This window comes from Labrus bergylta, chromosome 24 (assembly GCF_963930695.1).
Source record: "Labrus bergylta chromosome 24, fLabBer1.1, whole genome shotgun sequence".
In the NCBI taxonomy this organism is placed as follows: domain Eukaryota; kingdom Metazoa; phylum Chordata; class Actinopteri; order Labriformes; family Labridae; genus Labrus; species Labrus bergylta.
In genome coordinates, this window is record NC_089218.1 from 2,829,863 (window position 1) to 2,970,166 (window position 140,304).

General features: G+C 41.3%; 9 protein-coding genes and 3 long non-coding RNA genes across 14 annotated transcripts; 4 read left to right on the forward strand and 8 right to left on the reverse strand.

Moving 5' to 3' along the window:
* Positions 1–4,110: 4,110 nt before the first annotated feature.
* On the reverse strand, positions 4,111–5,103 carry LOC114921378 (uncharacterized). Its single transcript, XR_010665544.1, has 2 exons — positions 4,988–5,103; positions 4,111–4,719 (listed from the first exon to the last, which is right to left on the reverse strand). It is a non-coding gene; the product is annotated as an uncharacterized lncRNA (long non-coding RNA).
* A 1,808-nt stretch (positions 5,104–6,911) lies between these two features.
* On the forward strand, positions 6,912–25,645 carry LOC109999372 (radixin-like). Of its 2 annotated transcripts, none has more exons than XM_020654415.3 (15): positions 6,912–7,034; positions 9,652–9,745; positions 16,009–16,092; positions 16,635–16,730; positions 18,121–18,243; positions 18,415–18,566; positions 18,764–18,847; positions 18,964–19,110; positions 20,223–20,319; positions 20,409–20,572; positions 21,465–21,595; positions 21,821–21,981; positions 22,080–22,172; positions 22,286–22,522; positions 22,694–25,645. In XM_020654415.3, the coding sequence occupies exons 2-15, from the start codon at positions 9,734–9,736 to the stop codon at positions 22,856–22,858; spliced, it is 1,746 nt and encodes a 581-aa protein (XP_020510071.2). In that variant the 5' UTR covers positions 6,912–7,034; positions 9,652–9,733; the 3' UTR covers positions 22,859–25,645. The 2 variants fall into 2 exon arrangements, with proteins under 2 accessions (XP_020510071.2, XP_065808029.1); XM_065951957.1 differs by having other exon boundaries at positions 6,945–7,138.
* Positions 25,646–29,792: 4,147 nt separating this feature from the next.
* Positions 29,793–32,219, forward strand: LOC110005062 (signal transducer and activator of transcription 1-like). The gene is made up of 8 exons (XM_029275302.2): positions 29,793–29,923; positions 30,259–30,394; positions 30,475–30,530; positions 30,809–30,900; positions 31,059–31,198; positions 31,416–31,604; positions 31,898–31,976; positions 32,069–32,219. Exons 1-8 carry the CDS (start codon positions 29,828–29,830, stop codon positions 32,187–32,189), a joined length of 909 nt encoding a protein of 302 aa, XP_029131135.2. The 5' UTR covers positions 29,793–29,827; the 3' UTR covers positions 32,190–32,219.
* Positions 32,220–34,952: 2,733 nt separating this feature from the next.
* On the reverse strand, positions 34,953–36,939 carry LOC109999364 (uncharacterized). Its single transcript, XR_010665533.1, has 4 exons — positions 36,634–36,939; positions 36,069–36,405; positions 35,407–35,488; positions 34,953–35,130 (listed from the first exon to the last, which is right to left on the reverse strand). It is a non-coding gene; the product is annotated as an uncharacterized lncRNA (long non-coding RNA).
* An 8,119-nt stretch (positions 36,940–45,058) lies between these two features.
* On the reverse strand, positions 45,059–50,190 carry kynu (kynureninase). Of its 2 annotated transcripts, XM_065952216.1 has the most exons (15): positions 50,018–50,190; positions 49,287–49,366; positions 48,806–49,000; positions 48,594–48,720; positions 48,438–48,520; positions 48,045–48,106; positions 47,817–47,888; positions 47,181–47,255; positions 46,926–47,072; positions 46,749–46,847; positions 46,595–46,668; positions 46,391–46,443; positions 45,963–46,048; positions 45,627–45,857; positions 45,059–45,547 (listed from the first exon to the last, which is right to left on the reverse strand). In XM_065952216.1, exons 3-15 carry the CDS (start codon positions 48,972–48,974, stop codon positions 45,425–45,427), a joined length of 1,401 nt encoding a protein of 466 aa, XP_065808288.1. In that variant the 5' UTR covers positions 48,975–49,000; positions 49,287–49,366; positions 50,018–50,190; the 3' UTR covers positions 45,059–45,424. The 2 variants fall into 2 exon arrangements, with proteins under 2 accessions (XP_065808288.1, XP_065808287.1); XM_065952215.1 differs by lacking the exon at positions 49,287–49,366.
* A 3,672-nt stretch (positions 50,191–53,862) lies between these two features.
* si:ch211-246m6.5 (von Willebrand factor D and EGF domain-containing protein) lies at positions 53,863–81,141 on the forward strand. The gene is made up of 33 exons (XM_020654409.3): positions 53,863–54,191; positions 58,296–58,480; positions 58,660–58,888; positions 59,000–59,065; positions 59,522–59,754; positions 62,157–62,246; positions 62,382–62,523; positions 63,258–63,475; positions 64,673–64,746; positions 65,742–66,018; positions 66,122–66,324; positions 66,434–67,344; positions 67,515–67,651; positions 67,739–67,900; positions 67,987–68,091; positions 69,461–69,575; positions 71,259–71,521; positions 71,614–71,833; positions 71,944–72,081; positions 74,282–74,767; positions 74,933–75,103; positions 75,845–76,200; positions 76,281–76,794; positions 77,004–77,099; positions 77,194–77,289; positions 77,448–77,543; positions 77,659–77,754; positions 77,832–77,927; positions 78,032–78,127; positions 78,394–78,489; positions 79,232–79,327; positions 79,445–79,542; positions 80,120–81,141. The coding sequence occupies exons 1-33, from the start codon at positions 54,104–54,106 to the stop codon at positions 80,138–80,140; spliced, it is 6,270 nt and encodes a 2,089-aa protein (XP_020510065.2). The 5' UTR covers positions 53,863–54,103; the 3' UTR covers positions 80,141–81,141.
* Positions 54,399–71,244, reverse strand: LOC114921377 (uncharacterized). Its single transcript, XR_010665563.1, has 5 exons — positions 70,849–71,244; positions 70,344–70,481; positions 69,440–69,563; positions 62,350–62,530; positions 54,399–54,481 (listed from the first exon to the last, which is right to left on the reverse strand). It is a non-coding gene; the product is annotated as an uncharacterized lncRNA (long non-coding RNA).
* Positions 81,142–83,064: 1,923 nt separating the features above from the next.
* si:ch211-246m6.4 (basic helix-loop-helix transcription factor scleraxis) lies at positions 83,065–86,563 on the forward strand. The gene is made up of 2 exons (XM_020654407.3): positions 83,065–83,811; positions 84,901–86,563. Exons 1-2 carry the CDS (start codon positions 83,128–83,130, stop codon positions 84,934–84,936), a joined length of 720 nt encoding a protein of 239 aa, XP_020510063.2. The 5' UTR covers positions 83,065–83,127; the 3' UTR covers positions 84,937–86,563.
* Positions 86,564–87,334: 771 nt separating this feature from the next.
* LOC109999378 (eIF5-mimic protein 2-A) lies at positions 87,335–94,282 on the reverse strand. The gene is made up of 12 exons (XM_020654421.3): positions 94,153–94,282; positions 92,838–92,911; positions 92,577–92,753; positions 91,835–91,929; positions 91,654–91,719; positions 91,214–91,349; positions 90,937–91,046; positions 90,653–90,823; positions 90,057–90,203; positions 89,104–89,242; positions 88,584–88,706; positions 87,335–88,076 (listed from the first exon to the last, which is right to left on the reverse strand). Exons 2-12 carry the CDS (start codon positions 92,899–92,901, stop codon positions 88,045–88,047), a joined length of 1,260 nt encoding a protein of 419 aa, XP_020510077.1. The 5' UTR covers positions 92,902–92,911; positions 94,153–94,282; the 3' UTR covers positions 87,335–88,044.
* A 1,396-nt stretch (positions 94,283–95,678) lies between these two features.
* Positions 95,679–107,968, reverse strand: aox6 (aldehyde oxidase 6). The gene is made up of 35 exons (XM_020654419.3): positions 107,871–107,968; positions 106,866–106,923; positions 106,662–106,758; positions 105,395–105,503; positions 104,770–104,896; positions 104,557–104,618; positions 104,324–104,401; positions 104,096–104,176; positions 103,870–104,014; positions 103,700–103,792; positions 103,326–103,477; positions 103,010–103,103; positions 102,811–102,920; positions 102,304–102,488; positions 102,070–102,232; positions 101,896–101,973; positions 101,642–101,811; positions 101,436–101,562; positions 101,008–101,130; positions 100,798–100,894; positions 100,563–100,687; positions 100,001–100,134; positions 99,838–99,925; positions 99,677–99,763; positions 99,396–99,587; positions 99,037–99,264; positions 98,824–98,919; positions 98,247–98,375; positions 98,091–98,165; positions 97,959–98,011; positions 97,764–97,878; positions 97,625–97,690; positions 96,863–97,051; positions 96,593–96,760; positions 95,679–96,413 (listed from the first exon to the last, which is right to left on the reverse strand). The coding sequence occupies exons 1-35, from the start codon at positions 107,922–107,924 to the stop codon at positions 96,363–96,365; spliced, it is 3,999 nt and encodes a 1,332-aa protein (XP_020510075.2). The 5' UTR covers positions 107,925–107,968; the 3' UTR covers positions 95,679–96,362.
* A 5,607-nt stretch (positions 107,969–113,575) lies between these two features.
* Positions 113,576–116,161, reverse strand: LOC109999361 (ADP-ribosylation factor-like protein 4C). Its single transcript, XM_020654406.2, has one exon. The coding sequence runs from the start codon at positions 115,749–115,751 to the stop codon at positions 115,167–115,169; it is 585 nt and encodes a 194-aa protein (XP_020510062.1). The 5' UTR covers positions 115,752–116,161; the 3' UTR covers positions 113,576–115,166.
* Positions 116,162–119,919: 3,758 nt separating this feature from the next.
* On the reverse strand, positions 119,920–140,137 carry LOC109999366 (SH3 domain-binding protein 4-A). Its single transcript, XM_020654408.2, has 5 exons — positions 139,864–140,137; positions 133,512–133,678; positions 130,545–132,895; positions 122,731–122,919; positions 119,920–122,477 (listed from the first exon to the last, which is right to left on the reverse strand). Exons 2-5 carry the CDS (start codon positions 133,633–133,635, stop codon positions 122,253–122,255), a joined length of 2,889 nt encoding a protein of 962 aa, XP_020510064.2. The 5' UTR covers positions 133,636–133,678; positions 139,864–140,137; the 3' UTR covers positions 119,920–122,252.
* Positions 140,138–140,304: the final 167 nt, after the last annotated feature.

Consider the following 140,304-nt stretch of genomic DNA (forward strand, 5'->3'; position numbering starts at 1 on the left):
GAGATCAAAACTGCTGTGCTGGAAACGATTATAAATCCACAAGTCATACATCTTAATATGATTACAGTCCATGTGCTCTTTTTTATATCTCCACTATAGCAGCTGACCGTTCACATAGAGCTAAAGGATGAAGGGACTTGTATGCAACAGGTTTTCTGACGACTACCTGCACAACATGATATCTACAATATGCTACATAAAATAACAACACGAGCCACCTTGTTGTTTAAAGTGAAGCAGAGACACACGAGAGGATGCAAAGAAGCACAAGGTGCCACATGAGCCGGGGACTTTGGAGTCCGGCAGGTTTTTTTTTTTTTTTTAACTTAAGGTTTGGCAGCTTTACCAGGATCAAAAGTGCTGAGTGCCACATACATACAGAGGCTGTAGTCCTCAAAGCGAGCGGCCCAGGTTCGAGTCCCACCTGTGGCTTCTCTCTCACACGTCCTTCCCCATTGGTAAAAAGTGCTGTGTTGATAAATTTGATAAATCTACTGGACTGTAAGTTTGAAATGAATGTGCAAAGTTTACCGTCATTCTCAAAACGTCGACTTCACTCTCAAATTTAGTGAAGTGTGTTCCGAACACCAAGCTGTTATCTCCTCTGTAGACTCATGACAAAGTGAAGAACAGGTTGTAAAGACGTTTTCTAGATTTTTAGTGAAATAAAAACAGTTAACATCGAAGTCTGGTTTTAATACAGAGGAGGAAAAAGCCTGACATAAGAAACATGTGAGTGAGAGAAGATGCACACCGGGCACTTCTTTAGATAGATGATAGAAGATCATACTGTACACGTTAAAGTGAGAGGCTGCAGGGATCCTTACCACTGACAGTCGACAGCACCTCCACGCTCTGCTCCACGCCTTCATGTACCGATAGCTTCTCTCCCATCCTCAGCTCTGCACACTCTCCTCTTCACATCAACTCCTAAAAGAGCAACAAAAACAACCTGAATATTTCACTCAAACGATGAACCCAGAGTGCAGATCTACAGTCAAACTGATCCTGAGCGGTGGATTCAGGAACAGAAAGAGACTGATGCACTGTCCATTTCAGTTGGTCAGCAGTGAGCAGGAGAGGAGGAGGAAGGAAGACACACTCACACACACTTTAACACACATTACAGTACTGAAGGCACTTTGGAAATTGCGTAAGACATAACAACATCCATGCCTCTGTGTACCAAACACACACGACTGTACTGCGGTGTTTACAACGTTACAGAAGCTAATTTCATCTTTTCATTTGATCGGGTTTGCAGCAATTTTTCTTCGCATTTGGACATTCAACTTATTGAAAGAGACACACTCGACTGAAACATCATTTACTACGAGTCTAACATCCTAAAAATGTTTGTTTCACTCTTTTTTTTAAAGTTGATTTGAAGCAGCCGAGTTGATATTATTAGCTCTGCAATTGTGTGTTTTGTGTGCATCAATATCACATCCGTCCTTAAAAACAAACACACTCCTGCACACACACGCACACACACACACACACACCTGATGACTTCTGGCAGAACAATCAAGGCAAATTTGCCCAATTCCTCTTCCAATTAGCAGTGAGGCCGACAGTGGCTCCTTTCTTCACTCTGACAATAGAGCAGCATGCCTCCAGTCATATGAACAGGGATCTTGTGACGTGGTGATATGCCAGGCTAAATAAAGACTCTGGACGAGTTCCACATGCAGCACAATGTGACACTTCTAACAGCGAAGGTTGAGGACGACGGCCTCGGGGATGTCCAGGAGCTCATAAAGATGAAGCAGCACTTTTTAAATCTGCTTCTTCTTTCACTCTCAATATGAAGTTCTCATCTCTACATCCATTTCAGATGCAGCTTTGGATTGCATCTGCTTAACAAACTAAAAATCTGCATGCAAATATGTGAATATGCTGGATTTTTGGCTGGATCAGAGGTGGAGTTCACTCGACATGCTGAGGATCCAGAGATCACACTTCCAAACTGTATTTGTTGCATTAGATTTACAAAAAGAAAAGTATTTAAGGAAACTTTCAGCCTAAATTCATTAATACATTTCATTTATTTTACCTTGATTTAACCAGTTGAGAGACAAGATCTCTTTTTCATGGGAGTCCTGGCCCCGACAGCAGCTTCAAAGTTTCACACAGTGAACAAAAGACGGACAACAAACAGAAATCAGAAGCAGAGAAACATGTGCAAACAGTGGTCGAATGATCATTTACCCTGGTTTTTAAATCTTCCAAACCAACTAAATGCTCTCGTTTCATTTTGTAAAATCCTCTTCACCACGTTCCTCTAACTCTAATATGTGTCTCTAGTCTATCTACAAAACCCCCCAATGATGATCCTTCACTAAAGACATGACATGAATCCATCAGATCGAAGGCTGCAGCTGCTGAGAACTTTAAACATCAGCAGAGAACATGAAGAAGAAGTTCATGCAGTGTGCTCTTATTTTTAAGTAATGACTTTGTGGACCATGCACATGTAGGACTTCATGTTTCTGATCGTATTTTATTCACATTTACAGTTACAGGCCTCACTGTAGGATTAAAGTGGACCATTATCTTCAGACTCTCTGTGCAGCACACTAGATTCCACTTCAGGTTTAGGAACTTTGTTAAATTGCATGTCATAAAAAGACTGGAACTGTATCTTTTTTTAATTTCACATCAATTCAAGCTGAATTTAATCATTACCACAAAGATGAGCCCAGAGTCCCAGCAGACAGGCCTTACAGCACCTTATAAGAAAACCTGACAGATTGAGGTGTTAATTAGAGTTTGTAAAACCTTTTCATTGTCAAAATTCTTTAGAAAAATGTTAGAAACATCAGGGAGACATAACTTCTTCAGTGAGAGAGATAAGATGATTTCTGCTTTTTTACCCTTTAAAACCTCTTATAAAATCTGTTCAAATGAAAACTATACAAACAGAGATGTTTTAACATAATGAAACATCGACACATTAAAGCTGCACTTACCTCATCAGAGCCACTCGACTCTCCCTCCCACAATGCAACTCTCCCTGGGGTTGGGTGTCATTTTTTGATGCCGAATTTGAACAGTTAAACTTTATTATTTAAGAGAAACAACAACAGTCTGTTCTGTTAGAGCGATTTCTTTGAACATTCAACTAAACATTGAATTTGTTAAATGCATCACGGGGGTTTGGCGTGTCGACGTCTTACCGACGGACCTGCACTGCCGCCTTGCGTCCGAGCTGGGAATTACAACAACACACGATGATTGATGGCTAGATTAATGTGCTGGAAATCTTGTAGTGCGAGTTTTGTGTGCATCAATGTGAATCAAACTGACCTGCACGTATTCCCCCAAACCAAACAGCTCCACCTATAAACCAGTTGATAGAGCCTCAGTGACTCCTCTTCCCCCTGCTTGCTTTTAGCAGATGTCAGGGTGATGTAAAGTCTGCTTGGCCTTCAGGTATGCTCAGTGTTTATAATCATACTCATGTGTGTATCCATGTATGGTTGCACAATGTTCTCAGTGTCCTAAAGATCTGCAGTGTGTGCAGTATTTTACATCAGTCTCATCTTGTAACATTTCTGTGCTGTGTCGCTGTTTTTGTCCACTTTAAATGTCAATCAGAAGACACTTTAAGAGCTGCAGCCCAAAGTATGTGCAGGCACAACCCATTTCAAAACATCAATCAGATGTTTACATGGAAGTAGAGTTTAATTAGTTCCAAGCAAACATTTGCATTTATTTCTAAATATGATAATTAGCTGCTTCTCGTCATTAAAACAGTAAAAGAAAAGTCTTTGCATTTTCACAAAGTTGGATTTTAAGAAAGTGGTACATTTAAAGGAATTGAGAAAATATTTTTTTTTAGGGCATTACAGACTAAAGTAAATTAATAATGGCAAATGATTGGCAGGTAATGTTTTCTGTGGTACAGTACCTGGAAACATAAGACACAACAGACGAGAAACAGTGACACCTAGTGGTAGAAAAAAAAGTGCATATAATGACCCACCCATAAATGTTGAGATAAGATCACATTAAGATAAAACTTTATAGTTTTACAGCAGCAAAGAACAAGGATAGCCCAATTAAATAACCCACAGTGCAGAAATCAATAAAGAGCTGAAACAGAGCTGCAACTTCTACCAATGTAGTCTGAACATTCAGTTTTATATATAAAAACAGACTGATTGATTGATGACATTTATTTCAGACATATCAAATAAAACATCAAAAATACAAATCATAAAGCACGAAAATACAACAACAAAAAAATACAACATTCAAATTATTTCACAAAATAGAAGAAAATGACACTGCCTGTATGTATGGAAAAGAAAAACCACTAGAAGGACCTTTGTGCACATGAAACCGGTAACATGTCTTTAAATAGCTGGTGGGTAAACAGCACATATTTCAGTAAGTATGGGTAAACACACTGTAGGTATAGGTAGCTTTTCTGCAAACTTCAGTATGCTTAATGAACTACTTTAATGAGACTGATGGACAGTTGCAGTCTGCTGAAGGCTCCAGTGTGTGGAGCCGTGTCATCCTTCAGCTTCTTAAAAAAGCTCAGTGTGCCATTAATCACCCCCCATACAGCTCCAGGCACCATGCATGCCTTAGATCCACTCCTTGCTCACTGACAGCCATGTTGAACATCCCCGCTATTAGCTGCGTCAAGTGTCCGAAAATACCGACGACAAGACCGGACGTGTGACATTCGTCTTCCTTCAGAGTAAACTAAAACATGAATTTTGATGTAGACTTGAGAACTTCAGGGCATATGAAACTATTATTATTAGTTTGAAATTATTCATTCATTCATTCATTCATTATTTTTTTCTAAAGCCAAGATGTTTTGATTCACACCGACACATCGATTCAGTGAGGACATTGGTGTAAAAGATTTCTGGATACAACTTCGAGACTTGTTCAGTCACACACATTTCCCCTGCAAACTTTCTGTTGAGTAATTGTTAAGAAGGAGAAGAAGTTGAGGTACTATCACCATGGGGGGCATCGGGTCAGGATGCAGGAAACCAACAACACTTGAGTTTATGTAACAGGTTTATTTCTTCTAATCAGGTGAATCATAAGGGTAACAGAATGAAGATCCACGCTGAAAGACAAATTAAATAATATTAGCACAGTAAACAAGTCAAATTACTTTCTGAAGGAAATAAAGATAAATAAAGTACTTAAGATAAATTTAAATGGACTGAATAGTAACTAAAACAGGAGTAAAAAACCACCTTACCATTGCTGAACTGCCGCCCCATGTGAGGCTGAAAACATGAGTGTAAGGCAGTGCAGTCTTAAATAAGGAGTAGGCAGGTGAATTCAATCTAATTAATTAGTGACCGAGTGCAAACAACAACCAATCAAGAGAGGAGAGAGTGAGAAACCAGGAAGTGTACTGAAGGAGGTGCATTAGGAAAAGAGAGGAAGTGAAAGGAAACAAATAGAGATCTTTACTGCAGTAATACTCCCAAAGCATCATTAGGTCTATAAGTTACTTACAGTCTGCACGCTTGATTTCCTATAATTTGTCCGCCAGTGTGCAGAATACAGAGAGTGACAATAAGCTTTAAACAGATACATCTCTACAGCATCTGAACACAAACTGTGCCCAAGGATGTTTTCTCTCTTCCACCTTGCAGCGTTGCCTGTAAATATCACCACTGTTAGCGTTTCTGTTGTAAAATGAACATGGTATTTGACTCTAAATATTAGACAATAACTGGGGTGCAGATGGCCTAGCGGTTAAGTCCTGCATGTCAGTCCCCACTCTCTCTCTCCTGATTTCCTGCTCTACCCACTGTTCTATCAAATAAAGACAAAAATGGACAATAACTAATTAAATGAAGGAACTGAACTGGTTGATCGTGTCATAGATTGAAGTTTAAAAGGCTTTTTTTTTTTTGTTGTTCGGTTTTTTTCTTTCTTCATCATTAGCTCAGTATTTTTAGTATTATTACTGATTATTATTTTTGTCTCTACATGAATTTGATGTTGCTCTGCACTGGGCTCGGGACAGGGGGGGAATGTGAATGTCAGTACAGTGCTGTTGTAAGACGGGTTTAAGATATATGTTACTGCTGCTGGTACTGTCTTGTCTGCATTGTGTCTATTGTTTGGGGTAAAATTAATTAAAATAAAATAATTGAAAAAAAATAAAAGGCTTTTTTTTTGGGGGGGGGGGGGGGATTTTGATTCCATACTCAACAGGGTTTTGGTAAAGTTATAAATTTGCCTGTAATTTTGTATTCAGATTATAATTTCACACGTGTTTTTGTCCTTCAATATTAGTTTAAACTTATTGCTTTGGAGTCAAGATTGTTTCTTATTATTAATTATTATTATTATTATTATTATTATTATTATTATTATTATTATATTATTATTATCTCCCTGTTCTCTTCTTCTTTTCCTCCATCTTTTTATGATGGCCACATTAACACCAAACATTTTATTTTATTATTTCTATATATATAAATTCAAATTTAAAATGTTCTTCTTTGTTGACACATATATATATCGTTCTTTTTTTTCTCCCCTCTTTTCTCTTCCTCTCAATTATCTTCAATTTTGTTGCTATTTATTTTTCTTGCTACTTCCCACTCAGCCACTCACTTTAATGCATCACACAGCCACACACACATTCACACGTTTCTTACACACTACTTCAACTTACCACTTGACTTTTATTATATCTACTTTAATTGTATTTGTCTTTGCTAATGTTTGCGTATTTTGTTTTGTTTATTTCTGTTTTTGTTTATTTCCCGTTGCTTTAATTGTCATGTCTATATGCACATTTTTGTTTTGTACTTTTTTTTTGTTCACCTTATCACAATTAAAAAAAATAAAATAAAAAGTTTCTCATTTTCCCTCGCGTTTACGTGAGTCTTTTATTGTGAAAGACCACACCGGAAACAGTTGTGTTTCCATTCCCGCTGACTTCACATCACCCCAAATCGCCTTATGGTTGTTAAGACTTGAACGGCTCTTTTTTCCTGCATCTGCGGGAATTTGTTTCGGCGAGTCATCACAAGGTAAAGAAGAAGACTTATCTCGGATACATAAACGTGGCTATTTATTGGTAGAAGTGAAGTAAAAAGGCTTTTCTGTCCATTCAAAGAGCTACTTCGTGGCCCCGGTGAGTTTCTGCCTCTCCTTTAAAAAAAGATGAGCTTCTTCGAGTTTATCCTCGTGTTCGACTAATTCACATTTTAAACATCTATTAGCGACTTGTTTCAACTTCTAGCTGCAAGAAATCACGTAAACGCACCTGTATTTACGATAAATGGGATAAAGGGATAGTTTAAATTAATGTTTTGGTGGCGAATGTAGTCGATAAATGATGACAAACATTTTAAGGCAGTAAAACTTGACTAACGTTGGCTTGGCTACTGCCGTTGTTTTTACGTTATTTTTACGTTATTTTACGTTATTTTACGTTATACTACACCCACGATATTTTGTATTGAGGAATCGAGTAGAGTTGAGTAAGGCCGTTTTTTTTTTTTTTTTTATACTTCAAAATGTGTTATTTATTTATTTATTTTCGTCGTGTCATGATGTATTAGCTGCATTTATGCGAAACGTTTTAATAGTTGTTCACAATTTGATTTAGTTGTGGTTTAATTTCAGTGTAACGGAAGCTGACTCTCGGCGGGTAAACAGGCAGGCTAATTGCTCAAAAGCTACAAGTGGGCATGTCTTCAAGCGGAGTGCGTCTTAAATGACCTCTGTGGGCTTCCTTACTTAGACTTTTTTTTGGAACGTAACGAAAATTTCTGATACACCTGCCATTATTTTTAACTATGAATATACACCTTCACCCTTAAAAGTTTAATTACATTCATGGCTTTTTCTTCAATTGCCTAATTGGTGCTTTTATTTTAGTGCTTATTTACTTTGTATTTAATATTATATTGTGTTTAAATTTGCTAATATTGTGTTTATATTGCGCCACAATTTTATTTATTTATTGCACACAAAAAAAAAAACATAAACATAATAGATGAATGGAAAAACAGACAGTACATAATGATTAGTTAATTAACAAACTTTACATTTTGAAAGAAATGTGCTGGAGGAGCCAAATAAACCCAGAGGGGCTCGTCGAGTGGCCCTCCTAAAGAGACACATGTAACACATAGACAAATTATTAATGTAGTCCAAGCAAAAACAATAAAGCTAACAAGAACACAAACTCAATAAAGTGTAAAAGAAAGCAAAACAAGAAAGAGACAAATTAAAGAAGAGGGGGGAAAAGGAAAATAAGCTGTTATGGCAGAGAAAGATTATAATTTCCCAGTTTGGGATCAATAAAGTTATTCTATTCTAATGAAGTCCCCTTTCATGGATTCTGTCATGAGTAGGAACTAGTTACCCTGGTCATTCATTAAACTGAAATGGCAGGATTAATACAGGATTAGGATTAATACTACTCTACAGCCATGCCAAAGTGTTGCCAAGAAGTCAGGATTGCCCTTTACAGTAGATTGGATTTGAATTGGCATTAATAAGGCAATAAAACACATATTATAGTACAGGGCTTATGATTTAAAATGTTGATATGCAAAATGTATGACATAATAGTACTTTGGTGTTGTATTGTTGTGTCATACAATTTCTGATCGAGCCATGTACTAGAGCCGTGGTTCCCAAAGTGGGGGTCGCCTTCCAAAAACAAATGCAAACTGGAAATGATTTGAAATGACATATTTGACCTGTTATTGTGAAATTAACTTACAAAAATGTTGTTCAGTTAGTTTAAGGCTGCTGTGTTTTTTAGTGTTGTTCTAATGTCAGTGTTTGGATAGGTCCATTAGTGCGTGCTGCTGTGTGCGTCGTAATGCTTTAATCACTTCCAGGGACAGAGGGGGTCCCCGGTCTCTTGCATCGTTATTTTGGGGGTTGCGGGATGAAAAGTTTGGGAACCCCTGGACTAGAGTGTCTGTCTGTTGTGATTCATTTACACAACATTACAGTCGTTATTTTAGTATCATATGACAGTTCAACGCAGGTCATCACCAAACCTTCAGGCTTGTGTTTCAACCGGCTGGGAGTGTGATGTGTGTTTTACAGAAGAACTTGACAGCAGACCAACAAAGTCAAACAAGAAAACCAAATATAACTTAACATTTTTTTATGTATCCATTCATGGTAACTTAATAATGTTGCTGGTATTTTTCATTTGTAGAAATTTTGTTTAAATGCTTTTCCCTACACCTTTAAAATAGTTCCCTTGTGTAACTACGTCTCTGTTCTTTTGGCTGTTTGGGGTTTCTGTGCCTCGTGGTCATTAACACGTTTAGGAATGGGATTCATTTCAAGCTATTTTTCTGGCGTATTGGACGCTTCTGTTTCAACCTCCGATGCCAGCACAGAGGTGGGATAACTTCACCCCCCCCCCCCCCCCCATTACGCCTCTGTGACATTCATTGTGAAGGCGAAACGTCGCAGGGGCGTAAATATCACACCTTGGACTGGCAATTTGAATAGGGTGTTAAACTCAGTTTACTGAGTGTGTTTCCCTCCTGTCTGAAAACTTTCTACTCCTTTAGTATTTGCTGTTTGCAATGTCTTCATGTCCTACATCGTTTCCCCCTTGTATTCTGTACAGTTCAAGGAAAAGTTAATAATTTTTTTTTTAAATTTCAGGTCCTGTGATCCAGGTGTTGTTGCCGTCCTGTGACGGATTTACCCTCTCAGCTGTCGGGCAAAAGGAAGAGGGGAAGCAAGGATGCCAAAACCGGTAGGATACTGTTGTTAGATGAAAGTTTGCAGAAGCATTTTCAGAAGCTTTCATCACTTTTTGCTCTAAGAAGATGTTCAGAAATGCACCGAGTGGAAAAGCTATGCAATGTCTCTCCTAATTAATTCAGATTGTTTGATATAAGAAACTGAGTTTGCAGGCACAACCTCTGAAGTAGTTCAGGATGTATGAGATGAAGGAGATTCATAAAGGTTGCAGTCTCTTTCTGCCTAGTCTGCTAATGTTGTGATCTTGTAGCTTCATCTGTGCGTCTACTAAGTGGCAGTTTCAACCCCCTGGCTGCTCCCACTCCTCATACTCCTCATCCAAGTAAACAACAGCCAGAGTGTAAAGTGAACTGCCAGACCCACAGGCCTGCAACTGCAACACTGCTGCCTTTGTTGCTGAAAGGGAGGAGAGAATGCCAGAGAGCTGGGATGTGAACAACGCCAAAACAAAAAACGATTTGATGCAGTTCTTTCATGGCTGTCTCGATGCTGTTAACCCTGGGGTTTTTTTTTTTTCAGCATTAACAGACCTGGGTAAAGCTCTCTTATGAGTAAGCAGATATTGCATTTCACATGCTCATCTTTCACTTTACAATATGATTTTTTCATAGTTTAGGTGTCTAGTTATGTTGATTAGTTTCTTTCACGGAAAAAGTACCAGGCAGGGTTGCTAAAGCTTGCATCATTCGCTTTCCTAGCAACTTATAACAACATGCTTTGCTGCAAATAAAGCATGTCTTCTGTCTGGCTGTTCTCGAGGTGGTGGGTGTTTGTGTGTAGGGGGATTCTGGAAGCTTCAGAGGAAGAACAAACCAGGCACTGATGTCACCCTTCATTTCCTCCTCCTGTCCCCTGAGTCACAAGGGCACCATCCCAAAACAGACCCTCGGATAGGGCAGGGAGCGACGTCTCAGTCTCAGACAATAACTGACAGAGAAAGTACAGCAGGGAGGCACTGACATAATAAACAGAGGAAACGAGAGCCAGCCGACGTGACTTTCTCTGGGCTCTGTGCCAGACATCATAACTTTTTGGAAAAGGCCTCTTTTGTCTCGGTGTCAGCGCTCATCTGTAAATGAAGGCGTGTAAACAAGGTTGAGTAACACGACAGTTTTTGGAGCCAGCAGGGATGGCAATGAGTTTGTAATAACAATAACTTTATTGATTTGAACACAGAAACACATGGTTCTTGTTCACACTCAGGCTTTTGTAGACAGTTCGGATAATACCCCAAACAGCTTGGAGGTTACATTGTCCCTGCTTTGATTTTAACCCAGTGTGGTTCAGCAAGATCTATGTTTTCACAATAATCAGGCTCAGTAGTGTTCCCTAAGGTCACCATTTGGGGGGGAAAATTTTCTGCTTGCACAAGTATTTAAAATGTACGAGTTGTAAAACAAAAAAAAGTTACTGTGAGAACAAATCCTATCAACATAGAGTTCAGTTCAGTTAATCTGGAGTGATTTGCGGCTTCTTATTTATCCCAACATATCATCTCAGCCCTTACGTTTGGAGCTCGCTGTGGGCTGGAGGCCAGCTGGGGAGTTATGAGGTGATAGCACCCCACAGGAAGAAGGGCCCTTGCTGGTTCCCTAGCTTGTGGCTGTTTTCCTGTTTGCAGTTAAGGGGGCCTGCTGTATATATCAGGGCTCAGGCTGTGTCAACATCCTGACTCTGAGGAAGAGCAGAAGTAAAGTGACGAGGGAGGATTATCACTGTCAGGAGAGAGTGAGGAAGGCGACATGGGAATTTGTTGTAGTGTTCAACTTTGAAGGAAACCGTCAGAATTACAGGAAGGGAGGAGTTGGAATATTGTTGCTAGGCAACGTTAAATTTGTTTGCTGACAGCTTTTATTTGACCCTTAACCGCATTTACCAAACAAATGGGGTCCATAATAATGTAGAGTAAGTGAGGCCCTCCTGCTTCCTCTTTGTAGTCCCTCTGGTACGTCTTGTAAAATCACTTGAAGTCCCTCAGATTGCTGTTAACCTTCCCTCCCTCAAAAGGAAGACCATTTGTGTTGGTAGGTAGCGGTGATTGTTCCTCTCCCATTCTCGTGCCTCATGTCTTTTCTCCCTCCCTCCCGCTGAAGCCTGCCTCACCCTGCAGGGGGGTTAATCAGAGGGACAGACAGCTGCTCAGAGCCCAGCAGGCCAGATTAGCAGTTCTACTGATTGAAGTGTGTGTGTCTGTGTGCGTCTCTCAGCAAAGCTCCTCTTAGCAGCTTACAGTTACTAAACAGCTGCACATTTAACAAGGGGCCCGTCTGAGAGAGAACTCGTCTTCACAGTTGAAATGGAGAGGGGGAATTAAAGTGCAACACAGAAGGAAAACAAACACGTACAGCCTGATGCAGTGTTTGAGACTCAATAGCCACTTTCCTAAACGCCCTCCTAAAAATGCACCTGAATCTTCCCGAGTTATTCTTTAACAGATGTCCCTCTCAGCGGGACATCTTTCCTGTTGGACGGGAGGGACCTCGGGCAAGACATGACGTCAAAAAAGTGCTGCAGAGGCCACAGTTGAATGTTTCCAACATATTCAAAGTGGTCGACAGAGCAATGTTTGGTGTAATTGGACATGCAGCATTAACAAATGTGTAGAAAAGAAGATTTTGGCAAGAAGAAAACACAAAGAAGCTGCTGCATTATGTCTTAACACGATTGCCCCAGTCACACCGCTCGCAGGATATAAACGTCATCATCATGCTCGCTCGCCTGCTCCTTAGTTATTGCCTGCTGCAGTCACACACCTCAAGGAGGCTCCCTCTGACTTTTGCATGTCAGTTGCAGCTGAAATTATTCTGGCCATGTTGGAGTTGGAGCTCACAAAAGTTGAACAGAAAATATTCACACATAATAAGCTCATTCGCATTGAGACTTGCAAAAAAGCTGCGTCTGAGTTTTAACTTGACGTGGAAGCTAACAGGCTGCAGCAGCTTCAAACTTGCACCAAGTGCAGTGCCCCAGGATGTTTTGATGCGATGCAATCACGCAGAAAAGTCACAGTTGTTGTAGCCTGCAGTGATGCCATGTGTAGTTACATTTCTTGGAAGTTGGGCAGCTGACTAGAGGGACTGTAAATTTAATTCAGTATGCTTTCAATCATTTTAAAATCCCTCATTAAACAAACACACCTGCGTTTATAGTGTTCATGTTTTTATCTGAAATATTTGAGCAAAGCTTTACATCTAGAGGTGTCACTGTTTGGGCTTCACTGCAGGTATTTGTCTTCTTACCCTCTTTTTAAGAAGATAAATAGGTCATTTTAAGAGCGACTGTGTTGCAGTCAGTGTGTTTGTTACCAGACTGTCATATAAGGACAGGCTTGCAGGAGTTGCTCCTCTAAGATTGCTCAGTTGTCAGTGTGTGTGATTAGCTGTGTCAGAGCATCGGCATGTTGTCGTCTCTCTCTTCCTCCCCCTCTCTCTGCAGGAGAGAGCGGATTAACTGACCGTCTGGTCCGCGCAGGATTCCACCACTCTGTGCCCTGTGGGTTGGCTATGTTTTGGCGCACACACACACACACACACACACACACACACACAAAGGCCCCAAACAAATGCAAGCGAAGGAACATTCATCTCCGGTCACTTGGAAACCCCAGCTCAGCAGCACTATGTTCTCCATAACTACTCGAGTCTCAGAGAGTCAATGAGGCAGCTACTGAAACCAAAACAGAGCTAAGTCATCTGGCAGTGAACCATGAATGTTTCTTTATTCAGAGGGTTGATTTTGTACACTTGAAAGAGCAGGCAAAGAAGTTGTCCTAGTTGCAGAAGTTTTGTTTTAATTGGCTTTATGTGGTGTGATGGAATTTGTGCCAGAAATCTAACACAGCAGAGCTCAGCCTGTTGAATATGTGCAAATCATTTGTCTAAAATGCTATGAATATGTTGTGATGCTTTCTTCCTCTCCAACATTGAGGAGTGAGTAATGATGATTACAATAATACCAAATGACCCTATTGGACACTTGTATTCATCGCAAAAGCTCAAAGATGTCATATTGTTTGTATACTTTCACCTAAGCCTGAAATAGCTTTAGCTCATGTGGTATCATGTAACTATATCCTTAGCATCCTCACTGTAATGATGTTGACAGGGCTTTGTTGATACGAGCAGCGTATGTTATTGGATGTCACTATCATGCCATCTAAACTTACATATGAAAAGCATTTCAGAATCGATTGAAGAATTACTCGACAGCAGCACACATTGCATGCAACTTGAAATAGTTTGAAGTTATTTAAACAATGCTTTCATAGCTGAACAGATTTTGATTGATGCATCCTACCACAGGTTTCATATTCTACCTCTGCAGGACACATTGAACTCCTCGTTTTACATTTTATTTCCTGAAAATCATGCCCTGTTTTTTTTTTTTCTTTTCTTTTTCATTACCGCTAATATATCTGGTTCTAAACTGCAGTGTGGGCAGGTTTTCCAGACTGAAATTAAGCCTTGATCTTTGGGTGGATTTAAGATTAAGTGCCTCTTCCTGTGATTTTTAGATACTGTATTCCCTTTAACACCAAGGGACTATGTTTTGAAGCAACTTAAATGCCTTTATTGTCACAGCATGGTCATGATAAAAATCAAACAGTCATTCAGACAAGTAGAAGGAAACTCTTTGGAGGTCAGTTGCTAATGTTTGGACGCACTGCATCTTCCTCACAGTCAAACGGTACAAGAACCGATTTGGATAACCTAAATACCCTCCTACTCACAGAGAGTCATCTCTCATTCATCGAGAAGTGGGAGACATTCAGACATTTTCAACTTTACCAGAGAGTCAAACCACTTTACCGCCAGCATGTTAAACATACTTAATTTAAGGAAGCGCTCCTATCCTTCTGTTTGTTGGGGCACAAAATATCTCTTGCACCTCTGCAACTGCATAAATAGATAATCTGCAAAATATTCAAGGCAAAATACCTCATTTAGTCATTTAAGACTTCATTTTTTCCTGGGACGCTGCCCACATTTTCCCCAAAAGTTGGCCTGAGCCTTAAGCAGGTCAGATTATGAACATGTAGGATACAGTTTGGTCCATTTCCATGAATGGACTGTCGCACAGTGTATTTATAATGTCATGCTGCATACCTATAGTGCAGAGAAAGTGCTGCGGCTTCATGGGTAATTAATGAGTGGGAGATACATTGTGGTCTGAGCCTCATGTGGTGCAGCGGGAGTCCAGTCATTTGCTGTATAGACACAAGTTTCATTGATTATTCATCTCAGGGGTATTATGAGAGACAGTGAGGGAGAAATGCAAAGTAAGCCTTTCTGAGGTTGTGTGTATAATTGCTCTGAGTAAAAAGGAAGGTTCACTGCTTCTTCTTTTCTGCATCTCGTCTTCTCCTTTCCCTCCTTTTTTAAGAGGTTGGCTCATCTTCAGTAACCTCGCTGTAACTTAATCTGAAAGAGAGTACACCCCAGATCTGCTCTCTTGCTTCCTGTTGCGTTTATCTTCCCCGCTTATTTTTTCTCTCTTCTTGCAGCTTCTGCACTTAGCCTCACGTGCTCCCCTCTGTATCTCTTCTCATGTTAACCGCAGCTGAGGCGGCACACAGCTCAGTGTGTGCGTAGGTGTGAGAGGAAGGATGTCAAATAACTCAGAGGTCAGCCCCTCGATGCTCTGTGCCATCAGCTGCTGCTAGGCCTTCTGCCAGTGCTACTCCGCAGGGTACAACCAATGAACGAGTATTATTCTCTGCACCACCCCATGAGGGGTAGCTGAGAAGTTGTGGGCTGTCACGAAAGCTGGGGCGCTGCTTGCTCTGGCAGTAAAGGATGGAAACATGGAGAAACACTGTTAAACACTGTTGCTGCTTTGGTTAGGATTGAGGAAAACCGACACATGCTGAGCAATCGGGATTCTGCGTGTGGTGCATTTTTGCCACGTGTCACGTTTACTATTTCTATCATAATATTTTGGGAAGATGTTTGCATTTTGCATAAATTTGATTAAAAAGTGGAGAAACAAAGTGGAACAGCGGATGTACGGGGGGATTGAACATGCAATAAAGATATTTGGAAAGAAGATTTTGGAAAAGAGCTTCTTTGAAAAGTTAGTTTATTGTTTTAGTTTGGTTTCAACTTTTGACTGATTTTAGTTGAGCAGCGACATGATGTACAACTTACTAGAAGTTGTACATCATGTTGAGAAGTTTAGAATAAAAAAACTTGCAGTTCACTTCAATAAAACTTGATGTTACAAACAAATGAAACTCTTGTTGTGTTTGTTTTCTAGATCAATGTTCGTGTGACCACCATGGATGCGGAGCTTGAGTTTGCCATCCAACCAAATACGACAGGGAAACAGCTCTTTGACCAGGTGAGCATGACTGATGTACCTTTTCTTTTATTACCACAAATGTTGACTGCATTCTTAACTTGGCTCTCACCTTTCACCAAAAGAGGAGCAGAACACAGACATTCATGATTTTTGCTCATCAGTGGAGACATTTTTGTGTCGAAGGAGAAGACTTTGAGATTAATCTGAAAATACTTTTGTCTAAAGATATTCATCTGAATCTCAATTTCTTGTGAAGCAATTGTTCATCAGAGTCCATGCTTTCAAAACTCCTTGTGTCTTGTAGTTCACATCTTTTGGAGACCAAAAAAGACCATAAGGAAAAATAATTTAACCGATGTGAAAGAAAGGATTTGCACAAATAAGTTATGCACTGAAGCATCCATGAATGCCTTCCAACCTACTCCAGGGATCTTTGTTGATCATCTGCTGCATGTTTGGACGACGATGTGATACCAAATGTGACATGCACAACACAAAGAGGGCGAATCCAGATTTTAACCTTAAAAATAATGCTCGTATCAGCTGTAGAAATCCAGATTCCCTTTTTGTTGAATTCTCAGGTGGTGAAGACGGTGGGGCTGCGGGAGGTCTGGTTCTTTGGTCTGCAGTATGTTGACAGTAAAGGCTACAGCACCTGGCTCAAACTCAACAAGAAGGTCAGTTCTTTTCTGCTTTCTCCCCTCGTCACCAAACACATGTATTGTGTTTCTTACATGCTTGCTCTCTTATTTGTCAGGGTCTCTCTACTCTCTGTTTCCCTTTTATCCGTTGGTCTTTTATCCACCCTGGCGGATGTTTGTTTGGGATTTGCCCAGAAGCTCTACTGGAGCCTCTGATGCACTCCTTTTACAGGCTTCCTCTATCACTCTGGTTAACACACACACACACACACACACACACACACACACACACACACACACACACACACACACACACACACACACACACACACACCAGCATTACAGTGCATCTGTGTGTTTCTGACTTGACAGAAGATTCCCCCCACACTCGACTAGTGTGTGAAGGAGAGAGAAATCAGGAGCTCCAGAAATAGTTGTTGAGAAATTCTGATTACACTTCAGTGTTGTGAAGCATGTGTGTCCATATGTCCGGTCCTTCCAGCAAATATAGACCAGAAACAGGATTTAAAGCGGCTTCAAAAGGAAACTATTTCCGTGCACATGCCCCCTGAAATCCAAAGATCTCCCCTGAATTACTGTGATAAGATTATGGAAGTGTAGCTCCAAGAACATTCGAGTTTGTTGCAGTTCTTTTTCATGCGTTTATATTTGAGGAACAGGTCTGTAAAGGATTCATGCTCTGACATTAACCCCGGACTAAAGCAACCATATTTTACCCTGTGGCTTACTTGTAAAATCTCTTTACTGTAAGACTTGACCAGCTGAACAAAATATCTTCAAATGATGCAGGAAGATTGAACAGCTGACCCACAGCCTTACACATTGTTGACTTGATGCCTCTTTCATGTCTGGGTATGCTGACTGGACTTAAGTGATGTCTGTTTCTACTGCACACTGTCTTAAATTCTGTACAGTAACATAGATATTTGGATTAAACATCATCCTGCATCTTCCTGCTCAACTGTACAGATGTTCCTTGACTCGTATTGCACACATCTTTGATCACTTTTTTTAGTCCACTGATAGTTCTGCTGTTCACTAGCTTTCTGATTTTATATTTTGCTTTTATGTTTGATGTTTTTTAGCTCCAAAAACACCAAGACCAAGACACATTTGTAAACCTACTCTGCAACAAACCTGAGTCTGATACTGTAACAAGTGCTGCATGTATTTTCTGACAGGCTGTTGGTTATTTACGTTACACTGCAACTTGTTATAGTATGAACTCTGAATTTAGACGGCTCGTCTATGTGAGCAGTGCTCAAAAATATATATGCCTTGATGGATTTATTATTATTATAAGTTCATGACTTGTCCTTCCTTCCTGCACAGCCAGTCACCAACATGCAGCTTTGATGCAACCTTTATGATCTGCTGCTTAACAGATGGTGTCTTTGTCTTTCAGGTGACCCAGCAGGATGTAAAGAAAGAAAACCCTCTACAGTTCAAGTTCAGAGCCAAGTTCTTCCCCGAGGACGTCTCAGAGGAACTCATCCAGGAGATCACCCAGAGACTCTTCTTCCTGCAGGTAACAACACACTCTCTGCTCAAGTTTCCATCTAAAGGTAGTCCACAATGTAACAGGAGAGAACGGTTATATCTGCAGAACATATTTATTTGATTAGAAAGCTGAAAGTTATTTTTAAAATAAATATGAATGTTGAATAAATGAATTAATTCATCTTTTTATCGACCTCAGGTGAAGGAGGCCATTCTCAATGATGAGAACTACTGTCCTCCAGAGACGGCTGTTCTTCTAGCATCATATGCTGTCCAGGCAAAGTATGGAGACTACAACAAGGATGTCCACAAACCTGGCTATCTCACCCACGACAGACTGCTGCCTCAGAGGTGAAAACACACACACTATTTCCCAGCCTGTGAGAACACTGTGGGAGGTTTCTGTTTGATTTTCACACAGATATTCTGAATCTGGAATGCCTCGCGTTCCCTGTTGGAACTTTCAAGGATTTCCTCCTGCAAGGTTATTTCATACAGTTCAACAATCCTTTCAGGTGAAGTCATTGTGCTTGTGTTTGTGCACACAGAGTCCTTGAGCAGCACAAACTTACCAAGGAGCAGTGGGAGGACAGGATACAGACCTGGCACGAAGAACACAGAGGAATGCTCAGGTATGTGAGTGTGCATGTTGTGAGGACAGTGAACTGCACATTATGTGTCCGTACAGTTTTTATTTTTAGACCAGACAAGGCCAAATAAGTCATGTTATGCTTGTCCACTTTTCCAGAGAGGACTCGATGATGGAGTACCTTAAAATCGCTCAGGACTTGGAGATGTACGGCGTGAACTACTTTGAGATCAAAAACAAGAAGGGCACACAGCTGTGGCTGGGCGTCGATGCCCTCGGCCTCAACATCTACGAACATGAAGACAAGTAAGCCGCACGCACAGACGCATACACAGAGTTGAGTTTACAATATAAGTGATGGATTTTGGCAAAAATAATTTGATCTTTGAAGACATTTAAAAGCTGGCCTGACTGTTTACACTTTTCAGTTCCTATTAGGACATGACCAATAAACACCAGTTTACCCACCATGTTTTGGTAATGAATGACATTTGCAGATCTGTGGTTTGCTGTAAATTACTGAGCAGCCACAGACACGTGAATAGATGGTGGCTTTTGGAACAGTTTCACAATCGAGTATGTACCAAAGCAACGGTATTTTACCTCCAGTGTCACCCGACCTCACCACAAGATATGACCCAGATTAGAGCTACAGAGAGGATTTATTACATAGTGAAGAAATAAAGGAAAACATCATATTATAGTCTCTCTTGGCTGTGCAGTTCTGTTTGCATTTTCTTTTTCTAATTAATTAAATATCGCATTATTCGGCAGGCTAGATTTTATATTTCTCACTTTGTCGGAGGCCCGTTCCCAAAGTTAAAATCCCCAATGTTCTGCAAGTTTCGACTAAGCGAAGCTCCTTTTTGAAATAAAAAAACTGAGAGAAGGGAGGACTGTGTCGGTCCATTGTAGGAGCGTCTTTCCTGTCCTCTGCTCAGAGATATTTTTTACCCTTTGTGGATAAAGGGATAGATTTAATCACATCTCCTGCAGCATTTCCTCTCACTGCTTTCCCCTTCCTGTCCGTCTTCTGAGGTCATCACATCTGCCTTTCTTTTTCTCTTGTCAAGGTGCCACAGGAAGGAAATGAGTGATAGTTTATTTCTCTCATCATAAATTTATATACTCCCCTCTTGTCCTTTCTTTTATTTGTACTTTCTGGATTAGAGAAAGTCTCTTTGACAGAAAGTGATATTTGTTCTCTTATCTGTCACCACTTTAAAACAAAACTGCAACATAAACTAAAAAAGGAGCATTCAGTCATCTGATTTCCTTAAAGATGATTTGTTTCTCTTTGGGCACCACCTGCTGGCTGATTGTTAAAACATGTTTTACTGTGTATCATCGGCGAGTGGGATGTAAGCTGAAGTATTTAAAGTTCAAGTTGTAAACTTTCTTTTAAATTTGTGTTCCAGGTTGACACCAAAGATCGGCTTCCCCTGGAGTGAAATACGAAACATCTCTTTCAACGACAAGAAGTTTGTCATCAAACCGATTGACAAGAAAGCACCGGTGAGAGCGAGAGGAAAAACATCAGCCACTTGATTGATTTTTAAAGAGAGAAAAACTCCTGCTTTACATCCTCCCCTCTCTCCTTGTAGGACTTTGTGTTTTACGCCCCCCGACTGCGCATCAACAAGCGCATCTTGGCGTTGTGTATGGGGAACCACGAGTTGTACATGAGGAGGAGGAAGCCTGACACCATCGAGGTGCAGCAGATGAAGGCTCAGGCCCGGGAAGAGAAGCACCACAAACAGATGGAGAGGTACACAGCCAAAAGATCTTTAAGATCCTACAGGGATATCATTTATTCCACAAGGTTGATAAAATATAAATTGCACATCGTTTTGTTGGGTTAAAATGAGACTTGCTTATTTAATATTTTACCCTTTAAAATTGCACAATAATTAAAACGCTTCTTGAAACACTTGTAAAAAGTGTTGATAATAATTACGCCACTAGAGGGCAGCCTTTCTTCATAGAGTTCATGATCTGAGGCAGAGGGAGTTTTATTTTTTTAGATAAAGGTGCTACAACTTCAAGTCATTAAGGATCAAAGCTAACTTTCCTCAAAATAACCCTGAATTAACTTTTCTAATCGTTCATAAGTTTATATAGATCAAGCAGGAAAACAAATTCCCCAGTGCTATAACTAAAGGTACATTTGTTTTGCGTCACTTGAGGATGTTTTAAACTTAAATGAAAAGGTCATTAGTAGACTTTGTCGTTGCTCATGAGAAGGGCTGCAGTAGGAATCCTTCAGTTTTTAATCTTTTACCAAGTTTTTAATCAAGCTTTCTCTCTAAAGCAAGTCGACCAGGGGGAGAAGAGTATTCAGCTAAATGAAGCAGCTCTGCATGTCTTATTTCCAAGTTCATTTACACACACAGGAATGTGTCTTGGTGTTTTGTTACAAAACAATTAGCCTAGCAGTTTTCCATGTGCTGCATTTTATTTGTACACATATTCTGAATATTCATGCAAACAAAATACTGCGTGTTCTGGAGGCATCTTTTGAAAATCTCTGCTCAACACTCATCAGCCCTGAATCCATGGGTCTCAGTTAGTCTGGAGGCTGAGCGCTGTATCATACTAGAAATGTTTTGTTACTCGTTTAACAACACTCTATCTAAAATGTGTCTTTTAAAACTTTTCAGGGCTCAGCTGGAGAACGAGAAGAAGAAGCGAGAGTATGCAGAGAAGGAGAAGGAGAGGATAGAGCGTGAGAAAGAGGAGCTCATGGACAGGCTGAGACAGATTGAAGAGCAGACGATGAGAGCTCAGAAAGGTATGCATGTTTTCGTTTCATCCACTTACCTCTGCTTCCTCTTCTCTCCTCGTTTCTGTCAAATTACAGAATCTCTTCAGGGCTTTGAGCCAAGGCCCGTCATGTCTAGTCCCTGTGCTTGTACGACCTGAATGAACTGAAGAGTTATTTTTGTAAATGCACCCTCAGTTTAGATGAATTTGTGTAAATATGAATGATATCAAATGATTTGTAACACGTCTACAGAGCTGGAGGAACAGACTCGCAAAGCCATGGAGCTGGAGCAGGAGAGAAAGCGGGCGAGAGAGGAGGCCGAGAGGTTGGAGAGAGACAGGCTAGCGGCCGAGGAGGCGAAGGCAGAACTGGCCAGACAGGCTGCAGACCAGCAGAAGACCCAGGAGCAACTGGTATGTGTGTTTATGTTACAATCTGGTGTTTTTGAACCAAATTCCTCTGATGTTTTATTTTTGATTCATGCTACATTCTTGTGTCGGTTTTCTCCCAGGCTTCAGAACTGGCTGAATTCACAGCTAAGATCGTTCTGCTGGAAGAAGCCAAAAAAAAGAAAGATGATGAAGCCTCACAATGGCAACACAAGGTGCTTTCAGCTTACATTTGATTTTAAATTCAAATATCAGAAGAACATGCAAGCACTTTGAAATCTTTCCAACTAGAGTCTTACTCTCCCCTCTCTGTGTCGTCTACCTGCAGGCTCTGTCAGCTCAGGAGGACCTGGAGAAGACCAAGGAGGAGCTGAAGACAGCCATGACGGTGGTGCCAGCTCCTCCGGGAGGCAACGGTGAGAACGAGCATGACGAGCAGGATGAGAACCATGCAGAGGACAGCGCAGAGCTCTCCAACGAGGGAGTCAGTCAGCTCGACCTGCGCAGTGAAGAGGCGCGCGTCACTGAGGCCCAGAAGAACGAGAGGGTCAAGAAGCAGCTGCAGGTAAGGGACAACGTTGACATTTCATTTCACAAGGTCAAATGGATTATGTTTAATTCAACATGATTTTTTTTTTCCTCTTCTGCATCTTTGAGTTTTTGTCTCTGTACGCTCCACTGCTGTTGTCTTTTTCTGTTCCTCTCTCCTCACCTTTCCTTCTCTTTGCTCTCTCAGACATTAAGTTCAGAGTTGGCCCAGGCGAGAGACGAAACCAAGAAGACGCAGAACGACGTGCTGCACGCCGAGAACGTGAAAGCGGGCCGAGACAAATACAAAACCCTCCGCCAGATCCGACAGGGCAACACGAAGCAACGCATCGACGAGTTTGAGTCCATGTGAGAGCAGCACCTTTTCCTCATCTGCTCCCGAACTCTCCCGTCAGCGGATGCTCAGTTTTCATGGACAACAGATGCTCGCCCCGGCAATCCTGACAAGTCAAAAAACTGCCAAAGTCGGCATTTCCACTCCGACATTAACGGAGCTGCCTACGCCACTCTGATCAACGTCTCCTATAATCCTGAAAAGAAACTGCTAAACCAAAAGTGAAGCATTTTTATTTTGAGCTAACATGGCCATAGAAAGCTACATTTGTGTTTTTTTTTTTTTTTTGTTTGTAATGCTTGATGACTTGTATGCAAAGGTTACGTATGTCCTCTCTTTTTGTTTTTAAGATGTCTTTGCTGCTTTTTCTTTGACTCGTTTTACTGATGGCACCCTTCTTTTAAGTTGTCTGTCCAACATTTGAATACAGACTGGAGTTTCTTTTGGGGGGGAGAGTAGGTCAATATTTTCATTTAGTGTCAAAGCTATGTTACATTATAACAAAATATTACAAGCTAATTATGCTATTTATATCCCTGTCTGTGAGCTGAGGTCATTTCAATGTATTGGATTCATTTAAACAATAACTACAGGTTATAATAATAAACTCACTGCAGTATTTCAACACTTTCATGTCGGGCTGAATTAAAAATCCACAAAAGCAGTATTTAGAATGAAATGGAAGCTCGTTGGGAATAGAGCCACCCGTCTAGTCAGAAGGCCGGGTCTGATGAATGAATGTAGCAGAGGTCACAAAGGGAAAGGTTTTTTTTTTTGTTTGTTTTTGTTTTTTTACATGCAGAGGTGATAGGGTAGCAAGGAGCTGTCACCCTGTAATGAGGAAGTGTTCTAAGATAAGCTAATTGATAGTTGTGTGTATGTGTGTGAAGCATCCAGTGTTTGATTCCCAGTCACCACAGATGGTTTTCTCTGCCTACCAGCTCACAGAGGAACAGGGTGACTGTTTGTGTGGAAGGCCTGGTTCCTCTCTGACTGGGGAGCTTATGAAAACATCAGTCCTCGATCTCTGGACAAATCTCTACCTCAGTAATGTTAGCGGTGGTGACTGGAAGTCAAACACTCATGGTGCCTCCCTCCGCCCTCCAGACGATCAAAAAAAAAAAAGAAGGTTGTTCCTTCACGTGGTTGCTGTTACATATTTGGGTGGTGCTTCTTTGCAGGCGATACCATCTGCCTAATATTTTGGGGAGTTAAAGACTTCAGCAGGCTGTAATGGCTTCAACAAAGTGTCCACCAACGTTATAGAAAGCATCTGCAGACTCTTTTTTTTCAACCAGAAGCAGCAGTTAAGATATCTCTCTTCTAAGCTTTCAAACTCCATCGATTAAAAAGGTTAATTTAACTACACAGAACAGGAGGCGCTGGTCTACTGCTGCCTACATCTTTTAGTGTTCTCTTAATGTGACGTAGCTCTGAAGAACTATTTCATCTAAGTCAAGTGATAAGAGGAAAGAAATGAACTGATTGAAGCAAAGATTGACCAGCAACTACGATGTCTGCAAGATAAAGTAACAGTTTTTATCAGTGGAGTTTGGGGCGCTGTAACGGCTGGTAATGGGTTTTAAAGAAGGATTTTACTAAACAAAAAAAGTATCTCTGTATCGATCCTTTCTAAAATGTTTTACAAGATTTAATTGCAGCCATTACAGCCGGTCCGCTGACTGCAGGCTGAAGCAATTTACAAAGTAAAAATACAGACCTGGTTAAAAATCACTGAACTTTACCCTTTAAATGTTTATTTTGAAACTTTTTTTTTTTTGTATATGTAATGTTAAGACAGTGGTTTCATCCTGCTCCCTACCCTGCTTAGATTTTCTTGTTCATTCTCATTTTCTGCAAAAAACAAACGATGAGAAAGGTGACTGAAATGATGCTGCACAGATCGTATTTGAGATGTACTGAATGATGTGAAGAAGCTTTGTCTGTCAATTAGTGAAAATGGAGGATGGGGTGTTGTGGGGCATTTGATCATTAGGAGGCCGATTCTCGTGAAGGACCTGACATGTTCTCGTTCAAATGAGAAACTTGTGATCACAGAAATGGAGGAGTTGTAAGTAGATCTTAACATGAAGAGACCCGACTGTTCAAATCTCTCCAGTGTCAAATGGAGAGCAGGCCAATTTCTTCCATAACCTTCATGATGAAATCTCAAACAAAACTTTGGTGCACAGAAAACAAAACAATTGTTGGGGTGGAAATCAGCTTGAGCGTGCTTTTTTTTTTATTATTAACAATCCGATGAAAACATGTTAATGGTATTATTTGTTATGTGACAGCTGGTGTGGGTTAATCTTTTCTTTTAATAGTCAGAGTTTTAAAGTTCAAGCACTTGTTTGAAACAGGACACTGAAGCCTGCCTTTTGTGTTTAACTTCAGTGTCCATTGAGAGAACATTGTTTGTGTTGTGTTTGCCATAGCAGGTGGAAAAATGTACTTGTGCTTCCAGCCCTTTTTTTTGTTTGTTTTGTTTTGTACAAAGAACCTCAATTAGCAGCATGCATCGCTATACTGGACAACTTCCCTGGAGGGGGAAACTCTAGTTGACAGCCCCGCCCCGTCTCTACTCCACGTTCAAGCTGTGAGGCTTCAGTTGAATGGGTTTTTTTTGGCCCGCCTGTCCCCTCCAGTGAAGCCAGGGTCCGTGGTGATGCCTGCACTGGCACCAGCTGTCACATTTTGCTGTTTTTTTTTTTTTTTTTCCATGTTTAGTACTCTTCATGATAGATAACACAGATGGATTGCAGTCCATTTCATTGGTTCACAAATTAAAGTTTTAAATTTTGAGTGTGTGTTTTGTCATTTTTTTTATTCTTTGAATTAAAATCTAGCGTTCAGCCAAATTCTCGTTTACAAGTTTTGCATAAAATTCTACACAAAAACATAAAGAGTTAAAGATTCAAAAAACTTTGTCTGTCAGAAAATGACCTTTGGTTAGAGGCTCATGTGACATGAATTGTGCCAATTCACAACACGATGTCCCAATTTTAAAAAAAAACAACATACTGACCCAGGGGTGGGCAACTCGCAGCCTGGGGGCCAAATGCGACCTCCATCAACCCTAAACGTGGCCCTCAGGTAAATTTTTACATATCTATTAATTGGAAACATGAAGAAAACAAAATCCAACCCTAATAAAACACAGAAAATGTTTGTGATTATACAACATTGTGATGACTGGAATAAACCTGGGTTTTATCATTCACTGTAAATGATCTGTGTTTAACTTCACTTTAAGGGTTTTGGATGAGACCGAAGAAAACTTAAATTCAAAGTTTAAATGTAGAATATAAAATAGAAACATTGAGTATAAAGGTCTTAAGAAACATCTAAACAGATTTATCTTATATTATAACTTTTACAATAATTCTACAAGTTTGTTTACCTTTAACTTGTGTGAGCTTTATACATATATATGATATATATTCAGAGTTGTAATTGATCTGTGATATTATCAATGAACTTAATATAATGGAGAACATAAGGTAGGTGAAGAAGAGTTATGAGCATATGAAAGTTAATAAAATCAAGGCAAGGAAGAAGAATTTTAAAACAACCTTTTTAACTTGTAAATGTTTCCTTTTAATTTATGTTTAATCTAAATTAGCTCAATGAGCTGTAAGATGTACTCATATCAAATATTTTAATCATAATCAAAAAAGCAGTTTTAATTAAATTGATCATTTCAATTAAATCAATAAAAAGGTTTGCGGTATTTTCATTAAGAAAACCAAACAACAATAAACTAATTAAATTAATTAAAAAGTAAGTTTGAAAAGTAAAATTAAACCTAAGAAGAAAAGGTTTAAAGTAAAAATGCAGCTTTAATATAAATAATTTACCAAACAATGATGTAAGACTCTAATTAAAAGTTATAGGTTGAAAATAAATGTATTTTATCGTTTATGAATCACTTTATATGGAGAGGGCGCCCTCTGGTGGTTAGTTATAAAAATTAAAATAAATGTATTTTATCGTTTATAAATCACTTTATATAGAGAGAGCGCCCTCTGGTGGTTAGTTATAAAAATAAATGTATTTTATCGTTTATAAATCACTTTATATGGAGAGGGCGCCCTCTGGTGGTTAGTTATAAAAATTAATGTATTTTATCGTTTATAAATCACTTTATATGGAGAGAGCGCCCTCTGGTGGTTAGTTATAAAAATTAAAATAAATGCATTTTATCGTTTATAAATCACTTTATATGGAGAGAGCGCCCTCTGGTGGTTAGTTATAAAAATTAATGTATTTTATCGTTTATAAATCACTTTATATGGAGAGAGCGCCCTCTGGTGGTTAGTTATACAAATTAAAATAAATGCATTTTATCGTTTATAAATCACTTTATATGGAGAGAGCGCCCTCTGGTGGTTAGTTATAAAAATAAATGTATTTTATCGTTTATAAATCACTTTATATAGAGAGAGCGCCCTCTGGTGGTTAGTTATAAAAATTAAAATAAATGCATTTTATCGTTTATAAATCACTTTATATGGAGAGGGCGCCCTCTGGTGGTTAGTTATAAAAATAAATGCATTTTATCGTTTATAAATCACTTTATATGGAGAGAGCGCCCTCTGGTGGTTAGTTATAAAAATAAATGCATTTTATCGTTTATAAATCACTTTATATGGAGAGAGCGCCCTCTGGTGGTTAGTTATAAAAATTAAAATAAATGCATTTTATCGTTTATAAATCACTTTATATGGAGAGAGCGCCCTCTGGTGGTTAGTTATAAAAATTAAAATAAATGCATTTTATCGTTTATAAATCACTTTATATGGAGAGAGCGCCCTCTGGTGGTTAGTTATAAAAATAAATGTATTTTATCGTTTATAAATCACTTTATACAGAGCGAGCGCCCTCTGGTGGTTAGTTATAAAAATTAAAATAAATGCATTTTATCGTTTATGAATCACTTTATATGGAGAGAGCGCCCTCTGGTGGTTAGTTATAAAAATAAATGTATTTTATCGTTTATAAATCACTTTATACAGAGCGAGCGCCCTCTGGTGGTTAGTTATAAAAATTAAAATAAATGCATTTTATCGTTTATGAATCACTTTATATGGAGAGAGCGCCCTCTGGTGGTTAGTTATAAAAATAAATGTATTTTATCGTTTATAAATCACTTTATATGGAGAGGGCGCCCTCTGGTGGTTAGTTATAAAAATAAATGTATTTTATCGTTTATAAATCACTTTATATGGAGAGAGCGCCCTCTGGTGGTTAGTTATAAAAATAAATGTATTTTATCGTTTATAAATCACTTTATATGGAGAGGGCGCCCTCTGGTGGTTAGTTATAAAAATAAATGTATTTTATCGTTTATAAATCACTTTATATGGAGAGGGCGCCCTCTGGTGGTTAGTTATAAAAATAAATGTATTTTATCGTTTATAAATCACTTTATATGGAGAGGGCGCCCTCTGGTGGTTAGTTATAAAAATTAAAATAAATGCATTTTATCGTTTATAAATCACTTTATATGGAGAGGGCGCCCTCTGGTGGTTAGTTATAAAAATTAAAATAAATGTATTTTATCGTTTATAAATCACTTTATATGGAGAGGGCGCCCTCTGGTGGTTAGTTGTTGGTTACTGCACTTAAATAATAAATGAATCAGACTGCTGTTTCTTTGAGTAAATTAAACACAGAAAGCTGGATGAAGAGCTTTTACTTTTAAATAAATGAAGTTTATTCATATAACTTTAGTAAGATGAACATTTAATCTCTGAGCTCTGTGAACAGCAATGTTGAGAAAATCATTTTACCTCTGAGCTGCAGCACAGAGCGAGGAAACACCTGCACACACCTGTACAAACAAACAAGAAGAAAACCCTGCATTCTGAGTTCAACCAACAACTTTCAACTAAAACGACATATCCGATTTTAATGAGCCATAAGCATTATGTAATGTGACTAATGAGACTAAATATAAAGACAGACGATGTTGCTATGGTTCAGTTAGCACTAACATTAGCAGACACCTGAGGAGCACACCTGAGCGTGATGTGCAGCAGCGGTCCAGCGGAAGTGACGTTGGTCGTGTCACTCCCAGGTAAAGGTCGTATCGATGTAGAGAACTCATTGTGAATTAGGAGACACAATAACAACAACAAAATTAAGTAAAACACCGAAAATAAATAAAAACGTTAATTTTTAGATTTATAATCTGTAAATGTGGATAGATACTGTTGTTTAAATGATTTGTTTATTCGTGAAATAATCCAAACACTCAAGAAAATAAGTATAAACTGCACTATTTATATTTTTCCACACATTTATGTGTTGGAAAAAAAGGTTAAAAAGAGGATACATTTCTGTTATAATGACTGTTGGATGTAATTACAACCCATCGCCAGCAGAGGGCAGCAGTGTAATATGAATGCATGATGCAGCGGTTAATTAGACCTGACGAGGCTGTTAACCTCCAGGTGAGCTATGTTGTAATATTTACAGTCTGTGGTTGTAAAGTGTAGAAGTTACATTAAAGCCACAAAGAGTTAAAACCTTCAATATCATGTAGATTATTTGAAGAACAACAAAGCATTTAATTATTATAGAATATATACTTTAAAACACTTTGCTGCCTTTATTTTTAATCATGGGGAACTTTATCACATAAATAAATGGAGCAGACAGCTACAGTAGTATTACTTGTTTTTTTATTTTGGCAGAAGTGTAAATCTGCCAGATTCTGTCCATCTTTACACTGCTTCATGTGTCTATACTGCCCCCAATAGACAAAATGTGGAACTACATTTGTGTTTTGAAAAACATTTTATTTTCTCCCACTTTTGAGAGCGTAGTTAGCTCATATATATTTATTGGATGTTAAATGAAACAGCAGAGTTTGGCTGCCATCTAGTGGACATGATTAGTAACTACAGTCAAACTATAGAGTTTATGAGTTTGTTTATGATTATTTCCTGATGTTTGTTGCTGTTTTTGTTGTTGTAGGCCATGTCCCTGCCTGTTGTTGTCATCTCTAACGTCTGTCAGCTGCCCAGCGGCTGGGCCTCCATCCTCTGGTACAACATGCTGACCTCCGAGCCCAGGGTACACAACCAGGACTCTCATTGATGATTACAGATGTTTACTTATCACAAATATCAAAGATACAATTAGGTGATATCTTAATGATTTAAACAAGTTTCACAGCTGCCACCTTAAATTCATAAACAGACCATTAATACAATCTAAATGTTGACGCGTGTATAGCTGTTTTACGGTTTGCATTTTGAGTATATTTTGATGCCTGTGCTTTTTATATGAAGTAAGGTTTTGAATAAAGGTCTTCTATTCGTAACAGAGTATCTTTAACTGTAGTTTTAAACCAGATGGTTTGACTTTTTGTGTTTCCATCTCTTCTTCTTTCCTCTCCTCTCCCTCAGAATCTGAAGTTCTTCCTCAGCCCTCCGCAGGCCAAGTGGTCTCAGCTGTCCGAGGTCCTCAGCTGGCAGTTCTCCTCCGTCACCAAGCGAGGCCTGAACCAGGAGCAGCTCAACATGCTGGCTGACAAACTGCTCGGTAGAAATAGTTTTCTTTAACAGATAAACACCTGCAGGACTTTCAAACAGGCCTTTAACTTTTCTTTTTTTTATCTTCAGGAGCCAAAGCCAAGAGGAACCCAGAGGGACAAATCCCCTGGACCAAGTTCTGCAAGGTGAGCCCCATTCAGCCGGAGATTTAAGATCGTCAACATCTGTAATACTTTTCGATACCACAAGTTAAAAAGGAATAAAATCTGTAATTTCAATATGATTGAAAGTTTGGAAAAGTACTAAAGCTGTCCAAAAACTTAGATCTTCAGTCATAATTGAACCAAAAGCGGCAATAACAGAAACATGTACAGGTTAGCAGATACTGATAAAGTGTTTTTGGTGCATCATAAAGTTAAAACTACATCTTCTCTTTGAACTAAATGTATTTGTCTGTAAGCAGAGTGCGAACGAGAAAGCGTATTCCTTCTGGTTGTGGATCGAAGGAATCCTGGATGTGATTAAAAGACACCTGCTTTCCCTTTGGAATGACGGGTGAGTGCTGCCGTCTGTCTTCAGTGTGAAGATTACACTTTTCTGAGATGTGCGGAGTGGATGTTAGAGTCATTTTCTGTGTGTGTGTGTGTGTGTGTGTGTGTGTGTGTGTGTGTGTGTGTGTGTGTGTGTGTGTGTGTGTGTGTGTGTGTGTGCAGCTCCATCATGGGCTTCATCAGTAAGGAGAGGGAGAAGGCTCTGCTCAGTGATAAGTGTCCCGGGACCTTCCTGCTCAGGTTCAGTGAGAGCAGCAGAGAGGGAGCCATCACCTTTACCTGGATCGAATACGACCTCTGCAGTGAGTGAAGGACTGATGCTGTTCATGTCTTATGTAAAGGAAGAATGTGAGACTCTTTGATCCAGTAGATATCGCCCTCTAGCACCAGCATTAAACCAAAACAAACAACAGTATGCCCAGACAGGTCGTGCTGTGCTACCCCCAAACCTTCCGCTCAGTATCTGACATTTTCTGATATTTAAATTGAAGAACAGTTTCCTACTCCCTCTCTCTGCAGACAAGCCGCTCTTTCACTCTGTGGAGCCGTACACGAAGAAGGAGCTGTCAGCCGTCTCTCTGCCCGACATCATCCGTACCTACAAAGTGATGGCTGCCGAGAACATCCCCGAGAACCCGCTCCGCTTCCTCTACCCCAACATCCCAAAAGACAAGGCCTTCGGGAAATACTACCCCAAACCCACAGAGAGTAAGTGTTCTGGTTCACAGTAAAACCATATGATCTGTTTATAAAATGTGATGCTTTCTTACATTTAAAAAACTGTGTATTAAGTATTAATGCTTCTTTTAAGAGTGTTTATTAAACTAACAATCTGCAGGTGCCATAAAAACATTAGACCTTTTATACAAAGGAGCTGATGAGAGGTTTTTTATTACCTGTAATTTCAGCAAAGTATCTTATTGCAAACTGCACGTGTTTATTTAATGCTTATTGGGGACTAAATGCTGTTAAAGTTGAATCTGTGTTTATTTGACTTTTAGCTCAGGAGCCCATGGATGTGGAGAACAATCCAGATAAGAGCGGCTACATGAAGACAGAGCTCATTTCTGTCTCTGAAGTGTGAGCAGAGAACGTCACTTTTTTAAACACATGTCAAATATTTTATTGATAATGCATTGAGCAGATTTAATGTGGATTTGCTTTCTGTTCAGACATCCGTCCAGACTGCAGGACAACATGTTGCCCATGTCTCCTGATGACTACAGGGCGTTGTCACAGTTAGTCGGCCCCAGAGACATTGATGCTGTGGTGAGTATTTTGATAAGCTGCTGAACCAGCTTCTGTGAGCACCTCTTTAAAAACTGCTGTACATCTATTTCACCTAAATCTATCATAGGTGACATGTCCCCCTACCTCACCACACCGGAGAGGTCCAAGTGTATCTCAAATTACATTGTTGAAAAATATATTGCCTAATATGTCATGGGAACACAATCTGCTTTCTTCCTCAGGAGTGAAACGCTCCAACGTACACAAGAATATGCAATCAATGAAGTTACACTTCAGATTCTTTGAGAGACTAACATGCACGTGTGATTAACAGACAATGGATTTTAATTAACATAAGCAGTAAACAGTTGCTTTATAATTAAAAAATATATTTAAAAAAAAAGCAAATATGTTATCTGTGATTAAGTCAAGTCACATTTATTTATAAAGAAATAAAACAAAGAAAGCAGTTTGAGTTTGTTGTATCTAGAACAAGAAAAGTGAAAAACAACTTCCGAATGCAGTAATTCACAGAGTGACCACAGGAGGGCGCAACTTCACCTTTAAACTCCATCTTTACACATTAGTATCTCAAACTAACTAATTTATCTGCTTCTTGGACACTTTGGAGAACGACAGGGAGAGGAAGAGAGAAACTGGAGGTAAACATCATGAACACTGAATTTATCTGTGGGTAAGAATTCAGTCAGTGTCCTAAAGACCGGAAACAGGTTAGCTTCGTCCTGCTAACGAACGCAGTTAGTCGGGCGGTTAATGTTACCATGGTGACCGAGTTTGACTTTCTCTTGTTGCTAGGTTACCAAGAGTTAAAAAAAATAACATAAAAACAAGTAAATTACATTAATAAATATTTTTTATTAATAAAACATTTGATTTTTGACTTAGTCTTGTTTATGTGTCGTCTTATTTATAACTTTTTAATTTCTTCGATAGAAACTTTCTGCGTCACTTCCGGTTGAAGCTTCCGGTAATCACGCCCAGGTGTGTCGAGGTGTTCTCAGGTGTGTATATCATTGTCTCGAGCAGGTAAGCGGTGCGGACCGCGTGCAGCGTGGCAGCATGTTGGAAGAAGAAGGAGCCGGGGAAGGAAACATGAAGTCTAGATACTCAGTGAGTCTTTAAAAGTTCAGTTTGTGTGAAAAGACACAAAATAGAAATACCTGCGTCTTTATGCTAATGCTAACACGTGGGCTAACGCTCATGCTGACGTCATTACAAATGTTTGTTAAGAGGAAACATCGTCAGAGTAAGATGATGATAACGTTTATCAATATTATGAAGGTAACGCGACGTTTTCTTTGTCTTTTAAACTTGTTTTTTATTTTTATTTCACCTTTATTTATCCAGGAAAGTCTCCTTGAGATTAAAAACCTCTTTTTGAAGGGAGTCCTGAGGCAGCAAAAGTTAAACATTTACACTCTCTAAATACAGACAGCAATTAAACTTATAAAAAACAGTTATCAATTAAAATGATAAAAAACAGTTATCAATTAAACTTATAAAAAACAGTTATAAGTTAAGGAGGTCGTCTCAAGTGCTCTCAGCCTGGATTTAAAAGCATTCAAAGAAATCACTTCAGTTATTTTACAACTAATTGTTTGACTTCACAACACCGGGTTAAAGTAAAGGCAAAGGTAATAAACTAATATGTTAATTAGAGGTAAAATGATTTTCCCAACATTACTGTTCACAGAGCTCAGAAATTAAATGTTTATCTTGTTTAAGTAATATGAATAGACTTCATTTATTTAATTTAAAAAGTAAAAGCTTTCTGTGTTTAATTCAAAGTCTAATTAATTTATTATTTAGGTGCACTAACCAACTCTCTCTATATAAAGTGATGTATAAACGATAAAATGTATTTATTTTCAAACTATAACTTTAATTAGTTTGTGTTCTTGTGACAGTTAATGTAAGGTAAAGATGTTTCTTAAGACCTTATACTCAATGTTTCTGTTTTATATTCTACATTTAAACTTTGAATTTAAGTTTTCTTCGGTCTCATCCAAAACCCTTAAAGTGAAGTTAAACACAGATCATTTACAGTGAATGATAAAACCCAGGTTTATTCCAATCATCACAATGTTGTATAATCACAAACATTTTCTGTGTTTTATTAACTTGATGAACTAAAATTAGTTTTTCTTCTCCAACAGGAACTCTGACGTCTTCCAGGAGGATCCCCCGTCGGTGGCCGTCTTCCTGCTCAGGTTGGAGACTCAAAGCTTTCTTAATGTTGCTTTGTTATGTTCCAGGTTTAGGTTGTATAGATGTTTAGACTCAGTTATTTTAATCATTTGACTTCATCCCTTTTGTAGTGGAGGAACATCAGGTGTTTAATGAAATACTACATTTTATAATCCTTATTTCATTAAACACCTGATGTTCCTCCACTACAAAAAGGATCAAATGATTAAAATAACTGAGTCTAAACATCTATAAGACCTAAACCTGGAACTTAATAAACCAACATTAAGAAAGCTTTGAGTCTCCAACCCAATGGGGATGCCTGTGACACCTTATTGTGTTGTGCTGATGTAACATGTACAAAAACAGTTCATGTCTGTTCAATAGTGTAATAAAACTACTGCTTTATCCATTCAGCATCAGTGACTTCTATGCTCTGGTTATCTGCCAGCTGTGTTTTAGATATAGTAGTTTAAAGCTTACATTGTTCCTGACAACTTGTTTCTTGTAGTCTTTTATCTAATGAAAGCAACTCAAACCTCAAGTTCACAGCTTTCTGACAAAGGAAACTACTACAAAACATCTATTAGGAATTGACAACACAAACATGAGAGAAAGTAAGACTTTAACATTTTATTATCAAAGTGTCTTCAGAGAAAACTTAAAATGAAAGTTAAAGAAAACAGACTTTAAACTATAGCTGAAAGCAAACTGAAACAGCTAACAAGTAAACTTTAATCCGAAGAAGATCCTTCCAGTTGCAGCACAGATCCTACTCTTCAAAGCGAGGAAACACCTGGAATATAAGACACAAGAAACAAAGATATCAGGGTTCAAAGTTCATGTCAGGATGCATCTATGAGTAATTTACAAAACATGAACAGTACAATGGGCCATTCTGATACATAACTAATTTTTAAACATTTAATTAAGTCAAAAGAATCTACATCAAAGCGAGAGTTAGGATTAACAAAGTTTGTAGCATGATGTAAATTTTGCCCTACAAATAAAATCAAGAATATGACTGTGACTCAAACAGTTAAAATAAACAAGAGCCAAGAAAAATACTCACCAAATGTTGAATGAAGCAGGTGAAGCAGCGTGGTGTAGCAAACATGCTAACAGCTCGTCATCTTGTTTTGGTCAGGCTGCCCCTAAAAGTGTTAAAAAAGAAACACATCACAATTAGTTTAAACTTCAAAATGTTTGTTATGTTAAAGTATCTGGAGATAACTTTTCTAATGATTTGGAGATAAGTGAATAAAAAAACTGATTTATGAAAGTTATCATTCAGTTTGTTATGTCACATAGGGACTGTTTTTTTGGAAAGTAACTACTGCTGTGTCCATTCTGCATCACATGGACTCCAGTACCTGGGGAGGAGAGAGAGAGAACATCTGTGATCAGGTTCAGCTGCACTGCATTAGTCCTTAATGTCGTTGGTTATCTGCCAGCTGTGTTTTAATTAGTTAGAGTAGTTTACATGTTTATTGTTAGCCGATAAATCTGTCACCCAAAAGGAGAAGTCAATCAAATCCTTTTGAGGACCAAGACCTTGAACCTCATCATACAGAGCACTGATAAGAACTTTAATTATCGGTGTTTTTAACATCCTCTCTCTCTCTGTGTGTGTAGAGCTGCTGGTTGAGTGTGTGAAGAACAAAGACTTAAAGAAGGTGAGTGACAGTTTCATCTCTCACTGCAGACCTTGGCACCTCATTTCTACATACTCACATGTGTCTTTCAATTGAATCATCAGCTGAAGGGAGCCCCACCTGAAGGGAGCCCCACCTGAAGGGAGCCCCACCTGAAGGGAGCCTCACCTGGAGGGAGCCCCACCTGAAGGGAGCCCCACCTGACCTCACTCGACTCGTCCGGCTGCAGTTGACGTCATCACGCTGCCAGTGCAGGAAGCAAAGAGATGGTCCTCTACATCCTCCACAGGTGTGTGTACAGTCCTCCACATGTTTGGTGCAGGTAGGTTAACAGTCAGACAAACTCCATTCAACGATGAGCGAGTCAGGATGTTACTGACTCTTTTGATTTATTCACCAGATTGAAGAAGTGAAAACTACAAGACACAAGAACATTTAGTTTAGTCATTACTAAAGTTCTAGATAAAGAAATTCAAACAACAAACTAACACACAAAAGAAAGCTTAGTTGTTGCTAATGCTAAGCTACATGCTAATGTTAAGCCACATGGCATGCTACATCAGATGCAATGCATAACAAATTATAACAAGGCTAATGCTAAGCCACATGCTAAACCTTAACTTCAGTAAAGTGAAGGAACTTACATTTCTGTTGCTGCCTGCTCTGTGCAGCCTTGAAGATCAAAGAAGGAACCCTCAACTTCCTGCTTCCTTTATAGGCAGGGCACTTCCTGTTTGATCAGTCACTTCCTGTAGCAGTACCTTTACCTGTACCTTTAAGAGTATACCAAATAACCATGTGTAGCTCATTAGAAGAATCCTTAGTTGTTGTTTTTTTATCATTAATGGATGTTTGTGGGTTCTTTTCATCAGAGGTATGTTTGTAGTTTTTTTCAACATAGGAATATGTAGTTTTCTTTCTTTCTGTATTCTAGTGTTTGAATAAATGGGAAACTTTCAATGACAGGCTTGAAAAACAATAAGTCAGTTCAATCAATCTTTATTTTGTAGAGCGCCAACTCAAAACAAATGTTATCTCAAGACACTTTACAAACAACAGGTAAAAGGTAAATAAAACAAAACAACAGCTAAAAGGTAAATAAAACAACAGTTAAAAGGTAAATAAAACAACAGCTAAAAGGTAAATAAAACAACAGGTAACAGGTAAATAAAACAAAACAACAGCTAAAAGGTAAATAAAACAACAGTTAAAAGGTAAATAAAACAACAGCTAAAAGGTAAATAAAACAACAGCTAAAAGGTAAATAAAACTAAACAACAGCTAAAAGGTAAATAAAACAACAGGTAACAGGTAAATAAAACAACAGGTAACAGGTAAATAAAACAAAACAACAGCTAAAAGGTAAATAAAACAACAGTTAAAAGGTAAATAAAACAACAGCTAAAAGGTAAATAAAACAACAGCTAAAAGGTAAATAAAACTAAACAACAGCTAAAAGGTAAATAAAACAACAGCTAAAAGGTAAATAAAACAACAGTTAAAAGGTAAATAAAACAACAGCTAAAAGGTAAATAAAACTAAACAACAGCTAAAAGGTAAATAAAACAACAGCTAAAAGGTAAATAAAACAACAGTTAAAAGGTAAATAAAACAACAGGTAACAGGTAAATAAAACAACAGGTAACAGGTAAATAAAACAACAGGTAACAGGTAAATAAAACAACAGGTAACAGGTAAATAAAACAACAGGTAAAAGGTAAATAAAACAACAGGTAACAGGTAAATAAAACAACAGGTAACAGGTAAAAGGTGTCTGCATGCAGAGGGTGCTGAGGGTAGTGTTGTAGTCATGACCACACTAAGACCAACACCACAAATATCTTTGTGTGCAGGGGACGTTTTAACACCGGGAAGCTTGTGGTCGTAACCGGGGGATACAAATCAAACTACAAATGGAGTGATGTCATTTGTTGTTTTTTTTCTTCTAGTCCCAGACCGAGACCTTCAAGGAGTCTCAAGGAGCACATGAGGGTGTTCCAGGACTTCTGATTGGTCCTTATTAAAATAAACAATTGTTTTTGTTAACGATGCTGAGGTTACCAAACCAACAGATCACAAAAGTTCAAATGGACTCAGGAACAGAATGAATGTTGTTTGAATGATCACCTGTCTGCTTCTTTTAATCTGAAACATTTTCTCATTGGTCTTCTTGTATCTGTGAATCTGTAACTCTGGATCTATCAACAGGAAGTGCTCTGGAGTGGAACAGGAAGTGCTCTGGATTGATCAACAGGAAGTGCTCTGGAGTGCAACAGGAAGTGCTCTAGATCTATCAACAGGAAGTGCTCTGGAGTGCAACAGGAAGTGCTCTGGATTGATCAACAGGAAGTGCTCTGGAGTGCAACAGGAAGTGCTCTAGATCTATCAACAGGAAGTGCTCTGGAGTGCAACAGGAAGTGCTCTAGATCTATCAACAGGAAGTTGAGGGTTCTTTCTTTAATCTGCCCGCAGCAACAGCAATGTAAGTTCCTTTACTGTGCTGAAGTTAAGGTTTAGCCTTAGCATGTAGCTTAGCATTAGCCTTGTTATAATTTGTTACGTATTGCATCTGATGTAGCATAGCATGTGGCTTAGCATTAGCATGTGGCTTAGCATTAACATGTGGCTTAGCATTAGCATGTGGCTTAGCATTAGCATGTAGCCACCAGATAGTCGTCTACCTGCAGCTGTACTTTAATCCTCTGCACCTGGAGTATAATGAGTGTCACACTGCAGTAACTCTGTCTGTTTGCTGATGTTGGATTAGCACAGTTTAATAATCCAGTGAGTCTCACACACACACACACACATATATATATATATACACACACACACACACACACATATATATATATATATATATACACACACACACACATATATATATATATATATACACACACACACACACACAGTGGAAATACATGTTTTTATTTCTGAACACAAGGCATTAAACAGAAAGAAGACGATTGAAACAGCTTGAACAAACTTTTTATTTTATTTATTATTAAATGAATAAATAATATTTATTTCTAATATAAATAAATTATCTATTTTATTTTTTGAAACAGTTTTTATTTTTAATTAATTCCTCAATTTAAAATGTCAATGAAACATTTTTAACATTCTCTCTCTACAGATAGATGATACCACACCTTTGCACCTCATTCCTACATACTCACCTGTGCATGCTTTGTCTTTGAATTGCAGGAGCTGCACCTGAAGGGAAGTCAGCCAATCAGTGACTCTTTTGATTTATTCACCAGATTGAAGGAGTGAAAACTACAAGAACATTTAGTTTAGTCATTACTAAAGTTCTAGATAAATTCAAACAATAAAGTAAGACAAGTTGTTGCTAATGCTAAGCTAAATGCTAATGCTAAGCTACATGCTAATGCTGAGCTACATGCTATGCTACATCAGATGCAATACATAACAAATTATAACAAGGCTAATGCTAAGCTACATGCTAAGCTAAACTTACATTGCTGTTGCTGCCTGCTGTGGGCAGCCTTGAAGATTAAAGAAAGAACCCTCAACTTCCTGTTTGCTTTATAACTTCCTGTTTGCTTTATAACTTCCTGTTCCCTGAATGACCCAGAGAGAGGACAGGTGTTCTTGGTGTTCACATATCATGTAAACAGTGTCTCGAGTGACGTCACTGATGATCCATATTAAACTTTGAACCATATTATCCTCATATATGATTGACCATATGTTTATATGAGAAATAAAATCTGATGTCATGGTGGGAACAAAGGACCATTAATGAATTTAGGTTAGTATGTCGTTTAAAAAAAAAAAATTCGTAAGTACACTATATTATATTTAGTATATTATATTAAGTATAATATATTATATTTTGTACATTATAAGATTCAAACCCTCCATCACCAGACACAGTGGGATTCAAACCCAGGCTCTCCACCTACAGAGATTGGAAACCTCAATCTCATCCACTACACTACTGATCCCTTCACACTATGTCATGAGCTCCGGGCGTATTTATCTTCATCATTTCAGATGTTGGACTTTAAAATTTGCCTCAATAAGATTTGAACCCACAACCTCCAGACTCCAAGTCCTCCTTCTATCTCCTGAGCCACAGAGACAGATACCTGACTGTGTTTCTCAGATCTCTTCAGTCTTTCCTTTGGACCAACACCTTTAAGGTAATGGTGTGTGTGTGTGTAACTCTGTCTTTGAGTCTTTCCTGTGGATCGATACTGGCAGGTGCTTCACTGTGTTCCTCTTGAGTCTTTCATTTAGGACCGACACCTTTAAAATTCACTGAGTCCTGATAAGATTTGAACCCACAACCTCCAGACTCCAAGTCCTCCTTCTATCTCCTGAGCCACAGAGATAGATGCAGACTTTGTGTCTCCAGCTGGATCTGTGTGTTGTTTTGTTCAAGCCTCAGATTTTTTTTTTTAAATATATATTAAATAGATGATTTATTGGGGCGTGACGTCCTGCATTTGTTTGGCTTCCTGGCTTGGCAGACAGTACGACCTCAAACTACCTCATGTTTACTTCAGCATCTTTGCACTATTATCCTATTTATCCTTGTACATATTAGTCTTTACTTCTTTGTTTATTGTTGATATTTAATATTATACCTTTGTACAAAGAGAGCAAAGTTTACAAAAGTAAAATTCCTCGTGTGTTTAAGAATACCTGACCAGTAAAGCTGAGTCTGAAGGATTTCTGTGGCTTTGATAACTGTTGGAAATAAACTCCTCAAAGTTTGAAAACATTATTTTGTCCTCTTTAATAAAACTAATTGGTGTTGTATTTTATATCGTTGGGAAGCCTGATGAGTCACCTTTACAACGAGGTATAACTTGTAAGGAGCAACACAGCAGTAGTTTTATTACAATAAAATATTGAACAGACATGATGACCTCTGTTTGTAAATGTTACATCAGCAACAAGGTGTCACAGGTGAGGGGGGAAGGGGGGGGGGGGGGTTAGGGGTTACATCCAGCCAGTCTCCAGCCCCATTGGGTAGGAGCTCAAAGCTTTCTCCATGTTTTATTATGTTCCAGGTTTTAGGTCTTATAGATGTTTAGACTCAGTTATTTTAATCATTTGATCCTTTTTGGAGTGGAGGAACATCAGGTGTTTAATGAAATAAGGATTATAAAAATGTAGTATTTCATTAAACACCTGATGTTCCTCCACTATAAAAAGGATGAAGTCAAATGATTAAAATAACTGAGTCTAAACATCTATAAGACCTAAAACCTGGAACATAATAAAACAACATTAAGAAAGCTTTGAGTCTCCAACCTGAGCAGGAAGACGGCCACCGATCCTCCTGGAAGACGTCAGAGTTCCTGTTGGAGAAGAAAAACTAATTTTAGTTCATCAAGTTAATAAAACACAGAAAATGTTTGTGATTATACAACATTGTGATGACTGGAATAAACCTGGGTTTTATCATTCACTGTAAATTATCAAGTCAGACAATTATCTAGAATATAAAATAGAAACATTGAGTATAAGGTCTTAAGAAACATCTAAACAGATTTATCTTATATTATAACTTTCACAATAATTCTACAAGTTTGTTTACCTTTAACTTGTGTGAGCTTTATACATATATATGATATATATTCAGAGTTGTAATTGATCTGTGATATTATCAATGAACCTAATATAATGGAGAACATAAGGTAGGTGAAGAAGAGTTATGAGCATATGAAAGTTAATAAAATCAAGGCAAGGAAGAAGAATTTTAAAACAACCTTTTTAACTTGTAAATGTTTCCTTTTAATTTATGTTTAATCTAAATTAGCTCAATGAGCTGTAAGATGTACTCATATCAAATATTTTAATCATAATCAAAAAAGCAGTTTTAATTAAATTGATCATTTCAATTAAATCAATAAAAAGGTTTGTGGTATTTTCATTAAGAAAACCAAACGACAATAAACTAATTAAATTAATTAAAAAGTAAGTTTGAAAAGTAAAATTAAACCTAAGAAGAAAAGGTTTAAAGTAAAAATGCAGCTTTAATATAAATAATTTACCAAACAATGATGTAAGACTCTAATTAAAAGTTATAGGTTGAAAATAAATGTATTTTATCGTTTATGAATCACTTTATATGGAGAGGGCGCCCTCTGGTGGTTAGTTATAAAAATTAAAATAAATGCATTTTATCGTTTATAAATCACTTTATATGGAGAGAGCGCCCTCTGGTGGTTAGTTATAAAAATTAAAATAAATGTATTTTATCGTTTATAAATCACTTTATATGGAGAGAGCGCCCTCTGGTGGTTAGTTATAAAAATAAATGTATTTTATCGTTTATAAATCACTTTATATGGAGAGAGCGCCCTCTGGTGGTTAGTTATAAAAGTTAAAATAAATGTATTTTATCGTTTATAAATCACTTTATATGGAGAGAGCGCCCTCTGGTGGTTAGTTATAAAAGTTAAAATAAATGCATTTTATCGTTTATAAATCACTTTATATGGAGAGAGCGCCCTCTGGTGGTTAGTTATAAAAATAAATGTATTTTATCGTTTATAAATCACTTTATATGGAGAGAGCGCCCTCTGGTGGTTAGTTATAAAAATAAATGCATTTTATCGTTTATAAATCACTTTATATGGAGAGAGCGCCCTCTGGTGGTTAGTTATAAAAATTAAAATAAATGCATTTTATCGTTTATAAATCACTTTATATGGAGAGAGCGCCCTCTGGTGGTTAGTTATAAAAATAAATGTATTTTATCGTTTATAAATCACTTTATATGGAGAGCGCGCCCTCTGGTGGTTAGTTATAAAAGTTAAAATAAATGCATTTTATCGTTTATAAATCACTTTATATGGAGAGAGCGCCCTCTGGTGGTTAGTTATAAAAATAAATGCATTTTATCGTTTATAAATCACTTTATATGGAGAGAGCGCCCTCTGGTGGTTAGTTATAAAAATAAATGCATTTTATCGTTTATAAATCACTTTATATGGAGAGAGCGCCCTCTGGTGGTTAGTTATAAAAATAAATGCATTTTATCGTTTATAAATCACTTTATATGGAGAGAGCGCCCTCTGGTGGTTAGTTATAAAAATTAAAATAAATGCATTTTATCGTTTATAAATCACTTTATATGGAGAGAGCGCCCTCTGGTGGTTAGTTATAAAAATTAAAATAAATGCATTTTATCGTTTATAAATCACTTTATATGGAGAGGGCGCCCTCTGGTGGTTAGTTATAAAAATTAAAATAAATGCATTTTATCGTTTATAAATCACTTTATATGGAGAGAGCGCCCTCTGGTGGTTAGTTATAAAAATTAAAATAAATGTATTTTATCGTTTATAAATCACTTTATATGGAGAGGGCGCCCTCTGGTGGTTAGTTATAAAAATTAAAATAAATGCATTTTATCGTTTATAAATCACTTTATATGGAGAGGGCGCCCTCTGGTGGTTAGTTATAAAAATTAAAATAAATGTATTTTATCGTTTATAAATCACTTTATATGGAGAGGGCGCCCTCTGGTGGTTAGTTATAAAAATAAATGTATTTTATCGTTTATAAATCACTTTATATGGAGAGAGCGCCCTCTGGTGGTTAGTTATAAAAATTAAAATAAATGTATTTTATCGTTTATAAATCACTTTATATGGAGAGGGCGCCCTCTGGTGGTTAGTTGTTGGTTACTGCACTTGAATAATAAATGAATCAGACTGCTGTTTCTTTGAGTAAATTAAACACAGAAAGCTGGATGAAGAGCTTTTACTTTTAAATAAATGAAGTTTATTCATATAACTTGAGTAAGATGAACATTTAATCTGAGCTCTGTGAACAGTAATGTTTAGAAAATCATTTTACCTCTGAGCTGCAGCACAGAGCGAGGAAACACCTGCACACACCTGTACAAACAAACAAGAAGAAAACCCTGCATTCTGAGTTCAACCAACAACTTTCAACTAAAACGACATATCCGATTTTAATGAGCCATAAGCATTATGTAATGTGACTAATGAGACTAAATATAAAGACAGACGATGTTGCTATGGTTCAGTTAGCACTAACATTAGCAGACACCTGAGGAGCACACCTGAGCGTGATGCGCAGCAGCGGTCCAGCGGAAGTGACGTTGGTCGTGTCACTCCCAGGTAAAGGTCGTATCGATGTAGAGAACTCATTGTGAATTAGGAGACACAAGAACAACAACAAAATTAAGTAAAACACCGAAAATAAATAAAAACGTTAATTTTTAGATTTATAATCTGTAAATGTGGATAGATACTGTTGTTTAAATGATTTGTTTATTAGTGAAATAATCCAAACACTCAAGAAAATAAGTATAAACTGCACTATTTATATTTTTCCACACATTTATGTGTTGGAAAAAAAGGTTAAAAAGAGGATACATTTCTGTTGTAGTGACTGCTGGATGTAATTACAACCCATCGCCAGCAGAGGGCAGCAGTGTAATATGAATGCATGATGCAGCGGTTAATTAGACCTGACGAGGCTGTTAACCTCCAGGTGAGCTATGTTGTAATATTTACAGTCTGTGGTTGTAAAGTGTAGAAGTTACATTAAAGCCACAAAGAGTTAAAACCTTCAATATCATGTAGATCATTTGAAGAACAACAAAGCATTTAATGATTATAAAATATATACTTTAAAACACTTTGCTGCTGTTATTTTTAGCCATCACATATTGATAATAAATGTGTGTGTATGCAACATTTTTCATGTAGGTAAAGCCGATATGTAGCCAATTACATTTTATAAGCATGGGGAACTTTATCACATAAATAAATGCAGCAGAAAATACCCGAGGTAAAGTACAAGTACCTTAAAAAATGATGAATAAGTGGAGTAATTTAGTTATCCCATTTCGACTGTTAATAACAGGCCTCTCCATTCACTTTGCGACTGTGATCACTACATAGAGAGATTTCAATGACAGTAAAATGCAGAATTTACAGAATTAGTCAACTATGTGGCGTTCACTGCAAGTTTTATTTTGTGTGTAAGTCAAGGCAGTAGTAGGAGACACTTGGGTGAATTAAGTTAAGCAGGAAGGATGAGGCGATACAAGAATTATAAAAATCTTTTATTGATTACAAAAGGTTTGACAGTGTGAGTGAGATTTAACTCGGACGTTGACTTTATAGGATACTTTAGCAGTTTGATGCTGAAACTCTTTTTTACAGATTGAGTTCATTTCAAGCAGCACAAATCTTCTACCAGGAAATATTGACTCAAAACTTGAAACGTGTACATTTCTCTTTATTGTACATTATTGATGTGAACCTTCATTATTGTTCATGTTAAATATCTGTAAACACTGATCGTGCTGCGACAGCACTGCTGGTCCTTAAAGTGAACATATCTCAGCATCAAAAAGCACACTTTGAGGACTTTGCAGTGAAATGCATTCTGAGCTGAAGCTATAAACATTCATTTTTGGCTGGTGGCAGTGAGAGCTGCTCCGAGCGTCTCCACAAAGCGATGCACGTCAGTGAAGGAGTTGTACATCGGAACGGGAGCGATGCGCAGCACGCTGGGCTCCCTCATGTCGCACTGAAAAACACAACAAGAAATCCATGTTTTTAACTCTGCTGTGTGATGAGTCAGACAAACACATTAGTTGGATACTCACAGCGACGCCCCTCCTCTCCAGCTCGTCAAACACCTCCCTGATGGGGACGGAGAACGACAGCGAGAGCTGACATCCTCTCTGCTCGGGGTCGGACGGCGTGATGATGCGTACGTGAGGCTTTTGAGGCCGGCCGGGGTCTTTGGTGTAATAATGGCGGATCAGAAACTCCAGGTAGCCCGTCAACAGGAGGGACTTCTTACGCAGAGCCTGCATGCTGGTCATTTTAAAAACCTGAAGAGAGCATCAGCAGAGTTAATAAAACAACACTGGCTGCATTTTCCTAATTTGTGACCAAAGAGGAAACCCATTGCTTTTCAACTTTGAAAACTGTAGTACCTCCAAACTGGCCTGTAGAGGGCAGACCAGCAGGATGGGCTGGTTGGAGAGCCTGAAGCCGCTTATACCGGGCTGCAGATCCATCACTGACAACACACAAAACATTTAAACAGTAAAAAACTTTTTTATAATTCTGGATCTTCAAGGATCCATCTTTTTTTAAACTACATTTCTCTGTAAATATTCCCCAAACAACAGGACAACGTGGGGAAACATCAGCGTTGTATTCAGCGTTTATTAATGTAGGCGAGCTGTAATACCAAAAGAAACCACAAGATGGCATCAGAGAGCAACCACAAAAACAACACAGGGCTTTACACTGCTTTTTAAACACAATGTTTTTTTTTTAAATCTGTGGCATGTGTTTATTGTTAATGTGTGTGTGTGCAGTAGTTAAAACATTACAAAAAACTATTCTTTTTTTTTACCGTTATTCATCTGGAAGCGAGTGTTCAGGTCATGTCCCCACCAGCCCGTCAGCCTGCAGGACAGAAAAACATTAAATGTAGACTTTGACTGCAGGACATTCACTTCAAACTGTGTTTATTATTAAATTATGTTGCTTAAATATCAAACGGCGTCTGACAGAAGTTAATAATGAGGATAAAAGTCACTTTATTGCGATCACTCACGCAGGTTTGATGGTGTCTTTATGCTTCTTGTGGATAAACGCTCCGGCGATCCCTCCAGCGCCTGAGTTAATGTACTGACAGAAAACAGTGGTTACTTATATTTGTCCTTTAATGACGACTTCATACTTTTAGAAAGCAGCTCTCGTCAGTTTACCTTATAGGAGCACCAACAGGCGAAGTCGACCCCCCAGGCGTGCAGCTTCAGCTCCACGTTTCCTGCAGCGTGAGCGCAATCGAACCCGACGTAACAGCCCTGGAGGAGACACAAAGGATGTTGTTTTTTTGTGGTTCAGGCGTTGAGGAGACCCAGAGTTCAACGTGTGTTTCTCACCTTCTTGTGTCCGGCCTCAGTGATGGCGGCCATATTGAACAGCTGTCCCGTGTAGTACTGAACTCCGCTGAACATCACCACGGCGATGGAGTCTCCCTCCTTCTCGATCACGTCCAGGATGTCCTGGGTCCTCAGCGTTTCTTCTCCCTGAGCGGCAGGAACAATCTCTATCAGTGGGACTGTTTCATGTTCTCCTCAGTGTGAAAGGAAACATTATCGTGCACAAAAATGAGACATGGAGAGGAGCTCAGGTACCGGTCGGGCTGACAGCAGCAGCATGCTCTCCTGAGGGTCGAATCCTCGCAGTCTGATCTGAGACTCGACGGCGTACTGAGGACACAAAGAAACACGTTTTGTCTTTTACCTGTGCTGCACTGACAACAAAATACCCGCTCGTATTTTGCGCCGATATCTTATTGACAAGTTGCTGAATAAAGTCATGAAGCTCTATCATCCATTATTATTCAATATTTTGTTTTTGTGTGTAGTTATCTTTGTAAACACCAGGGGGCAACGAGCACCTCCACTGGGGCTCCGACTTGTCCAGGGGTGACCTGAAGTTTGTGTGTTTGTTTGTAGATGTATGAACTGTTTCTTAGTCTCTCTCTCTCTCTCAGGTTTCATTGAAAAGGCAGAAAAACAAGCAGGCAGTAAAAGAAAAAATGTGTTCGAGAGGATTTTATAAACCCTAACCCTCACCTGACCTTCACAGAAAACAGCACCTTTGATTTGACTCGCATGTCGACGCAGAGGAAGCTTCTCAACAACTACCAAAGTGCATGAAGAGGTCATGAGGAGCTTGAGTCCTCCATCAGGACGACGCCTGACGGAGGACTCGAGCTCCAACACGCTGACGAGTTACGCTGCAGCTTTTGGAAGCATTTCACTCACATGGTCTGAAGGAAAGGCTTTGTCCTCCAGGAGGATTTTGTGGCGCGCTGCAGTCGGTTTGTAGAAGGAAAGCTGCAGAAAAAAACATAAACATCAGCTTTCACTCCGTACCCGACGTCTGCATGATGAGATTTAAGATAGCAGCAACCTGAGGTCACAAAAGACACAAAAATATTTCTGGATTTGGACGATCAAGAGAGAGAGAGAGCGAGAGAGAGAGCATCGTACCAGAAGAAGGTGTAAATTCACCGTCAGGCCGTTCATCAGAGCCACTTCCTCAGGTTCAGCTCCTGAAACAAACAGAGACACCGTCACACGCTTCACTCAGTCAAAGCAGAAAACAGCGTTTCTCACTTCATCGTGCGATGATCAGCACACTGTGGGCTGAACTATTAACTAATCAAGAAGGTGATAGAGTCACTCTGCAGCAGCTCTTCAACATGTACGAGCTGTTTGTCGCTGCACGCTGGTTTAAAGACCTTCATGTGAACTTTGAAACCTACAAAAGGTGCAGTGACCTCATGGAGCAGCTTCACAGAGACAAAGTGAACAACAGCTTGAATGATTCTGCTCTGTGTGATAATAATGTCAGGATCATGAAGGTGTGTGTGCATCTCTCACCGACGACTTCAGCCATCATGTCCTCGATCTTGTTTTCAGCCCACGCCCACGGCCTGGACCCCACTGTGTGCCCGTGCACTCCCCTGGAAGAGAGATGATTCAACCCTGAAGCTCAGCATTTAGTTCTGTTTTTTAAAGAAAAGAAGAGTAACGTACGCCTTGGCCCACATGTCCAGCTCCTCCTCCAGGTATGTCCTCGCCCTTTTGGGCTGAAGACCCAACGAGTTTCCCACTAAGTACATGCACTCTTCAGCGCCGTGGACCTGCTTCACATCGGCTGCCGCTAAAACACATCACATTCATTTTCACATGATTAGATTAAGTGAGAGAAATTCAAAATGAAAGGTGCAGAAACGTTTGTGACTCACAGGGAGGCAAGTCGGCTATTTTAGGAACGTGGAAACGCTCCCGCAGATGTCTCAGGTCGTCGTGTTTGTCGAGGAACGCGGCCACTTCTGCAGACGTGACGCTGCAGCCCAGAGACGCAGAAACTCGCTGGAGGGTTTCTGTCGGAGTTAAGCCTTCAAACTGCTCCATCGCTGAGAGATCAGGAGACCGCCGGCCTGCAGAGAGGACGGGGAACTATTTTAAAACAAGTATTTCTAAACCTGCTCCCTCACTTTGAATAACCAGGTCTATAAAGGTTTCATGCTGCTTCAGGCCACGTTATGGTCTGCACCCTGAATGCACCATGTCAAAGTACATCGCTCATCTTCTTCCTCTCTGTGTGACATCATCACAGAAAGGATCCCTGCAGACATAGAGATTGTTGTTTTTCCACCACAAACAGCCGTAACATCCCTCTCTTAAAAACCACCAAACTCCAAATGACAAAAACATTCATGTTACCTCACAGAGCTCGGGAGAAGCTGCTCTGCTGCTGGAACATTTTCTGTCTTATTGTGCGTTACACAAATCTTATGATGGATCTGAAGAAACAGATTTAAACACCCAGGTCACACAATAAGACAAACCTAATAAGCCATCGAGGCAGACTTACTCGACACATCTTTTCTAATCCTGACTACTCAAAGCACTTTTACAAAAACAATCAAATGTTACAATGACAAAGAAAGGGATCAGAATAACATTCAATATCAACAAGTAAGAAATACACAAAATAAACTCCCTGAATGAGTCACAGAAGTCAGTTACACTGAATTTGTTGTTGAGTTTTTGTTTGAATATTAAAATGTTTTGTGTCTTTATCAGCTCACAACGAGCTCTTTAAATCTGCAGAATCAGCAGCTCCTCTTCTACAAAGTCTGCCATGTTGCATTCCCGTGGACCTACAGAAGCCCTGAATGGACAAACACGACCGAGCCTCTGCAGAAAGAGTTTTTCTAGATGAATCTAAATCTTTCATTCTGCTCTTTAAAGTCGCTGCTTTACCTCTAAATGACTTTCAAACGCTGACATTTAGAGCGCAGTGAAGTCGACTTTAGACACATAGAAACAACACAGACTTTTCTACACTAAAGATTATTTTACTTTAAATTCATAATCACTGATTTTACTCTGAAAATCCTCGCAGCAGGACGCCTGAATCATTTGCTGTCACACAGAGAAACCTGAGTTACCTTCAGATGATCTTCGTCTTCACACACAGCCGACACACTGACTCAATCTCTGCTCTGCACAAGCTCTTTGACCCCCGTGTGTGTGTGTGTGTGTGTGTGTGCCGCTTCAGGTTAATCATTGTTCTAATGAATCAACCAGAGGCCGACTCTTTCTGGATCACACTCCTGTCACCAAACGCCCGTCAGCCTGTGGAACAAAGACACGACCGTCAGTTCCCCTTTTTTTTTGTTTTTGTTTCACTTTCAGGTCGTGCAGCGTGAAGTTCAACATGTGGTTAAAAAACTACAAACTGTACTTCCTGCAGCATGACTCATGATTAACCATTTTTTAAATCAAAAATGCTTTTATTGTTTCTGAATCTAAAAGATTTTGATGAGCAGAAAGAGAGCTTAATGTAAGGGCCTGACAGATATGGATACTGGTGAGAGAGAAAAGCAGATACTGACATCTCGGCCGATATCACTGTGAGATCTATGAAATATGTAGAAATAAATAGATAGATATCCCGGCTCTGAGAGGATCTCACAAATTGTTTTGCTTTACTTATTTATGTAATTTTATAAATGTAAAGATGTTCTGATTATTACTCATGTTCTTGTGAAGCCTGTAATCAAACATCTTTGTAAAGAAAACGTTTCTCCTGTACTGCCTGGTTTACCACCTCTCTCCACTAGAGGGCAGCAGAGTTCTGACTCAAACTGAAAAAGATTCAATGGACAAAGAATCTATCAGGAGGCAGATGTCATGGCTGTTAAAGAAAACCATTCGCTCAAATGAAAACATGCAGAAACTTTTTAATACCGACTACAAAACGTATTTGAAATACGGCGAGATAAACACTTTCTTTGCACATGTGCCGTTATCTATTTCTGGAACTTTTGGGTGATTTCATGTGTGTGTAATGGGTGTGATTGTTTTGCTGTTCTTGAGCCTCTCTATGTGATAGACAAACATTTTTTTCATCTTGATTCATCGTGATTATTTTGTAAGCTCATAAACTTCATGGGTCGTCAGCTTTAACGGTGCTGAAATAACAGACATCTATCAACATGGCGGCACTGAACACATTCCTGCGAGGAAATTTCAAGTGAGGAAACTAAAAAAAAAGAGACTTGAGAAGCACCAGTTCCTCCTGCACACACCAAAGCTGATACCTAATTGGTCAAATCATCTCGGACTACAAACGGAAACCCCGAACACGTCCCACGCTGAAAATCTACATTCTACGTTTCAATAAAGAATCTGTAAATAAAGATTAGAGATAAACCCGATTTGAGATCCTCACAGCGGCTCCCCTCAGACGTGACCTTCAGTATGTCTAACGATGACCTTTGGGGTCATGCTGGTTGACTTCTGCCCTCGTCCACCCTCCCCGGAGTTTAGCCCACGCTTCATGATCTTTCTCAGAAAAACTGCAAATCAGCCTGTTGACGCACATCCAAAGCAGCCAGTAAACATGTCTCCACTCCGACTTCACTCTTAAAAAGGAAGCATCACTTTAAACTTTAAACTTAAACTTGTAATGCAATCTTAGGACCTTTTAAACACACTTTTATGGCATGTTCAAACATGGAGACTGGGGAGACACGAGTGAGTGATCAGGATGCAGACGTGTTAAAAATGAGTCACGTTCTTTTAAGAGAGCAGAAACAAGATGGTTGCAAGATGTTTGTGGGGCATCACGGCGGCCTACATGCCTCTTGTATGTTCTCTGCTTGTTGTTCTCACAGTAAATGAGGATGTGTGACATCTGGAAGCGCTCAGGAGGCAGGACCGACCCCCTCTCATGTCGTTTCTCAGGGCACAGACATCAAAGGAGGTGGCAGATAATGTTTTCTCTTCTCCAGCAAGGAGCCACCAGCCCCGCGCTCTCATACCGGGGGGTGGGGTGGGGGGTGGGGGGGCTTTCAGGAGGTTCTCGGGACTCTAATCTGCATGAGTCTGCACTTTTTGAACACATGCAGGACAGGTGTGAGGAGGACAAATTGGGGTCTTAGTGCAGACGAGACGGGACGATGAGAGGGGGAAAAAGTTGTGACGCCTGATTCTGTGTCTATGCTTTTAGTTCGTCCTACAGGAGACTTCTAGAGTTTCAAAAACTGCAACAAACGTGAGGAAAACAAAGAAAAGCAATACCCAAAGAAAACTTTACATCTCTCTGAGTTTATCGGGGTCATGGCGGGGGTTGTTTCATGTTTTTATAACCTTGCTGTCAAGTGTAAGGACACTCTATTAGCCGCCGAGCAAGTGAAAGCTAAACGTAGCGAACGAGGTGAAGAAGTTATTTTACTCAAACTCTGATTTTAAGATCAACGTACAAAGCCGTCTGAGAAACTGCAGGAAGTTCACATCAACTTTAAAATTGTACTTTTCAGAATAAAACATGACATAAGGAGGAAAATACTTCCACTTTAACATGAGTGCTGTTATTTTGCATTCAACGGTTTAAAGGTGATTAAAGGCGCATTATGTCAATTCAACCACCAGGGGGCTGTCGATCAAAACAATAACAAACTCTGATTTCACCGTAGTCAAGACGACCAGAGAATACATTTTTGGCCTGAAAGATGTCCAGGAAACAGATTTAATGTTAAATTTCAACATGCTGAGGGCGACTTTGAGATACATCTGTAAGCACAGATTAACAACCAAATTCAAATGTTACAGTTTAAAATAAATAAAATGACTTTGAAGCAAATTATCCTCTAACGTGTCATCTGTCAGGTCGGAGTCTGAGACGTTCTCACAGTTTCGCAGCAGAGAGGGAATGACAAGGCGAGCGGGTAACACCTGCTGCTTGCTCCGCTCAGCTCTTTGATTTAGTGGAAAGGTATGCTGTCTTTGTCTCTGCAGCCTCGTGCACCTGATGTTTACTCCAAACTCAGGAGGACCACCTTCTCCCTTTCAGCTCTGCAGGTTCTCACCTCCACACGCTGAGAAATCCTCTCAGTCACAACCTCCCAATCTCAAATGTTTTCAGTCACATGAAGAGATAATGAGCCGAGGCACATGAGGCCTCTTCTGCAGTTTCCACTTTTTAGGGATTGTAGCTCAACGAGAACAACATTTAGGGTCTGTATTTGAACTCTTAAAGAGCTTCAAAGCATCTCTATCCCCCCACTTAAGTCCCACAAGGCCATGAAGTTTAAAATTCCTCTTTTTTTGCAATGAGATCTGGTTAGAAAACCGGATCACAGCCGACAGAAAAGAAGCATAATGAAGTCAAACACGGCCATAGTCAAAGTGAAAAGCTAAATTAATAGAAATAGTAAAGTAAAAAACACAAATTAAAAAGATTTGAAGTCAGCCTCATTGAAAAATGTGAGTGAGTTCATGTAATTTATGTTATGAAGCTGCAGAAGTCTGCCTGTATTTATGTTAGTGTAAAGTCTGCTGCACCACCAGCTTGTTTCCATGGTGATTTTTACACTAAATTCATGTTTATTCCTCCAGCTGGTGATTACAGTCATTAATCAGTGAAATGCACGATTCGTCCAGAGTCAGTGAGTCACTAAAGCTGCAGAAATGAGAAGTTCTGTTTGTTATGGAAACATGAGATGTGGCCGTCATGTGGCCGCAGCACGTGTTCTCTAATTGTTCGCATATTTTCTTTCTTTTTTGGTGCAGTTTTACGCACAGATCTGCGTCCTTTCAGTTCGCGGCAGAGAGTCCTAACACGTCTCGAAGTTTAGATTCGCATCGAGCACGACGTGTTGACACCGTGATGGAGCGCGACGAAGCTCTGGAGACGCTGATGTGAGGACTTCTGGTGCGTTTGGATCATGTCGGGGATTTTAGAGCGTCTGTTTCGAGGATAACAGAGGAACCACCTACACAGCAGCCTACTCGATGCCCCCCCATTAGCCCCCCTCCCTCTCTCTCCCTCTCTCTCTCTCTCTCTCTGTCATCTTGCGCTCTCTGCACAGATCCGTCGCAGTCTGCAGCGAGCGCAGCGCAAATTACAGCCTCTCTCCTGCAGCGGGAAAAAGTTTCATTTTCGCCACTTTCGCACCATTTTCTGGAGCTTTCAATGTGACCCGACGACTGATTCATCCCTCTTCTGTCTACGACCCGGAGCCGCAGCCATGGACTCGTTTGCATGTGGATCGGTGCGCCTGTTTCTACGCATCGCGCTGCTTTTCATGGCGCAATCAGGAGCGTGCGCGCAACACGGTAGGTGCATGAAAAAAACTTTGATTCCGACTTGTTAAGTGCATTTGTACACCTCGATCAACCGTTTTCAAATAGTCCTAAGCTGCCAGACTTTCCATCGACATGATACCAAATAAAAAGCTTTCTAATGCAACCCCGAGTCTCACGTGCAGGCTCGAGTTTTTCATCATATGAAGGCACAAAAAGCGCAGAACAAAGAAGTTTCTTGCCTTTTTGAATCAGAAGATTGCGCACACTTGGCTCGTGAGGCTGCATTCCTGTCACTCAGCATGTCCACAGGTTAGCAGCACCTTCAGAGGACAAAACACAGACAAGAGCAAACCTCAGGTCAAAGGTCAAAACACAGAAGAGTAAAAGACGACAAAAACACAAAAACATTTGTCTCCTCAGTGGTGGTTCAAATCTTCCTCACACATGTGCTCCTCTTTATTTGCATCCAAAAAAAAAGTTCCCTTCTTTAAGAGTTTTTCTTGTCAATTATTTGCTCATTATCACTTCTACAAACAAGTCCTTCTAAAGACCCAAAGTTCTGGTTCTGTTAAACTAAACTTCAATGAGCAATGACTTAAAAAAAACCTTTTAAAAAAGCTGTAAAACAACATGAGCAGAAATAAAACTGCAGACTTATAAACACAATCTGAGAGCAGTCCTCATAAAAAGGCCGCTGTAAACAAAGACAAGCAGCTTTCTGCTCCTCGTTTTCTGTGTTTCTGTCAGACTTCTTTTATCGGGATAATCTGGGGTCCAAACTTTTAAATGAGGAGCTTTAGAAGAAGCACAAAAAGACAAAACTGTCAGATGTATTTTATTGTTACAGCTGCTCCGTATCTCTGTTCAGACTGGATGGAAACGTTCAAGCTTTGAGATGAGTTGGACAAACTCAAACACAAAGAGCGTTCAAGTCCTTCTTGATTCAGGATGAAAGGAAGTTAAAAGTGTTGAAATAAAAGCTGACAATGTGTTTTTATAACTTCTAATAAATGCACAAAATTAAATAATTGACACATCAGAAAAGAGGAAAAACTTCCATTACGTTTGACATCCTGTAAGAAATGTGATCAACAAAGTGTCTCCTTGAACGTAAAGATGTTGTGTTGGTCAGCCTTCCCTCTCGCTCATCGTCTCCAGGACGTCCAGCAGCACATCAAAGCTCGCAGTCATAAAAACTTTAAGGCCAGCCGTCGTAAAAAAGAAGCGCTGAGGGTCCTCACGTAGCTTTGCAAAAAGAATACCAGACATTTCTGAGCCAAAACAAAGTCTACAAGGAATCCTGTAACTCCAGGACACACACTCAGTCCAACTGACCCAAAAACAACACCCAGTCGAGGTCCAGTGTTCTGATAGAGACGTATTTAAACAACACACAGTCACATAGAGACCCCCCCCCCCCCGGTACTTAACCCCGCTGACCCCTTCAGGACGTCACCAATAAAACATCATGTGGAGCCTTCAAACTTTGTTCTGAACTTCATTTAAATCAGTTACGACTGAAAAGATTCAAAGTGTTGACAACAGTTCACAGGTCAGCACTGATTTTACTTTTCATGTCATCGTGCAACTGAAACAAAAAGGCATCAAAGATTTTGTCTGAATATGTTTGAATAAGATGCAAAATAACTCTGCAGAACTGAAGAAGGGGTTACTCAGACGTTAAAGCTACTGAAGAACACATTTAAAAGGGTTTTGTAAATCAATACTCGACTTCTGCAGAGGCTGCAAACCGGGTTGTTCTGCAAATCATGTGTTAGTTCCCCAATATGAAACCAAGAATTGGCGGCTTACCCGGTGAAACCTCTTACATGGACTCTCTTCTCCCAGCACTGGAGAGGAGCCCTCTCCTGGCAGCCCTGCAGCGTACCTAATAACCAAAGCAGTCGCCCAAAATGTAGGAAACTTCCCTAAGAGAGCCAGATCTCACAGTGCTCACACCATTGCGCTGCAAAGTGTCACAATTTTCCTTCAAAAATTAAGTTTGTTAATTAAATTCACCATTGGTTTCAGACAATTCCCATTTTTTTTGTGCTAAACTGAAAAGGTTGGCCTGACGGTTGGGTTAGAGGAGGTGAGAAGAGAGGTCAAGTGGTCACTCTCTTGGGAAACCAAACGTCTGGTCTGAATTTCTCGGTAATCCATCTAATGCTTTTTTATACATCTGGATCAGCTAGCTACCTGACTTTAAAAGATTATTCCACATCTTTGCCATTTTATCATCTTCTGTCAACATTTTCTCTCTTGTGCAAGATTTAATTTAAGGGTTGCATGCTTCTTTTCCATCGTATCAAAGAAGGAACTTGAGTTAGTAAGCTATCAAGACGTTCGATTAAATCCTTTTTTCTATCACTGAATTCTCCAACTTGTCGATGAAGACCCTCCAACGTGTTGTCCGCAGTAATAATCAGTGATAATGAGCTCTTAGCGTACTACGGCCTCGTCCAGACCCATAACTCTTTGTGATTTCACGCTGGGTGATAAGCCTTCTAGGAAAAACGGCCCTAACCTCTGTCGTCTTTAACACCACGCTTTTCCTAAATTCACCTCCTTTCCTGAGAAATCTCTGCAGAGTCCCTGCACATCTGGGCTGCTTCAGACCTCCCTCTGAGTGGGATCCCCCCTTCCCCTCGGGGGCCGCTTCATTAGCTCAGCCTCCCCTCCGGCTCTGTAAACTCATTAAGCCGACGATTGGACGAGTGTCCTCCTGCCTTAAAAGCTGCTTGTTTGGACGACCTGTGACCTGGAATCTCGTCAGAGGAGCTTCCAGACGAGAAGCACACGCAGACAGGCGGCGATGTCAACAACAAGAGTTTGCTTTTCAACATGCAGAGCTGCCTGCTTGTCCTTGTTTAGGCAGTAACCTCGCCCCCGTCCATTCACAGCTTTGACTCCCTTAAGACCATAAATACCCCGAGTGTTTGTTTTCCCTGACGTGACTTCACTCAAACAAGGGGAAAGGAAACACGTTTTGTGTGTGTCAACAAAAAGAAAAGCTCGTTCTTTCTTGTGTCAGCCACTGTTGACCTGTTTCACTTCACAGAATTTGGAAGCTTTTGAAAATGCGCTCGTGTGGAAAGCTGCAGGTTCTCCTCAAATAATCTTCCCCAGTTGTTTTAGCCTCCAGCTGCAGAGGTCCCGTCATGGCCCGTTGGCTTTTTCCCGCGGCGAGTTTAGAGAGGCCAGAGGCTCAAAGGAATGTCTGTTATTCTAAGAAATTTAGATAACCTCTGTGGGTAAAACGATCCCCGATGCTCACCTCCACATCGCAGACTGACAGTTTAAAGAGCCAATTCAAGTCGTAATTCTAACACCGCCTTAGTTCTTCTCATCTGCTCTGCTAACAGAGTCATTGTTATCTTTATCTGTGAGTTTATCTTCTCCAGTTTTAAGTAAATTGGATAACATGAAGTCAGAGTTGAGCAACTGTACAGGAACTAGAAAAGATTCAATTGAATGAAAATGTGGTTGATGTAACAGTGAGATTCTCCTAAAACTCAACACCCTGACTTCTAAATGTTTGTTTTAGTTAAATTGGATTTAACATCTGCCAGACTTTGTAACGTTTAAGGGTCAGGAATAACATCTAGATTTGAAATTACACTTTGTAGACATTTCAAAGCTCGATAAAGACATTTTGGTTTTTAAGCAATTACTCAAGTTCAAAAGACTCCTCTATCGCCAGAGTACATTAAAGGAAGAAAACTTCTCAGTCAGGTCAAGAACAGTGCGACTTATTTGTAGTGATCGCCAGGACAGCTGGAGTTGATTTTTGTTTAGTCTTAACTTTGACTCGTCTGTCTTGTACACAGCCGACAGCAGGACCCCGTCAACACAAAGACTCCGGGGTAAAACCCCTCATCCCATCTCCCCTTTTCATTTCCTCCTGATTAAATTGACACATCTGGAACTGGAGAAGACAATATGAGAGGAGGGGATTTTAGCCGAGGAGAACATTGATCTTTGAGGCTGAGGCAGAGCCAAGCACATAAAAAAAACACACTTAAGCAGATTTAAAGTCCGGAAGAATCCTCTCGTTTCCTGATCTGAAAGGCATCAAAAACGTCCTCTGTCTGGATGAAAGTTTGACACCTGTCTTGTTTTTTTTTGTTTCAGCTCCAGAGTGTTACCCAGGAGGACACCAGATTTTGCATAATCCGTACCGCAGTGTAGCCTTTGACTCCACCGAGATCCAGAACACGGCCATCCAGGACCTGATCTGTGACCACTCGCTGTCCCGGGGATGGTACAGATTCAGAATCAACAACAAGCCGGCCGAGATGCCGACCACCTGCGTTGAGGTGGGACATCTTTGCACTCTGTGTTGACATTTTGATTGTCATAATCAGCAGAAACATCTCACACCTCTTCTGCCAACCCAAATGAAACAGCAGTGTTTAATCAGCACCTTCAGTCCAGGTGCAGGGTGTAATAACCCCCTCGCTGCAGGTAATAACTGTTTCTGTCGTCCTCTGTGCAGATGAATCGTTGTGGCACTCAGGCTCCGGTGTGGCTCTCCCTGAAGGACGCCTCCCTGCCTCGACCCGGCGAGGTCCGTCAGCTCTCCGCCTGCGCCACCTGGCAGTTCTTCCACGGCAGCACCAAAGACTGCTGCCTCTTCAAGATCCCCGTTACCGTGAGGAACTGCGGCGAGTTCATGATCTACTACCTGCAGCCCACACAGGGGTGCATGGGATACTGCGCTAAAGGTGAGCATGCAGGATCTCAGCTGACTTCACTCAAATCCTAAGGGTCAAAGATTAGACAACACTTTGATTTTTAAGTTTTAACTAAGAGCTTTGTTCAATCTCATGTTCCAGTGGCTCCAGATTTGGGACCCAGACTGTGCCCACCTGGTGAGGTAGAAGTCAACGGTCGATGCAAAGGTGAGGAAGGTTGTTTTCTATGACTGTACCCTCCCCTCTCTCTGTTTTCCACATTTTGAGCTGAAGGTTTTAGTGTTTGATAAGCATCAAAAAGCCCTGTACTTTTTACATGGAAGCAGACCAATCTCTGGATATTTACAAGCTGTTCTGTTGCTTAGTAACGGCATAAACATAACTTACAAGATCAGCTAGATGTTACTTCTGATTTGATGCACTAAATCTGTCCTTTATATTTTGATAAATTCTTTGCCTATAAAATTTAAGAAAATAAGACAGAAGTAAAAAAAACATCCAACACCATTTCCAAGCCGGATGCAACATCTTCAAAATATTTGATTTGTTTACCAAAAAGCCAAAATATCTAAATTGCACGGCGAAAATGAGCTCCAAATTCAAAACTAAAATCCTAAAATCAGGGTTGTTTCAGATCATTTAATCCTCTGTCTGTGTTTTCAGCCGCCGTCCCGTCCCTGCCGTCCCGGCCGGTGATCACTCCAGAGCTCGTCGGCCACAGTGTCCACCTGAGGTGCTCCTTCGTCCCCCCGCCGTGGAGCCAGAAGCTGGGCTTCCAGGTGGTTTGGGCGAGACACATCGGCCTCAGCATGAAGGCTGAGATCAGGCAGGAATCCACGCTGAAGCCCTTCTCTCTGGTGGAGATGGATGGCGTTCACTTCAGGCTCGGAGAAACGGTAATTCCTGCCAGACGGTGCTGAAAGTTATTGGGGGGTGCACATGTGGAGGGGGTTTGACCCCTCCAGACGCAGTAAGCCACGGATCACTCTGACCTCTTTTCGCCGGAGTTCAGACAAAAAAACGTGCAGGCGGAGAAGCAACGCGTGTCCCATCCCGTTAAGGAAAGGCAAGAGGAGGGTGGGGAAGTTAAACGAGTTGCAGGTTGGGAAAGTGACGCTCCACATGCTTCCTATTTAATCTGCTCCCCTCAAATCCTCACAGTGCTTTCTAGGGACGTTATCTCGACACTGGCCGAGCCTTCGCTGTAAGATAAAGATAAAGCTGCTCCTCAGATGTTTCACATTATTTTCAACAGCGGAATCAGCTGTTGAGAGAAGTTCTGAAACATTAAGTGTTGTGCTTTTAATTTGCCTCCTAACATCCACAAATCTGATTCCTGTTGACGTGCAATTTTTGGACGAGTCCGTGCAAATTTCTGGTGCGATTTTACAAATGTTTTATTTGTAAAGTTAAGCATTAAAGTTTCACAAAGAGTGTCATGCAGTTTATTGAATAATTAGTTGTTTCATGTCGATATTTCAAAATGCATCCTTCTCTTTATATTTGAATGCACACAAAGAACTTCCCTCTGAAGTTGAAGGTTAAAGGTTGTTCATCCAGCTCTGACAGGGGAAGTTAAAGATCCTGTGTTTATGTTGACTCAAAACTTGTTGATGCATCTAAATGATTAGCCTATATTGTCACATAAGACTGCAAAAAAGTCATCTTATTTTATGCCCTTTTTCAAGTTTTCGGGCCTTATTTAGAATAGATTAGAAAACACTTTGTCGTTGACTTTTCAATGCAAAGGCAGAAATCAGTCTTTCAACTTGCATTTGCAAATATCTGACATTTCAAACACAAAGTAATACATCCAAACTGTTTCTATTTCCTGACCTGCTTTGGTCTTCTAAAACATCTCTCGTTCCTATGAATGTCCGCCTGAATCCAAATGAATGCATCATCAGATTTGGAGTTCGGGCATGTTGACTCTTCTTAAAGTCTCACTAATGACCCTCTGCCCTCGTCTGTAATGTTTATATGTCCACATTTCACAGCAAATTGTCTCCTGAAGGCTCTAACCACATGTTGACTGAAGTGAAGTGAAGTGCTGGGATGTTTTTCTTTTACTTTAAAGCAGTTTTTCCTCCTGAGCCAACACTTGCATGTGCATGCTGGTGGTCAGATGTCCATCATCTGTATTCCTTTAGCAGAAGACGTGAGGTGATGCAGAGAGTTTGATCAGAGACAGAGAGAGAGAGAGAGAGTGTCTTTGAAACCTCTCTGAGTCTGGTTTCGTCTGTCGGCCATTCGTGGTTGCTTCAAGCCGAGATGTCGGAGTGAGGAGAAGAACTGCATCTTTCATCCAGCTGGGATTTTCCACAGTTTGGACTGAAACTCGTTTTCACAAACAAAATAATACATGCGTCCTTTTGCTGCTGATTTTAAGACTTTGGTGATTTTAAGACGTTGGAGCTTGTCAGGTTGAGTTGCTTGCTCATGAAAGTAATTCCACTTAGCAGGGGAAGAGGTAGAAAATCCAAAGAAATATCCGTAATCTGAGCGTTGATGAAAGGTGGCACCTGAATGAAATGAAAAGCTTGTCGAGAGTCGACAGCTTGGCAAAGTTTCCTCGCTCTTTGGCTTCTCATTAAAACGTTTTTCTTTCTTACAGCTGAACAGACGTGAAACTTTGATTGCTCTCGGTGTAATCATTGTCAGGATTAAGCTTTGCTTTTCTTCCACAGTCTGCTGCCCAGCTTCATTTTCAGATAGTTAAACCCAGAGGCTGCAGACTGCTCTGTCTTCCAAGAAACATTAAGTCATTAGATGTTAACCATGATGCGTTTTGAACCCGAGGTGATGTCAGGGTACTTTTAACCCTCTGACAGCTGTGGAGCATTGTGTCTCCATATTTGGACCCCGGGGTTGTGTTAGTTGTGTCTGGTTTGTGTTGCAGAGCGCTGTCTTTAACGCATGTTGATGCAGCAACTGAGTTGAGTCAAAGGTGATCTTCATTTTTTTAAACCATGAGAGGGGGGACGGCTGTTAGATGATGGGGACGGCGTGAAAGGAGCGCTGGACTGAGAGCTACAGCGGGAAATGTTTGGATGAATCACAAATACTGTGTCAGCCGCACATTGTTAGTCTTCTTCAAGCCTTACAAACATACGTTTTAGAGAAGATGTAAGTCTCTCTCTCTGTTGTAAATAGAGTCAAACATGTGCAAAAATGCATCATCGTTTTACTTTGTTCAAAACACACAGAGATCTGAGGCATGTTTTTGAAGGATTCTCACCTTGATAAAGCAATACTTCTTTTGAATATGTGTTTTTTTTTGGTGATGTGTTCTTTGCAGTTTTCCTGCAGCGTGTCGACTTTCAGAACCAACTCCAGCCACGGCAGATCAACTCCAAAAGAAAGTGAGAGTTTCTACGCAGGACTGAAGGTAAACATTCATCTTCTACACCCAGATAAAAAGGACTCGATGGCCTTTTCCCATTTTTTTATGAAGTAAGAAATGGAAAATAAACCTTGCAGATGTGACTCACCGAATGTTTTTTAATGTCGTCTTTCTCTCCAGTTTTCTCCGGACTCGCTCCACATCACAGAGAACAGTAAAGAGCACGAGGTGACCGTCCACAGCACGGTGCCCATCCCCTGCTTCAGCCCTGACCACGGTCTCCAGTGTGCAGTCCCGCTGTCTCTGAGCGTTCATGATCCAGGTCAGACCTGCAGGAAAATAAAGAGACGTTGTTTCTTGTCACTCTTACCTCCTACTGTTTTGTTTTGACGATTGCAGATTGTGATTACTGGAAAAGGTCATCATTTAGTCAAGTTGTTTGAGGACAGAAAATCCAAACTTGAAGAGATGGGATGGAGGCATTAGAGCAGATCAAACTATCCTTTAGACCAATGTATAACTTTTCAAGTACTTATAAAACAAAGGAACAAAGCAAGAACACAATTAAATGCTAAATCAGCCAATAAGCAGCAACAAAATGTTTAGAAGTCAAGATGGAAATAATGGACAGAGGTTACAAATACTCTGACAAAGCAGTATATTTCTGAGGTCTAGTATCTTTTTTTAATGGTTGGATGCCAAAAAGCAAAGCTCCAGCACCCTAAAGAGTCCCCTTAATGGGACGAGTATAAGACAAAAACACCAATTAGAGGCACTGTGAGTAGCTATTGGAGACGCTAACTTCTTACTCATGCCTTCAGAATGCTTTAAAAGAGGGCCGTCAGAAGCATCTTTGATAAGATCTGAAGGAACTCCAGTTGGTGATGAAGACGTGTAAACATCTCATGATCTTGTCTTCAGGTCTTCTTCTGTTTTGCTCCGACTTGCCCCGTCCATCACCACATCAAAGCCAGCCCATGAAGACATTATTACAGTCCTGTAAGCAGCTGTGTGTCGTCCTTTAACACTAACTCACTGCCGTGTTGACGTCCACAGACAGTCTCGGACACGAGGCCTCGAATGTGGCGCTGTCCGCCTGCCAGGTGGAGCTTCAGCCCAACGCCTGCCGCGACGGCAGTTGTGGCTGGGCAACCTTCTATGTCACTGCGGTCACCGATTTCACACGAGACGGGAACCGACCGAGTTTGGTCGGTGTTCTGCCAGGAACCAGCGCACCACGGCTTTGGAGAAACTACAACCCAACGTCCCTGAAAGTGAGTTAAAGCCTATCAATAAATACATTCTCTGCTGTTTCTGGTTCATATCCACATCTTCATACTGATTACACTGATTGAAAGTAAACTGAATGTCATTCTCAGGGCAGAAATTCCATGGATAATCTGTAGACTTCTAAATCGTAGAAAAACTTCAGTTCTCCTTTGAAGTGACTCGAGAGATCCTTGAGGGATTCCAAGGGTTGCATGAAATAGTTCAGTCAGTCTCAAGTGTTTGAGGTGATTGAGGGATCTTGAACAGGTCCAGTAGACCACAAGGCACTCAGGAGACTCTCCTCATCCTTCACTGATGACAACCCTGGAATCGTTGAAAAGAATTCTATATCTGATCAGCTGAAGAATATACATTTGTTCTGTCCTCTTCTTCCACCAATACCAATATCTGGTGCCAGCTTTAATAAAACTGTTTGAAACAATTCAGGGCGATGGTATATTGAAGTATCAATATTTTGTCCCAGTCTTAATGCTCGGTGTCTTTTGCAGAGCTTCTTATGGATCCTAATTGTCCTCCATGTTTTGGTGGCATTGGAGATTATTCTGAGATCCTTGAGCAGGTTATACAGGTCCTTCAGGGTCATTGTCTTTTCTGCACAGGGGGTCCTTCTGGATGTTTCAGAAGCATGTTGTGCCATTCTTGACTTTATGGCGATCTGGTATGCAGGATGCATCAGACATGGTCCTTACAGGCGGTAGCTGGACTCTTGAGAGCAGTTTCTGAGGAGGTACACAGGGCCTTTGGGGATTCCAGGGTTCAGAAATAAATAAATAATAGAATAACAGCAGTGTGGTATAATTTTCTAAGTATTACTTTAATTATAGGGCATTACAACGTCAAGTGTAATTTCAGGCTTCTGTCTTGTAATGTTTATGTATACACACAGTTGTACAGTGCCTTATGAGATTGGAGGGTACGGTGGGGGTTCAGGGCCAAAGGTGTGCCTGTTTGATGACTTGACATGACACTTAAAGAGCTCTGCTCAATGCTGCCATTACCTGTTTCCACAATAGCTATTACGTTATGTAAGACGTGATGTCAGCCCTCCAGACAAAGTGTCTCTGAGGGGCTTGTCACAGAGGAGATTCCCATCTGTGTTTAGTTGAAACATCAAAGCCTCAGGTCAGAGGGTCACCGGGTGGAGCCCCACTAATCTTTGTTCTCCTGACCTTTGCCCCCAGGTCACGGTCCAGGACGTTCCAACTTCCATCTGCTACTCCCTGACTGACCCACATGTCATTACCCTGGACGGCAGGTAAATTACCTCCTAATCGTTCATCAGTAGGCGTCAAGTGATTATTACAGATTCAGTTTGAACGGCCTGTCCCAGTTTCCAAGGTGTCAAATACCAACACTTGCTCAGAGAAGGTATGCTCAGAGAAGCTCCTTATGATACAGAACAGGGACGGAGAAAGTCCGCCAGGTTGGAGGTTTGTAGCAAAAGAACACAGGACCTCCCGCCAGGAGACAGAGGATTGAGTACTATGTGAAAAACCATTATAGTTAACCTATGACCCATTGTGTTTCCCTGCCTTCACCTAACCAAACAGACTGTCGAAGATGAACAGTGTTGTAGAGAGGAAGAAAATCAGGGCGTCCATTTGTATTTTAGTAACACCTTACATTGGGCGTCTGAATCCCTCTGCACCTTTAAGAAAACGCTAAAGACCCAGCTCTTTCATGAATACATATTCAATTCAATTCAACTTATTTGTATAGCGTCAACTCATAACAAGTGTTATCTCAAGACACTTTACAAAAAGCAGGTAAAATACCTTACTCTTTGTCTGTTAACATTACAAATACCTCTTTGTCTGTTAACATTACAAGACCTACTAACTTAATGATGATGGTCTCCATATTATTGATGATGATGATGATGGTTGTGACGATGGTTTTTGTTTGATAACGACGACTTATAAGATGGTTTCTATACTGATTAGAGCTCTCAAGAACTGCCCTCAATGTTGTGCTTTGCCTCTGGTCACTTCCTGTCAGCACCTGTGTGTCCAATCAGACTCAAAGCTGATCATTTGCTCTTCCTGAGATTGTTCCCTTTTTTCTAGATCCTTGCTTGTGTTGTTCTTACTCTCTGATGTACGTCGCTTTGGATAAAAGTGTCTGCTAAGTGAATTGTAGAATTGTAGAATCAGATGCTAAAGATCTGTTTCAAAGACACAACATAAGGTCATTTAACGTTCAATTTTAAATCATCAGATAACTCAGATTCTGACAATCTACCATCTGCAGGCGTTATGAAAACCACCAGACCGGTACCTTTGTCCTTTACCGGAGCCTCGTCAGGAAGTTTGAGGTCCACTCTCGCCAGTGGGACTGCGGCAGCAGACACTACGCCGTCGCATGCAACTGCGGCGTTGCGGCACGAGAGGGGAATGAGGTCGCAGTCTTCGACATGTGCAACGGCCAACCCCAGGAGTCCAGGCCACAGCTGACCCTGAAGAACCTCGGTGACGGGGAGGGCAGTAGAGTCAGGGTGATGGAGTCCCACCAGGGGAAGAAGGTCACCGTAGGTATCCGAACATTTTGACAATGGGGCAGATTTTTTTTAAACATTTTATCCTGTATAACAAGTTAATGTTAATTTGTTGAATGTGGCTCTCCTCTTGTAGTTGATTTTTCCCTCCGGGGCCTTTATTAGGGCTGATGTGGACGACTGGGGGATGAGTTTATCTGTCCGTGCTCCCAGCGTTGACTACAGCAACACACAAGGCCTATGCGGCACCTTCGACCGTAATGGCAACAACGATTTCCAAGGTTCCAGTGGTGGCTCCTATGGCCCGGATGACTTGCATCGCTTCATAGAAGACTGGAGGTCAGTCGGTAAATGCAATTTGCTTTGTTTAGACTTCATATGCCTGAAATAGATTCTCTAAAGAGCTGTTTTGTGTCTGTGGTTTCCCCTTCTATTGTGTGTTTGCTAGGATAGCCCCTGGTGAGAGTTTATTTGACAACACGCCTCCTGGGACGACGCAGGACTTCAGGAGGCCTTTCTGCATCTGCCAAAAAGGATATCGCACTTCTCATCAGGCCAGCAGAGGGATGAGGAACTTGTACACTCCTTCCGCTCACTCTGAGTGCATAGCATATGATAACGTGGATTACACATCTGTGTTCCCCTCGATGGACACCACAGTGGAATATATCAAGAGTCCAGAGAAAGAGGAGAGCATCCTGGATATGTCTGAGTTTGACAGTCATCCTCTGGAGAGGAGGCACCTTTGGTTTGATGGTGAGGATAATGAAAACAGTGACAGCCATCTTGAGCTTGAAGGCGAGTTCAGAAAGGATAATCTTCTCTCAGTTGATAGACCTAAGAGACAAGCTTCCTTTGAATTCAAGCCGGTCTTTGCTGCTCAGAGTCTCAGCCAGGCTGATCTGGAGAACTTGGCCTACTTCTTCCCTGAGGATCACTTGGCAGAAACACGACCGGAGGTGCAGCCTCAATGGCCAACACCAAGTGGCCTGACATCTGCCAAAGCCCTCGAGGTGTGTCAGATAGCTTTGGCCAACTCTACTGTTGGCATAGTGTGCCGTGCGCTGCTGGGACGCCGTCTGGATGAGGCGGTTGATCTATGCATTCTGGATCTGCAGCTCAAGGACGACCTGGGCTGGGAGGAAGCACTGCTGCCCTACCTGGAGAATGAGTGTGAGAGGAGGCTGTTGGAAAACCGGACCCAGAGAGCCATGGAGGTGGATGGTCCGCCTGGAGCAGCCAGGGAAGTGGTGACAGCACTGCGCTGCCCAAACTTCTGCAACGGAAACGGAGAGTGCACAGAATGGGGCTGCCAATGTTATTCCAGCCACAGCTTCTACGACTGCAGCCTGGCCATCAGTGAGTATCCAGAGTCATTCCTTTGTGCATTTAAACTCTAACAGAGCACCAAAATATTATAAATATGCAGATGACTCCTTGTTAAATATCCACATTGCAGAAACTGTCCAGACAAAAATCTGCATAGTAAGGAATTTCTGTAATGTTGAAAAAACGATTTCTCCTGATAGGCCAGCCAGTAGAGATAACAGATTTGGAGAACGGTGGACTTTGTGACATTCGAGCCTTCAACTGTCGAAACATTCGAGTCTTCGGGCTCGGCTTCATCGACTCTCCGGACCTCAGCTGTCACGCCACCAGACTGAAGGTTAGAAAAAGCCATCGCTAAGGTCAGATAAAAAAAGTGTTGCTCTCAAAAACATTTCCTCTGAATGTCATTGCTCTGCCTCCACAGTACATGAATGGAGTTTGGGTGCCAGGGGAGAAACAGAGAACCAAAGCCACCTTCCTCAGCTCCAAGGCTTTAGACTGTGCCGTACCGTCTCTGAGCAACACGGCGGTCAACACGGAGGACTTCATGATGGACGACAAACCATACGCACGCTGGGAGATTAAAGTAATGTCTGCTGAAGAACCTTTTCTTCTGTTTGCTGTTCTGTTCTGTATTTTTTTTAAAGAATTCTCATCTCATTCCTGCCTCAGGTTACCAACGATGGCTCCCAGTACAGCCAGGCTAAGGTGCTGACTATCTACGATGGCGTTTGCCAAGTCTGCGAGGCATCGCGCTCAGGACTCTGTAAGTTAAAGGTAACTCATTGTTATTGCTCTCACATGATTTGTATCTTTTTCTAAGAGTCTTAATCCATAATTTCACGACTTCTTCAACACAGCAGGATGTTCATTTTGTAAAATTTGTTCCAATTTACACACAAAAAAAAGACGACAAAGCGAGTTGTTGAAGAGCCTGTGATTGACGAGGAGCTACGAAAGACATCATCAGGCTTTTTAATTTGTCTGCAGGTTATAAAGACTAAAGCCTGTTTTAGCATCCAAAGTGAACATGCTGTACTAGCTCTGATGTTTGTTATCCTTATCCTCTGCTGCTCTCTTGGTCCACCATCGCATTCAAATACTGTACGGTCAATTCTGGCTCCTAAAGACAAAAAAAACATGACAGAGAAAATAGAAAGCTAAAGGCTTCAAAACGATAGTCACAAACTAATTGTTGGCGTCACAGTGGCTACTTCCACTCATTATGCACAGTCAATAAAAAAGCCAAACCAACAAGTCCCAGTGCCTTAATTATGTCAAAATAGTGGTGTTTGCATTGGTATGGGCCTCTCTGTTTTCATGTTGATGTGTTTTACTGTTGTTTTTTAAATGATGATCTAATGGAAGGAGCTGAATGTTGGAGTCCAAGGGGACAGTTAAGTGTATCGTATCGTATTTTTAATTGACCCACATGGGAACGTTTCTGATCTGGTGCCATTAAAGGCTGAGAATCACACCTGTTCAGATGATCGATGCAGTTTGATTAGGTGATCAGTCTGTACAACATTTAGCTGTTTTAAAGGACGTTATAACAGCAGCTCTCATTGAACAAACTTGGACTCTCTTGTTTTGTTTATTTGGGTACAGAAAACAAAGCAGACATGTGAACTTGCTAAAGTGTGTTTTCACACTCTGTTAAGACTGCAGAATCTGCTTCTCTTAATAACTATTATCTGGTTGAATGAGTAAACCAGAGACATGTGTCTGTTCCCATCGTCTCAGCAAGCAGCAGCTGGGTATTTTAAAAACCAAACTATTAAAAAAAAACAAGGCACAGACGGTGTCCTGTTGTTACTGGAACTGCTTTTTATGGGAGCAGAGACAGGACAACTTCTAACCTTAAGAACAACCTTCACACACACACACGGACACCAAGAGATTTGCATGTGCTTGCCAAACAGAACTAAATTTAATTATCTTCAGGAGAGGAGAAGCAGATGATGTATATTAAGAACCGATTTCCTTTTACTTACCTGGCTTCTCCAAAGGAAACAAAACTAAAACCCAAACTGTTTTATTATGATGTTTATATTTCTGGAAGCTGCAAAGACTTCTGAAAACAACATTGTAAATATCAGCACACAAACAAACTTTTTTGCCAAACCTTGATGCTGTTTCTTGCCAGGAGAAGACGTGCAACGTCGACGGGATGTGTTTCAAAGAAGGCGACTCCAATCCCAGCAGCCCCTGCCTCCTCTGTGACCCAGACACCTCCAGATTCACCTGGTCTGTAAATCAAGGTACAAACACACCTATCACGTTCCCAGATAATACAGAAAACAGACATTTTCAAACACAAAGTTCTACACATTTTCTTGAACTATTTGGCCCAAAATGAAGACAGAGGTCCTGTCGCCCTTTTGTGTACTTGTGAATCTTGATCTGTTTTTCATGGTTGTTGGCTTTGGGCTCAATAAATATCATTGCACTACAATGTTATTGCATACGATATAAGATACCATGAGATACGAGGCGATACGAGGCGATACGAGGCGATACGGCGACGCATTACAACCATGTGGTACGACATGATGACATAACATACAATTCGATTTTACATTTCCTGATACTGGAACTATCTTTAAAAACACTTTTGAAATAATAGTTTGTATTCAAAGATTCACTAAAATCAGAAGTGTGATGTGAAAGTTTCTGATAATTTGTGAAAAAGTGCACAAAAACAGGTTCATAAGAAAGTAGCTTTCAACATGTGGTGTGGAAGATCTCTTCTCACCAAATCTTTGGGACGATGTCAACTGAACGTCACTTCATATTTGTGGATAATGGGAGTGAATCTCTGCAGAAAGGCTCAAATATCTGGTCAAAAGGGGACAATCAAAAGAGTGTAGGCTGCTGAGGTTTGACAGCAGGATCTAAATCTGGAGCTATCACTTGGTGTTTTAGGGTTCATTGATTAACTCCCACACTGAGTGAGGGAGTGGAGGTGATCTTGCCTCAGCTTGCAGCCCACTAATGATGACTTACATGGACAACAGTATTTATCTTACTCTATTAGCACGGTGGCAGTCCTCCTGATGGTCTGTCAGTTTCAGCTGTCCAACTGTGGTCCTGTTTGTCACCGGGAGCAGATCAAAGGAGCCGAGGTTCCAGGTTCTCAGCAAGCCCTGACCTGTCGCTTAACCGGTCTGAGAGAGAGAAGGGAGGGAGAACATCACATGGATGATTAGCACAGCTACACAGCCTGACAATCATCCTAACTAACACTTAAAAAAAACTTAGAGAGTGGAAAGGTAAGGCAGGAATAAATGATAAGTTGATCCTTCTTGTTCTTCCATTTTAATCACAATAAGGCTGATTGGAGAGGATGCATCTTTTTCTTCAAACTGATTCATGTTGCATTCAGGTGGAATTTTCTCACCACACTTTTTTTTCTTCTTCTAATTTCTACTCAGGTTATGTTAGGAATTCAGCCGCAGTCATAATCCCATTAATCAGCGAGCATTCTCTGTGTTACCGTCATGCTGAGCAGGTGTTTCCTGAGATTACCGTCACCTCTTTACTTTTCAACATCTGTCAGGAGAGCGCGACGTCACAATCGGATGCGATTGTGGTCGTGTTGAAGCGGCCGATGAGGGCTGAGCTTGGAGATAAAAGGTGGAAACCCCCCCCCCCCGAGGGTTCACAACGAGTCTTACGGGAGCAGCCTGGAGAAAAAGAGTTTAACTGAGGACATGAAAACACAAACTCTTGTAGATGTAGAAGTAAATAAGAAGGCGTGAATGATAAAAAAAGCTACTAGTGTTGGGGTAAATTAGTCAGCCCCTTAACCCCCCCCAAAAAATAACAACAATTTATTTATACCCAGAGACTCAATGTTAACATACTAGCATTTACATTGCATCATAATTCTTTTTAAACACCTTGCATGGGTCTGTCTCTAAACTTCCCCCCCCCGTCTTCAGTGAATGAGCCGCCGACCTTCCACCGACCTCAAAGCAACCTGCGGACGTTTGCAGGAGAGAATTTCGTCTTCCAGTTTGCTGCGTCGGACCCCGAGGGCTCGGAACTCCTCTTCCAGCTGGAGGCTGGGCCTAACGGGGCGGTCCTCTCCCCTGCCGGCCTCCTCATCTGGAGGGTCCCAACACATCCCGAGGATGGATTGAGCCGCTCCGTCCGATTCACGCTGTCGGACGAGTGCAACGCCCAGAGCATCTTCAACGTGGAGGTACAGCTGGAGCAGAAATAAAAATACAAAGAAACATAAAAAAGAAAGAAAGGTATGACTCAGCAGTTTCTGTCTTTACAACTGTGACACAGATCGATGTGGTGCCGTGCGGGTGTCAGAACGGAGGTTCATGCGTGACCGACGTTCATTTCCCAGCTGGAAGCGGGAAGTACCTGTGTGTTTGTCCTGAAGGGAAACAGGGCGACCTCTGCGACGAGGATGTGGACGAATGTTTGTCATCCCCGTGTGCGGTCGGAAAGTGCGTCAACACAGCCAGCGGGTTCAGATGTGAATGTCCTGCAGGGCTGAGAGGTAAACAGATTGATCAATACCTTAAAAAGAGTGAAAAACTAAAAAGGTGTTCTGTTTACTTCTTTAAAAGTTTTATTTGCAGGAATGTAAAATAAAGCGTATTTTTGCAGGTAAAACATGCCTGGAAGACATCAACGAATGTGAAAGGAAGCCGTGTTTCCTAGCAGTCCAATGCTTCAATAACTTTGGCTCATACAGCTGTGGACAGTGCCCCAAAGACATGCTGGGAAATGGGACAACATGTACAGGTAAGCATAAGAAAACACATGTTTTAGGTTTTATATGCTAAAAGACTTGAAATAGTTTAAACATTCTCCATTAATAAAATATGGAGAGGGGTTGGAGGTGTGTCTCTGGAGGAGAGCGGAGGCTTCAGTATGGAGGAGGTGTGGCCAAACAGAAGTTTGTTTTGGTTTCATGCTGGTGCTCAAGGGCGACATCTACTGGATCAAAAAGTTGCACATTCTTCCTTTGAATATCTAAAAGGAATTGATTTTTAACAAGTTTGAAGAGATACTCACAATCTGGTCTCCAGTTGTGAGATCTGATAGTCGGAGAACATAAAACACTCTGATCATAACATCATGTGAATCAATTGAAAACGTAAAAACTCTCTGCAGTTTTTGTTGGAAGAACAATAACAAACAGATGTCAAGAAGAAGGTCAGCCCGAGCCAAAAATTCCACCTCGTATTTAATCATAAAATCGTCTGATGAACAATCAGAAACTCTGACGCAAGAACATTTTCAAACGTTTGACATGTTTTTATGTCAAACGTTTTTATTCAATCAACCTCAACAACTTAATTTACAAGGAATTTATTTTAGTGCATACATTTTATCCTGATGTGCAAAGTGAAATAACTTCTAACCCAAAACACAGAATCTCCTGAACACATCAGACATTTATCTGATCCTGCAGCTCTTTGAGATTCTGCAGCCGATCTGTGGCGTCCAAAAGTGTGGGAGGCTGCGATTTTGGTTTCCAGCAATCTTTGAAATAACTTGCATTCAAGGGAATAAGTAAAGTTTGCTTTGTCCGTCTCTGAGGAACACTGAGCGAGGATGCAGGACTTGTGTATTGGCAGCCAATAACACTGCCTTCCCCTCTTAATTTGAGTTTCAGCGACGGCTAACTGCTGGTTATTCTTTTTAAGAAAACCTCCTGCAGTGGGAGAAACTAAAGGACAGTATTTCCTCCAGCTGCTCACAGCTTACCTTAACGGCTTGATAATGTTTGTTTGCAGACGTGTGCAGAAAGTCACACAGGAAACACATCTAACCGTCTGTGATTCAGAAAGGTGGTTGCTCTTAAACGCCTTAAATCTGTAGAAAAATCTGAACAAACGGTGCAGCGCTGCAACGTTTGTGGGTTTCTCTACACGTTTGTTTTCAGCTAAAGGTTAGTGACTATCTGCAGACTTTGAAGTATTCACAGGATGACTTTACATCACTGTCACTTGAAGCTTTGTGAAAATAGACTCCAGAGTACAAATCCTTGGATTTCCTCATCCCCCTTGTTTAACCGCCTACTCCTTAATGCTCTCATGCAAAAGATTTTGGCTTGTTTTAACTTTATGCATGAGGAGCAAGTTATTTAATCTAAGTGATCTGAATGCGAATCTGTTTTTCTTAGTATCATTACATCTGCCAACAGCTGTCAAAGAAAATAACCCAAACAGTTATAAATTTAAACTTCAAGCTAAGGCTTGGCCCAAAGGAATCAAGAAAACTTTATTTATTTCCAGTTTAGCCCGAAATCAAAGACAAGGATCTCAAACTGAACACAGAAAAGAGACAGCAAACTCGAAGCAGATTCTTTAAATTGAATACAAGACATATGCTAACCATTGCTGTTTGATATGATTTGCAAAGCAAATGTCTGTCAGAATCTACAAATACAGCTGAAACTTTTACTTAAAGAACAAGAGAATAACTCTTCGTCATCTGATAAACAAGTGTAAGACAAATCAGCTCGGCAGAAAACATTTAGCTCTTGAGGTCTGAGTATATAAAAAAGTCACAAGAGTCAATAACTCAGAGTCACTGGACTTAAACGTTTTACGACGATGTAATCTGCGTCTGTTGAATTAGTATCATGTAGAAATGTTGGCTGTGGAAACTTGAGGATAAATCAGAGTCAGGTTTAACTGGCTCCCATGTCTGCAGCCTGTCGTCATCATGAGTGTTTCCTGCTGTGATTCTGGCTTTAAGATGTGTCGACAGACCGTGAGTGGTAATCATGCTTCCATGAGAAGTCGTTTTCTAAGTCTTATCTCTCGCTGGGCGTCCGTCTTATCAAGAGAAACCTTTTGAACTTTCATGGTTAAAGTCAGCCTTCAATTGTTGACCTCTCTGCTGTTGGTTCACTGCCATGTGGGTGATGTAGATAAAGGCATTATGAAGGCAATCCCCATCCAAATAATCTGCGTCTTTCCCCCTTCAACAGCTGTCAGGCCTGTCGCCGTCTCCCCCACATCTGCTCCGAGAACCACAGTCTACAAGATACCAGATGTTCTGCTCCAACCACACAAAATAAAGACAGACACTTTCCGGAAAACCTCAAGTGGTATTTCTCAACTGACGAGGGATGATTCAAGGAAGTCGAGCCTACAAAGTGACCCAAAACAACCACAAACTAAGACCACAACTGGGAGGCAGATTCCAGGAAGAAGCCTGAACCCGGCGCAGACCAGAGCTGAATCTGACAGAAGCATCGCAGCAGTTACCCCGATCGTGCCGCAGATAAAGACTAGTGCTTTGAGACAAACCGAAGGAATCCAATTTAACCCGTACACGTCCACCACCGACACTTTCAAGAACATCTCAGGGACGACGGCAAACCAAGCCGAGCCTGATCAACCAAAAATCAGCAACACAATCACCAAGACATCCGCTGTAGCCCAGCCATCTGTGAATGGCAGGCAACCTTCAGGTAAGCAATGTTTGAAATGTGAAGCCGTTGTAACAGCACAGTTGAGGAAAACATAACAGAAGAACAGTTTTGGTTTTAGTTGCATTGTTGGAAACATAGCAATGCAGAAGAAACTAACTAGGATTTATGCACACACAAAAATAATCCCTACTTTGTGTCTCTCAGGACCGGCTCAGTCACCGGCCGTGAATGCGTCGGCTACGTGTGCCAGCAGGCCTTGCTTCCCCGGCGTTCAATGCATCAACCGCAGGCCGCCACACGTTGGGTACGTGTGCGGGAGATGCCCTCCTGGCCTCCATGGCAACGGACGCGTCTGCATGAAGAATGCCAAGGCGGGTAAGGGATCTTTCAGTTTTGTTACCAATGGACCTGCAGCTCTGATGACTAGCTGCCCTTTCCCTGGACTCCACTCTGTAGTTTTGTTGTGGAGCTTGTTTCTACTTGTTCTCATGATTCTCTGGTTTCCTTGATGCATTTCTAAATGTTTGTCTTGTTTAGAAATAACATCACTTCCTGCAGGAGATAAATCAGCTGCAGTGGTTAAAGGCTGCTGGGGATTCGTCTGCACTGTTTGTACTTTTTGCCTTTTGAGTCATTGCCTGAACATAAAGTTTTAAAAGAAATGTACCTAAGGTTATTTCCTCTTTGAGACTGAGACGGTTTGCTAACAGCTCAGAGGAGACAGTTTCATTCCAGCTTAAATCCCTTTACTGTTGACTGGTTTGCCTGGAAAGTCACAAGGCAGAACAAAGTGTTTTTGCAGATGAGTCAGTCCTTCTAAAACAAGACATGAATCACTTAAAGCAGTTTGCAATAACATTATGAAGAGTTCTATTGATATCAGATGCTGCAACCTGTTTCCTTACATCCTAATGCATTCTCTTTTTTCAGCAAAATGCCATTATTGAAGGCTAAAGCCCATCTTGCTTTTTTTCCTTGTCAAGCTGGCTATTCTTAAACTTAACACATATGAGACATATTCCAAATTTGGCACTTGGAGTTCCCCAAAGTGACTTAGCCTGTTGAGTTACTAATCTGATGATGCCCTCACTGTCATCACCTTCTGTCTTTCCTCAGCATCCAACCACCTTCCTCAGCAGCAGACGTTAGGCAAGACTAACCGATCCCCATATGGAGGCAGCAGCAAAGTCTCCCAGCTCCACTTGCCCAACCTGCCCTCCCGACACGGCATCAAACACCTGTCCGTGTCCGGCACCAGAGCGAGCCGAGATAATTCTCCAAGGCAGGTTCCCGCCTCCGGTAGAGGAGGTGGGACAGGAAGGAGAGAGGCGATTACTGCTTCAAGAGATGTTAGTGCCTTCCATGTCACTGCAAATACTCACACCAGCCGCCACGGCGCCGACATCAGATTGGACTCAAGGACATACGCCAGCTCTAAGGATGTGATGGTTCCCCGTGTGACGGTCTCCAGGGTGAGTTGACCTTTTCTCTTCCAAGAGTAGTGTGTTTATATAAAAGTTTAAAAACACATTTATTCTTTGATTTTCTGCAGTCCCATGAAGCTTTGACTGGTGCAACATCGTCCAGAGTTACACCACCCCTTCCTCGTTTGTCAAGTCAGTCGGGGAAAAGTCCGCAGTCCAAACAGACAACCCCACCCCAGCTCAACCATCTGTCTCCGGCCCAGGCCAAACCCTGGACTCCTCAAAAACCAGTCCTCCCACTAACGGCGGCCCTCACTGCTTTGTCCTACTCGCTGTCTGAGTCGGAGTTCTCTGCAGATGGAGATGAAGCTGAGCCTGGATCTGACGGTCCAGAGATGCTGCACATATTCCCGGCATTGACCTTTACAACGCCAGGAAAGACGGTCTATAGCAGCTCCCAGCCGCAAAGAGCCACCTCCAACCCTCCGGGGGTTAGGAGTGCTACGACAGCGGGCAAACAGCTGACCACCTGCACTAATAGACCGTGTTTTCCTGGGGTTCAGTGTGAACCAGCTGTGGATGGAGGTTTCACATGTGGGAGGTGTCCTGTAGGATACATCGGAGATGGACGACTCTGCCGAGGTAAGGCTGCACGTCTTCAGTACGCGTTTGATGATTATCAGGAATTCAGGGGACAAAAAGCGTCTGAAATTTCAACAAAACTATCAACCTCCTCTTCCTCCTCCTCTTCCTCCTTCCTCTTCCCCTCCTCTTCCTCCTCCTCTTCCTCCTCCTCCTCCTCTAAATGTTTGAAGACTCATAAATCAATCAGCTGACCTCTGTGTTTGCAGCTGTTTGCAGACACATGTGTGGGAGGAACATGGAGTGTGCCGCGCCAAATACATGCCGCTGCAAACCAGGCTACACTGGCTCCGACTGTCAGACAGGTAAATAACTACCAGCTGTTATTCCGCTCTGCACGTCTATCAGGTTTACATTTTCATTTTATTTCCTTTGTATGTTTTGATTCATTCTTCTAAGCGATCTGTGAGCCGGCCTGTAAGAACGGAGGTGTTTGCGTCGCTCCGGGTGTGTGTCAGTGTCCCGGAGGATTTCATGGAGAGACCTGTGAGGAAGGTATATTTCACCTTTATCCAATCGTAGATGCTTTTAATGTTTTTTGACACAGTGGTTTAATCAAAGATCTATGCATCATCTCTTAGCATGGGGAAGTAAATGATAGTTTTCTTAAATGTTTGTAAAGGATATCATGAATGAGCTTTGCGTCTGTGCAGCTCTGTGCAGGTTACCATGTGAACATGGAGGCACCTGCGTGGGACTGCAGACTTGTTCCTGTCCTTACGGCTTTGTCGGACCTCGATGTGAGACCAGTGAGTTCACAGCTACTTTCATTTCTTGTTTTTCCAAAAATATACTGTTTTCTAAATATCATTGTTTCCTTACTTAGCTGTGCTTGATACAATGAGTGTTCTGTGTTATTTTTAGTGGTTTGTAGCCGCCACTGTCACAACGGAGGCCAGTGCGTTTCTCCAGACGAGTGCAGGTGTTCTGCAGGGTGGACCGGACCTTCATGTGAGACTGGTGAGTGCGTTCTTCTGTTTCTGTTTGTATTTGTGAGCTTCTAACCTCGTAACACTGATGCTCTCGTCCGTCTCCAGCTCTTTGCTCTCCCTTGTGTATGAACGGAGGTTCTTGCGTCCGGTCGAATCTCTGCGATTGTCCTCAAGGCTTCTACGGGGCACAGTGTCAGAATGGTAAATGTTAAATACAAGTCAATGAGTCATTTGAGCAATCATTGAGTTGTTCCTAAGTCAGGGACATATAAGGAAGTCTGATTCTTTATGTTTTCCTCGTCCAGCTGTCTGCAGTCCTCCCTGTAAGAACGGCGGTCTGTGCATGGGGAACAACGTGTGCTCCTGCCTGCAGGGATACACCGGCAGGAGATGCGAGAAAAGTCAGTCTTCCTCCTCCTCCTCCTTCTACCACTTCATGTTTCTCCTCATTGTCACCTTATTATCTCACACTGTCGAAGTCTTTCGATTCTTCAATTTTCAAATGTTCCCTCCTTTCTTAAGCCTCCATCCTGATGTCCATCTTCATCGTCGGCCATCGCTCTTTAACTCTGCCATATTTTTTTGTCCTCTTAAAGGTTCTGAACTTCCTTCAATACACTTTAAATTCCTACAGTTAAAACAAATCTCTCTTCCTTCCTCCCTGCAGGTGTGTGTGAGCCCATGTGCATGAACGGCGGCAGGTGTGTCAGCCCAGATATTTGCGATTGTCCGTCGGGTTGGCGAGGAAAGAGATGTGATAAACGTAAGTGCCGAGATACAAGAATCGGATCAGAACAGATTTTTTTTTACATTTACTGCCTCGTCGTTCTCCCTGCCAACCTGTCAGATCCCATAATGCATCAGGGTGAACACCTGCATAACTGCCTTTCAACGGCCACTCAGAGGGAAAAGTCCAAAATGTACAAAAAAAAACCAATCTGTGCAGAAACTCTCTGGAGACAAACACACTTAAAAAGCAAGCCATAAAATCCTTAAAGGGAGCTTTAGGCAAACATTTATCCTTCCCATGTTAGATCCTTTAATCTATAAGCAATCTAAAGATATTGGAAAGCCCATCATGAGACAAGGACACATCTTTAAACCTCCAAAAACATCACATTTAGCAGAACAACATCCAGTGAGATATTTACAGTTAACTCATATTTGAGCACTCAAACTAGCACGTAAACTGTATGAAACATGAGCTGTGGTTTGTGGTGGATTCAAAAATATGTTTTTTAAGTCTATGACTCTTGAGTTCTTCAGAAACAAATGAAGGAAGAACTTTTCTGAAAGGTTCAGAGTCTCTCCGTCCTGACTGCAGCAAATCAATGAACGTACGTCTTTTGAATGCAGAACATTTTGTAGTGCAAAGTTTATAGTGTATAAAAAGTGTATTCAAAGTGTATATGTAAAGTTTCTGACTTTGCAGGGCGGGTTTCGGTTTATGTTTTGAATCGTGTGCCTTGAGATTGGCTGTGATGTCGAGGGTTTTTGTCTTTCAGGCAGCTGTCTGCAGAAATGTCTGAATGGCGGGGAGTGTGTGGGTGCAAACGCCTGCCACTGCGCCGCGGGATGGCAGGGCATGCTGTGTCAGATCCGTGAGTATCCCGACAAAATGCACAGCAACACATTGATGAAAAATGACACAAATATCTGGACATCCCTCTGATGTCAGCTTTGCTCAGGTGTTCTTTTCTATTTTTGTCGTTTCTCAGCCATCTGTGAACAGAAGTGTCTCTACGGCAGCCGATGTGTCCGACCAAACGTCTGCGCCTGCCGGAGCGGATTCTCAGGCTCGCTTTGTTCAAAAAGGGTAACAATCCTTAAACGTGCAGCCTTTCTGAAAGTTTAACGGAGTCAGTCAAAACCTTAAAGACACAATGCGAACGAGAAAATCCTGCAAACTTTTAGTCAGTTTGACTCTCGACGTTCAGATTAAGGACTCATACAAGTTGTGGGTCTTAATTTACAGAAAGCAAAAACACAAACATTTCAGTTATTTTCACTGCTTCATTTTCCCCAGCTGGTCTGGGTTGGGGTTGCATGTGTGAGTCTTGCATACAAAGAAAACTGGAAACACGTGAAAATGCATCCCCTCTCATGAACTGACGGCTTACAGATGAGGACGTATGGAGGCTAGGTGAACTAAAGCTGTGCAAAATACATTTGCACTGAGAGTCTGCAAAGCTTCAAAGAAAACCAATCTGTGCAAACATCTGAAATTCAGACGTGTTGTGTTTGTATCTGGAAGGAGGAAAAGGATTCAAACTTTACATCTGTATTACGATGAGGACTTTGATAGCGAGTTATAGTGAGCTGCAGCAATCTATAAGTGAAGCATTTTCAGTCTATCTGTCATTTTAACTCCTCATATTCTTGGGTTTTTGCAGCTCCTGATTTCCCAAGGCTGATTCTCTGATAAAACCAGCAAACACCAACGATCTGGATTTCAAAAAGCCTCAATCAAACCTCCTGATGACCTTCAACCGTCAGCACAAAACATCGTCCAAAGACAACTCTCTCAACTCTCTTTACTGTGAAATTTAGAATCGTCTGTGCAGCCAGAAATGAGACGATCTTTGAAACAGCAGCAACAAAAATCTGGAATCAAGGGGGAATAAAAGTGAAAAGCATCAAAAGATATTTTAATGTAAATCTTTAAAACAAAGGTCTGTGTGTTTATCCTGAAACTCTGAAGCACCTGTTTCCGTGTAGATTTAACGTTTACGACGACTTCCTGCAGAGCTTCATCTCTCTGAATAACTTCTGGACTTTTATTCTAACTGACTGTAAGAAAATGGGACCACTGATTTGTCAGCTGATGTCAAACTGATAAAAATGAAAGTGTACAAGGCAGCTGATGAGCTCGACAGATTTAGGCAAACAGTTTCCCTTTGCTTCCAGTCTTTGTGCTAAGCTAAGCTAATGAGACGCTGATTCCACTGCTGCACACACACACTCTGCAGGAGATTACAACCTTCATTTTAACAAGAAGTACGAAAGACATTATGCAATACTGTCTGCAAAAGTGTCACGCTTACCTAAACCAAAAACATCGACGTCTTATTGATAAGTGCTCAAAGTTTAACCACATCGAAGCAGCCTTAAATTACTTTAAAACCGCTTTGGATGTCTTCTTTCCAACCAAAGACTTCCTAAATGAAATTAGAAAAAAGGTTCATGATCCGGACTTTACAAGCAGCTGTTGTGATATTAAGTGTAGATGACTTCCTGTTCAGGCTCCAACACCACAAACACAAACCTCTGTACAAGTATTTATTTATTTGGTTGTTTTATATTGTCGCATATTTCTTGTTGTATATTTCTTAATCACTGTATTATCTTTGTTATTTCTTATTCAATCTTTGTTTACTGGTTGTTTTGTAAGAAAACAAATAAATATCCTCTTTAAGGTGCTGTTTCTTTTCTGACTTCTTATCTCTGAACAACAACACATATATAGAGTCTTACCTTTTGTTTTTCCACTTGTGATGAAGTCCTGTAGTACCCATAATCCTTTGTTAACAGCTGTTCATGTAGCCGAAGATCTTCAACATGACCACCAGTTGTCGTCTCCTAACTCCTGGAGGCAAAGATTCAATAAAAGATGAAGAAGTTACACTAAGTTTGTATTTTTGACACAGAGTTTGTTTAGGTCATGCTTTTTGGGTTGTTGATGTTTGACTTTGCTTCAGGGGCCAGACAAGTTCACGGCCAGCGGGTCGGGGCCACAGGGGTCCTCAGGGCGAGGAAACAGGGATTAAAAGATTAATGAGGCCGCATTAGCTCTGCACCAATTAGGATTCCAGCCTCTCGCTGACTCCTGCATCTGCACGGGCCAAAAACGACTGAGCTGTTTCACTTTTTTACCACCGAGTAGCGGAGAAGCTGGAGCAACAGGAACGGCCCTTTGTTGATACTTCAAATTTATTTACAAGTCTTTGTCAGTTTGCAAGTAAATAAATTAAAATCTGATCTTTTAGAGTTCAATAAGGACAGGATATTTCTAAATTAAGTTAGAAACATTGCTTGAATCAAACTCAAACTCTATTATTTTGACCTTTTGCATGCTTTATCCGGCATGCAGGCAACATTTGAATTACCAGTCTTGCATATTTTTGTTGCTGGAGGCTGAAAAATATTTAGCAAGGAAGCTCTGAAAATGATCAATTAGGGTTTACCGCCCTCTAGTGGCAACAATAGAAATGTCAGCACAGGACGTGTTGATGAAATTAAAAGCTCAACAAGTATAAATCTGTGATCTTCATGATTGGATGGTTTAAATGAATTTAAAATTCTGGATTTGATTTGAATGAAATCTGCAGCCTGGCTTTCACGTCGCTCCAAGTTTTCATGCAACACGAACATGAACACACACGAGATATTTATATCCCTCCCCAAAGATGGCACTGAGCAAGGTGGAGGAGGAGGGGAGCGTGTGTGTGTGTGTATCTTGATGGGCACACACACAGACAGGACAGGCGGCTACACCTGGACTGTTCACTCAATGAAAGATCAGAGACGCCGGCCAAAGCAACAAGGTTATCCTCCATCTTTACTGGACGCCAACACACGGGAAACAAACATACACACACAACATCCACGTGTGTGCGTGTGTGTGTGTGTGTGTGTGTGTGTGTGTGTGTGTGTGTGTGTTTGTGTGTGTTTTCTTTTAACAGAAAAAGTGCAAAAATATAAAACTAAAATAAACTTAAACTATGAAATGGTACAAAACTGGCTCGTCATTTTAACTTTGCAGCTGCAGAGGTGGAGCTCATGTGGGAAACTTAAGGATTTTATTCAAATGTTATTGAAAATATTTGTATCTTTCACCAAAGGTAATGAAATATTGTCTTAAATAATCAAGAATGAGATCGTGACAGAAAACCTTAACTGACCCCAGGGAGATTTGTAATAAAAACATAAAACAGATCATTTGAGTCGTAGTAATATGAAATGTTTAATTTTGAGGAGCTCGTTTTATTGCTGAAAAAGAAAAAAATATTTTATTTTCTTTGCATGTTTTGAATGAAAGGAAAATTATATTGATCACTCCAGAAATAATAATTTCTGAATCTGATTTTCCTTTTTTTTTTAACATGTTCATGTAAAAAAAAAAAAAAAAAGGATGTAAAAAATAAAATAAAATAAAAAAATCGAAGTGATTCATGCACATGTTTTGTCTTGTAAGTAAACATCTGCATGTTGGACCTGAAGTTGTCAGTGTCGACCTTGAAGCCTCAGATCAGTGGAGGCCTAATTTAAACCTGCAGACCACAACAGGTGCCCCCCCCCCCCCCCCTCCCTACACCCTCCTCCTCCCTCCCTTTAGGCTCCACCTGTCCTCTCTTCTCCGCAGCGGGCTGCCGACCCAGAAAGCAGCCGTCATTCATTAGAAATGGTATGCGGATCCGCCGGGGGGCCGGGCGGCACAAACCCCCTCGGTCACCGGATCGGCGGCAGCTGCTCGGCCCCCCGGTGCTATTTTCACCCTCAGGATAAAGTGATGTGCAGCCGCGGCGCGCCCGCACGGTCCCAGCTACTCCAGTCCGAGCCGAGCAGAGCCAGGATGAAGTCGACCGGGAACGAGAGACCGGCGCAGCCCGACGGATTCACCTCAGACCTGGACGATATGGACAGCGACAGCTCCGACGGAAAGTCCACCGGAGGCTGCAGCCCGCGCGCAGAACCGGGGGAGGTGAGCGGAGGCGGATCCCGTGCCGGAGTAACGAGGCGGAGGAGAAGGCGGAGGCGCAGGAGTGACGGTGGGGACGTGCGTCTCCCCGGAGTGAGCCATCAGAGGCAGGCGGCAAACGCGCGGGAGCGGGACCGGACACACAGCGTGAACACCGCCTTCACGGCGCTCCGCACGCTCATCCCCACCGAGCCCGCGGACAGGAAGCTGTCCAAGATAGAGACCCTCCGCCTGGCCTCCAGCTACATCTCCCACCTGGCCAACGTGCTGCTGCTGGGGGAGGACTGCCTGGACGGACAGCCCTGCCTCCGCTACCAGAGCATCCTGCACGGCCCCGCCGCGCTCAGACCCATCTGCACTTTCTGCCTCAGCAACCAGAGGAAACTGGTGAGACGGATTTTACACCTGCAGCGGCATGCAACATACAACTCCTTACTGTCATGTAGAGTGCAAACAAGGTTTTTAATAAAGAAGGAGAGAAACAAAATCTGCTCCATCTGTATTAAAAGGAGAACATATCACTCCAGCTGTGCAGGACGCTTCCCCTTTATGTTTGAATTACAAGTTCAGGTGCAGAGTTGGGAGAGTTTGAAGTGATTTGTGTTTGACCAAAGCTGCACCTGTTGGTTCAGTGATTGACAACACCAAAGGAAAACATGCAGTGGAGGTTCAAAGGTTTAAAATAAGTCTAACAGACACATGCCTCAAACTGATTGGACCTACATTTAAAAAGGTTTTTTAAAAGTTTTAGGTCAAATCTTCCACAGTGAATTCAGAGACGAATGGCAAATCTGATTTATTAAAACAGAAAAACAGAGAGCGAAAAGGAATTGAAATAATAACAGGGGAGGACAAATCCGTTGACGTGATGTTTACGACTAAACTTCCAGTTAAGGGTCGTTTTTAATCCTAAGTACAGCTGTGTAGAAGTGGATCAGACGTGTTTACAGTCGTTGATGGTGTTTGGCCGACGCCTCTGAGTTATTAATAGAACAGAAACTGTCACAAGATCAGAAATATTATGTCACAATGACATTTTACAAAGCAGCACTGTATTTACAATTTTACAGCAGCTGAACTCGACTGCTTTCACGGCTCTGCAAACTTTTATTTGTCAAACATAAGGAGCGGAAATCTGATGTATCTGCATGTAAACAAAAGATGTAAATGAGGGATACTTTTACATCTTTTCTATCTAAAAAACATGTGAGGTGTGTTGTTTTTATAAGGGACTGTTAGACCCTGCTATGCATCAAAACTTTTACTTAATTAGTCATTTCTGATGTATTTAAAGGCGAGGTGTAAAAACAATGAATGGTTAATTATTTAAAAGAATAAATCAATAAAATAAAGACAGGAAAAAATGGATGAAAGGCGCTAAATTAAGCTGATAAAGTTTGTTGTTGGGATGTATGCTTTGGTGCTTTCACTGAACCGTGTTTTGTGGTAAAACTGACTGTTTCTCTGCGTCCACAGCTCAGAGATGGAGGGAAGCACTCGGCTGCGGTGTGAGGTGAGGCTGCTGCGGACAGACGAGGACTCCACCTCCGTGTTGTTTACACCTGAAGGACTTTGTACATAAACATGAATTATTTATTTTTTGGATTAGAGTAGAAATCAGATTGAACACTGAGAAGCACTTTCTGTTCACGTCCGTCCGTGTGCCTCTGAACCTCTTGTGTTTTGGTTGAGCTGTAACCTGAGCCCATGTGTAAAGTTGCACCTGACGGGGGGGCTATTTCAGTCCCACCAATAGTATAAACTACCCCCCCCCCCCCCCCCACCACCACCACCACCACCTCATGTCCAACGCCTAAAAAAAAAAGCTTTGCTTCAGTCCCATGAAGGAAACTGAAGAGCAGCTCCTGCAGCGGTCGCTGTCAGTTTAGGGACATGAATGCTGCCTTCAGGTGCTGTCAGAGATAATAGTTTGTTAACTTCTCTATCGCCCCCGGTGGTGATCAGTGGACACTGCAACGCACACAGAAACTGTATCATGAACTTATTTTTCACAGCCGCTTATTCTAGTTACACGACTACTCAAACTGCACTTCTGTAACGTTTGCAATGTTTAAGATGCAACAACCGTTCAAATCGAAGAATTACGCAGCCAAGTGAGCGATAATTACAACGGCATTCCCTTTCCTTTTTAAATCTCAGAACTAAGCAGAGGATATTACATGAGGATGTTTTTTTTTGTTTGGTTTGCTTAATCGAGTAATTTAAGACGAACTCAGGGGAAGATTTGATGTAGCTTTACGTTCAGATGGTGCATCGTTGAGTCCTTACTTTACTTTTCGGGACGCCGCACAGACTTGCAAAGAGCTGTGAATACTTTTAAACGCCCTGAAAGCCAATTAATGGAATGAGAGGAAGTATTGAGTTTACGTTTGAAAATGGTGTGCAGAAAAGCTTTCTGGGGAGAAGATGCATGATCAGGGGCGTTCTCACATCAGCTCACTCTGACTTTCTGCAGAAAAAGTCTGGCAGAAGAAACTCTGGATAAAGTCTTTTTGCGTTCACACATGCAGCTCCACGGTGAAAACCTCAGGAGTTTTGTGCAGGTGTGAACAAGGCTTTTATGTACCTGTTGGAAAACAGGAATATAGAATTTACCGATTGGGTGTTTAGCCAGTTTTGAAGCTGAAACTTCCCCAGAAATAAGCAATTAAGTTCAGAATTCAGAAACCAAAAACTGACTGGGAGGCTACTTTTTCATTTTTCATCTTTTAGCTGTTTCCTGATGAAATATGATGATAAACATCAACAGTGTGGTGAAATGTTTACATTTGCAATCTTGCACAATCTCTGTATCACTTTAAAATATATTTATAAAGTCTGGAGAGCACAAGAACGAGAGACTCCCCGGCACAAAAAGGAGAATATCTAAACCAGTTATTCACACAGATCGTTTGACATGTATGGCTGCAGCAGGTAAAGATGAAAACTCTCACTGGAAAATGTTGCACACTACCTCAAACCTGCTCTGAATACGAAGGCCTACCTCGAAATCTGAAGTGTGACACGACTGTTTAAACTTGAATATCTGACATTCATCCTGTCCTTTGCACATCACAAAAAACTGAGAAGCTGGTTGAAGAAAAATGTATTTTTGTACAATAAAAATGAAAACATGTAACCGTCCTCTCTTCATTCATTCCCCCTGACGCTCAGTTATATTTTCTCGCGCTAACCTTCTCTTGAAGCCGCGCTCTCTCCTCAAGGGGCGTTTAAGAAGTCTGACGGTCCTCCAAGGTGTCGGAGGGGGGGCCAAGTCTTGATCGAGACAGCAGAGATCAGGTCCTGGGGAAGGATACATTAAGTGGTGTAACTTTTATTCAATCACCTGATTCAGAAATTTTACTGGATTACTTTGAGAGATCATTTATGAGCATGATTTCATCAAACTTTATCTCAAAGCTGGACCAAAATTAAACCTTTGAGTTTTTGTTCAGTTTTGTTCCAATTTTTATATCTTGCAGCTAATTTTAGTGTTGTAGTCAAGACCACAGTCCCAGACCAGGACCTACCCTAGACCAGAACAAGACATTTAGGGATCGAGAAAGTCAAAACCAAGGCAGGACGAGGTCGAGACACAACCAAGACCATAAATATCTCTGAAAAACAGCTTATCAGTGTTGGTCTTGATCCGGAGTCACCCAGTCTGAGACCGAGGCAAATCCCAAGACCTTCAAAAAGTGGTCTCGAGACCGGACCGATCTCAACTTCTACAACACTGGCAAATAGATCTTCAGAATAGCTTTATTCACTCGTTCTGCACTTCTGATAAAGAAGCCGTGTTTGAAACAGATAAAAGAACATAAACTGTTTAATTTTGTTGCAGCACGTCGATCACATCCCACATGTAGAGAAACAATATTTAATAAAGACGCTGAGAACACAGGGTCGGTAACATTTCAATAATCTTTATTTCATAAAAAAGTCAATTGGTTTGTATCAGATTAAAGAAAGTAGAAACCAATAATAATCCATTAGCTGGCGAGGCATCTCACAGAGGGGGGAGGGGGGCGTGTCTTCTGACGGCGCGACCAGAGCCACCTCGACACGCGGTACAGGTTTACCCGAAAAGTCAAGAGAGAAGGCGAAGTTTAAGACCCGATAGGAGCCGAAACATGAGCTGGGCAAAAATCATAAAAACAAAACAAAAAAGGCGGGATTTAAAATAAAGGAAAAAAAACCTTGGCAAAAAAATTGTTGTTTTTTTTCCCATCGGCCTTGAAGTTGCACGACAAAGACGTGACTTTTAAACAAATCTGGATTCAGATTCGTTGAGGCAGCCGTCGAGATGACATGGAATGTTCCATATCCTAATTACGACAATAATAATAATAAAAATAATATCAAAATAATAAAGAGGGGAGGATTTATCGCGTCGACCTGAAACGGGTGACGAATCAGGACCGAGCCCTTTTGTCTGGAGTTAAAAATAACACTTAAATCTGTTTTGAGAGGAGGAACAATGTGTGTTTCGGGGATAAAGAATAAGTAACAGGAGGTAGAATAGAAAGAAGGGGAAATACATTTTACTGCTCCTGCTGCTACTTATAAAAAATAAAATAAAAAGTAAAGAAAGGAAAGCTCGTCTGGCGTTGGAGGCGTTTAGTCCGTCTCCTCCTCCTCAGATTCAGACTCTGGAAGAGAGAAAAACAAAGCAGTAGACGTTTAAGATCAGGTCATGACTTGAGACTTCTGCAGAAAACAATAAGAATCAGATATTGGGGCGCCGGGTGCCTAAGGGAGGATATAGTCCACAGGGCGACATGTGGCTCCTTTGAAAAGGTGGAAAAGGAGAGGATATATTTCCATTTACCAAACAGCCCCGTGGTCTAAATGAAACATCTGTGCTGTGGTCAAAATATAACGTGAATCAAGCACCAGAGGAGGTTTGTGACCCTGTATAAACCAGCTCTCTCAGAAAGCTCCGTTTTGGTCTCTTTAAATGCAATTTTAAATAGAGTAACATTAGCATATTTGAACACACAGGTGAAGCTCTTATAAAGGCACTCCCTCGTCGCTGAGGGAGCGATCACAGATGTTCCTGCTTTGACATGTCAGAATATCTGCAGTGGGAAACATTTAGCGCCTCAGGGAGAACGTCAAACAGATATGTGGGTGTTTTGTGTTTCTTTTTTTTTTACCTTCCTCTGCGTTTTTCAGCCACTCGACAAATTTCTTCATCTGCTCGAGGAAGAAGCTTTTCCCCTTGGCAAGGTGGGCCTCATTGTACCACTTCAGTATGGCCTCTTCGCTCAACACATCCGCTGTTTGATGAGAGAGCAGGAGAGAGTTAGAGCTCGGCAAACGTTATTTTCAACATGTGCTAGAGAGACTTAAAATATGCCTCAGTTAAAAAGCAGTAACAGCTCTGTGTGAAGTTCTGCTTCTGGATCTGGCTTTTAAGACGCTAATAGGTTTGAAGTCCTTCAAGCAAATGCTGCACTTCCTTTTTAAAAGCTTACAAACCATTCTGTGCAAAAACAAGAGGCTGAAAATGTGTTTTTGTTTTAAATGACACCGAGCATGAGAACAACATTTCAATATCAGGGAAATGCTGATACTTCTTAGCGTCAGATGCTACAGAGTGTCATTGACAAATAAAACCTAAACAGGAAGTTGTGGTTTGTTAGATTAGTGGGTATGGACCGATGTGACACCGACCTTTGTAGAGCAGCACCACGATCTTCGGAAAGGTCTTCATGAAGTGGATGTTGTCGTAGCAGTACTCCTGGATCTTCAGCATCAGGCTGAGCTCGGAGAGACCCTGGGAGGTGAAGGCTTTCAGCAGGAGGCTGTATTGCTGCAGAAACAAAAACAACAGGAAGCTATGTTTGTGTGTCCTGTTGAATAGTTGTATTCTAGTTTGAGGTTTTTTTTGTTCTCACTCATGTCCGTGTCTACTTTCACACCTTGCATAACACCACATTAACAGTTAGTCAGTGTGAAAACTGCAACATGAACACTCTGCTCTGAGCTCTGCTGCACCAAGAACAGAACTGACCTGAATAATCTTCATGTTTGTGATAATAGCTCTGACAAATCTGTGTTGCATCACTAAAACCCCGTCTGATCGTCAACTTCTTTTAAGTTTGAAAGTCAATTGGAGGCGTAAACTGTGCAGGTTTTGTTAGAATTATTGCAGTGCAAAAAGGTCTGCACACAGTTTGCATTTAGAAGTCGCAACTGATGATAATTAACTAAGCACAACAGTGTCCTCTGTAACTTTGTGCCAAGCAGGTTTTGAGCCTACCTTGCTGCTGAGTGTGGTTACATTGTTTTGTGAGATGCATGCATGACTTCGGTGCAGGACCCTCCGCATTAAAAACTCAGATTTTATGATGTATTATAGTAGATTTTTTAATTAAATTTGTATGAAATGCAATTTATTGAAGTCAAACCCTCTCTAAGTATCCTGTATTTGATTTAAAAGTTTCATTTTTTACATCTTGAATACTTGTCTCCGCCCTCGTAACCTGTCAGGACCTGCAGCAAGGTTCACAATTATTGCCCAATCACTGTTGATCCATTACAAGAGGTTTAAGAGTCCTTTTTTTGTTTTTTTTAAAGTGCATTGAAGGTCTTGAAACTTGTTGCAGCTTTACGGTCACGCTTACCTTCAAGTGTTTGATGGCTTGTTCGGTCACCAGCTCCTCCTTCTTGTTCCACTCCACGCAGCTCATCACGCTGGTCCAGATGATGCTGATCATGGCCTGCTCTGTGAGGTTGGACTTTTTCATCTCCTCTTTGGTGAAGACGATAATCTGAAAAACAAAAAAAGCAAAGCAGGGTTTGATCATCAGCAAATCATGTCAGGTAGTAACAACCAAGCATGTGCAGGTAGTTTTCAACGTGGCTAAAATGGTTCTGAAGTGTTGTTGTTAATCAGCCCAGTGACTCATTGTTTGGCCTCCTTTGTTACTGGACGCTTGCGTACTTACAACATGAGCTGCTGTGCGTCAGCCACATACACAATAATTATGTAACATTGCAACAAGTGAAATTACGTCAATGAGGGAAGCAAAATCTGCAACCAAAGAGGAACAACATAACCCTGCAACTGAATCAAGTCTAACAGGTAAATTATAGCCCATAAAGTCCAGATCTAGCAGATGCAAAACCAGCAACTTGTGTGGAAGAATGAGATAAAAATAAATAGACTGTTAGAGGCTAATTTGCAGTCCTGTATGTGTTGTTGCAGCTGCAGCCTCACCTCCTTCTGAGGATCACCACGGGCCATCTGTTCCTGGAGCTCCTTCTGCAGCTCCTTGCGGGCACCGATGGATTGCTGGTTGCGGGCAAAGTCGGACAGCTCCTTCAGCCCGGCATCGGTGAAGTACTTAGAAAAATGCTCGCAGCTCCGTTTGTTGGCAGGAAAGAGCTCCTGATGGGCAGAGATAGTCAGAGTTCAAATATCTGATAGAAAATCGGAATCAGCAGGACAAAACTCCTAAACTTTATTTTTTTGCTATTTCAGATTACAACAGTTTTTTTTACCATCAGCCTGTTGTCCATTCCGACTTTCCGGAGACTGCCAGCGACTGAGTTGATGTCCTTCTCAGCGATCCAAGTTGAAAACAGCTTGACCGCAAAGGTTGCAGATACTCCTAAAAACAAGAAAAAACAGGTTGATGTTAAATTACGGGGGAAAAGTCCTGATGTAGAAATGAATCGCTTTGAAATCCCATTTTTTCTAAGATTGTACAAGAGCTGTTTCGTTTATCTGAGGGCAGATTATAGCTGAACAAAGTCTTTCCGTCGAGTTTCTGCTCACCTTCTTTGACGAGGTTCTCGTTGAAGAGGCTGTTCAGGATGGAGGCTGATATGTTGCCGTTGCCGAGCAGAATGCCGGTCAACATGGCCAGCTTGTTGCGCTCAGACTCGGTGAATCCTTTCAGAAACAGCAGCAACTACAGAGAGACAAACAGGCCCAGATTTTAAAACGGGTGAGTTAACAACATCTTCGCTTTGATTGAACATTATAGATTCAGATCATGTTGATCACCGGTGAAATTTCTGAAAACCTGTTTTGTCTGTCCCCTAAAAGAATAACATGCTGAATTTTATCGTCATCAAGTTCAGGTTGTTGTTCGCTTCACTGCCTGTTGTTGCTGAACATGTCAAACCAGCACAACAAGTCTTTAGCTCAGCTAAAATAAATATTTAGACCGCAGCGTTCAGAACAAGTTCAGCACATCTGTTTCAAACACTCACCTTCTTGATCTCCTCTTCGAAACCCTTCTCCAGGTACTTGTAACGCCTGATCAGCTTGTTAAAAACCTACAAGGGAGAAAAATCACCAATAAGTTCTCTTAATGATTAAAAAATCTCAAAATAGAATACTCTATAGGGGTTTTTCAGTGGTTGTTGAAAAACAGCAGGCCATGATTTGTACCTGAGCGTAGGCTTGCATGGTCTCCAGGTCTTCTTGTGCCGTAAAGAGGCAGAACTCAGTGCGGGTCATGTCCTCAGATAGAGTCCCGCCTGGGGCTGCACAAGATTAAAAAAAACAGCGATAAGTCAGAACAGGAGATATACGCTTTCATAACAAAACATAGACTGAGTAACCTCGTCCATCTGTGACTGCAGGGGGCTACGGAGGCTCATCGGCAGCAGCCGCCATGCTGGAAATGCTGTCTCACCCTAACTTTCAGTCAACCTAATGATAGGCTGAGAGCTGGAGCTGAGGCGGGTCTGAGCCCCCTTGTCTTTTTTTCCAATTGTTTTCAACAAAGAGAGAGCGTTCACAGCAGAAAGCGCACGCCTGGGGGAAAAGCAGAGCGCCCAGTGTCTTTTTAGCACCGGCGCTCTTCTAAAAAAAAAAGAAAAGAAAAGATATTCCCCATAGTTTTGCCGCCTATGGACAGGACCGACGTGCAGCGCTTTTCTTCTCAGCGTACAAACGCTTCATGCAAACCTTCCCGAGCGCACAGCCAGCGCTTTTCAGCCACCCAAAAAATAGTTAGGTAGACATGTACCTAACAATGCCCGTTTAAAATAAATGCAAAGAAATGTAAACCTTGCATTCTTTACCTGCTCGTCACAATCACACTCTTCAAAAGTTTGCACCCTATCCCTTTCATGTATTGTTTTTCCCCTCAAGATTAAAATGCTTAAATGTCTTGAGTTCAACTCACCCAGCATCCCGCCGGCCACCAGGATGTCAAAGAGTGTCTCTGCATATCGGCGGTAGTCAAGCTTGGAGCCAGAGGCATCAAGGAACTTCGCGACCGCTTCCAAATCAGAGCCAGTTTGATTCAAGCCTTGTACGATACTTTCTTGAAACTGAGAAGGTTCAAATCTCTCCTTTTCATCTGTGGGGGAAGAAAACAGGAGTTAAAAGAAAGAAGAATGCAAAGTGTGTTTTCTTAACACCGAGGACAAAGGCAAATACAAACCTCTTTTCCTCGTTTTGAAACGCTGGCCGGTAAGCGTTGGCTTCTGCTGCTTTTGATTATTCATAAAAGACACCCTGAAAGGATAAAAACACAAAGTTAGCGTTAACTGAAGTTGAACAGACGGCACGTTGACACTTAAGAGAAAAGTACACCGAGTGCACTTTCATTATGTTTTGTTGTGCCAGGGTTTGGGTGTAACTTGGGTGAGATCCACGACCGTGTCAAGAGCTTGCCACCATAATTTATCCTTGCATAACCCAAGTATGGCAATTTAGTTTTAAGCCAAAGGTGTACCTTTGTGTTTCTGTAGCATTAAACCACTAGAAAATAAAATAATCAGATATAGTAACGTGTTCAGTTTTTATATATCAGCATTATGTAATCAAGCTGGCATTCAAAGGGTTAAAATCCTCACAATTATTAATTTTTTTTTTTAGATATTTGCAGAAAAAAGCAGAATATCTATAATAATATATTGTCTTTAATGACTTAAGAGTGTAATAAATTAAACAGATGCCTGAGGGTTACAAATAAAATATTCACTTTATCAAACATTAAAATATATAAAGTATGTTTCATCCTGCAGAATTAAGTCAAAACTAAACAGAATTATACTCTTAATAAAAGGAATCACTACATTTTGAATCTATTATCAGTTCAAACATACAAAAACACATTTTAATTAAACCGACAAAAACAGCAAAAGGATGAAAATCAAACAAAAGGTGGAACAATCGAACAACAGATTTATGAGATTACTGAGATTTACCAGGAAAATGTCACACTTAATGCCTCATAATGGATGTGTGTTCAACGTAGACATGTTTAAGAGTAGAATCAGTCAGTAAATTCAAAGTATTGGGTTGAAAAACACGCTGGTTTTCCAAACTACAGCTCGCTAATTGTGGGTTAGCACAGCATGCTAACTCCGGGCCTCACCATGCGTCGAGCTGTGTTCGTTAGCCGGGCCTGCTAACTACCAACCAACATCGGTTATAAGACAAGCTAAACAACTGCTTGGACTTTAATTACAAACATGAGGTGTTGCCTTCTTAAAACATCCAACCTCCTGTCGACGTGTCATTAAAAACGTTAACGTAATACCGACACCGCGTTCAAGTATTTGAGTGATAGCATGGCTAAAGCTAAGTTAGCTCGCTAAAGCTAAGTTAGCTCGCTAAAGCTTAAGCAGAGAAAAAACTAAATTCAGCGGTTAAAACATCGCTGAAAACTGTCAAACACGACATTTTAACGTTTTTGTGACACGACTGTGGTGTAAGGTGTCGTAAAGATGGAGAAAAAAACAAGTACTCACCGAAATTAATGCAGATAAAAAACGGTAGTGAACCAGGGGAATCAATGCGAGTGACGATTCTCTCAGCGGTCCAAACAAAAAGACCTGCCCGTCAGGACTTCCGCAGGCTCCGCCCACCGCGCATGCGCAATTCGAAGGGGGGGTTTCCGTTCCACAAAATAGGAAAAACAAAAAAAAATTGTATCTACGGAGCCCTTGAAGTTTCAAAATGTTAAAAACAATATATTGTGCGCACAAGACAATTTTTTATTTTATTTAAAATCTAATTTTATTGTTTCTGTATTTATTGTTGTGAAATTGGAAGTGGTGTATGTGGTTAATTATTATTATTATTTTTAATTCTCTTTTTATTAATTTTTAAATTAAAACAGAAACAGGCAATGGGGAAAAAAAAATACAAGGAAAAACTCTAAACATAAATTATTCAGAGGCTATATGTTCCCAAGCCTGCCTGCAAGTTACTTCTTCCTACTCCTTTTCAGGCATATCAATTGAATATATGTTTCTTTTTCTTTTTTTGTGAAATCATTTGAACATTGTTTTTTGTTTATTGTATTTTCATGCATTTCATTTTTTTTTTGTATTTTTGATATGTTTGATTTTATTTGATATGTCTGAAATAAAAATTTAATCAAAAGTTCCCACCCACCCCATGCATGTTCCCAGTTTTGTACATACATATATCCACACAAACCTATACATACAAACATATCAATCAATAATAATTGACTAATAAAAATAATAAGTACAATAAAAAACAACAACAAAAATGAAGAATACAATTCATGCATCCATGTTGTCCTAAAATATTTTCATGTTGTCAGAAATAGACTATGGGCTGACAAGCCCCTTATTGGTGCCATAGATAACAGGACCACATGCCACACGTCTGGTGTAAACCTCCTTGGTTAATGTGGTTAATTTAACAGAAACATTCAATGAGGTAATTTAAAAATACATCAATAACTTACGCTACATTTTTAATTTACCACATTGAAATCAAGATATTTTGTCTAATACTTTAAAGGAGCAATATGTCACTCTGACACCTACTGTTTAAAATGGGTACTGCAGTCCAAATTCAAAACATTTGAGACCGCTCTCCCCCTGCCTCGTCCTCTTTAGAGTGGATGCTCATGCAGGCTGCCATGTCATGGACACTGAAGCTTCAGTAAACCGAGGGGCGTCCTCTTGTTATTTCTTTACTTCAGCAGTTTTGCTATTTGTAGAACACCTCTTCTAAACGTAAGACCTGTTATATTTAACCAGCCCTCCCTGCTTCCCTGCATCTCCTAACCTTCTCTTGTCACTCTCCTCCCTAACTCCTCTCTTCTTCAGGCCTCCTCTCTGACGGACGGGACTGTGACCCCTGCGATGTATCGATGAGCGATCATCCTCGGCCAACAAAAACACAAATCTGTGTTAGTTCAAAAACAGTTACTGACTATTTAGTTTGGCTGTGCTGTTATATTCTTGGTATGATCTTGCAGAGGTTAGGCACTGCCACTGAATACACAGAGAAACAGTTTATCTTCCATGTTCAGTCATTTATTCTGTGATTGAATAAGAAGGTGAAGAGTTAAAGCGACTCAAGCTGTGAATTAAGGTGCCTATAAAGTTTTTACATCACATGAAACATTCTTTGTTAAAACAAGAACAAAAATAAGACAATAGTTTGATTTGTCTGTTAAAAAAAATTACCTTTAAAGGAAGAATGTGCAACATGTTCCACATAAATATATCATAATCCAGTCTGTCCTGTGTAAATGTGTCTCTGAGTCCTGACTGTCTACAATGAGGGAGAAGCTCGAGTCCCGCTGGCTGTGTTGTTGTCAGAGCCGTGTTTACATGGACGGGACGGCCGGCTCCTCCCCTTGTGTATAAAAGCTGTTTTAGTCAAGAACTAGAGAAAAGAAGAAGAACATACTCACTGATTATTTGGATGTTAGTAAGAGTTTTTAGATCACGCTCATTCTGTGTCAGTTTACATGAAATGTGAAGCTACGAGCTAACTAAAGAGCGCTAACATTAGCATGCTAACACAACAACGCAGGACACAGGTGACTGCAGATCGATCTAAGGAGACGTTTGTCTGCACATTCTTCCTTCAAAGACATTTTCTAAAGGTGTTTTTATTTGTGTTGTTATTGTCAGTTTCATTCAGCCGAGCTTTATTTTGAAGAAACAGAAAAGTAAAAACACGGTAAAGTTTAGATGTTTAAGGCCCACGGTTTGAAAGATCCCGGTTTACTGGCTGGAATCTGCAACAATAGAACATCATCAAAAGAAAAGAAGTTAAAAGGAACATAAAGAACGACTGAAATATCATAAATTTACAACAGATTGAAATCACAATGTGGCTTCTTTTTTCCTCGCTACAGGATTTAAAAAACAACTCTTTAGAGGTTTTTTGATTGATTTTCCGGCTCATTATTTTTACCTTCTGAGTGAACGGGGATGCACAGGCCATGCAGGCTTTCTCTGGTGTTGCCGGGCTGTTCAGAGTAAACGGGCCGACTAAACCGGACTCCGAGCGCGCTGCAGCCGCCGCGTCTTTGATGGCGAAGAAGACTGAACTGCCGAGGAAGAGGACGGGTTCTCCAATACCCTGCAGAACCGGAAAATCATCAGGAACAAGTCTTTTTAAATACATTTAAAGGAGGAGAGTACAAATCTAAAAAGGATTTAAAGATTAAGGTGTGGCTCTGACCTTGGAGGAGTAGATGGCGTGCGGGTTGTGCGTGTCTGACAGAAGGAAAACGTTGAATTGAAGCGGCACGTCACACACGGCGGGGATTTTATACTGAGACGGACCTCGAGTGTACAGGACGCCGGAGGGGGAAAACTTCAGCTCCTCCATCGTGTAGAGACCCAAACCCTGCATGAACGCTCCTTCAATCTGAGAGAGGGACAGAGGTCGCAAAAAAATGGAAGAGACAAAAATAATGTGTTCTGGAAACACAGAATGACAAAACGACTCGATCTGGAGCAGTCCTCCTGAAATATTTTCAGGAGTGTATTTGTGAAAACGGCTTACAGTATGAATCAACCAAAAAACTATGACCATCAAACCGGAGAGACAGCATCCAACGTTTCAATAAGGTCAGACTGAAGCACTCTTGGAGCTCCATCTTAGATCAAATCACGCTGAAGGCCTCTGAATGTTGTGTTTTGTCTTTAGTTTTTATGTTTTAAAAGCCGCTGTGATGCCAGACTGTCCGACAATAAAGGTCAATCAGTCACTAAGCTCACTTTGTTTTGCTTTCTTTACATCTAGAACTGGAGAAGGTGATACATGTAACCTTTTCAGATCACTTATTAAACACTGACTTCAGGAAATGTTACCAAGTGTGCCTCCAAACAGGTAAATAAAATGACCTTTAGAGAAGCTTCCTCACTCTTGTTTCTGCATTTCCGTTCTTGAAAATATTTTTTCATCCGGGCTTTAGAGTTTAAAACCGACTGGACTGACCTGTCCGATGTCCACCGAGGGGTTCACACTTCTCCCGATGTCCATCACAATGTCCGTCCTCACCGTCTGCAAGACAAAGATGTTGAATATCGGGAAAATTTTGCAGATTAAATGAAGTGAGCGATGAGAGGTTTCTGACCCTGTAGTCTCCTGTCAGACAGTCCAGCTCCACCTCGCTGCAGCACGCTCCAAACGTGAAGTACGCGTAGGGCTGACCCTCCATCTTCTCCCAGTCCATGTACAGGTCTGGACCTCTGAGGACGCACAGGAGACGACCATCGTAACTCCATAAATACACAAAAAATAAATCAAACGTGTGTTTTCTGTTTTTTACCTGTAGAATCCAGTGGCTGATAAACTGATCTTCTCAAAAAATGCATCATTGACCTGAGAAGAAAATATAAAAACATATTTTTTACTGTTTCATTCGTTAGAGTTTATGTTTCCTTTTCTTGTGAAGTCGTACCCAACTCTCCCATGATCCTTTGGGCTTCTTCTCCCTGATTGGCTTAAGTCTCTGGTACAGAGTCTGGCAGGCATTCTGAGGGAAAGAAAATTAAAATAATTCAGTTTTAACATTTTAAAATGTTTAAACCGCAAAAGAGGAAAAATGAGACTTTACCTGGACAGCCCTGCCGTTGGCGTCGGTGCCGAAGGAGGCCGCAGACGGGCAGGTGTTGGGGACCGTGTTGGTGCTGGTTTCACTGATGTAGATCTTCGAGGGCGGGATGTGAAGCTCCCGACTCGCAACCTGACGGAACAAAACAGAAGAGTTAAAAAATGAATCTGTTATCATTCGGTTCAAGTCACCAAAAAAAAAAAAAAAATCACAAATTCATGATTTCATCTCGTAAAAGAGGCTCAGTTGTTTTATAAATAAGCAACTTAATGTCGTTTTTTAACGTTCTAGGTTTCTTTATTGATACCTAGAAAGGTAAATGTGCTGTGCAGACAAACAAACATATGTCAGTTCATGGCAAAGTCCTTACGCAGACACCCACTCAAAAGTGTTAAACATCCTGATCTTGAGTTAGTTTTGTTGAGTGGTGCTTTAGCTGCAGGTACAAAAGAGTTTCTGTAGCGTTTGGCTCGTCCCTTAGGAGCAACAAACCCACAGCCAGGATTTAAAGAAGCATGAGGAAATACGTTGGGGACTATTTTCAGCAGCGGATGAATCGATGTTTGATGCTAAACTTTACCTGCTGCATTTTGGTGTGGATCCCCTGACCCATCTCCGTCCCTCCATGAGTGACGAGAACAGAGCCGTCTTTGTAGATGTGAACCAGAGCTGCAGCCTGTAACACACATAAACACACAGACACACACACAGACACACACACAACCAGCATGCAGAAATTAAATCAAAACACAAATCTTCTTAAATTGTGTTAATTAATCTTAAAAGTTCTGACCTGATTTAAGAAGCTCTCTGCGAATGCGATCCCGTATTTAATGGGGATGATGGACATCCCTCTCTTCTTCCAGCGGCTCTGCTGGTTAAACTGGTCGGCGGCTCTGCGGCGGGCGCTGTACTCAGACTTGACCTTACACTCCTCCCAGCAGCGCAGCATGTTCTCCGGACTGAACTCAAACTTGTAGTGGGTGACTGACGGCCCCTTGTACATGTTGATCTCTCGAATCTGAGGAGGAATTTCAAAATAAGAAATTAAAGCATCTGATACGAGCAAAAAGCAAATGATATCCATACCTGTTTGAATACCACTGCAACCAAAATAACAGGAATGGGAGTTTTGAATGAATAGACTTAAACCTGGTGTGCAGGGCGTCCCAGCACCATGGCCACGTCGTTAATCATGTTCTCCACGACTAAGAGGCTTTGCGGGACGCCGAAACCTCTGAAGGCCGTGTTGGAGGGCAGGTTGGTCCTGCAGGCGGCGCCGCTGCCTCGCAGGTTGGGAATGTTGTAGGCGTTGTCCATGTGGAGAACAATTTTCTCTGCAACCTGCAAAAAGAAGACAATTCTTTTTTTTTTTTCTGTCTGGCATTTGAAATTTGAGAGTTAAACGTGAAAAACGGCAGATTATTGCCAACCAGAAGAGACTCATCGACCACGTTGCCGGCGTTGGTGTAGTACTGTAAATCTGCAGCCACGATCCTTCCATCCTTCATGAAACCCACCTGAAACAAACAGCACCTGTCAGGATCATTCAAACGACCCAAACCTCGCTGAAATAAAAAGTGTGTTTTTGTACTTTGTATTTTCCCAGGACCGGGTGGCGAGCTCCTGTGATCAACATGTCCTCTCCTCGCTCCAGGACGCAGCGCACCGCACGATTGGTCCTGAGGAGAAACATTAAGACGTGAAAATCACATTCATCAAATGGATTAATTTATTTCTCGTTTTCTACGACTCACTTCCACGCAGCCACGGACGTGATGCCGGCGAGTATGGCTGTTTTGGTGACCTTCCCTCCAAAAGCTCCACCCATCCTTTTGACGTGACAGGTGACTCTGTTGGACGGGATGCCCAGCGTCTCTGCGACTGTCTCCTGCAGTAAACATCAGTCCACCTTAATGCTATGAACTAGAAGCTACAGCAAAGGTAAAGCTGAGAGAAGAAAGGGTTTAAAGTTTTCACAGATGAGTCCTCAAACTGTCAAAAAAAAGAAGCAAAGACGGCGGTTTCTGCTATTCTGCAAACCTTCAGCCACGACTAACCACCTGAGTGCATGGCGCCTACATATGAACAGGGTGACCATCTGCTACATGTCCTGAGTCCAAAAAAGATCCAACACACCTGGTTTTGAACAGTCCCTGTCCACAGTTTCATGCAACATGCAACATTCTTGCAATGTCTTTTTAAATCAATCAATCGACGCTGCTGCTTGTTTTAACCAATAGAAAAACATTTCCTGTGAAGCAAAGTTGATTTCCTGTGTCCCTGTTGAAGTGAGGAATAAAAGAAACGTGTGTGTACCTGCGTTAACGAGGGCCACTGAGTGGAGACGTAAATGTTGAACTCGGTCTCCTCCCCGACAGGAACGACCAGCATGCTCTGCGTCTCCATGTAGAAATGTTCCTGACCGCCCATTCTGACCTCACCTGAGGAAACGATCACAAACAATGACGGACCAACAGGTAAACTGCACGAGATGCAAAGGTAAAGCGTCCTGTAATTATTGACGTTATTTGAAGGTTACAGAAGATTTGACCTTCATAAATGTGATCGACAGTTTGAAACGCTTCAGTCACGTTTCCTCTCTCGAGTTTCCTCCGAGGCTCGAAGAAAGACGACTTCTCCACGGCCTCCTGTCACACACACACACACACACACACACACACACACACACACACACCTTTAGGATGTCAGAGTGGTTGTGAGCTGATGGTGAGTCGTGTGTGTGTTTATTTAAACCACAGACCTCTACAGTGAACGCCGGGTCGGGCAGGTCTTCATAGCTGATCTTGACAGCGTAAGCTCCTCGTTTGGCGTGTTCCCTCGTATCAGCGACCACCGCACACACAATCTGACCGACACACGACACCTGCACGCAAAAACATCAAGAGAGAAAATCAAAGTTTAGATGTTTACCAAATTTAAAACGTTTTCACATTTTTTTTATTTTCTATTTTTCATTTTTTGTGCATTTTCCAAATTCAAAAAAAAAAAAAGAAGTGAGGATTCTATCCATCGTCACTGGGTGGCACCTTGATTTCTGACTATCCGCTGTCCTGTCTTTTTGGGTGTTCAGTATTTTATTTCTTTGTATTTTTTTTATTTTTGAAGCTCTAAAAAAAACGCAGATCAGATTTGAACTTTTCAGAGTGACTCACACAAACACTCGCTCACCTCGCTCTGAGCCAGCAGCTCCTCCTGATAGCCAAACGACTCCCGCACTTTTACCCCGGGAATATCTTCGGCCGTGATGACGTCGACGACACCGGGCAGCCTCAGAGCCTCGCTCATGTCCAGCCCGCTGTTTGAAATGAAATGTTTGGATTAACATTTAGAAAACGTGTCGGACATCTTTGTTATTTGGTTCATTTTCTGCCTACATGATTTTAGCGTGTGCTCGAGCGCTGGTGACCAGGGACAGGAAGAGCTCCCCGTCTGCGTGTGGCATGTCGTCACAGTAAACGGCCTCGCCCGTCGCCTGGCTGATGGCAGAGCGATGCATGATGGGACGTCCCACTGGGTCCTGCTCGCTCTGACCCTTTGACACGTGCTGAGGAGGAAGAGAAAGAGGAAGCAGTCAGGTTTTTTCATCTTTGAGGTGTCAAATCTTGTTTTTTATTTGCAGATTTCTGACCTGGAACTCCTGCAGCCCGGGCTGGATGTCTCGGGGTAACGTCTGGATCTTCTCTGGGAGCTCTTCTTTAATCACATTCTGTACATTTCAACGCTTTGTAAGCCTCTGGTGTTCATATTTGACAGGATTTATCGTCTTACATCATGCATGATGTCTGAGATTGCCCTGACCTACCATCTCTCTGAGCTCCTGCAGGACCTCCAGGTTGAACTTGAAAAGGAAGCTGAGCGACAACGAGCGACGAAACTCCACTTTTCCTCCAGGAGCCGACGGATGGAGGACCAGCTCGTCCAGGAGGACGTCGTAGGCCCGGCTGAGGGTCTCCTCGTCCCACGGCCTGAAGGAGAAACAGGATCCTTTAAGTGGCTCTTTGGAGTTCAAAATATATTTGGAGAGAAGGACGCTGACCTTGTGGCGATGGCTGCGCAGGTTTTGGAAGCGCTCAAGGTGGTCGCTCCCATCCCTCCGTAGTAAACACTGACGTCCTGAACGACTCTGGAGCCCTCCGAGAAAAACACTCGCATCCCCGACGTCACCGTGGCGAAGGACGTCTCCTTCCTCGGAGCCTGGCGGAAGACTCGAACAAACTCCCCCTGCAGGACGGACGACGGTGTTATCCAAAACATTTTTACTGCATATATGTTTTATTTATTTCCTTTACAGGCTGTTCAGGAAAAGTACATTTGTCTTGTTTGCCTTGTTTGGTCAGTAGGCGGTTTTCAGGCACCCCCACACCACACGGCCGTTTTGGACGCCCCTCAGTTTGCCACATATGAGACCAGTTATCAGGTCAAATGTTCAGGATTGTTGATGCATATGTTTCTTTTTTTAATGTTTTTTAAAGGAGTGATGTGAGCTGATTTTGACCCCTAAACTTGACATGTGAGCATTTCCAGACAGAATATTAGTTTTCACCTTTCTGGTGAAGGGGATGAAAACGGAGACGATGATCTCCTCCGGCTTCAGGATGGTTTTGCAAAAGCTCACAAAGAAATTTTGATCCAGAGGAACCTCTCGTCTTCCTCCTGCAGGAATCAGAAACACAGATTTGATTGTCAGGAGGACTGAATTAAACGTACTTCTCTCTGAGAGGAAGACGAAACTCTGAACTCACCGTTTGAAATGACGCTCACTTTGCATCTCCCGGCAGCCAAAACGGGGTTCAGGTCGGAGTTTGGATACGCACTGATGACTTGACCCCCGAGAGACTAAATAAGAAAAAGAGAGACAAGTCATTTGATCAAAGTTTTCTACCAAAACAAGTCAGTTCAATGTGAATCAGTCAAAAAACTAAAGCATGTGGAGGCTTATTCTCGACAAAACGTTTTTTTTTAGGAGAAGAAACGAGAAAATATCAGTGAGGAAGTCCAGGAGTTAAAAACACATTTGATTAGATAAATATCAGAAAAGCTGGAGTTGAAAATACGTACAGCTACGTTTCTTATCTGGACACTTCCCAGGTTCCCCAGCTGTTGGATCAGAGCTCGGAACAGTTCAGTTTTCTCCTCCGGAAACTGAGGAACTAGTTTCTGCAGGAGGGACCGAAGCTCGGCCAGAGTACAGCCGGCTCCAACCCAAACTCCTGCAGAGAGCGCAGAACGAACAAGACTGTGAGTTTAGGGCTGCATATTTTTTATTCTTGTAAATTTCTGCTGAGATTCATGAACCTCTGGGACATAAAAGAAACAGAGGAGTCTTAAAAATCAGGTTTTAAACGTGTCTTTTTTTAAACTTTAAAGCAGAGTCACTGTCCCTAAAATCAAAAATCATGATCAAAAGTCAATTTTAAAGATAGTTTACTCGCCTGTTGGTGTGTGAGAGACCTCAAACAGCTCCAGAACTCGGGTCGGAGAGATTATCAGAGGATGGAAGACGCCTTTGAACTTTATATCTGGACCTTTAACACAAAGTGGAGTTTGATGGTAAATGGACTTGAGCTTGTTTAGTTCTTTTCTGTTTTTTCCCCACGCTCACCGATGTTGGTGTTTCCCATAACCAGTGGAGCTTTGGGGTTCTCCGTCTTCAGCAGCACCAGCTCCTCCAGAGAGACGGGGGACACCCAGCGGATCCTCTCCCCGTCAAAGGTGAGGGTCTGCGGGGTTTCTTTTTCTGCCATCAGCTGTGGATAGAAACTCAACTTTATATGAGTTTTAACAGATTTGTGTGTGTAACAAGTTGATAACAACGTCCGATGACTCACGATCAGTTCAGGAGGGAAGATCAGCTCCTGCGTCGGGTCCAGGGGAAGAAACTCGTCTTTGTCAAACAGCTGTGGCGGCTCCTGAGGCAGATTATGAGAACACGAAGAAGAAGAAAACTAACACTATGAATTGACAAATATCAGGAGATTTGAAAGTGTGAAAGCCCTGAAAGACAAACATCATTTAAAATAAATCTCAAAGATCAAAAAAAAGAAAAGAAGACTCACTCGCTCGGTTTCATCAGTTTGATTTCCTCTATTCATGCAGCAGTTTCCGTTTCCGTTCACTTTGCAGCAGTTTGTCTCCTGATTGGATTCACAGCAAAGTGATCATCACATTTTCACATCTTTATGTGACATGAAACCTTCTACAATGAATGATTTGTGTCAGAAACAGTCAAAAAGATTCAGCTGTGGTGTTCTTTAAAATGTTGAACTTGTTGCCCAGGTGATCTTTGTACCTGACAGAAAGTCCTGCAGCCGTCTACGATCGGTCGATATCCAGTACAGCGACACAGATTCCCTGAAAAGCAAACACAGACGATGAGGACGAGGCTGAGTGCAGCGAGCATTTGAGTCAGGACAGTTTGCAAAAACACCACGTGTATGAATTAACGCTCATTTATCTTTGTTTTCATTACGTGTACATCATGACAGATTTCAGGTGAACAAACCAGCCAGAGCCTCCGTGATGTCGTCCATGTTGGGTTGAGGTTTGTTCCTCAGCAGCGCGTACATCGCCATCACCATCCCCGGCGTGCAGAAGCCGCACTGAGAGCCGTGAGCCTTCGCTATCCGCTCCTTCAAACACAGAACCAAACATTTCCTTTATTGCATGAACAAAACGTTTTAATGAGGAGTTTTTAAATCTGCATTAAAAGGATTGTTGATGCTGTTTTTGTCCTGAATGTGTGCTCATGATCACAGATAGATGTCAGGTGAATCATAAAAAATAATCCTCAGACTTCATAGGAAGAGAAATCTTTCTTTCTTTGAAGGAAAAATATGTCAAATGATTTGCTAAATCAGGCGTGCAGATAGGGAGAACCAGTGAAGGATTTTAAGCTGCTACAGAGAGAAGATTGAGGTTGTATGATTTTAATTTCCTCACTGAACAAAAATAGGTGATTTAATAAGCTGATTTGATTCACATGCATCAGTTTATTTAGCCTGGTTGAGGTCTTTCCTCAGCATATCTTCAAACTTACTCAAAACAAAACGACCTGAAAGTCTAAAAACGCTTTTTTGGATGGTGTGGGATGCATTAAATGAAAGAATAAATCGAGTTTGTGTTCTGACCTGCACAGGGTGGATTTGTGTCTTGGTGCTGCCGATGCCCTCCACCGTGGTGACGGCGGCTCCGTGAAGCTGGCAGAGCGGCAGCAGGCAGGCGTTGGCGGAGAAATGACTGTCGGTGAGGTGAAGGAAACGTGTCACAGCGTTGTTGTCATTGTGTTACCTCGCAGCGAGTCTGTCTCTGTGGGTCTGGTTATGGTTGTCGTGTGTTTATTTGACTTTTTCTTTGCACCACTGTCGACGTCAGTGTCTTTGTGTTGTTTGTTTGTCTCCTCTGGAATCACTTTTTGTAACTCTGTAGTCATTCAGGTCGCTCCAACTGGAGTTGTGCGTCTCTTTATAGAAGTTTTGCATCTTTTAATAATCAATTCTGCTGCTCTGTGGCTTTTCAAAGAAGACATGTTAACAGTTACTTCTCTGTTTATCACAGATATGCACCAACATGACTCGATTTATCCACCAGACAAACAGCATTTCATTTGAGTTTCATTGTATTGCACTAGCAGTTCCCTGCCACCAGCAGAGGGCGCTGTGTGGATCGCTACAAGAATCATCACTCTCTGGTGTCGAGTGGTGATGCACGTACATGCCCAGTTATTTTCCAGTTGAGTGACCATCTTCTCTTCATTATAAATCTTTTCCACAAGTGTTTGATAACTGTGTTCATCTATATCTATCACTACAGATCGAATATAGATCTGAAAAAAAGATATCGGACGATGTATCAGTATTGGCCCCAAACATCCCATATCGGTCGGGCCCTAGTTCTTCTGATTATCATGAATTGAACATATATTAGGTTATGTTTGATACTGTTGAGCTCTGCAGTGATTCATGCAGAGAGACTTTAGAGACAGAGTTCAGTTTGTAGTCTGTATGCAGCAGCTGGTTTTCATTTGGCTGTGTGTGTTCGGGGTTGATTGTCTCCTCTTACTCCTCCTCCTCTTCCTCCTCCTCCTCCTCCTCCTCCTCCTCCTCCTCCTCCGCACAGTAAAGAAAAGAGACAGATGTTGAGCTGGTTTCGAGCCAGGAGGGAAAATTCCCATCTGCACCCACAGAAATGTTGTTCTCGTGTTGCATCTGGTAACTCCCTCTCTGTGTCAGTGGTGTCAGTGTTTGGCTTTTGCTCTTTTTTTGTCTATGTTGCACCCATTTCTTACAAATACTAACTTTGGCACTTTTTAAACACAGTGTGGCTGCAGGTTTAGAAACAGACGCAGCAGAAGTGTGTTTTGCCGTTTGGTTTGGTTTTAGAACAAATGAAGGATACTTGATGGTTTTGGTAGCAGGTTGGTATCGGGACACCATCACCGTGCACGCCCCGCATCCTCCACCACCGCAGCCCGACTTTGTCCCGGTTAACCTCACTGAAGTCACAGTCAAGGAGATCAAAACAGCAGGGAGCGTAAAAGCCTGCTCACTCACATCAATATGATAATAAATCAGTTTTAAAAAAGATAGATCTGAAGGATACACTTTTCTCTGAGGAAGGACAACAGCATGGTCTCAGGGTCGGCATGCTTCTCTGTTACCTGTTTTTTAAAGAGAGAGAAAATATGTGTTACTCAAATACCTCACAGCGCTTTACAGGAACTGTCTCCCCAAACATACCTGACTGTGCTGACCTGCTGAGATTCAAATCCCTGAGCCAAACACACCAGAAAATCGCTAATCTTTTTGTTTCCTTCAACTTGTTTTGTCTGAATGTAACTCTGGAAAGAGTCTTTTAGTGTTTTAAAAAGGGCTAAATTAATTAATTATTATTAGTGTATTATAGTCTTACAATAAGAATATTTCATGTCTATAAAAAGAGAAAATGATTGGGTTACAGGTGGGTTAATTTACATGAGGTTTTTACAGTATTTACATGAAGCAGTGTGCATATATTTATATTAGATTAAGATGATAATATTAATAATACAGTATTTACATCATTAAACCATAGGATTATACAACAACAACAAAAACATTAGCAAACAAACAGCTGAGTGACAAAATAAGAGATCAAACTTACATCTGACTGAAGGTTAAAGGAGGTTGATTCGTTTTCTCCTCCAAATTATTTACTATCAGAATCATTTTCCTAAGTTTAAAAAGTTTATAAAACTGCGTCATACACTGTATTTTTTTAGATTTTACCAAAAATATGATTCGTAAAATTAAAAACTCTTTTTATTTATTTATTTATTTATTTATTTTACTCATCAGCGTCTTCCTGTCACAAAATCTGACAGGTCACAAAATTCTGTGTAACACCTCTCACTTACGTTACGACTTTTTTCGATCAATTTTAAGGAACTTTTTAAACGTTTTGAATTTCCAAACAAACTGAAAACGTTTTGTCAACCATAAGAATAACTTTGACAGCAGTAATAGTGATGACAACAGTTTGAAAACTTATATAATAAAAACATCCTGTTAGTCGCTAAAGCCAGCATCTAAACGACTAACGGTTATAAACTTAACGTGTTAAATATACCTTTTTCCCGTTAATAAAGAAGCACAAAGTATCTTCTTCTCTTCTTGACGACATGTTTCATATGTCAGTGAAAGTTTATTTGCACAAAAAAATAAAGTCGGAATAATTATGTAGCACTTCCGTTTGAGACTTTCAAAATAAGACATTTCCTAGCCGTTTGAAAGACAAAAACAAAGGAAAGAAACATGATTTGTTTTTTATTAATTACATTGATGTTATTATTATTATTTTTCACTACTCAAATAACAAGAATTTGCATTTAGTGGTTTGAATATTGTTTTTTTAACATATTAAAATAAGTAAAATAATCTGTGACTTGGGTTTTAAGTTTCTTTATTTAGAATAAGATTTATTAGAAAAAGTTTCATGCTGTCAAGGCTTATTTTTTAAGCTTTCTGGTGACCTTTTCAAATTGAGGTCTTTACCATTTAAAAGTGTTTCATGTTTTGATACATCCTGTCCCACACTGTTGCCGCTGTTTAACTTGATGAAGAAGAAAACCGCCCACCTTTAACCCAATGTGACCAGGTTAAGGTTTAAAACAAACAACCTACATTTTAAAAAGGTTTGAGTCAAAGTGCAAAATTAAAACTGCTGGAAGCTGAATTCCTTTAACTCTCAATGCAGAAAACTGATTTACATGACCTTAAATTCAACCTTTTAGGTCTTCTGCTGTTATAAAAGTTAATGACTCCCACTCTGTAAACAACACACATCACATACAGAACTTCACCTTTATGCTGCTGATATCGCTCAGTGCAGCCATCAAGGTGTATTCAATAATAATTAACCTGAACTCTGATCAGTTTGTGTTCAGGTTTAGTGATCTTATTTCTTAGAAAACGGAAACATCACAACATATGAAATCAATAAAAATCAACGAAACAAACAATTTACCCCCCGGGGAGAAAAAAAAAAATATATATATATAAATGTTTCATGTAACTGTAGAATAAGTCAGACTGAATGTGCAGTACATAAGTCTGACCACCAGATGGCGCCAAATCCTCATATTAATAATAATTATCCTTAATCCTGTAATCGTAGAAGTCAGACTGAGGATGCAGTACATAAATCTGACCACCAGATGGCGCTAAATCCTCATATTAATAATAATTATCCTTAATCCTGTAACTGTAGAAGCCAGACTGAGGGTGCAGTACATAAATCTGACCACCAGATGGAGCCAAAGGCGAGGACTGCCGAGAAGAAGCGCCACCTGACAGCGACTTTATGACTTATTTCCTTCAGTTTAAAGCATCTTTGTTCGTTTATTTTAGTTCAAAGCTGTTAATGAGCCACTTCCATAAATCATAAAAGAGGCACAAACATGCTGGGTGAAAACTCAGCCTTCTTCTGTCAAGATAAATAAATATAAATGATAAATGCAAACAGTCACAGTTTGTGGTCTTCTCTTCATCTAAATAACATCTTTTTTTTTCCTTTTTCTAGAATATCATAATAACTTTCAGTATCTGGTGCATGATAGCCTAGCGGTTATGTTGTGCGCTTCATGTACAGAGGCTGTGGTCCTCATCGCAGCAGCCGTTGGTTCAAATCCGACCTTTGCCCTTTGCTGCATGTGATCCCCCTCGCTCTCCTCCCAACAGTTCCTGTTTCTCTTCAGCTGTCCTGTCCAAAAAAGGCCCAAAAAACATCTATGAAATAATTTGTATTATGAAAAAGTAAAGAGTAAATTAAATCCACAACACTTCAGGCTACAAAATCTGATCTATTCCACTTAAAGCTTCAATAAATGTGATGCAAAAGGAGGATTTAGCATCATTCCTGCCAATAAATCAAAGTTTAGACACAAAGCTGGGTGTTTAAAATGTCCCGCTGCAGCAGATCAGCATTTAATAACGAGTTTCAGTGTTGAGATGAAACCTGATGAAGCTGCACAGCGTGGGAAACAGCAGCATGACGCTCATGTTTATTTACTCTGCTTCTCTTCCAGGTTAAACAGAAATGGTTCTACTTTTTCCCACCGTATCAGGTTCCTTTAACTCATCACAGGTATGATTCCTTAAAGACCTCCAAATACAAAACAAACATGTACGACTTTTAATCATTTTCACTTTTTATTTGTGCCTCATATCAGGGATAGAGGAGATTATTTTAGGTTGATTTTCTTCTCTGGGAAAGTCGATGTGTTGAAACGGATCGCTGCGTGTTTGCTGGAGATTTGCAGCTTATGAAAGAGCAGACAGGTCAAAGGTCAAAGCACCCAAACACACACACACACACTGAGGCTGCTGAGGGTCAAACAGTGTCACTGGAGGGTCTGCAGATCAGGAGACATTCGCAGTGAAAATGAAGAGTAGCAGCTCATGTTTAGTTACGTTCACATTTAATCTTTATTATCAAGAATCAAGAATTGTGAATCATGTTTGAGTTATTTTTTAATACATTTAAAAAGAAGTCTGACATTAAACTTCTTCTTATCCTTTAAATGTAAGTCATTACTGAAAGGTTTTGTTTGGAGTCATTTCTTTAAACATGCAAATAACTGTTATTTTACACTTTAAACACAAAAACAACATTTTAGTTCCAGAAATCAACGACATGGGAGAGTTTCTCACATGCTCTTTAAGGAGACGGTGTCTCTATCGTCCTGCAGCTCGGCTTCTATCTGTGCACAAATCAAAGCACAAACAAATGAGTCACATCCATCAGTGAAAATGTTGAAACTGTGACGCTGCTCGAGCTTAACCAAAACAGAAGCCCAGACGTGTCATGGCCACTGGTCGAGTAGAACATGTGGGAGTTTGTTTTTCTCTGTCACATAAATCCATCGTTTCCTGACTCAGTCGACTATCTGCTGACATCATCATCATCAGAAGAAGAAGAAGAAGACGGATACATCTCCTCCTCCTCTTTCTTTATTTCCCTTACCTCAGACTCCCTCCTCATCAAATCTTTTGCAGACGACACGTTGCCTTTCTGACTTCTCTCTACGTCTCTACGGGTTTAAAAAAGCTCGGTGCTGGAACTCAGAATGAAATCTCCTGCTGTGAACGAAGCCTCAAAGAATCACATCAGACTCTTCTGATTTAATTTGGAAAGTCAGTCAAACTGTAACCCAGCAGAGCGATTACAGGTTCACACATGCCAAGTGAGGAAAGTACCACTTACAGTCACTTTACTCTGCGATTAAAGACTTAGAACACGAGGGGAAATGTTCTGAGGGGTCGGAAAGAGTCGGTTTGAAGACGGCTGTTGAAAACTGAGAGCAGCTTTTGGTGTTTTATAAAATGTAGGTATGTTCCCTATGAAGCATCTTCTGTTACTTCAACCCAAACCATCTGATCACATTAAGAATCTTAACATCCCTGAAAAGAAGATCTCAGCTTGTAACCTTTGATCTGATTTGACGTCTGTTTCTCGTTTCTCTCTCTCTGTAATTAAAATGATAATGAGATGAAGCTTCAGTCGTGACGTCACAGCTGACTCTCGGTTCACCTCGACGCTGTGGGAAACACAGCTGGATTAGCCTCTGCCTGAACTGACTCACAGCGCTGCAAAACCCCCCAAACACACTCCACCCCGAGAGAGAGAGTGTGAGAGTGTGTGTGTGTGTGTGTGTGTGTGTGTGTGTGTGTGGAGTCCAGGGAGGATTGAGAGCCAACTGGAGCTGTGGCACACACAAGGAATTTACATTTTAATGTGAAGAGGTCTTTGCAAAGTGCAGAAGAGACATTCAGAGTCTGAAATCGACTGATTTATAAAGCTGTAGGCCGATATGGAGCTCTCAGATATTTGTGAATCTGTGGATTTGTTCTCAATTATAAAAACTTTTTGCAGAACAGATATTGGACAGAAGTTTTTCCACGCAGCAGAATTATCGATATGCATTTCCCAAACTTCCTTAAAAAAACATAAAACAATCTCCGTCGTGCACATTCAGCTCCGTCCAAACAGCCAAATGGATTTAAAGCATGTCAACGTCGCTCTCATTCTTTGGTTTTCAAAGCTCCTGCAGCATCAGCAGGAACGTGAGGCTGAAAGTGTGAAGGAGAAACACACAGATAAAAAACACAAAATCCCATTCACGCCTCCCACACAGGCGACGGAGGTACAGAGACAAAGACAGAGCAGAAACCTGTGTGCTCCGTCAGCGGTTTGAAAAGGAGGAAGGTAACCGTCTTCCTCTAATTCACTGAAGCTCTGAGATTAAACTGGGAACAAAAACTCGACTGTGTGGAGGAGAAACGGTAAAAACAAGCCCACAAAATGATCACATCAGAGAACATCTTCAGCTGTAGATCAATTAAACCACAACTCAGTGATTTCTTCAGCAGCTGCTGAGCTCTGAAGTTTCTGCTTCACAAACATGGAGGTTTTATTTGAAGGAAAACTTTTTTAAATACTTTCTTAACTGAAAATGAGTGAAGCATTAAATCTGAGAGGTGACTCTGAAGTTTAGCTCCTCAAGGTCAAGATCAAGAACTTGATGGAAGTTTTCTTAAAGTCTGATTTAAACCGGTGCTGGTTTGGAGCCGGTGACCCTCGCTGGTCTACAAGAAAGAACCTCTTTCATCGGGGGCTGGAGCGGGGTTATCGTGCCCAAAATAAAAACACACAAAACCACACAGTGACGTTATGACGAGGCTCTTTTAGCGGCCTGAAGTGAAAATCTAAATCTTTGCTACTTGTAGAAATGGGAGTAATTTGTGATCTTATCAGATGTTTCTCGAGCCCTCGGAGATCCAATCAAAGCTGCAAATGTTTCTGTGTTTGTTTAAATTTGATTCTCATGCTGGCAGAACTCGACTCGGCGACCTTTTGTCTACGAGCTACAGAAGCAGAAGTTTTGATTTATAGCAGCAAACAATGTCATCCCAGAGGAGAGATGAAATCTTATTTCAGGAACACAAAACACAGAAAACAGTTTCTCCATCAGAGATTACTCAACAGCCACTCAGAGTTACACAAACTGTCATTATAATTTATCTGTGAACACAAAGACTGCAGACGGAGACGACATCTAAACAACACGCAGGGGAAACTTCTACTTTAGATGTATTTGTGTCCTGGAAAGCCGTATTTTAGCCAACTTCATTTACAGAAGAATAAAAACCATGTCGTCAAGATTTCACTGCATGATTACAGTTTATGTAGAAACTCTTTTTAAACCGTCAATCATAAAGTTTGAAAAGAGTTTCATCCCACCCTGCAGAAGATAGATCCAGAATAAGCGAACATTTACAGAAAAAATCAACAAAATGATGAGTTTGAATGCAAAAAACTTTGTCTAATTATGTTTTAATATGCCTAAAAGTAAAATCAAATCATTTCATTTTATTAGTCTTCTACAGTCTCTGTTACTCGGGTTAAAGATTTCTGCCTCTTAAAAAGACGTTTTTCTTACCACTGTAACTTTGCTGAATGTTGGGTTAACGTTGGGTCTTTGTAATTTAACAAAGAGATAACATTTGTTATGAATGTAATCTAAACAAATAAAGATTGATGGATTGAAAAGTTGTATTAAATGTGCCCAGGGTTCAAACATCTTAAAGAGACACTGTTTGGAAAGATGTAAATAAGCACGCTGTTGGCTTATTAGTTTGCAGATATCTGACTAAAGTCTAAGTTAGTTTCACTTCATGTTGTTAGTAATAAAACAAATCACACTAAACTTCGTTTGACATGTTTTGGGAATCTCCCTCTCACATTGGAGCTTCAGAAACCAGACAACACACAAATTCAGTTACAAAGAGTTTAATCCCAAAAATACTTGTGTCTTTTTTTTCATTCCAGCTCGTCGTACATTGTTTGGTCTCGCTGTATCTTGGCTGTAACTCCACACGGTATAATTCACATCGTCTGATGTAGAGGCTGACATGCAACGTTGAACACAGCTCGACTGATTTCTGCAGGAAGAGGTCGCCACGTTCATGTGCGGAATATTATATTTAGACCATTAAGCTTAAACTCAGGTCGGCCCCCTTGTGGTTATTATATGTATGGCACGTTGCATTCTGAGATGTTGAATGATCTTAAAATTAACCTTAAAAAAAAACAGTTATCATTTCAAATCCAGAAAATCTGAGCTGAAGAAGCTGAAGTCGATCCTCTTTTTCTTTTTCTGTTTTGACATTTAACAACAGTCCATAAAACATTCAACGGTCCGCTCGTTCAAGACTATATGCTAAAGTCTAACACTTTTTCTGAACTTTTCTGCAAGGGTTTTAATATTGTATTGAGTTTGATTTTTTCAGGTATTTGTGTTCGATCTCTCTTTACGCTGACGACTATGTGTTATTCTTTTGGAAGTTAGCACATTCTTTTGTTCCTGCATTTGCTATAAAGTCTTATAATGACATAAAACTACAAAATGACACTGTTGTTAGAACAAAGAGTTATTTTGAAGACGCTAAAGCAGCAACTTCTAGTCTGTTTGTATGATGATTTAACTCTGTAGCGATCCTGTAACTACAAGAAACATGAGAATCTAGTTTTCTCTCTCTCTGAGTTAAAACTATGGAAAAACTCTTTACAAGTTTTCTGCAGCTACTCACCATCGTTTGTGCAACTACAAACTAAAGCTGAGAAATATTTTGGCAACTTGTTGTGAGAACCGAGGCTTCAAACAGAGAGCTACATGAACATTTAAGGCTGAAAAAGATAAAGTGTAACAGTCACAATCAGGCAGAAATTCAGTCACCCGCACAGCTCGAACCCTCCAATAACTCTTCTGCCAGAGGTTTGATCAAAGATGGTTTCTCTGAATCTCAAAGTGCAATCTGAACATGCGTCATCTTAGACCACAGAAAGTTTCCCTGTATAATTATTTGTTTCTAAAAACAGCATCACGTCATATATTATTCCAAATCCTGCTAAATCAATCAAAAACACGAACAAAAAAAAAACGAAACAATAACAGGACGGAGGAGATGGAGGTGTCATCTCGGGGGAATCATCTTTGGTGTAACACCGTCTCACAGCTCTACACAGCAGCCTGCGCTCCGGTGCATCTCTAATCACATTTACAGTCAACAGTGTGCACAGCACATCAACACGCAGCTTCAGGGAGATCTGCTCTTGAAAAACATCTCGTCTAATAAACAGTCTAAACACTCAGGCCAAACCTTTAGCTTATGATTGCTTTCATTCATATTTATATTTTAGGATTACTTCCACTGCAGAAAAGATGTTTGTAAATGGAGTTCAGGGCAGTTTCTGTCATTTAACATTCATATATAGAATCTAATGATAATATTTGTGTTTTGATCTCATGTAGCAGCACTATAAATATATATATGGACTTGCAGAGTGTCTGTAGAGATAAGTCCATCACTGCCTCTTTTTCTTCTGTTTCAGGCTCTTCCTCCTCTTCACGATCATCTCATACAGTTTGTCCATGCCCTCGTGCAGCCCCTCTCCGATGATGGCGCAGGCTGGTTGGACGTGGTACGGGGTGGAGGGGCTCAGCTCGGCCAGAGCCAGCTGCCTCTCGATCTCCTCCACATCCAGCGCCCGCGGCAGGTCCTGTTTGTTGGCGATGACCAGCAGGGGGGTCCCCTGGTTCTCCGAGAAGCGCGTGATCTTGTGCAGCTCGGTCCGGGCCTCCTCCAGCCTCTCTGCGTCCACGGAGTCCACCACGTACACGATCCCGTCCGTGCAGCGGCTGTAGGGCTTCCACAGGGGCCGCAGCTTCTCCTGGCCCCCAACGTCCCAGAAGTGACAGCTGATGCCCCGGGAGGCCCCCGCGCCGCCGAGCCGGATCCGCTCCGTGTTGAAGCCGATGGTTGGCACAGTGTTGACAAACTCGTTAAATTTGAGCCGGTAGAGCACGGTGGTTTTCCCCGCAGAGTCCAAACCGAGCATGACTATGTGCAAAGACTGAAAGGCACCCAGATTGGTGAAACTGTTCCCCATCTTGCAGCTCGTGAAGGAGGGACTCCCACTGCCCTGATATCACCGCACGAGACGCTTAAATGTCCCAGGAGGGATCCATAAACGCGCAGACACCTCTGATCCGCTCCTCAGCAGCTGTGCAGGGCGCAGCCCCTCGTTGCGCGGAGGCACTCCGGCAGCCAGACACGCCGCAGCATCATCATCCTCCTCCTGGACTCACTCCAGCAGCACCGAGTGTCCACAAACAGCTTTTACCGCGCGCAGAGCTGTCCAAACGCGCAAATTACGCACGGCTGAATGTCACATCATGCCTCTGCATCTCTGTGTGTGTGTGTGTGTGTGTCTGTGTGTGTGTGTGTGTGTGTGTGTCTCCTTCATGTAGTAACACACAGCGTGATGGAGTGTGACGCGGGGATCAGCCTCCAAACGCCTCCATGAAAAATGCATCAAGCTCAAGTAGACGATACAAAATAAGACTTCCGGTTTAGCCACAAAATGAAAGCCTCTTCTATCAAATAAACCCGCAGTAAAGTAGAGGAGAGTCTTATTCTGAAGGAAGGTTAGTCAGTGTGTGGTTTTAAGAGTTTCCTCTGCGCACTGAGCCACGGAGCTGTCGGAGCTGCAGAAAGTCTGACACCTAGTGGTGAAATATGAGAACTAACACAATAACTGTAGGTCACTTCACAATAAGATAAGAGAAGCTACTATAGTGAATATATTATAAAGATTTAGGTTCTTATAAATACAGAGGATGCTAGGATTGATTGTATTATTATTCTTTATTTGATATGCCTCTCTCTTCTTCTCTTCTTTGGATTTCACATTAATTTGTGCTGCCTGTGCACTGCCCAGATAATCCATGAATTCATCCTGAGATCCATGTTGAAGTAGCTCCATGGTGCTTAATCATAGCACTCATGCTCATGCAACGTTTCTCATTTCTTCCACTAGATGGCAGCAAAACATTTCACATCAGTCAGAGGAAAGTTGTAGTGGTTTAGAGTTTCAAACATTTACAGTTTTTGAGGCGACTTTGGTGAATCAGGAACAAAAACTACATAATTAATTATTTTGGTACAAAGAGAAGCTACTGCAAGTCTTTGCATCCTGGAAGATGTTTCTCTCCCTCCTTACTTCTTATCCAAGTGTCCCAGAGAGTCTTAAACTGTATTGCATAAATTGATAATTCTTTATATCTGCAGCTGCACTCTCATATCTAAAGTTTCATCTCATCTAACATGCCACAGAGATCAAGCTGCATATATACATGGCAGTCAAGTTTCCACAAATAATATAATAAATAAATAATAATAATAATAATTACATAAATAAAGTAATAAATGTGAACTTACCCTGATCAGGCATGTTGTGGGCGTGGTCACACCAGGTTTGATTGACAGCTGCTTGTTGCTTTTATTGCACCTGTTACATCAGAATCCCACGTATCGTCTTTAAAACAAAAGAACAAAACGTGACTGTTTTCTTACAGGAGGTGACTCAGTTTAATGATTTCTCTGCAGTAGAAAAACAGATAATTTCTCTAAACTACACTGAAGAAGTTCATGGAGCTTTTTCATCATCTCCCTCCATTTTCTGCCTGGCATTGCATCGGATGAGAGTGCATCAACAGCATGTTGAACATTCAGGCATTCGTACTGCTCCGCTGTGTTTGTGTGTGCGTTTTTAACCACTTGTATCCTGATGTAGTCTGGTACTTCAAATTGATTTGCAACACACTTTCAGACACGACGCAGAGCCAATTAACGCGTCTGGTTTGTTTCACTCTGACGGACAAATAGCCTCTAATGCCTTAACAGGATCGATGGCTGGGTGGACGAGGAAAGAAAACAAATAAAGGACCAAAAAGACGACAAGAAAATATGTCCTGCTACTGCTGGAACCCAAATATCACTGACAACACTGTAGATCAACATCCTCTTAATAAGACACTTTCTTTTTTGTTGCATCACTTGATGTGGTTAGAACAGATGTATCGATGTTTGTCTCAGTCAGTATCTTAACATCGAGCTCAGACAGTGAATTTCTTCTTTGCTTGGTGAAACTTGCATCCTCAAATTTGCAGGAAAAACAGTTTTAATGACTTCAGACGTAGATTTCACAGCTGGCTTAACAAATTAACCATTCAGACCGCATTTTAATCCTCCTCTCTTTTGCCTTTTGAACGGCAAAGACAGCATGCACCAATCTCTAAGTGAACATGAAACCAAAGGAACAAAGTGAATTTAGCTCCTTCTTGTTTTTTTTTACCTTTTTCTACTTGAGTCTTGTCCTGCACGTCTCACAGTCTCTGCTGCGGTTTTATTAGTAGCTTTACTTTGTTGACCTCAGCAAACTGCACACAAATGAAACCTGTAATGGGCCCTAATCAGCAGAATAAATGAAGAAGCATTAGCAGTAACAAGACGAGACAAAGGGGACAGCGGCCTCTAAACACACACAAACAGGCGACGACACAACCTGAGTCATCAAAGCGCTCTAATTGCCTCCGTCCTCCTCCTCCATCGATCGCCTCTCTAATGACTGTGTGAGATCAATACATTCTAAACAGGCTGTAAACATGTGCACACACACTCTTCACACACCTCTCTCTCTCTAACCAGGCTGAGTCACCTGAGTGTCTCCTCATCCATAAAACACGAGGCTCCTTCACTGATTCTCCTCTAATGTATTCCTCTGTTCCTCAGGTAACAGACGACAGACGCTAACAGATGTGGACGAAGGTTAAAGGAAACAAAATGTGTTCTTTAACAATCTGCTCAGCCCTCAGAGACGTCCCACTTCAACATGGAGTCTGCAGAAGTGTAGTATATGAAGCAGACAGCGTCCACATGGAGGTGAGGGGAGAGGACTAAATTAAGCTTTCTGTAAAAAAAAAGAAGAGGCAAAACAGAGCGAGGTTAGTGATCGAACTGCAGAACAAATGGGAAGGGTTTTCCTGAAGGATCCAAGGTTTCACTTTTTATTACTAAACCCAAGAGAGGTGACTTCATGAACCCTTTGAGGAACCTATAATCCTAACTTTACATCATCATAAACATTAAAAACCACCAAACCTGGACATCCATAGTTTGAATAAATGACATCTCAAAGGTAAACAATGTGCCAGATCATGTGGTGGAGTTACTTTGACATGTAATGAAATAGAAGAAAAAGAAGCAGTGTGAGATGTGATTAAACAAAAGCAGATATTGGAGTTTTATTTTTTGGGCCGTTTCATCTTTGAAAAGCTTTTCACATTCTGCAGATTCACAAGGTGAAGCCCGCCCCGCCTGGCCTCTCTCTCTGCTGATCCTCAGCAGATGAAACGGACCCGACGGCTCGCCCAGAAGCTTTTCATCTCACCACCTGCCTCGCAATTTCAAAAAGCACGACGAGGACGGGCCAATTTGATCTGAATTCACGCAGGAAAGAGAAGCGTGCGGCATCAACGATTTCCTCTCATTTGTCTGATTTCAGAGACGAGGAGCACAATGACACCTGTGATGCTCCGATGGCAGGCCAGATTGCCTCAAACCGACACGTTCAATCTGTTAAAACTGTGCACTTAGATATGGGAACAGGATGCATCTGGAGAATTTGGTGATTTCAACGCTCTTGAGGAGTTGTTTGAGGCGATGAGAACACTCTGATCTGCTCCAGCATCCCTGTAGAGATACCAGGTTAGACGGCTTTGATACCTTTTTTATCTCCCTGTGATTATTTCTCTCAGTGTGAGGCAATTTACACACTCGCCTTTAAAAAGCACGTTATTAAAACCTCACTAAAGAGAGAGTTTTATCGCCTCGTTCACTGTGAAACATTCAGCTTTAAGTCCCAGTTTGGTGTCGTTTCCCAGAGACGAGCAGGAATGTGGAGGGTTACTCATCGAGAAGCAAAGGACGACTCTGTCAAGGTGGCCTGTCCTCTGAGGCTGAATAATTATCTGCTTTAATTAAAGCACATTGAAGTGTGTGTGTGTGTGTGTGTGTGTGTGTGTGTGTGTGTGTGTGTGTGTGTGTGTGTGTAAAGGACTTGCTGGGAAAGAGAGCAAAATGGAGAGAGGGATTTTTTCTGTGCAGTCATGTGTGATGTTTGTGCATGCATTAGCACATATGATCGTTTGTGCATTCATGTGTGATATTTGGATATTTTCTCTCTCTTTGTGTGTGTGTGTGTGTGTGTGTGTGTGTGTGTGTGTGTGTGTGTGTGTGTGTGTGTGTGTGTGTGTTTACACAAAGGAATCTGCAGTGGAAAACATTTAATGAACGCTCTTGTGCAGAAAGAATCCCAGTCCAGACGTGATTTGCAAACTCGTGGAGGTGGAAATCATTGGTCGACCCCGTGCTAACGTGTGTTTTCTGTCTCACTCGGACTCCGAGGAGAAGCCGAGTGTCACCCAGGAGGACGGAGACAATCAAATGTGTCGTCTTACCACCAGCAGAAGAAGAGTTTGAAGTCATCGTAGCTGCAGGTTTTCGACGGTCTGGGCTGCAGAGGCGGAGTGAGGGTGGATTCACGGTGGCTAGAAAAGAAGCAGACCTGAAATACGCTGAATGATTAGATTATAATGATTCAATTAAAAAAAACAACTTCTAAAAACACAAAGAAAAGGATCGTTACGACACTTTGCTTTCACGTTTCAGGTTTATTGAAACTCTGAACAGATTTCAGATGTGCGACCCGTCACAGGTGATCCGACGTCACCGCGTCACGGCGTTCAGTACAAATATAAAGAAACTCCTCGCACGTTTTCTGTCCAAACTCCAAACAGATACAAGAACACCGCAGCAGACAAAACAAGACCAAGAAACACAACAAAGCTGAATGATTAAACCTGCAGAGGTCACAAAGAAAGACGAAAACATCTGAAACCATGAACCAAAGAAAAGACGTCTTTAAATACTGAACTGAAAACTTTGTGATACTTTTTACTTTTCTGAAGACGTGATCAGTGTGTCTTTATTTAAACTCAAACACCTGATCAATATCAATGTGTAATCAAGCCAGAGACATTTTTAAAGTTAGGCTCTGAGATGTCAGAGAGTTAAGAAAATTCTAAATTTGTCGGGGCGTCTGTGGCCTAGTGGTTAGAGGGCTCGCCCTCGACCTGTGCCTCCTCTTCCCGCATGTCATTCCCCGCTCTCACTGTCCCAGATTTCTGACTCTTCCCACTGTCCTGTCTCTACAAGAGAAGAAAAGAATCTTGGGAAGTTAGCCCAGATAGCCTAGCGGTAATCTTGTGCGCCTCATGTACAGAGGCTGTAGTCCTCGTTCCTTGGGTTTGAATCCGACCCCCACCCTCTCCTCCCAACGTTTCCTGTCTCTCTTCAGCGGTCTGACCTAGTAAAGGCAACAATCGCCCAAAAATACACCTTAAAAGTAAGCTCGTCACTGTGGAGGTGTGCACTTTCTGCACAAATGAATGCAAGAAATCCTTAGCATTAGCATGCCAACTAGCTGGTTGGCTAATTATGTCTATTGAGCGGCTGAAACACGATGGAAACGAGTTGCACACAAAGACAATCCAAACCAAACGTAGGCAACAATAACACTGTTGGTTAATCAACATCTGTATCGTATTGAAAGTATAAAAAATAGAACTATATGGTCTACAAACACTGTACCTTTACTGCATGGACCTCACTGAGTCACATGAAAAGTTAGCTTTCAGCTAATAGTTTTTGGCAAGCTAATTACTGACAGAATGCTCTGACTGTATGAAACATTTTCATTGCAGATGTTTTAAAGACGTCTGCAGTGTCTTTGTTGCAGAAATACTCCAGGGATAGGCAGTGAAAACATGCATGTCAGAAGTGGAGAGAGAAGACGCTAATGTAAAAATGTAGCCAGCAAACATAGGCCAAGTTTGTGAGCTCGCTCGGCTGAGTCTCAGGTGTGAAAGTGTTTAAAGTTCACAGTTTGTGTGGTTGTGTACCGCAGCGGTTGAGGTTTCTGATGTTGTCCTGAGGGAGATGTGTGAGAAGAAATGGAAGTAATCGGAGAAAGTTTAAAAAGAAAAGAAAAACAGCTTCAGACAATAATACTAAAGGATAACAAAAAGATAACAAAAGAAAGACAAAGAGAAATGAGACGGATAAAGGGCGAGGTAGAAAAGAGAGAAGGAAGAGGGAAGCAAACATGGATATAACAAACACAAAGAGGCGGATTTTCTCCGGGTCGACAAAAGCCAGAAATTGGCCAACGACGTCTTTTAGTCCGGCCCCTTATTAGAGCCGATCGTAACAGTACGATTCAAATCCAATGCTCTGTACTGAAACAGGCCGTATGATTATGACCTGAAGGTCCACAGCGGAGGAAAAGCGCAGAGAATTGCCGGATATTCTCAATCAGCCGGTCAAAGGTTTGATTGACAGAAAATGTTGTTTCCTGTCAAACGAATGTTCCAGCGTCAGCTAAACTCCCCAGAAGAATCCGAGGAACGAGACGTAATAAATCCAATATCGTCATGACGATCTGTCAAAGACAAATCTTTAAAAGTGTCCTCCAGTCGGATGAAAACACTCAAACGGCAAAATCTCCGTATCCGGTTGGACAAAAGGCGGAACTTCTGAGTATATCGAGGCAGTTGACGAGGATTATCGTACCGGTCAGGTGTTTCCACCTCTTAGTGATGGGGTTCCTCATCTTGTCCAGGCCCAGGTGGAGCTCCTGGATCACGTCTCGGTAGCTGTCGCCCACATGGGCCGCCCACGTCAGGAGGAAGTCGTAGGCTGGCTTCCACATGGACTGAAGGGGAAGGAGGTCAGAGACAGAGAAAAGAAACAGGTTTTAACGTGCAGAAGGCAACAGATTGGATATAAAGGCTAAAACCTAATGGTTGTACCCTGAAGCTAACTCATTGAAACTAAAACATCTGCATTAAAACATTTGATCCTTTTTAGTCTTTTGCCTGTTTGTGGATTTATTTGCGTTTGTCTGACCTGCGGCCGATTGTTCCAGACTTTTAAAACTCTCTGCAGTATTTTCCATGTTCTCTCACCTCGTTATCCAACAGCCCGTTCTTGTCGCGGTGCGGAGCCTCGTAAGCCTCCATCTGCTGTCGGGACACTCGAGCGAGTTTCTCGGCCAGTTCCCTCCACCGAGACGCCACCTCCACCGCTGTTGTCAACAAGACGAAATCCAGGACCAGTCTGGCAACCAAACCTTGGCAATCCATCTTCAGCAACGCCTGAAAGCAGAAGGAATAAACAAGCTCAAGTCCATTTAGCATTTACTTCAGCGGTTCTGTCCTGTAGACCAGCAGGGACTTGGTGCTACAGTAGAACTGGTTTTCCTGGGTCAGAGCGAGATCTTTGGCTGTCTAAACACAAAGACCTGGAGCTAGATTAGGCACTGGAACTGGCTTGGTGGAATCAGATGCTTTAAATTTGATTGTTTTTTTTGTGGCTTATCGGGGAAAAAATAACCCCCATGGTACAAGAATCAACATGAAGATTATAGAAGGCAAGCTTGGAGGAATATATTGTGTTTAGTTTCCTCCAGCCTCGTTAATCTGCACATATTTGTGAAAGGTGAGAAGGTCAAAAAAACAGCGAGTCTAAATGGAGTTAATTATAATCACTTTTGTACAAGAATGAAAGTTTAGATTTGTGCAGAAAATGTTAATCCCCATGTCTCTTAACGACGAGCACTTCCAAAAAAGAGATCTTTCCCTTTCAAACGGTTTCATTTGGGTTCTTTTTAGAGGCTTCATGGGGTAAAAATATGCACTGTATCACAATGCTAACATGAGGATTTTAAAAGTCAACACTCATGTAGAAGAAAACGTGGTTTCAGTTTACGTTAATCCTCACATGATCCCTAAAATATTCCCGGTTGGAAAAGGCTTTTCTCCTCAAACCCATTCAGATTTGCTGTTTGTGTTTTCGGTGCTGAATTGTGAACATAAAAGCTAAAAAGAAAATCTGCTCCTAAAGCAAAAACAACCGTCTTTATGTGAGGGTATAATCCCAGTCACGTCCCTCAGGCTGCTGCCGCTGCTGTTAATACGCTCTCATTCAGCTGACCCGGTTAAATGAGGGTTAAAAACTAGCGAGCATTAAAAGCAGCTGACTGGAAAAACACACTGCAGGCAAGATTTTCTTGAAAAGAAGCACAACAGCCACCGAGCAGTTCTTCCTTCATACTCAGACAAAATATTGCAGTGTGTGCATGTGTGTGTGTGTGTGTGTGTGTGTGTGTGTCAGTGTGTGTGTCCATCCAGAAATAAGGTTTTGGCTCACACACACACACAGGGGTCTTAAACATTGCAGCCTCTCTAAAGTGCTGCTCTGTCCTGTGGTGATACCTTTCAGATTCTTAGCAGGGAGGTTTTCCCGAGCCGTCAGTCAAAGACAGCTGCAAGAAAGCACACACACACACACACACGCACACACACACACACGCAAACACCCCCACACACTCACGCTGAAGGACAGGGTTTCACTTTAAGACGGACGTGTGTGTGTGACAAAAAATTAAAATATAATAATATGTTCAATTATGGAGTTTTGCTGAATGGAGCTCAAGAGGTCACTAAACCTGTCAGTCAGCTGCAGCTTTAAAGAAACACTGCACACACACACACACCCACCCACACACACAAAGTCTAGAGTCCCCTAAACACTCAAACCTGAAACAAAAAGACCAAGTTTCCCACTGAGTTCTCTCCCTGTCACTCAGAGAAACTCTAACTTATATTAAGAATCTGTATTTGACTTCTAATTACACGACTGAAACACTCAAATTAAGATGAATCCATTTATTTAAAAGAAGTCTGGGGCTGAATTTGTGGATTAAAACAACCAAAACCATCAAGCAGACCAATCAAAGCCTTTCTTCATTATCGTCAGAGAGCTTCTGTTAAACTTGAGACTAAACATGTTAACACAAATCTGTTTAGAGGTTACTTTGGTATGTTGTGTTTTCTGGAGCTGGTGAAGCATCTCTGTGTACATTCATATAGATTCAAACATGCCACTTTGCAGCCTGCGGATCCATCAGCGTGTCGGTTAAAAGCACGTTTAAGATTTAACTCAAAGAGAAGACAGAAAAATCCTCATTATTCTGAGGTCACGTCATTTACATTTATTACTATCATCCATTTTAAAATTGTATTTTACTTCTTTTTCATCTTTCATCTTTTGAACAATGAACCGCAGCGCTGCAATAAAGTGAATTAACCTGGATGACCTCTTTACAAACACACACACTGACACACACACCTCTCTCTCTCCCTGTCTGTCTTTATGTCTCTTCACCACCTGGTGAACGAGCATTTTGGCCTTCTGCTGATTCATTCTTCACACAGGCTCTAAATATAGACACACACAGACACACACACACACAGACACACACACTAACGCATGTCAGGGTTCAACACTTGACATGGGCATGATGCGTTCAAATGCAAATCAGGAGCTAAACGTGTTGTTTAAGCCGGAAAGGATTAAAGCAGGAGGCATGGTGAGGTAACAGGAAGCGAGTCAGGAGGTTGATAACCAATGCAACATTTAGGAGAGTTTTTAATTTTATGCCCTCTCTTATAAAATCTGCTGCTACACAAAAATAAAGATCTCTACATCGATTTCTCAGCTTCCAGCCTGTTTGTGTTCGATGTTTCAACGTTATTTAATACCAGGATGATTCTGTTCTAAAAATAGACATCATTCTGCTCGGTGAGAGACCGGGAAAAAATATGAAAAACACAAGATCGTGACGACCTGCAGGGAGCCCCGGAGCAGACGGACAGACGGGGCTGACAGCTGAGCGAGCGGCTGTCAGCGAAATGAGCTTCAACAGGAGGAAGGGAAGGGGGGGGGGGGGGGGGGGGGGAGTTAGACTGACAGGTAGGAAAGAGAAAAGAGAAAGAGAGAGGGGCATAGGAAGAAATATAACACAAAAAGACAGGGAGGTTTTAAATGCTCTTTGCTTTTTAAAAATGCAGCTTTTACAAATGATCGCTGACATTATTTCACACTGCAGGACGAAAGGGTTCAAGACTCTGATGATCACTAAGTCTTTGATAGCTTTATTATTATTTCCCTTTCTGACCACAGAAAGTTGAACTTGACCCGTAATTCTTCCAAAACGTCTCGAGCACTGAACATCACTGACTCTGACGGCAGAGCTTAGACATTTGAAGTTTGGATGAGTATCACGTCAAGGACAAGTCTATAAAATGAACTTCAATGTCCCATTTTTTAATTATAGTTTTGCAAAGTCAGAAGAAGAAAAACAAGCCACGTAAAGTTTATAATATGGTAAATAATTTGTCGATACGTTCCTTGCCAAACCTTCTTTTTGAATCTTTATTTTGACCTTTTAACCTCTCTTTAGAAATCAGTAAATCCATATATCTGTCCCCAGAAAAAATTACGCTCAGTATACATTTCCAAAGTCTTCAAGGTTTTTCAGAAACACACATATGCATCCTTTGTGGTCCAGGTTTCACAGCACGAATTGACAGGAGGATTAAATTTGTATGGACTCTCCTGACATTAAAGGTATATCTATTGCAAGCATTGTGGCTTGTTAAGATTTTTGAAGGAGCTGTAAAGGATCTTGTGTTTCTCAGCCACAGCAAATTCTGCTTTAACAAAAACCTGCAGCAGCAGTCATGTCAGTGGGGGTGTATGTTTTAAGGAAATGTAATTTTCCAAGTTGTGCTGTTTTCTAACTGTTGAGTTTTGTGAGTCTACAAGCTGTGGATTGATTGGGTCGCCTTTAGGAGTGATTGGCCCCGCCTCTCTCTGCATGGATCTATTATTAAACAACACTCTCCTGGCCTTTCAGCCTTTCTCATGACAAGCACAAGGACGGGCTCTCATTTGTCCTCTGCCTTCGTAATCCGAGCCCCGGCGTTAACAGATCTGCCGGGGCGGTGTCGGATGCTCCCCTAAGAGCCTGCAGCTCCTACTGATCGATGCCAGCTCACATTTCACATGAGAACACCTGTCGGCTGATGTGGAGACTTGATGAGCTGTGCTACACCCCCTGAAGACAAACCATGAGTGTTTGTTCTGCTGCAACACTTTCATTTTATCAGACAGGACGGAGAGCCAATTAAAGCCAGCGGGGTTAAGGTTGAAATATCTCTCTGCTGTGAGAGCTGCACAAACTTTCTATTCACTTTAGAAATATCTAAACTATACAACAAAAAAACATGTTTTTATCATAATTAACCAGACTCAAGACATCAGGATCAGCATGAAACTGTATAAATAAAAAAAGGTTGGGAAAATCCAGGATATCCTATCTTAGCTTAAGTAACAAAGACTGCACCTTGTGCTTCTGCAGTATCGCTACACAGGTGTGTCTGAACTCTTTTTTCTCCCCCTGTATCAGTTCTCACGTACGTCCCTACAAACCCATTTCATTTTTTCTGCCTCTACGCCTCCTCCTCTCTCGTTACAGAAGGAGGGACAAAGGAGCTACTTTATCCAGGCACACCCCCACCTCGGGTTCATCGATTCCCATTCAACCCTTCTATCCTTCCACTTGACATGAGATTACTTCTTTGAAATCTTTTCTAACACATTTTTGGTATTAATTACTCTAATTATTGTAGTTTGTTAACTTAAAAAGTTACACTGTACCTAATACTAACACAGTGTTTCCTGATAACACTCTTATTGGTGTGTTTATTCATGGATCAGCGTGGATCTGGGAATGTTTATTCCTGAAAGAGATCAAGGCATAACCGGATAAAAAGCCTTACTTTAGATAGAAGAGTGAATGTTTGCTAAATGAGGTCAGAGGTTCTGAATGTAGGAATGTTTTATTGATTAGCGATTGTATAAGCCAAGCTATTTATTCCTTTGAGGAAAAGATTTAGTAATTCAAGCCTGTGTGACTCACTGGACCCTGTTCCTGCGGCCTGATGACAATTTTCTGCTCTCTGAGGGAAATGTTGCGAAACACACATTCACACACATTTTGGAGGGTTTTACAACCAAAGTGCATCAGCAAACTGAAGCAGCGACTTCTTGCAGCAGATACAGCAAGTCTTAGATGTCTAGACGTAAAATCCAGGAGAAAATCAGCTTTAGTCGTGCTTGATCTGAGCGCAACATTTGACACAGTTCTCTGTGACATCCTTGGAGCTGGGGTCGGCCTGCAGGGCTCTGTGTTAAAACTGTTTACCTCGTATCTGGGAGAAAGAGACTTCTCAGGAGGAATGGAAAGTGCGCTTTTCCCCTTGAATCAATTAAAAGTGGCATCCCCCAAGGTTCAGTGTTAGGGCCTCTTTTATTGTCACTACAAACGCTACCTTTAGGCTGCATCTTTAACAAATAAAACGTTCAGTATCTCTATATGTGGATGACTCACTATTATACCTTTAAGTTTCAACTGTTTGTACCTGCCCAGTGATCATCCTCTTTAGCTGTTTAACTAAAATGCAAAGCTCGATAGCAAGATATGACCTTCAACTGCATGAAAACTAAACTGAATGTATGTTTGATCAGTGCACTTGGTCCCTGTCTGCAAATTTACACGAGGATAGAAATTCTTCTTTTTGGAAGCTTCTTGAAATTACACAAACAAGTAAGTTCTGTAGTGAAGGCCAGTTAAAAGTCTTGCAAATTTTAAACATGTTTGTTTCATAAGGACCTTGAAACAATTACCATTACTTTAATCAACACAGTTATCTTTTATTTTTCATGACTCATAACGCAGCTGTAGGAAGAAATTATGTTTTAGCATCTATGTCTTAAACTTGGGAACTTATGTCTGGGTTTAAAATTATGTATTTTATTTGTTTCTGCAACATAGAGAGAAATTTCAGATTATAGCAGACTACACCGTAAACCAGTGTAGACGTGGACAGTTCTTTCCACAACGATCAACAAGACACTTTCCTTGTCCCTGTAAGTGACAAAAGACTTTCTACGCTCAAAGAGTACATCACTGGACTGAATAGAAGGACATGCGAGGGTGTTCTCCATTTATTAGCCTGGAAATAAGAAAAAGAGGTCTTAGGAGTCAAGGATACAGCCTGGTTAAAAGATAAGAAAGACTAGACTACAAGCCTCAGAAGAAGTTAAAGGTAGCCGACTGGATAACAGCCCTCTATAAAGCATTAAAACATTCCTCTTTTCCCTTTAATTTTTTGGGTGAAGTCAAAGAGCTTTCAGCATTAAGCAAGAGGCTGTTGCAGGTGAGTTGCTCTGGAAACAGTGTAAGGAGAGAAGCATGAACAGCCAAATAAGTAGCACTCTTCTTTGCCCTGTCAAAGCAAGGGGCATTTTACCCCTGGCTGCTCCGATTGCCGCTGGCTGAAATTGCCCTGATCATGCGACAACAGTGCATGCACGCTTCGTCAGCCCTCCCTGGTTAAACTGTGTTTGGAGAAAGTACTTTGCTGAAGTACTTTTTGAATAATGGCGTCTGGCAAGCAAAGTGTCTCGGGACAATTTTGCTGGCCCCAGGGTGCCGACGCTGTCAGAGAAGAAAAACACAGCATCGAGGGCGGCATGCGTTTGCTTGACAGAGTTGTTTTTGCTAAAACTGCAGATGTTAACTTTTATTTCTGTGCATTTCTCCTCCAACCATCAACTCCCCCTCCTTCATTTTTCATGTGATGACTGCTTACCACCCCAGGCTGTAAGGCAAGTTGTTTACCATTCATGTGACTAAGCATAAGATCCCAAATTCTCTAAGTTAACACACATCACAGTGTGCGAGCGCATTTTGAAAGAAATCATGTTGATGTAAAGCAGCAGAGAGGCACAAATCAAATCAGACAGCTGACTGTTTAGGAAATTAGATTTGTGTTATTGTTTCATCTTAAATAATGCTTTGCAAACACGAGAAACTATCTGGGGACACTGACAAAAATGCTCCCTTTCTATTGCACATTATTTGGGCTGAAAAGCTGCTTCTGCATTAGTGTTTTAATAATGGCAGACACTTTTCTTTGACATTTATCTGCGCAGTAAATCCTTTTACAGAGCATGAATGTTCTCTAAAAAATGTATGATTTGGGAATATAGAGGGGAGTTGTGTAATTTCAACCGTTGGACACTGTATTCTGTTCAAGGACAATGAAGTGATTGTGTACTTGCCCTGCTTTTCTGAGAAATCAGAAAAATAGAAATAGTCATGAAATGGTAACAGTTTGTCTTGTTTTTCTTTAGTTTTGGTGCCATGTGAGTAAAAAATATCTGGTTAATTGATTACTGAATAATAACAAAAGGAGTAGAAATTGCCTGTGAGTATTCTGTAATGACCAGCAGGGGAATTTACACTCCCTGTGTAGGCTTTAGCCTTTAAGGTTTCCAGAGTAAATATTCAGGCTTGTGCTGACATTTTTACTTCTGTAGGAATTCTGTATCAAAGCAACCTGATTCAGCTCTCTATAGTGCTCATAGCTGGGCATTGTCAGGTTGAAAAAGAAAGCTTTGGTCGGGGGGAAGAAAGGTAGGCTTTAGTAGTTTCTCCCTTTGGGGAAAAAAGGTTGAGCTTTACGGTTAGTGACTGAATAAGGACAAGGCTTAAGGCCACATTAAAGCAGTAGAGAGAGTGTCCTCAAACTCCTTTAGTTTTCCTTTCTACGCTAAAAGCAAAGCTTTCATCCAAATGTTCAGGATTCATGCTAACACTTGCTCATAGGTGCAAGAAAAGTTGATTTATCAAGGAAAAACTATATGAGAGGGATGACAGAGAACTTCAAGGCAACCTTGTGCCAGGTCGGTTTAAAATTTTCTTCAGCTAATAACGTATCTAACATGGCATCATTACTTTGTAAAACAAGAAATTAATATAGTAAAAGAGTATAAAGTATAAATATAAATAAATAAATGTTGTGCTTACCATCATGAGTTCCCTCTGGAATGATTTCCGCTCCTTATTCTCCATATTCGTACACTCCTCTTTGAGTTTCTCCAGAACCGATGCCACCTTCTCCGGCTCATTATCCAGCTCTGTCCGGCAAAAATAATTCAGTGGTAAATTCCCGTACCCCAGGGCATCTGCAAACGCCCTCCAGTTGCCCACGTTCTCCATTAAAACCGTCCTCACAGTTGCGTAAATGTAAGTAAGAAATTTGCAAGGCTTCAGGATCTGCTCAAGCAACATTGTGGTAGTCAGGTCCGGCCCACACCAATAGATAGGCTTGACTTTACCCAGAACTAAAACATTCTTGGCATGGACGAGACCCATCTTCCCCTGATAGTATCCAATGTACCACTCTTTGGTCCGCAGTTGCCCTCGCAGTTTGATTTTCTCCTCGCTGAGCAAAGCAATAACATCCCCCTTTTTGTATTCCAACAGATAGGTGCTCTTATGCTGCCTGATCACCGTTTTTATTAGCTTGCCAAATTTAAGATTGGTGATGCATCGGTCCTGAAATTTTGGGTATTTGGAAGTGACAGCCAATGGGGAGAGAACAATCTTATCCACCTCTTTCTTTTTCAGAAACCTCCTCTGACCTGTAATCCTCGCTCCCGTTTTTGGTGGCGGTGGTGGAGTTTGAACACAGAACTGGGTGAGGATACAGTCGAGGGCATCCTTGACTTGGACCCTGAGAGTAAAGTCTGAGATGCTGTTGGGGTTGTGTGATGTGATCATGTACAGGAGCCTGCTAACTTTCCCCAGTTTGAGCTGAAATCCCTGAATCACCCCTGCACTCTCAGTTGTCTTCACCTGGTAGTTGGACATGTTGGAGTACAATCCCACCTGGAGGTCCTGAGGGTACCCCAGCACAAACTGGTGTTTCCCCCAGAGCTGGAGCGCTACGGGTGGAACAGAGCTTGCCTGCCTGCCAACCTCACCTACCAACAAGGTCTTGGGGGCGCAGTCGTGACCAAACAGGGCCACAACTGTCTTAAAGGAAGGGTGGATGTGCTTCGGTCCATAGACACCGAGAGTTACTTTTCTCTGTACATGGTCCCAAACAGTCATATTGTGGCTGATATACTGTGACTGAACGACAACAGCCACATAAATACAAGGCTCCAGACTATCCAACTGCACCTGGACTGTATCCTTGTATATGTATGCATTGGGAATAGGTGTGTAAGGCCCTTCTTTGCAGTCACTCCGAACACAAAGCAACTCTGCAGTGCGACAACTTTCCTTTTTGACATTTACCGATACCTTCATCTCCAACGTAATAAAGGACTTTATTTCCATGTTGCTGAGCTTAATCTCCACCACAGGGCTCACAGTGGAGCAGTGGTCAGTGTTGAGCTCCAGAGGAGGGTCTAGTAAGGCCTTCATTGAGATCTGCTGGTGGTCTCCATGGCTGACGTGGCCTTCAGGGATGTGGGCGCTGATGTGGGTGTCCGGAAGTTGAACAACTCCTCCGTTACTGTCCAGCCTGCACACAATGTTAGTCTCCACCGGTTGAGTCTGACCCCAACCAAGACTCTGGCCCAGCGAATCAAGATCATGACAAGACCTTGCTAGCTTTCTGTGGTTCAACCAAGCAGTCCTGAAGTCCTCTCTGCTCTGGAACTGCTCCGGTAAGGGAGCCTTAAGGCCTGTAAAGAATCCTGAAGAGGGTAAGGTTGGATTTGACTGCGCTTGGAGGACGGACAGTTCTGAGAGACTGTGGGAACGTTTACTCCTGAAAAACGAGTTATCCCTGGGGTGGTTTGTAAGAATGTCTTGGTTTGGGCTAGTTGGGGTAGTGTTGCTAATGTGGCAGTTGCTGAACCCATTGGTCATGATTGTATTGGTGTTAAAGTTGGAGCAAGATGATGGTGATGCCAGTGCATCAAAGAGAATAAGATCCGAGTTCCTGACACCGGTATCTTTGCAGTTTTGATCTAGCGGATGGTTAAACGGGTTCACAGAGACAGGACTGTTGACATAATTTGGGGAGGGTTTCGGCGTCATCCCAGTCCACTCCCCCAAACCGCCAAACTCCCTCGACCCGTCCTCATACACTTCCCCAAGACTGTCAATCATCCCACTGTCGCTAAGACAAGAGTTCCTGAAGTTGACCGGCTGGACGTAGGCGGCCGGGATGTAGCCCATTTCCGTGTTGTTGTGGGCGTACCACCACTCTCCACCTGACGTGTCCAGCACATAGAGGCGATCACCTTTGGAGAACTTCAGTGTTGTAAAGCTGCTGGGGCAATAATCCTTTATGGCAACCACTTCTTGAGCGGCGCCATAGGAGGCAGACGTGTCCAGCCTTAAGGCACTGGGAGAAGGCACTGAAAAGGAGAAAGATATTAGAAACCATCCCAATATAAACCATCATGGCCCTTCTTTAGATAAGTGCACTTAATCACTCACTGGCTGATTACTCAAAATACTGATATTAACAGAGCTTATCTCATCTTCAGACTCAGACATAATGGACCAATTTTACCAACGAGTTGATGGAACTAAAGACCAGACATAAAGCTTTATCTCAAAACTGGAAAAAATGAGTGGCTAAAATATTCCCGCGACATGAGAAAAACATATTTTCCATCCTTCTGAATGCATTTTTTTTTCAGATCACAAGGTAAATATCTGAGCAGTTGGACTGCATAATCCAATGCATAATTTACTATTTTTAGTTCACCTCATTAGCGTATATGGAGCATGTAAGCAAAGCTGTAATGGAATGCAACCAGTGAAGCGAAAAAAAGCCACAAAAAGAATAATAAATGAGTGATATAAAAGTGCAAGAGATGAAAAGCACAAAGTTAAATCAACATATATATTCCCTCTTAGGAAAAAATGGTTAAACACTTTGATTAATCAGTTCTTAATTAAATATTTAAGAACTTTCAGAACATGTTTTTCTCCTGTAGTTGAAAAATAATGAATGGCGGAACAGACCTTTGACATCACTGAGACTGGCTCCGGTGACCCCTTCACTGAGGTCTACGAGCGTCCCCTCAGATTTACAGCGAGGGAGGATGAGGTTGTTGTTCGTCACTCTGATGATTCGATGGGCAGCCATGGCCGGGTCTTACTGTAGCATCCTCTCATTGGCTGCTTTTCATCTGGAAGGAGAACAAACAAAGGATTTCAGGATTGGAAAGATCAGCCAATTTTTAAACACATCTGCACTCGGGCGTTCGACTGATAATCAAATCTGGAGAGACTTCACGCGGCGACACCGGAGTAGAAAGCTTCATTTTCTAGATCAGTAGCACAGCTAACAGATACAAAGGTCAAAACTGTTAAAGCGGAAAATAAGGTTGATAAAATGTCACTGCATTTTTGAAGGAAGTCGATATGAAGGCTGTGGTTTGAAAAGAATGACGGTTGACTGAGGGAGAGTTTTTCTAAATCAATGAAAAAACCATGAGCGTTGAGCTGAGAAAGAAAGAGAATGAGAAATATGATGTAGGGAGGGGAAGAATCAAAAAGAAGGAAGAAATGAGAGCAAATCAGATTTCAGTTCTGAGTGACAGAGACAGAGAGGCAATACACTTCAAAGAATGAGGACAAAAAAATAACTCAAATATCAATTTAACATTTGTTGAACACCTGAACATGGACATTGCTTTAAGATGTTATTCACAAACTATAGACGTTAATCTGCTCTTCAGGTTTTAGGAATTTAACAAGATTTAGAGACCTGGCCGCAGGCTTCTGCACCCATTCAGGAAAGGATTAGTGAGGTAGACCACTGATTTAGCAATAGGCTGTGATTTCAGAGGGTGTAAAGTCTGGTATTACACGTTCAATTCGAGGTGAGATTTCTTCTGCCAAATTGTGTTTTTTTTCCCAGCGGATTGCCACAGTGTGAGACCCAGCCAGCAGGACAACTGTTTACCCGTTTCAGACGTCCGACTGCTGCTGTGGCTGTTTGTTTCTATCGTCTTGAATTCTTATAATGACTCGGTAGGCTGTGAAACTGAACTGCTCTTCTGGGATTTATGAAGTGGTCAGACTCGGATTCTGAATCTGATCTTATGAAACAGGACCACACTGTGTAATCAGAAATGGTTTCTGTTTCTGTTTGCAGTCCAAATCATATTGACCAATCACATATGAGCAGGCTTTAATTTTGAGCAGGAAAAGAGTCCATATGGAGAGCTAAAGAGGGGGAGGAACTGACAGAAATGTAATCTTTGAAACTATTGGCTATCATCAGATAAAAACTAGCTTGTTTGCCTTCAGAGAGCCAATCATTGTTTACTGCTCTGGCTGCATCTGCATCTCTGCCCTGCGTGTTTTAACTGTTTACATGTCTGCTTGTGTCAACCAAGTTTCCAATTTCCTCCTGAGATCTGAGCCGTGATTCAATTTGTGCATGAAAAGACAAAGTCAGCGGAGGCCTGTGATCTGATTAGAGTGGCAGCATGAGGCTGTTTTGCAGTAAAACGCTCTGTTCCCTTCAGTCACATCAGACTCTATTATTCCTGCAGGACGTGGAGAGCGGCAACATTTGCATTTGCACACTAATGATGACATTTTAATCTGATTAAAGCAGCATATGCTGCAGAGGCTCTCATGGTAATTCCTTTCAATGAGTGTCTTAATTAGAGCTTTAATACATGTAGCTGAATATTCACATGACACACAGATGCAGGTGTTTGTTTCACTCAATGAGTTACTCTTTATAGTCAGAGGTGAAAAGACATCAGTGACGCTTAGATTCATGGAGAGAAAGTTTGCATTTCTGTGCAACTTGTCCCTGAGGTGCACTCTGGGATGCAGAGCATGCAGCGAGGACAAAGTGAGTCTTGTCTAACCGCTGCATCTGTTCACCTGGAAGCTCGTGCTGAAAGCAAGTCAAACTCTTCCGAGGTGACGTTTCATTTTCCTGCTTGAGTCACCTCATCAATAAATCCCCTCCTCTCACTAAAAGAGGAGCACTCAGCAGGCAGCCGGAGCGCTTCTGTGAACAACAACAAGCTGGCATACAATGACAGTGTCACCGGCTTTGATATAAAAATGAGGAGAGCGTCCCTGAATGCAGCAGGAGGTGAGGACAGATCTGACAGAAACAGGCAGGGAGTAAAGAAAACGCAGGATTGGACGAAAACTCTTCAGGAGATGCAGATCAGAGAAAGCTGCAGATCCAAACTGAGCCTCCAGGAAGCTTTAAGTTTTCCTAAACTATCCCAGGAATTTATGAGGAAAACTGACAGAAGCTGTGATACCCTGCATGTAACCTTTTAGAGAATTGATTATTTAAAGACACAGAAGAAAAAGACAAAGTTTGTGCAGAATCGAGGGGAATGAACTTCATTTTTCTTCAGTTTTACTTCATATTAACAGAGAAACTTTACAGAGGGAGAGGAAATGCGTTAAGAAGAAGCTTTCAGGGGATATAAAACATAAAGCGCTGCAGGGTTTGTGCATTAGTGGAACATTTACTCCCCCACTTGTGCATCAATATCGGAGCTGGTGAAATATTTTGTGTTATGAAGTCATTTCAGTCAGGACGGGGGCGCCGGGGAGTCGAAAGTTTAATTAGCCGAGAGTCGGCCGGTCCTAATCCCTGGATGAATGCAGCTATAATAACCATTTTCAGCAGCCATATGCTGGCCGAGTGTTTATCGCTTTTCCATCGTTTGAAATGAGCAGATTACAGGACGGAGAATGTGACCTGCATGTGAAAACCTCACACCAAAAGTATGTTACATTTATATTCGATCTATAGACGAGGTTCCTGCGTAAGCATTTAAAGGGGCAGAAATACCAGATCAAAGAAAAGATTCAAAGAGCTGAAAGACCCTCAACCCAACATCAAACTATCCAACGACTCAGTCTGAGTCAAGATTCTTCCCCATTAGTGAAATAAAGTGAAACAAAAATAACTTTAGAGGCTTTAAGCTGATTCTACACATCTTAACATGCAAGAGGTACCAAACTCTACTCATGTTATCACAACATAAATATTCATCTGTGGATAAAACCACTAAAATATGGTCTCTTTTTTGTTGCCCGATTTTCTTTCTCCTGCCTAGATCATTAAGTTTGTTCAGTCCGTGCAACATTTTAATTTAAGCAATTTTAATTTTCTTCAGTCACAGAAAGTGAAAGAAAACGTGAAAAGTGCTGGACAGGTCACTTCTGCAGGCATGATTCAGTCCCCATGTCAGGGGCAGAAACACGTTGGGTTTCTTGAGCTTATCTCAGTCCGTCACTTTTTACTTTTTTGGCCTCTCAGTCGAGCAGAAGTCAAAGAAAACATGAAAAATTCATCAAAACGTCTCCTTTAAACTCATTTAATGTCAGCTCTGCAGGTGTAACTCAGTCCCGACTTCAGGGACAAAACAACACACATTTTAGTTTAATTGAGTCAGGTACAGAACTGAACGCTTCTGCTGTGGCCTGGAGTGATGCAGCTTTTCTCCCAGCATGCATCTGGGCTGGTCTGTTTTAAGTGTGCAACGCTGCAGCGAGAATGACAGAAGAAACGAACGTGACTTCAGGGAAGGAACGTCCTTGGTAGTTTGTCAAACTGCTAAAGTTTTTTCTGACTATTGTAATCATGCATGAGTTTAACCTCCTCTGAAGAAAGAATCCTGCTGGTTACAAAGACAAGTCGAGCTTTATTCACTCTGTACATCAGATGTGGCTGTAGCTTCTTAAATCTGCATTCTCTCCACTTTCGAGGATTTTTTAATTGAATTTCCCAATTTTTTAGACAAATGTCGTGGTCAGACGCTCCTGCATGCTGCGAAAGTAATCTTATGTCTCGCCCTAAAGTCCGGGAGAAATATGAGGGACTGTAAGTGTTCCTGTTTGGCATGTGATCAGGTACATTAGTCTGCAGCAGCGCCGTGTCCTGACCGCCACTGTTCATCACCTGAGAAATTCAGCCGTAAAAAATATTCCAATCTCTCCCCTCCGGATGAATCTTCAGGTAAATGAGCCCGCTAAGTGCTCCGTTTTTTTACGCCACGTCCACCTGCGCGCTGAAGGAGATTCTTCAGCTGGGAGAAAAGAAGAAGTGGCTTTTGAACGCCTCGCAGGTCAACCGTAGGGCATCAGGTAGCTTAGTTTTTAACAATAAGTGCTTTAAATGAAATATTTCACTTCCTACGTCTCTCTTTTAGGCAGAGGAAACAGCCGAGACGCTGTTAAAAGAGCATTTATAGATGATGTCAGAAAACTGGCTGTGAATGTACCGATGTGAGTAGTTCAAGGAAAATGAGAAAGCGGGAAATTGTCCCATTAGGCGTTATTTATAAGTCCAAGAAAATGTCAGCACCTGTTTTTAACTGATGCTGAAATCATGTTGAAATATAAAGTGGGAACACAAATGAGTGATGCAATGCCGATAAAGCTCATGTGCACAAGTGATGCAGTCTAACAAACCGTAAATAGACTTGAGCTTGTTTACTTCTTTTCTCGTCCTCTGCCTACATAAAGCGCATAAAATTGGTTTGATAAAAGGGAAACCTGGAAGACCCCAACTTAGAGTTCTGGAGTCCTTGAACGCACCACAGAGGAAGTTGTCAAAACTTTTTTCTGCACAGTACCTACTGTTTACACTTTATGACTTATATTTCTACACCGTGGCTTTGACACTTTAACTTAAGTAGAAGTACTTCTCCTCTTGTTGTGCGTGTTGCTGAGCGTCCTTTAATTACAAAATGAAGAACACCTTCACACAGAAATCGATGACACGCTGGTTTTCAGGCTAAGCCTCAAGGGGGGGAGGGGGTATTAGTGGAGCTGTGTGTGTGAGAGAGCATGGAGGGTCTTTAGTGTCACTTTCAAATCAGTTTGTGTGTTTGTTAACGGGGAGAGAATATGAGGAGAGAGAGGAGGAGAGAGATGACAAATCAAAGAAACGGCGAGGAAGAATCAGAAGAAAGGATTGTAAACAGAAGTGGGAGCAAAATAAGAAGAGGAAATGGAGGTTAATGGAGCACAAAAAATATATATGAATCTGTGAATAAGGAGATGGAAGGGGGAGGGATGAAAGAGGAGGACAAGAGAAAGAGATAAAACGAGGAGGGGGGAAGTGATGGGCAGAGGTGGACAAGAGGGAGGAAGAGGAAAACAACAGAGCAGAAAAAAATATGATGGAGATTGAGAAGATGGAGAGGAGGAGAGGCAGAACCCCGTCTCATTAAACAGAGTCTGCAGGCTGTGAGACAATGTGCGTGTGTGTGTGTGTGTGTGTGTGTGTGTGTGTGTGTGTGTGTGTGTGTGTGTGTGTGTGTGTGTGTGTTTTAAACCTTCAGGCTGCTGATAGAGAGGGAGGATTTTCAGCTTATCAGATGACCTTATTGGCCGAGCTGAGGAGGAGCGTGCAGGCGCGTGCATGTGAACACTTGACAAAACGCTCTCATTTGTCAATTTATCATTTCCAGTCTTCTTTTTTTTCATCTCAATCTGCTGCAGAACATTTTTTCTGCAACCAATCAGATTTGTTTTAAAGCTAATGTGTGAATGAATATGCAGAAGAAAATGTAGTTTGATTGAAATCTACCTTAACTTAAGTTGTTTACAGTCAGTAAACAACAATATCAAAGGGGATAAAGCAGCATAAACCCCCGGACAAGAACAATAAAGCTCACTATTAGGTAATATTGACTCCAAAACAGCCTTTCAAACAATATGACAGCACTTCAGAATAATAACACATGTCAAGAATACTTTTAAAAAGTCAAAATGCACATTTAAAAAAACTACAAACTCAATGTTAGGCCGCTAAATCACATCATAACACAATTAAAAATGACCGTGGAGCCCCCAAATCTTAATTAATATAGGTGTATCATGGGATTTGTATTCTATTTTAATTAAGCCGAATTTCTATCCATGTATTTTTTGTCATCTTAGCCAAAAAAATGATTTTTGTTTTAGTTTTAAAGATCATTTAAAGTGGTTTTAGTGTAAATTTAGCCGCGACGTGAACGGGATCCGGCTGCGTAAAGAATCATGACTAGAGCACGAGGAGCAGAAAACTACAGGAACATTTTGACATTTTTCTTTCTAAGTCTCTGATCTTCAAAATGAGTTAGAAATGTGTTTACATCACAGTTAGGAGTCGTAGTGGGGACATTTTGCATAACTAATGAGCTAAACTTGGAAGAAATCAAAAGGAGCAAAGTGATATTACAGAGATACGACTGAGGATTTTCATTTTAAATAAAGCCGAATTAATCACTGAACATTTTTCTGATAATACAGCAAATAAATTCAGTCAATAATGAGTTTAAAGGATAATTATTCATACTTCAGAGTTTATTAGGCGGCGTGGTAAACTGACCTCCGCCTGGCTGGTCGCCTGAACCCTCAGAGTAGGTGTGAAGTGACGGGAAGGTGAGCTGATGGAGAGCCCCTTTCTTCTTCTTCGTCTTCTTTTTCGCGTGTTTTCTCTCCTCATTTGTGGTAAAGATGAAAAAGCAGAAAAAAGGGGGAAAAAGTAATTTAAGATTTTAGGAAGATGTTGTTCTCAGTCCGAGAAGTTTAAAACGGTAAAGAAGTGTGCAGACGGTCCGGTTCACCGTCCGTCTCCTCTCCGGTCTGTGGGAGGACTGAAGGCGAGCTGGCTCCGCTGAAGCAGAGCATGTGACGTCAGAGAAAGGGGCGGGGCCAAACGTACAAATTTGTGGTGTTCATACTAAGCTTGAGTATTTCTCTTTTTAACAACTGTACTAATAAATTCCGCTGCTTGTATTTAGCAGATTAAAACTTCATTAAATACATT

What these genes read in the sequence shown, in the direction of transcription:
- LOC109999372 (XM_020654415.3), top strand. An exon ending in AGAGACTCTTCTTCCTGCAG is followed by an intron (nt 18,244 to 18,414) that starts GTAACAACACAC and finishes TATCGACCTCAG; the next exon opens with GTGAAGGAGGCCATTCTCAA. An exon ending in CCTCACAATGGCAACACAAG is followed by an intron (nt 22,173 to 22,285) that starts GTGCTTTCAGCT and finishes GTCTACCTGCAG; the next exon opens with GCTCTGTCAGCTCAGGAGGA.
- LOC110005062 (XM_029275302.2), top strand. Translation starts at nt 29,828, where the DNA reads ATGTCCCTGCCTGTTGTTGTCATCTCTAACGTCTGTCAGCTGCCCAGC. An exon ending in GCTGGCTGACAAACTGCTCG is followed by an intron (nt 30,395 to 30,474) that starts GTAGAAATAGTT and finishes TTTTATCTTCAG; the next exon opens with GAGCCAAAGCCAAGAGGAAC. An exon ending in CTTTCCCTTTGGAATGACGG is followed by an intron (nt 30,901 to 31,058) that starts GTGAGTGCTGCC and finishes GTGTGTGTGCAG; the next exon opens with CTCCATCATGGGCTTCATCA.
- kynu (XM_065952215.1), bottom strand. Translation starts at nt 48,974, where the DNA reads ATGGAGCAGTTTGAAGGCTTAACTCCGACAGAAACCCTCCAGCGAGTT. An exon ending in CTGGACATGTGGGCCAAGGC is followed by an intron (nt 48,521 to 48,593) that starts GTACGTTACTCT and finishes TCTCTCTTCCAG; the next exon opens with GGGAGTGCACGGGCACACAG. An exon ending in CTGAGGCCGGACACAAGAAG is followed by an intron (nt 46,848 to 46,925) that starts GTGAGAAACACA and finishes TGTCTCCTCCAG; the next exon opens with GGCTGTTACGTCGGGTTCGA.
- si:ch211-246m6.5 (XM_020654409.3), top strand. Translation starts at nt 54,104, where the DNA reads ATGGACTCGTTTGCATGTGGATCGGTGCGCCTGTTTCTACGCATCGCG. An exon ending in CATGGGATACTGCGCTAAAG is followed by an intron (nt 58,889 to 58,999) that starts GTGAGCATGCAG and finishes CTCATGTTCCAG; the next exon opens with TGGCTCCAGATTTGGGACCC. An exon ending in AGGAAAGAGATGTGATAAAC is followed by an intron (nt 78,490 to 79,231) that starts GTAAGTGCCGAG and finishes TTTGTCTTTCAG; the next exon opens with GCAGCTGTCTGCAGAAATGT.
- si:ch211-246m6.4 (XM_020654407.3), top strand. Translation starts at nt 83,128, where the DNA reads ATGGTATGCGGATCCGCCGGGGGGCCGGGCGGCACAAACCCCCTCGGT. An exon ending in TCAGCAACCAGAGGAAACTG is followed by an intron (nt 83,812 to 84,900) that starts GTGAGACGGATT and finishes CTGCGTCCACAG; the next exon opens with CTCAGAGATGGAGGGAAGCA.
- LOC109999378 (XM_020654421.3), bottom strand. Translation starts at nt 92,901, where the DNA reads ATGAATAATCAAAAGCAGCAGAAGCCAACGCTTACCGGCCAGCGTTTC. An exon ending in TCGAAGAGGAGATCAAGAAG is followed by an intron (nt 91,350 to 91,653) that starts GTGAGTGTTTGA and finishes GTCTCTCTGTAG; the next exon opens with TTGCTGCTGTTTCTGAAAGG. An exon ending in GCTGAAAAACGCAGAGGAAG is followed by an intron (nt 88,077 to 88,583) that starts GTAAAAAAAAAA and finishes TCTCTCTTCCAG; the next exon opens with AGTCTGAATCTGAGGAGGAG.
- aox6 (XM_020654419.3), bottom strand. Translation starts at nt 107,924, where the DNA reads ATGTCGTCAAGAAGAGAAGAAGATACTTTGTGCTTCTTTATTAACGGG. An exon ending in TCTTCCCTCCTGAACTGATC is followed by an intron (nt 104,015 to 104,095) that starts GTGAGTCATCGG and finishes TTCTATCCACAG; the next exon opens with CTGATGGCAGAAAAAGAAAC. An exon ending in CCTCGGTGGACATCGGACAG is followed by an intron (nt 97,052 to 97,624) that starts GTCAGTCCAGTC and finishes TCCCTCTCTCAG; the next exon opens with ATTGAAGGAGCGTTCATGCA.
- LOC109999361 (XM_020654406.2), bottom strand. Translation starts at nt 115,751, where the DNA reads ATGGGGAACAGTTTCACCAATCTGGGTGCCTTTCAGTCTTTGCACATA.
- LOC109999366 (XM_020654408.2), bottom strand. Translation starts at nt 133,635, where the DNA reads ATGGCTGCCCATCGAATCATCAGAGTGACGAACAACAACCTCATCCTC. An exon ending in CAGTCTCAGTGATGTCAAAG is followed by an intron (nt 132,896 to 133,511) that starts GTCTGTTCCGCC and finishes TCTCCTTTTCAG; the next exon opens with TGCCTTCTCCCAGTGCCTTA. An exon ending in ACGGGCTGTTGGATAACGAG is followed by an intron (nt 122,478 to 122,730) that starts GTGAGAGAACAT and finishes CTTCCCCTTCAG; the next exon opens with TCCATGTGGAAGCCAGCCTA.